Source organism: Chlamydotis macqueenii, chromosome 3 (assembly GCF_036417535.1).
Source record: "Chlamydotis macqueenii isolate bChlMac1 chromosome 3, bChlMac1.mat, whole genome shotgun sequence".
Classification (NCBI taxonomy): Eukaryota; Metazoa; Chordata; class Aves; order Otidiformes; family Otididae; genus Chlamydotis; species Chlamydotis macqueenii.
In genome coordinates this window covers 21,423,334-21,567,512 of record NC_141558.1, presented here as the reverse complement: position 1 = coordinate 21,567,512, position 144,179 = coordinate 21,423,334, and the positions used below count along the sequence as shown (strand labels likewise).

The 144,179-nt window shown below is 39.0% G+C and overlaps 3 protein-coding genes across 4 annotated transcripts; 1 reads left to right on the top strand and 2 right to left on the bottom strand.

Annotated features, from left to right (window-relative positions):
- Positions 1-43,850: 43,850 nt before the first annotated feature.
- SH3YL1 (SH3 and SYLF domain containing 1) lies at positions 43,851-94,649 on the bottom strand. The gene is made up of 10 exons (XM_086744508.1): positions 94,412-94,649; positions 81,636-81,746; positions 80,528-80,641; positions 79,961-80,025; positions 76,680-76,792; positions 76,264-76,392; positions 74,508-74,652; positions 73,722-73,794; positions 72,942-72,998; positions 43,851-44,448 (listed from the first exon to the last, which is right to left on the bottom strand). Coding segments are annotated over exons 1-10 (1,008 nt in total). The 5' UTR covers positions 94,413-94,649; the 3' UTR covers positions 43,851-44,248.
- A 104-nt stretch (positions 94,650-94,753) lies between these two features.
- ACP1 (acid phosphatase 1) lies at positions 94,754-111,320 on the top strand. Of its 2 annotated transcripts, none has more exons than XM_086744514.1 (6): positions 94,754-94,858; positions 102,188-102,261; positions 102,538-102,651; positions 107,579-107,640; positions 109,989-110,094; positions 110,985-111,320. In XM_086744514.1, exons 1-6 carry the CDS (start codon positions 94,816-94,818, stop codon positions 111,060-111,062), a joined length of 477 nt encoding a protein of 158 aa, XP_086600640.1. In that variant the 5' UTR covers positions 94,754-94,815; the 3' UTR covers positions 111,063-111,320. The 2 variants fall into 2 exon arrangements, with proteins under 2 accessions (XP_086600640.1, XP_086600639.1); XM_086744513.1 differs by lacking the exon at positions 102,538-102,651 and adding an exon at positions 102,369-102,482.
- A 1,975-nt stretch (positions 111,321-113,295) lies between these two features.
- ALKAL2 (ALK and LTK ligand 2) lies at positions 113,296-129,803 on the bottom strand. Its single transcript, XM_086744516.1, has 6 exons — positions 129,727-129,803; positions 128,469-128,800; positions 125,961-126,014; positions 125,769-125,849; positions 123,317-123,383; positions 113,296-115,502 (listed from the first exon to the last, which is right to left on the bottom strand). Exons 2-5 carry the CDS (start codon positions 128,725-128,727, stop codon positions 123,319-123,321), a joined length of 459 nt encoding a protein of 152 aa, XP_086600642.1. The 5' UTR covers positions 128,728-128,800; positions 129,727-129,803; the 3' UTR covers positions 113,296-115,502; positions 123,317-123,318.
- Between the last annotated feature and the right edge of the window lie 14,376 nt (positions 129,804-144,179).

Here is a 144,179-nt window from a genome sequence, read left to right as displayed (position 1 = left end):
GTTGCAGTGTTTAATGCAGTACCAAGGATGAATTTGTTTAATTTCAGCTGTCAAAAAACAATTTTACTTTGCCTTTGCTTGTCAGATCAAGAAGACCCTTTCCCTGGAATGAGATATTTTCTTCTTATGCCCCACCTATTAAGTCACATTTCAGCTTTTTTTTTTTTTTTTCCCTGTTCAAGGTAGTACATTTTCTTCCACATCAGTTTTTTTCAGCCCTTGAATCATTTTGAAGTTTCATTTGAACTCCTTCCATTATTTCCATATAGAAACCAAACCAGGAAGAAATATTCTAGGAATAGCTTTACTGTGTGTGAGGCAAGATTGCTTCTCTCCTTGATCAGTTATCTGAGATGACATCCAATCATTCTCTGAAACAATACTTTCCTAAACAGTCTTCCAAACTGTAGATATTCTTGATATTACCTTGCATATAACTGAATCAAAATGCGTTTTGTGGAACTCGAAATATTTGACTCTACAATTTTAACTCCTATATAACAGAAATTTATTCTTATTATTTACTACCTTGCCAATTTTTGTGTCATTTTCAAACACACTAGCAATGATTTTATGTCGTCTCAGCCATATAAACAGCTTTAGATCAAGAAATGATACCCTGTTAGTAACTCTCTGGCTAATGGATACTTCTCCATCAACAATTTATTTTTCAAGATCTGTCACTGAGCATGTTTTTTGTTTATGTGATATGCGTTCTGTGAATTCCATATATAATGCAAGCATTTTGGTTAAAGTAATATGCTGTAGTAATAGAATTTTTACAATACAATTGTAAAAATTAGTTTTCTTTAAATACTATGCTGTAGTAGTAAAATTATATTGTAAAAATTAGTTGTCTTCTCTTTAACAACCTGCTGCACCAAAAAAGATAAGATCCTTTCACTGCATTTGCCTTCCGTAAAGCCATGCTGGCTGTCCTAAATTATATTTTCAGTTTAATTATTTGCTGATAGAATCCTAAGTAGCTAATTCTGTGGTTTGACCTGTAGTGGCAGTGCTTCATTCTATTGGAATATCTCCAGCTGTTAAAATTTTCTCAAATCAGACTTCAGTGCTTCAGAGATCCCCTTCAGTACTGAAGATGCTGGGAGAAGAAAAGGGGTCTACTGATTTCCAGAACCTTTCAAAACTCAACTGGACGAGGCCTTGGGCAACCTGAGTTAACTTTGAAGGCAGCCCTGCCTTGAGCAGAGGATGGGAATAGGTGACCTCCAGAGGTCTGTTCCAGCCTAAATTTTCCAGTAAATCTATTTCCCATTTTATAGCCCAAATGGATACCATTGCCCTCTGAGGGAGGGGAGAAAGGGAGGTAATAATATACTTAAAGTCCATATCATATTGCATAAAGTTACTCAGATAATCTAAATCTGGAATCTATTAATTTTTGAGTGATTAACCTGGCATCTTAAGAATTGTATGTATTTTTTGCACAATATAGTTCTTGACTGTTCTGAGTCACTAACGAGAATTAATGTGTTGGTAAGGAAAATTTAAATGGGAAAGGAAAATCAGACAGTTCTGACATTAATAAGACCTTTTCATTATTTCGTTGGTTGCTGGAGCTGAAAAGGTTTCTAAGAATATTTTGGTTAAAATCAGTAAGTAATTGAATGTCGTGACGCTTGACCGAGAGGGATGCAATGGACTTAATATCTCTTCTTTGTCAGAAAGGAAAAGTGGAATAAACTGAGGACAGCTTGAATTAGCCTCTGAGCTGGAGGAACTTGTAGACAGTAGAAACTTCAACCAAATACAGCAGCAAAACACAGCAGAGCTTATTGCACAACTGCAGTGCTACAGGAACACAGTTTTCCTGGCTTACTGAAGTAAAGCACTGTGGTGATCTTGCCTGAGCTCTTTAACTCCATTTCCCCTTGAGAATTAATTCAGAATTTCAATTTTATATTAGGTGCAATGAATCAGTTTCTCTGCAGCTATATCTGAGAGAAGTACTGCGCCTTTTATTTTTAGATGAATTAAAATCAATTTATTGTGATTAGTCCTTCTCATTTTCTGAACTTCCTGCTTTCTCAGCTAACGACAATTAGTTTGCTAAGAATACTCAAGTGTAAGAGAGCAAAGTGCATGAAGCTCTGATGTAGAGTCAAATTCTGCTTTCGTTGATCTCACTTTACAGCCTTTTTAATTCTGATTTGAAGACTCTGACTCCAGTCATGCACTGTTTGACTCAAGCTGGAGGATCTGACACAGCTTTAGCCTCTGCACCACTGCTCGCCAAAGAAAAAGTGGTTGAGTGGGATTTTGCATGCTCTGTAGGAACCTTCCACCCACCAGTGTCTCCTGCAGCAGAAATGTCTCCTGTCCTGCTGAGGCCTACCCCAATGCGCTATTTCAGGAGAAGCAATTTCATTTGGTGCATATTGAAATTCCTGATTTACTTTTCTAAGATAACCCATGTATGCCTATTTAGCACAACTCTATTTAAAGAAACTGTTATGCACAGATTAATTTAATCCTTCCTGTGCCTATTTACTTATGCCCCATGAAATGGGCTACCAGAGGGACTTCAAGTCACTGCTGATGACCCCCGTAGGCTCCTGCAGCTAATGCTGCACTGGTGGACATGTGGATCTCAGCTCAATCAGTGGGTTACAAGATGGTACAAATGTCTGTAACCATGCAGCAGGTTGTCAAAATAGGGCTTTTGTGCTTAAAAATGTCTTGAGGGCAGAAAGCTAGTGTCTGAGTTTATTCTAATCGCAGACCGCCCTTGACCACTTTGTCTCATTAGCCAGGGTATTATCTGAGTCATTATGTTGTTTTCAAAGCAAGATCAACTTGCAAGAATGAACCTTTCCTTGTTTTATACACCCAGGAAGATGTCTGAATGCATATTCATTTTAATTTTAGCCATCACGTTATTTTTTTAATCTAATCAAATTCATTTTTCCTTGTTTTACCTGAGTAGGATTTAATGGCTCTTAGGAAACAATGCCTGGATTTATTGTCTGTGTTCTCTCCAAACATCTGTTAATAGTGGACAGATTGTACTAGGTAACAATAATGTTACCACTGTTACAAGCCGTTTCTGTCTCCTTTTCCCTATCAAAGCAAAGACTTTGCCAAATATTGTTCCTATTTTTCCAACCTCAGCTTGAAAAATGTGCTTCTTCCTATTTATCCTTACTGCCAAAACGAATTCTCAGCTTGAAAGCAGCAGCCTCTTCCTTACACTTTATGCCTACTCATCCGAGTACCATCAAAGCCTTAATTCTCTGCACCTTTAACACTGTCTCCTGCCTTGAAATGTTGCTCTGGCTTCCAGCCTTCACAGAGCTCATTGTCATCTCAGGTCTTGCTGTACTGTGTTAAGCTTTCAGACGTTGTTATTCACAGCATAGATTGGGTTGAGAGCCAAACCAGCACTTAGGCAGCTTTCAGATACTTAAATTGTAAGCTGTGAGACACAAATATCTTTTCCTCTCCCGTTCTTCCCCGCTACTTGAAAGCCCCTACTCCCTGAAGACACCTAAGATGACCATGCAGCACTCAGAGACTCATTACTCTTCTCCAGTTCTGCAAGTGCCTGAACTGTCCCATCTCAGCAGCTTCATGCCTGATTTTGGACCATCTCCTAATGCAGATATGCTTCTATAGAGTTTCTTTGGGAGGCCCCCACACTGGCAGAACAGAGCCCCTAAACAAATATTTGGGTGAATGGGAGAAGGGATGTGTCCTCTTCTTAGTTACATTAAGTTGCTCCCAAACTTTTCTGCCACAACCTCACTTCCAGTTGCAGTTTATGACCCAGCTGCTTGCCTCAGAGCTAATGTTTTCCAATACCCGAGATGGCTCATGTCAGCACCCACCACTTCCCGAGATGTGTCCCAACCACAGCTCTAGGTTAGGGAGACGTCTGCTAGCTCTCTCCTCTGCCCTGTGCAATTTGTGCTCTTCACTGCGGAATGATAGCAGTTTTCACCAGGAAGACGAGACAGCATCTTCCACCCTGTTTTCTACACCATGACCAGATACTTAGGGAACTCTTATTGGAGGTCAGAGAGGAGGGTTTGGCCCTGCTTATTTGGCCTCCACTCCTAGTGAAAAGGGAAAGGGAGAGACTGAATTGTTTATTCATTGGTCATGGTTTAAGCCATTAAACCAATATCTAAATGTGGAGGCCCATACCTTTCAGAACACTGAACAGCCACCATACTCTACATCTGAGATGGATGCAATCCATATTCCCCTCAGGGATCAGGTATCACACCGCCCAACTTGCCATTACTGACCTCCTTCCCTGAATCCATGCCTTCACCCCAATTTCAGCATTGACAAATTCTGCTTTGTTTCAACTGATGTGATTTACAGAGTGGGAAGGATGGATGGCTTTTATTTCACATTAAACTGGCATTTCACAAAGGGATATGGCTGGATTCCATTTCCATTATCTACTTTGGCCATTATCTGACATTTCAGATGGAACTGATTTATTGAAATTATATTACCTCAGCATTCAGTGGTTACTCACCGGCTTCAGTGGGAAATTGTTCAGATAATCCATTGGGCTGTCATTTAAAAGGACTATCAAGAGTACTCCTGCAAATAAGGCAAGCAGCATGGGATCAGCATGGCTAATGGCAGCAAATGGGAGGCAAAGTTTAGCTAAAAAGGGTTGAAAAAGTAATAATTTATTTGAGACGATTATCAGAAACACACTGCAGTGTTCTTGAAACTAATCCTATTGATTCCCTCTTCTTTTGATCTTTACTATCTTCCCTACATCAGGCAAGTTGGAGGAATAAAAATGTGCTTCAGGTCCGGTTCATTCTTATTACTTCACTTATCTGTATTCTACAGACTCTCATACAGAGAAGTGAATCTTTTATTTATCTGAAGAATATTTTATGTGTATTATCCCATAACAGCTTTTTCTATTGCTGCAATAGGGAAAGTTCTATCAGCAGTAGCATTATGAACATATCAGCCCCATTTTTAAAAATGTAGTTGCAAAAATATTGTGTGAGTTCAGACTCGATACTCAGCTTCTCAGTCAGAGGGCAATTGTTTTTTCTTAACAGTATTTTTATGAAGATATTTGAGAAGGGGCAAAATTAAGCCAGGAGGAATTTCAGAAGAAATGTTGCAAAAGAGAAGAGGCTCTTTACAGCAATGTAGAAGAGAACTACTGAGCAGAAACATCTATAAATACCTAAAATGGGAACCTGTAGAAATTCTTTAGAGCATCTTCATGCCTATTCAGTGCAGCACACTATTGAGCTAATTGAGAGCTTCTAAATGTAACTTTGCACTTAAGAGATCCTTAAAATCACCTTTTAGTCCTTCTCTGTTTTCAAGCTCTGTAATGAAAGTGACATCATCAGATCCTAAAAGCTTAACTTTGATGGTCACAACTTGCACAGGGACTATTTAAGCTTTGAAAGTCTTGCTAAAACACAAGCTTTTGCATGAGCTTTTCTCAGCATTTTCAGACAAATGTTTTGTGGTTTGTCTATTAATTTTTGAGAGACACCTAATCTTCTTATACCTGTTATAAAAATTAAAAACTTTGATCAGTGATGTTAATCACAAGCCTACAAAATCTACAGGCAATCTGGCTGAGATTTTTGTGAAAAATAGTGTGATGCCCCCATCCAGATGTTTATTAGTAGTATTATATTGATAACACAATTTGCAATCCTTTATGCAACCCCTCACTTGTCTTCTGGAGGCCACTTTGCATCACATCACGTCAGGTGAGAAATGTTGCCATAGGCTTACTAAAACTATTAGCTCTGGAAAAACTGGTCAATGGTATGCAGGAGCACCATAATGGTTCCTTTTTGGACTTAAAACCTAAGAAAAGTACAGTCAAAGAGTGTTCAGGGAAAAATTAACAGGAAACTTTGTACTGGTCTGTAGTGAGGGAAGAGAAGTCTAAACCTTTAATTTTGCAAAGTTCCAAATTACTAAACCATTAACACTTGAACTGAAAGTGGGTCTTAAAAAATGTTATCTTATCCCAGAAGAAAAATTAAGGTTTTATAAGAAATAATTATATTGAGGTTTGTGATTATAACTGTTAAAACTTCATATTTATGAAGCAGAATAGTTGCCTTCTTATATGCTAGGAAAGTAGAATGCACTAAAACAATGGCACATCTTCTTGTAAATGAAAAAGTGGCTGCTGGCTTCATTAGTTTCCCCATCTTCTCATTGAATCTCCCTTGGAGATAACACCTGGGTATCTCAAGACACATGCACTGTAGCCACTGCTACTACAATAGCACTGAGGAGTAAATATTCTCCAAGCTAGTGTTTAGCTACTGGAGAGACACTGAAAATAATTCAGACCTCACTAAGGTCCAGCTGCACTGAAGCAGAGGCTGGCAGTGGTGAGGACCAGTGGAGCTGGCTACACCTGGACGGGCTGCTGGTGGCAAAGGGCTGTGGGGCTTTCATCTTCAGCACAAAGTGATCTTAATGACCTTCCATGCAGTTATCTGCTGTGAAGGAGCCTCCCTTTAAGTGGGAAGGAGAGATTCTCTGGTGGGAGAGACTTTGTGGAGCAAAGAGATGAGAAACAGTGCCAGGCAGGACATCTAGGGCAGGTAGGGGCATGCGTCAGGGAAGGAGAGGTGTGAGCAGAGGCCTGGGAAACGCTAGCTTAAGAGGACTGGGGAGCTGGGTGCTTTTGGGCTAGGAGCCTGGGATTTGGGATGAAGTTAGAGGTTTCTAGCAGAGTAGGGGAGGGAGCAAGGGATGCTGTGTGATAAAAGGGTTTAAGAAGTCACCATGGGACAAGGTACCCCTAAGGAGGCATACAAATGGTAAGCAAAGGTATAAACCACCAAAACTGTTCTCTTCCTTGCCTCTAACCTCCATCCTCTTTTTTTTTGGTGTCTGGAATATGGAAGTCGTGTTTTCAAAAGCTTAACTGTTCATCATGAGGGATGAACTGATCCTTATGATGCCCCTCAACTTTCCAAGCCTTTTGATTATATTCTTCTCAATTGACTCTTAGACATAATAGGTTCTTACTGGCTTAGAGCAAAGATTAGGGTTTAGACTAACTAAGGATAAGAATGAATGCTTGGATCACAACCATGAGGAAAAGCCTCTGAAGATCACTGTCATTTTGTGAGGTTCAACATGTTCAAAATTAGCCTGGAATAAAGGCATTACTAGTGAGGTGAAAGTCTTCAGTGGATACAAAATTATTTGGGGCGTTCAAAATTAAAGCTGAATGCAGAAGGCTACTGAAGTAGTTCACAATATTAAATGGCAAAATCTTTGACTCATAGAATCATAGAATAGTCTGGGTTGGAAGGGACCTTTAAAGGTCATCTAGCCCAATGCCCCTGCAAGGAGCAGTGACATCTCCAACCAGATCAGGGTGCTCAGGGCCCCGTCCAACCTGGCCTTGAATGTTTCCAGGGATGGGGCATCTACCACCTCTCTGGGCAACCTGCTCCAGTGTTTCACAACCCTCATTGTCAAAAATTTCTTCCTTATTTCCAGTCTGAATCTACCTCCCTCTATTTTAAAACCGTTACCCCCTTTCCTGTCACAACAGGCCCTGATAAAGAGTTACTCTCCAGTTTTCTCATAAGCCCCCTTTAGGTACTGGAAGGCTGCTACAAGGTCTCCTCGGAGCCTTCTCTTCTCCAGGCTGAACAGCCCCAGCTCTCTCAGCCTGTAATGGGGAATCCACATGGGGAGAAATATCAATAACTAGACATGCACAGTGATGGATTCTAAATGAGCTGCTACTGCTCAGCAAATGAAGTTTTGGAGCTGTTGTAGCTAGTTCTCCTGAGACATCAGTCCAGTACTTGGCTGTGATTGCAAAGGCACAATGCATATAAAGCACTATTAGAAAAGAATGAAATGGAGAATGTAATCATGGCACTTCTCATCTTGAATTCTTTACACATTTCTTGTCATGTCATCTCAGGAAGAATATGGCAGAACTAGGCTAGATGACCTTCAGCATGCATTTTTTTCTGAACATAACAAATGTCCGAATACTTAGGAGACTGCTGCTTCCCTGGTGCAGAAAGAAATTAGCTCCTCCATCACTGTCTCTGTTGCAGAAGAGGAAGCTGTCACACCTTGCCTCTTAACTGAAAGGCTAAGGCTTGTTCGCGTTAAGGCAAACTCACAGTCTGAAGTAGATAAAGCCTGAGGTGGAAAGTCCACCCAGAGTTTGGAAAGTTATATTAACAGCAAGAATAGATTTCCTCAGGGATCTAGTGTGGTACCAAGGCTACCAGTGTTGGTTAGTACTTCTTCTGGTTGATTAGTACTGGTGCTGTGCTGGTTAGGGCAACAAGCAGTGACCTTGAAGTTAGTTCTTTCTCAACATGTTTTTTGATCTGGCCAAAGGTGGCCTCTGTTATGTTCCCTTTGCCACATTTGGGGACATCATAGGTTCAGAAATGAGATAGCTTAACTATCTTGCATTCATGACTGTTTTTCTGAAGCTGGCAGATGACTTGAAGCTGGCCACCAGGATGACAGCATCTGAATTTCTTTTAAATAGTTTCAGGACAGTGCAACCCTGAGATCCACTGCAGGGAAGGGAGATCTCTGCTGCAGTCCACTCAGGGAAGGGAGATCTCTTCTCCTCACACCACCAATGACACCTCCCCAGATTTAGCACATTCCTACCCCTCTGAATGTGAGATGGGAACCACTGCTCCACAAATCTCATCAAAGCCAAGCAGCAGAAAAATTTCTACTGAGTCCAGGGGTTGCCCTAAAGGAAATAATTAACATTAAAAAAGAAAGTATCATCATATCGTGGCTGAATTAATGGAAATCCCTCCATAATAATAAAATGTGTAACCTACTGTTTGCAATGTTTAATATAAGTTGAATGAACACAATTCACCTTTGGTCAAAATTCTTGGAAGCCCATATAATTACAACAGAGGTGATTTGATTCAGCAGGAACACTAAATGACATAAAATGTAATTACTACACCCAGGCTATATTATATGCAGCATATGCCTTCTATTTGATACATATAAAAGAAAATTGGCCTCCAAAGTGCCAACTGTAGATGTGAACAAGGTATGGTGTAGAAAGCTCTTGTGCTGGCCAGTGCAGTATGAATAACATCTCAAGAAGTTTTGCAACCACATATGACTCTAACTCCTCTCTTGGGTCTAGGTTTCTACCTCTTCTCTTGTATCTTGTGACTAGATATATTATGGATACTCTCTGTGTGATAAACAAGCTCCCTTTTACAATTTTTGGTGTTGGGATTTCTGAATATCAAAAAAGGCATCACTTGAATAGGATATATTAAAGGCAGGGAAACTAGTCCTTGCCAAATGCTAATTATGCTTTTCAAAAACATTTTTAGGCCAAACATTAAACACAATTGTTTATCCAAAAACAACATGAAAATAAAGCACGTACTCACATGCCTTGCAGAATGAAGTCATGGGTTGAATTCAGGCCCCAAGGCCACAGGATTTTCTACTTTTATCATACTTCAAATTTAGTTGGAATCTTGTATCAAGTATATATTTTAGCAGATGGAAATTAGAAGCAAAAATGTCACTTTTGGTGTAAGTTCAATGTTTATGAACCTTAGATGGGTACTCTCTGAATTTGCTATAAACATAGGCAATAAGATTCTAGTGTGCAAATGTAAATGACGCTTTGTTTCCATAATTATGTATCTGTCTTATTTGAAACTATAAAACTTTGAAAAGGCTAAATGGAAGACTGTTTGCTCCTAGAAGCCAGTCCTGACCAGAAAAACGGAATTTAGATTACTATATGGCCCTATATTCACTAGCTAACATTCATTTTAAGAGGACACCTTGGGAAAATATTTCCTGTCTCTGATTTTCTCCTAATCTTGTTTTTTTTTTTTTCTAAGTTTGATTTTCTTCTTTCTTTTTCTTGGCTGCAAGGCAGAGTCTGTGGTGTTCAACATGCATGAAATTATATGGAACAAAGAGACCAGAAGTTGCAGTGAAGAACAAACCATTACATTTGCTTGCAATGCAAAAAAAAAATACATCCTCTTAAAAATAGTCAGAGTTTGTAAGTCAGGATTTACTTTGCATGTTACTGACCGAGAATAAGTCAGTGGGACTTGCCTGCCTCGCATGTGTGAAAAAAAAGTAAAATAAAACAAAATCGAATCTCTAGGGCACAAAGTATGTGATATAGCCACTATAGCTGAAACACACTATGGAATAAAAAGAGATTGCAGGTTGTGAGGCCTTTGTCATTTTTAAATTTGCTGACATCTAATTATTTGTGCAATCAGTCTCCCGTCACATGAGTTAAGGGGATTGCACATATCAGTGTAGACGTTCTGCGTATAAGGTCATAAAGACTGAGCCGTTTTCCTCTGGAGGGCTTGGTGGGAGCTGAGCTGTTCTTAGGATGCCTCACCCCGCGCAAGTGCTAATGGGAAACCGAAGGTATTAGCGTCTCCCCAAAGTGAAAAAGAAACGTTCTTGGCAATGCTCCAAGATGGTCTCCTTCCAAATTAATCTGTGCTATTCTTCGGTCTTATTAGGAATTAGGGACTCGCTGATTCCTGTCAACATTAATATCAGGAAGGGAGAAGTAGCCTCTCCATAAAAAAGCAGAAAAAATTTACTTCAACAGAAATATTTAAGGCCAAACTCTGTACTTAGTTACTCTTTGGTAAGGTTATTACAGATTAGTGCTGATAAATGAAAATGGCTCATCTTGGTTAAACAATACTGGCCTGATTTTCAGTGCTGTGGAGTGATTTCAGCTGCAGGCATTTAATACTTCCGCAAAGGAATGTCCCAGTTCTCCACAGTGTCTTTTCATTTGGAGCTGTATTTTTTTTCCTATATTATACCATACACTTTTTCTTCCAAATTCTCTTTTCCTTTGAAGTTTGTTATATAGAAAAAATAAAGCTGCTTAATGAATTTTTTATCATGCTGGTGCACTTTGCATGGCGAATTTGGGACTGAAAGACAAATCTGACTTGTCACCGTAGCAATCAGGTGTAAAGGCAGCACATTGTTGTGCCTTTGATCCCATACCGTCAGCGGTCTCAAAGTGGCATGGCTGATCTTGACTATAGAAAGAGTTTTGATTTGAGGACTTGGAGTCCAGCATTAAATGCACTGCCATGCACACAGTGGAATTACAGCCCTGATGGTTCCCGGCTGGAGAAAAAGGGAAAGGTAATAGTTGTACAGGATATGGTGTGGTGGTTTGGTTGGGTCTTGATTTTGTAGGGTTTTTAAAATTTTTTTAAATGAGGGAACTATTTAAACCTTTAGGTTTTGCACATTGTTTTAAAATGATGATTTAATAAGGCTTCAGTAATATGGATGTCAAGTTGAAAAGAAAAGCAGCCACTATAGATAGAAGCACACCGTAGTTAAGATGGAGTTTCTTTGGATTGATGTAGGGTTTAAAAACAGAGGTGGCATCAAGTTGTTATGAGATTTGCAGTGGAATGTGGAAACAATTTAAATTTGCAATTATTTGACACCATTTATTAAACTATAGAATCATAATTCCTAGGATTGAAAGGGGGACTGGAGGAGGTAATCTCATCTGTCTCCCTCTCGTCATGGATTCTGCCAAGCCACCTCTAACCACGAAGGCTCCACAAACCTCCACATAATCAGTGCTTCACTACTGTGATGATGAGAAAAAAAAATCCTATTGGTAAACTTGAATTTTTCTTGCTGCAGCTTCAGCAGCATTGCTCAGTTTGCTGGGAGCACAGGACAGATCCTTCCCTGCATTGCAACAGTCTTGCTGCTTTTCTCTGGTCCACCTTCAGGCATATCTCCAAGTGCAGCAGCCAAACTTTCAACACAGAATTCCAGATGGAGCCTTAATGTACATTGACTCTTTTGAAGGATAACCCCCTGTTCAAACAGGAGCTTGCTTCTCCTGCAATGGCAAGACACCGCTGCCTCAGCCTGCTGAGAGCTCAGAGCTGCTGAAGCCTCTGCTCTGCTTTGGCAGGACTGGTACATAGCAACACGTTGCCTCCCCTATATTTGTGGAGCCGGTTATTTCTGAAATTTGTCTTCGGGGTTGATACAAAGACTTCCCAGGATGTGTTACAAGTACACGAGGCTGGACTTTCACAGGTAGCAAGCTTCCCAAAGCCACAGATTTGGAAATTGCTTTTTAAAACCTACTCATCAAAAATGTTGGTGAGGGGCAGAAAGGAGGCAATGACAAAAAAAAAAAAAAGTGTAACAATGCAGACTTGTGCTTTTACCTTTATTCAGTTGAAATGTCCAAAATCTTCCCTGAAATATTGCTCAGGTCTAACAGTAGCTCCTTGTCCCTGGTGATTTTTCAGACATACCTCAGCACAAGGTGTAGGCATAGCATTTCATCTTACTCTCAGCACGCTTAAGTGGAGTGTTTACTACACAGTAACATAGGAAACAACGTTAGTGCTAAAATAAGGCAACATGAGCAGTAGTTTGGCTTGTAGGGGCAGCCATTGCAAGCATCTGCCATCACAGCTTTCGTTAGGTTCATGGGAAATGAGATGCCACAGGAACTCCCTATGTCCGAGGCAGAAATGACCTGAGGCTTTCCTTGAGCAAAAAGTCATAAAACCAGGTTGATTGCTATATAGCCAAGAGATATAATTTTCCCTTATTTGGGCTGATTTACAATCATCTTATCATATCCACTTACATTATATGGACTAAGATATTTTTCTATTAGTGTTTAAGGTAATTAAAAGGCGGTCCAGTGCTGACTTTGCAGCTGTGTCCATGAGATTATTCTTATCTGTAGCTACTATAAAACCACAAAATTACCTAAGTGAGGCAAGATTTTCTGCCCTAATAGCACCCTATTAAAATAACTCTTAATTTTGTGGGCTTTTTTTTCTTCTTACTTCTATGCTTGCTTTCATTAAATATCTATACAATAATTGCATACATTTTTATCATTATATTATACAGATTTTATATGCCATAACTATATTGATTTTTTAAATATGTACTGCATGTTTAAAATATGAAACACAATTTATTTTATGTACTACAAGGAAAAATTTTGGGAGAGATTTCTTGAACATTTTGCATCCTAAATTATGTGCAGGAGATCAACAAAATGAGATGGAATGAAAGAACAAGGTCTGAATTTGTTCAGTGCTACAAAATAATTTTTTTTTTTTTTTTTAGTAAGTAGAAGACTGAGGAGTTCTGGGGAGGAGTAGAAAGTCTACACCAATATTCAAGTGTCTGAGATTGGCTGTTGTCAGAGAATGGGATGTAAACGTGCCAGGGTGACAACTGCAAATACCCTGTGATTTTTTCAAACCACTCTCCAGGGCTTGGAAGTGTTCACCAGCTGTGACTCTGTTTGCATCTGTAAGACAGATATTTTCTGTCCATCCACCCAGATAAGAATTTCATTCAGGTTCCTACTACATCTCAATTATTGCAACTTTGTCATCTCTAGTACATTAGTGACATATTAGCTTTTCTATAGCCTTCCTCACTCAAACAAAAATGACAGTCTCCATCATGTGTTTTTTATATTTTTAAAGCAAACACCTACTTTCTTTCTCCTGTGACACCTCCATCCCAGCTTACTAAGACTCCCTTGAAACATGCTCAGACTTGCCTGGTTGCTCATTCAATGCCTCCTGAGTGTTGCCCCAAGGACAAACGGGCGAGCTGTCAGTGTTAACAGCAGCAGAGTGTCTGCAGCTGCAGTGCTGAGACCTTAAAGGCCTCAGAGCTCATTGGGTCAAACTGGCTTTTTGTCCTCTGAGGAGCACACAGAGCAGCTGAGTCCAGTTTTGTGGCTGGGTTCTTAAGGACTATTACAGTGCAAAAAATAACTACAGTTAATAATTACTCTGTCCCAAGGGAATAATGGCATGATAGCAGTAGAGCAGAGTCATGCTTTGTGTATACTCTTGCAGTGCTGATGTTTACAGTAAATTCACACCTATATATGCAAGTAGCTTTGATTTCCTGATTCACACCACACCTGCTTCTTTGTAGCCATTTGTTGTACTGTTTTGTTTCCATTTGATACAGAAATAATACAAGAACTCTATTAAATTACTCTAGTTTTGTCCACCCAGACCCAAACTTTTCAGATACGAAATAAAAGCAGTGCCAAATAAGCACAACCAGAGGTAGCTGAATTACTGGTGAGGGATAAGGAATAAAAATTAAAAGAGACCTAAACTTGTGCCATCCCAGTATGCCAAATAGAGCACTTAAATAGTCAAGAAAGTATAAGTTCAGGTATGTTTAATATACTTTACAGAAAGTTGCCAGATGTCCTGTCCTTGAGAATAAGAATGTAAGAAGCATTTGGACCTGTTGAAGAGGGTCCAGAGGAGGCCACGAAGATTATCAGAGGGCTGGAGCACCTCTCCTATGAGGACAGGCTGAGAGAGTTGGGGCTTTTCAGCCTGGAGAAGAGGAGGCCCAGGGAGACCTTATAGCGGTCTTCCAGTACCTAAAGGGGGCTTATAAGAAAAATGGAGAGAAACTCTTTATCAGGGGCTGTTGCTATAGGAAAAGGGGTAATGGTTGTAAAATAGAGGGAGGTAGATTCAGATTAGACATTAGGAAAAGATTTTTGACAATGAGGATGGTGAAACACTGGAACAGGTTGCCCAGAGAGGTGCTAGATGCCCCATCCCTGGAAACATTCAAGGCCAGGTTGGACGGGGCCCTGAGCAACCTGATCTGGTTGGAGATGTCACTGCTCCTTGCAGGGGCATTGGACTAGATGACCTTTAAAGGTCCCTTCCGACCTAAATGATTCTATGATTTTATTCTATTGTATCTATGATTCCGTGATAAATCGTCAGACTCAGGTGTTTTTCTGGCAGAGAAGGCAGTGTGGTTCGACTAAGAGGGACCCTGTAGCAGCAACAGCAACACCTACTTGGATTTGCTGGTGGAGCAGGTTTCTGGTTTACAGCCTCTCTTCTGTAAGCACAAAACATATGAGACTTTTCTTACTTTAAATGTAGTCTCTTCTCACTTTGCATTTTAAATGAAACCTCTTTTCCCCTTGAAAGAGTTTTTAATGTTTGGAAGTATTTTTCACTTTTATAAGGAAAAAGCCACTTGACTAACACATTTCATGCTATAAAGATCACTCCTTTTTGGGCTGCTTTGGGAGTCCAAGGAAATGCTAGATGTCAGTAACTGTAGATGATACCAGTTTATAGCATTGCAGTGTAAAGACAAATGATGAAAAATACTACCTGTCACATCTGCCTTTGAAAATCTTCTCCGTAGGCCTACTGTTTGTCAAAAGCGGCCTCTTAACTAAAATTCTTGGTGTGAAGGGAAGTTCTCTGCAGAAAATATACAGACACAATTCCACAGAGACTGTAGTTAAAACAGGAGGGCATAACAAGTTTTTTAAAAAGAAATGCTACCAGGAAAGACCAAGGATTAGCCACTGGATAAAAGAAGTGTTGAAAACACACTGGGAAAAATAAACTAATAATGAACATGCATGATTACGCATAGCCCTTACATTTGCAAGCAATGAAAAGCCTTGAAAGTTTAATCAACATTTTCAATAATTCAGACATTCCTCCCTCTATTTTATGTATTCCCTGTTCAGAGAGCACAAGGAGCCCTTATTTCCACAGCTATAGGAGCAGCAGCGCCAATTCACAGTCTCATGAGCAGCAGTGCAGGTACCCACACTGCTGATTTTGCAGAACAGTCTCTGATATAATTTTGGTCTGGATCAACCAGAAATCTTCTAAATTATTTTCAGGAGTGGCTGGGGTATTATCATGGGCTGAGGGATGCTACCAAACGGCAGCTTACATGCACTTGTGGTGTTTTGGAGAGAGCAGAAAGTATGGGCATGGGTTGCTCCGTACTGGTTGGCTTCAATGCCAGAGTGTGGTCCCAGCATCTTGAGTTGTGTTAGGACAGGGCAGAAAGCACTATCATACAACACCACTAACTTACTTTATTTTAAGAAGTACTATGCTTACTGAGCTGTTTCCTGTGTAGACATGACACTTCAGGACACGGTTTAGTGGACACAGTGGTGTTAGGTTGATGGTTGGACTTGATAATCTTAGAGGTCTTTTCCAACCTTAAAGATTCTGTGATATCCAAATAGTTGTTTCAAAAATAAGCCAGGAGGTGAAAAAAAAAAAAAAAAGCTACATTATAATGGTAATACTCATCAGGAAGCCACCAAACACAGCAGTGGCCCTGGCCACTGCTCCCTACCACTCTCAGCCCTTGGGGGCTCTTACAGGACCCGGTGCCTCTGAGAAGGAAGAGAAGGGCATGAGGTGTAGGCAAGCTGCAGTGGAAAAGTAATTTCACACAAGAAAGAGAAAGGGAGGGATTTTCTGAAGCACTTAAGGAACAGAAGTTTTCGCTCTCAGTTGAGAAGCTGCTGGATCAGGTCCTAAGTCACCTCCAGAAGGAGACACAAACCACCTGCCAAGTATGACAAGCTCGGGAGCAAACCCAGCCGTTCCCTAACTCTGGTGCTTGAGCACTGTAACTTTCCTAATTTTTGGTATGTAATTATTTCACCACTGAAATGGAAGGACTAAATGCAAAAAAAAACCCAACACCCCCCCCCCCCCGCAAAAAAAAATAAACCCAGAAAACAAACAAAAAAAAACCACCAAAAAAAAAAAACAAAACCAACCCCCCGTGAAAGCTATAATTTTCCAGCTAGCTGGAACACATCGCATCTCCAGAGTGAAAAGCACTAGTCTGGTGCAAAAAGCCTTGGTGTCTATTTAAACCAGCCGTGGTATTGAGTGACATCTAGGGTCCACCTTCGAGTATTACATTTTCTGGAAACGATTTGTATCTCCATGCATCGCCAACCAGCAACCAGAGGTTTGAACTCGAAACCATTACTTCCAGCTGCGGTGGCAAATATTGAAGTCTGTGGACAGACATTTCCAGCTCTGCAGTGACTTATAAATGCAATAGGTCATGGTCTCTGGAAATAAATAAATGCTGAGGCATTACTTTATATTTTAAATAAAACATTCTGAGATACTTACTTAAACATTGCAGGTTTTGATCAGAATAGAAAATTTTTGGCCATAGCTCTGTTTACAGCCTTTTTCTCCCACGAAATTACATGCCATTCACCAGTTCTGGTTTATTTTCAAAAAAGTGCCATGATAGTCTTAGGGCATTCTGACAAAGGCTGCACTGGAAATTTTTTCATTGGGATGAACATAAAAGTAAATCACTTCTCATAACATGCTAAACCTCTGTGGCTGATGAATTTTTTTTTTTCTAAAGCTAAAACTGCTACCAGAGTTTGGAGCTGCATGGGCATGCTGCTGGGCTAAAAATTCATATCAAAATATTTGCTTACGCTGCATCTCTATAGAGAGTAACTATTGCCCTACCTTTCAGTTCAGAAACCAAGACTACTAAATGTAATGGTCTTGAGACATTACGTTTACATTTATTCCTGTAGTAAATAATAATAATTATTTATTTTGTCATGTGAATTAGATGTTATTAACTTGGAAACCATTCCTACGTTAGATACCGCTGGTGCAAGACTAATGGTGTAAGGACTAATTAGCATTCAATCTATATTAAAACTACTCAATGGTTATTTAAAAATTCACAGTATTTTTAAGAATGGCAGTCTGTTTCAATGGGAAAAAAGACCAGTAACCCTTAGATTTAAACCCAACACTACTGATGCTTTTGCTGGAGCAGTGTGTCCCTGGGTGGGTGTCCATGGTGACATCTGACCCTTGGTGATGTGGGTGGCCAGGCCACCCCCGCAACTGGTGTCCCAGCCTGGATGCGTACGATGGCCCAGCCTCTGGTGGGTTTGCCCTGGGCTGTGCTCACCCCTCTGCAAGGCGCTGTGGGCAGGAGATCTGTTTACTCAATATGCAGTAAATATAGGGTGCTGCAGGCAGGGTGTGCTTGATGACATTTTAGAGTATCTAAGTTATTATACAACTTAAAGCATTAGTGATTAATAAATGAGACTTTTGTTCATGCATTTCTCTTTTTTATTCAACAACTGTAAGTGAATAAAAGTCAGTTTCTTCTTAACCAGCATTTATCCTCTTTCGATCCCACCTTGGAGAGTCCAGGAAGCTGCTTTGAATTCAGTTTACCCTTCGAGTCCCCTGCCCTTGGTCTTTCTAACCCACTCCGGATGCAACTGCTGAGCTGGAGGACCTGGTCTGAATGTCACATAACCTACCGCCTCGTACTGCACCGCCAGCTACCCCTGATGGCATGGTAGGAGTTATAACGGGTATTTCAGGGCAAGAGGGAAGGACGAGCACCGTGCTGCTTACCCTGAGTGGTGGGGGGCTCGCGGGGGTCCCAGCTGCGTTTGTCACAGAAGTACAGAGGAAGCAGGTCAGGGACAGCACAGGTGTCAGGGGCCATCAGAGCCTCTCTTAAGCAAACCTCTGCAGAAGCCAATGTGAACAGGATGCGTTCGTCATAAGGCATGTCGCAAACTAAAATGCCTCTACTGAAAACCGCTCCTTTCCTCCTGCCCAAACTCTCTTGGGATTAAATAAATGAATGGAAAAACCAAAGGCCCTTGGTCATACCATCCTGCACAAAAAATACTCTGCAGACTCAGCTCTCGTGACAGGATTCTTTCAAACTCAGGATTACTTTGCTAAGAAGCCAGCTGCACTGTAAATGCAAACACTTCATGCTCAGAGGCAGGCCCTGTGCGGGAGAGAAACACCCGGGCAGCCCGAACAGCAGGACGGGCCGTGGTGGCATCATGGGACCTTGCACTGTCACAGCAATTGTATTGCCAGCACCCGGGATCCCTGGTAACCATACTGGAGGCTGTTCCTGCTAGGAAGTCTACTAGTTCAATAGAAAGAGGAACTTGAAGAATCATGAAAGGACTTTGCAGTCTAACATCCCAGAGTAGGTTATACATAAGAGCACTCGAGACTGTATCTATCCCCCTTTCCAAATTTAGTGAGGGATGTCAGAGCATTTCAGCGGTTCTCATCTATCTCAGCTGTGGAAGACTCCTCCAGAACATGATTTGGATATTTGGTGGACAGCCTTTTCTCTGGCTATCGTGGGAGCTCAGGTGAAATGATGTGTGGCCCTTGCACCGTGACCCACAAAAAAAATGGCGTGAATGTTGACCTGCATCTCTCATGTGGCAATCTCAATAACCAACTCTGCTGACAGTTCATTTCTCAGTAAGAGATTATGTACTGGGGAGTGGTGGAGGGCGACATGCTTACTTGTTTATTTGCTTTATTTTTAAACTTGGACACGTTTTTTAAATGTTGCCTGTAACACTATGCTGCTGTGAGGGATCCCAGTGCCTTTCATTCCTTGAGGTGTTTGGGTTCCTGGTTACTCTGCTGGTCTCTGGAAAGCATTTACTGTATATGCTTATGATCTGGGAGCTGTTCGTGCTATTACAAACATGTTGCTGATAACATAACCCTGTTCTATTTTGAATTTTGCATTTCACATCTTTACAGGGATATCCCGGCTTTCAGTGCGCACCAGGCAGACCATGGAGATGCTGCCTGCTCCCAGACCGCTCAGCTCCCGGACCGCTCAGCTCCCAGACCACTCAGCTAAGGAGCACTTACATTCTGGGTCCGGGCAGTTCTGCATCCCTTTTGTCCTCCTGCTGCTCCACCAACAGCCCCACCAAGAGAGTGGCTACATCACACTGGGCCCTGCTCCACACGGACATGGCTCCTGTACCTGCCTGAGCGAAGCATCTTGTGCCTAGTTGACCTTGGATGGAGGCGGAGAGGGCATGAGGCTGCCAGCACCAGTCCATGTGTTCTTGCCCTGCTGTTCCGAGGTCACTTGAGCTTCCAGTTCTTCTCCTTTCTGCCATCTGCTTCATATAGGCTTTTCTCATGTTAATTACTAACCTACTTATTTGCTTATGAATAGGATAGATTATGTTTCTCCCTGGAGAAATCAAGTACTCCCAATCTGAGGTTCCTTCAGAGACAAACCTATGCCCAGGCTCAACAGAAATAATTTTCTTTGCCCCAGTGTAATGACAAAAAGATAAGCAATCTCTGCAGCCCAGCAGTTTAGTGAATCTATCTTCTCTTCCTAACGGCTGGATTAGAGGCTTTGTGCTCCCAGGCTCTGGAATAGTTTCCATCTCTAAGAGAATCCAAATAATTGCTAAGAACAAACCATGCTATCACAGTTGTCATATATTTCTTGGTTGAGTTATCAGCAATAATTTATCTATTATCCAAGGTTTATTGTTTTGGCACCTTTGGGAAACATACACGAAGCACAATGAATATAAATCATATTGCATTTTGACTGTATCTTAAGATTTATGGAGAAACTAAAGAGAAAACAGAACTATTCTGTATGTGGAAAGGATGGGAAAATTATTGATTCAAAAACCGCTTAGAATGATCTTGGTCTGGGAAGACAATGTGAGCATAAGTTTAACTTCAGATCCATGGAATAATGCCAGTAACCTCAAAACAGGAAGGGATTTTTAAGCAGCTTCACTGAAGTCAATGGGGGGCAGGGAGGGAAATGCTTTTGATTTCCAGAGTCACAGGTAGACCGATAGAGAATGCTTTTGAAAATCCTGCCTGCAATTTGTACTGTTTATAATATGTTAACAGTCATGAGGAAGCATTTTCTATTTGGTTTTCAAGGAAAAATGTTTGCCACAAGAACAGGGGAACAGCTAAAATACAGAGAAGCCTGATTACACTGTGTGTAATCACACTTTGTGTTCAACCCAGAGACCCTGAGCTATAACACCACTGCCATTTTCTCTGAAAAATATTTAATTTTTAGTCTCTCTTGTACAGACTCTTTATTTCCTCCTAGGTCCTGTAATGCGCCTCTAATCATTGAGGTGATTCCCAGAGCATGGAAGTGAGTGACCTAATTCTTTATAAAGTTTATTCAGCCCACCTGAGCCCTAGACAAACATTTCAGCTTCAAATCGGATGGAACATACCTCGTGGCAGAAGCAGCTGCTTCTGTTGTCCCAATGCAGTTGGCTGTCCTGCCCCTGACGGTCGGTTCTGCCCCAGCTGGCTGCTCAGCTAAAGTTGATCTCATGACATCCATCTCTGATGGCAGAACAAATCTGCACCCTCAAAAAGACACATCTTATCCTTACATCGTCACCCCAGTAAGATGGCACCTAGAATACCAGGTTGGTACATTTTGGTGAATTAAAATTTTATTCCGACTGAAAAGGGCCATTGTGATAAAACCTGGATAGTTTGAAACAAATTAAATTGCTTTGGGTTGGTTTAATGTCTAGTTTGAGTAAAAGTGTTTCTTTACAAAATATGCCAATATTGCCACCTCCAAATTAGTAATTATATTAGACTGGCCATAAACTTTCATCAACCCATATTTTAGAGGTCAGCTGCTAAACCAAGTTATTATTTGTGCACATAGACATAATTTTTAGTTTCTAAAATAGTGACAAAGTAGTTAGAATTAAAAAAAAAAAAGAAAGAAGTAAAATGAAGATAGTTTGATTAGGAAATGCCTAGAAAGATTAAATTAGAAGAAAAAAGTGTCTTAACCAGGTGATTATTACAGAGAAACATAGTGAAAAATGACAAATCCAAAAGTAAGAAAGGATAAAAATTGGGAAAAGTATCTGTATTAACAGATAACAGGCATGAAAGATTCTTGTGCTAATAAAGCTTTAAACACACATACTTCTATTTTCTGTCCTCTTCAAAAATACTGATGAGCAACAAGAGAAAAACTGACATTATGGATTTCCGGCTAAACACACAGAAGCACAGGCATGTGTCCCGTGAGTATGGGACATCAAGTCCCAGGACAACACCTTGTCCAAAGGCTTCTGTGCTGCATGAAACCAGCCGTTCAGGAACACAAGACTAATGCTCCTTTGAGAAGAGATGACAATTGATGGTTCATTTAACACACTGCCGACAGATCTTTGATCATCAGTGACAGAAGGTGCAAAAGTTTTGCCTTTAAAGGACAGCCTTAAACATCAAACATCACTTTGTCTAGTCAATGCCAGTTCTGTTTATAAGATTATTCCCATTATTTCCACTGGTTTATAATACTTCAGTATTATAGGAACTAATATCTAAGCTTATCTAGGCTCCCTTTTTCATGGAAGATTGGACCAGATGATCTTTCAAGGTCCCTTCCAAACTAGGCTGTTCTGTGATACTATGATTCTATGAAAACACTATGTATCTATTTTTTTCTTCTACTTTAAAGATCCAGTTTACATATGCTATTAAAATAAAGACATTTCTAAAAAAAAAAAAATTGAGGTTGTGTTGTAGTCTGCAAACCTCTACACAGTTGAAACAAATGAGCAGTGCTTAGGATAAAAACTCCTTCTCTTAGTCTGAGGTAGAAGCAGCACATCTGAAGTTAAGAAAGGTCACGAACAGATTGAGAAAGATTGAGAACAGAACAACTGCTCTATGTTTAATTTAATTATTTTAATGAATTATACAATTTGAAAAAAAAAGGAGTAGAGAGGTAGAGGATTGTAGAAGAGAACAGATGGTAAAGTCATTAATCCCAGTGGAATAAAGGGAGAGAAAGACATTTGTGGAAGAGAACACTTAGTAGGAGTAAGTTTTGCTCTTGTCTATAAAACAAGTGGAATTATTAATTTTAATTTTCAAGATCAGCTTTTGAAGGGGAACATGGCTGAGAGCTCAAAGTCTAAGGTTCTGCTTTATGAAAAACACTCTCCCAATGCTAACCTGATGTTTATGTATGTCAGTGAGGGTGTGCTTTACTTACCTGTGCCCACACTAAGCAGTTTTTTCAGTTTTTTTCTCGCCTTTACCTTCAATTAAACTCTGGTCTCAATTAATTCTCCTTAATTTTAGGCTATCAACTGAATTAAGAGCCTAATGGCTTAAGACACTGTGAGGCCACTAAAACTGCCCTCTAGAGATGTCCATTTCCCTGACCAGCCACGGAGGGGACTGGGATGCCTCAGTCACAAGCCCAAGCGTGACATGGTTTAGTACTGAAGTTATGGGGGGGGGAGGGATAGGGGTTGGCTTTTTTTTCCCTCTTCTACAATAGAATTTTTCCCTTGAGACTCTTGATTAACTTTGTAGTTTATAGCAGGCAGCATTTTTCTTCCTTAGACAACTGAAATAATGAATTTCATGTGGCCACAAAGGAGCAACCAATACATAACTGTTTGTTTTCATTCATTACCTTTCTAAAACATAGACTCCTGATCCCTGCTAGAAAGGAACAGGGAATGAGGAGGAACAGGAGAAATTTAAGTGGAAAGGGCTTTCATTGTAACTTGACTCTCTTCAGATTACATAAAAGAGTTAATAAGGCTACAGAATTATTAACTCTTGTTGAATGTGATTGCATATCAGCCTGCAAACTTGCAACCTTCATTCAGACTATGAATCAGATTGCAAAAGCTGATGTCCACATAAATAAACATTCTCCAAGCCAAATGCCATCCGTGGCTGCTGCCTGCCTCGGCTTGTTGTGCTGCAGGGGATATTCATAGCACTGACCCCAGGAGGGGCTTGTGGTGAAGATACTCCCCAGCAGCTGAGGAACAACAACGGAAGAACTTTATGGCATGAAATGCAATGTTGGTGCCTTAGCCCTCTGGAAGGAGGGAACAATGGGGAATTTCTGTAATATTGGGTCCATTACCTTCTTTCTCTGTGGCCTGCATTTCCCATCTCTTATAAAAATGATCTGAGAATGGAATAGCATTACTATGGCTTGCTTTCTGGGATGGGAAGGTGTGGGTCTCTTTGCCCAAAATCTCACAGTCTGGGTGTAGTGTAAGCAGTGCCTACAGTGCCCTCTGCGCTTAGGAGCTGTTGGCAAGGCATCACCAGAAATATGAGGTGTTCAAGCATGCGATACAAGCTTTCAAACCTGGTCCTGATGCTTTGGTGCTCCTCTGTGTCTGTTGCTCCTCCATGCTCCCAAATGCTAGAATGTTCTTTGACTCACGTTCCTTGTTTTCATCAAGGAGGCAGGATGCAGGAACTCAGGGTGCAGCTAAGTACCCGAACTATGCTTTAAACTGAGGTCATTTGAGTTACAGCCAGGTAAACAAACTAGCTGAGGCTGCTAATACGTCCTTCAAATGTTTGTTTATTTACTGCATTCCAGTGGTGTGGCTTACACACTATCAAACCTACTTTTGTCAAAGGCAGAAAGAAAAGAAAACCATTCTCCTTTGCACTGAGAATCTGGAAGCCAAGTTTCTGTCTGGAACAAACTGATTTATACAGATCCAGACATACAGGTTTATAAAAGAAAAGAGAGTGTCTCAATGCCCTACATACAAGTAGGGATTGCTACATTGCCTTAAAAAGCAGAAACACATCACAAAATAAAATCCTCTAGAAGATGTTAATAATAAGTTTTTCATCTGTTATCTCTGAAGTTGTTCTTTTCCTTAAATGAAAATGAGTGAGGGAGATACCACTGTCTTACTGGGTATCAAGTTTACCTGTATGGAAACTATTTTCATAAAGCCAGTGTTAGGGTTTACGTATCCTTACAAGTGTAACTATTTTTCTGCCAAAAGTGCAGTCTTTGGGTAGCAGTCTCATACAATTTCCTGAGATGGTGTATGTGAACATAAATTCAGAATTTAATTTTCCCATGTTGAGAAACTTTACTCCTAAGTGGTTCATCAGTTTTCAATGGCAAGATTGTGTAGGAAATGCAGAGAGTTGAATTATAGATATGAACATTATCATATACAAGATGGCAGACAGTCTTAAATAGTGCACCATAGTTCAGCGAGAAGGATCAGATGACCCCAGAACACTGAGAGAACTGGCACCCAGAGCTGGAAGTCTGGTAGAAACCATTATAAATACACCCATCACACTCACTGTGGCAGCATTTGACTAGAGAATAATAAACTTAGTAGCTATATTTAATGAAAGAAAAACACAAACCAGGCATCTGCTGGTCCATTTGTCAGTATTCTTGATTTCAGAATAATTTTAAAGAAAAACATAAGTAAAAATGTGGAAGAAATGCAACAATACTTACCAATTATGGATTATGTAAGGCTTATCTGGCAGCTTTTGTGATAAGCTGTTCCTGGGTAAGGGTGATGAACCAGAGCCAAGCTATTCGGACTTGTCTAGTACACTTGCTATAGCCTTTGATCATGTCCTACATGAGAACTGAACCGAGATGGAGAAGATGTGAAAAATGGAAAGTGATCGTCAGGAAGGAAATACCAAATAGGGAAAAAGTGAGGTGTTACTTGAAGGCAAGTATCTATGGAGCTGAAAAGGGCTTTTTTTTTTCAGACTAGTCATGACATGGGGCCGATTTAGTATTTTAATTTATGGTCTTCCCACACAAAATAGATGTTTACTAACTTCACTGGAAAAGCAGAACACTGAGAAGCATTATGAGCACAGCGGAGGGTCACGATCTTGATGGTTTTGAGACCTGAATTTATAGAAATAGGGTGAGATTGAACAGCACAGAGTGGAAGTTAGAGTACCAGGGGACTACGAATTAGCTTCAGAAGTAATATCTTTTCAAGATTAAGCAGTGAAAGTCCCCAGTGTTATGACGATGAAGTAAAAAGTGACTTTTAAAAGTCCAAAAGAGCATTTTCTTTCTTGTTGAATTGTTCTCAAAAATGTGAGTTTGCTGAATGAGCTTGAGTTTCATGATACATTTACCCACTATTCTACTTTCCTTCTTCAGTGGTGTATTTTTCTCTTTCTTCACTGCTGAGTGTTTTGAAGCTTTTCTCATGACAATCACTGGGAAGGAAAATGAAAACAGTAAATAAATAAGAGGTAGAGCTTTTGTATTTCAAGATAGCAGCAAAAATGAGTAACCTGCCTGTTGAATTTTCCTTTGCCCCTTGGCAGGATTCTGGAAAAGGCAGAAGACAACAACTTCTTTAAGAGGTAAGACAAATGTTTGCTAGAAAAAGTAGCACCTACACAAGATTTCAGACAGCTCGACAGGACCATGCATTTTCACCAATGCACTAAAAGAAAACCTCAACATGTATCAGTAATGGAGTTACTGAAGGACAAGGGTGCCAACGAGGACTGCTGCGTACATTCAGTTTGCAGATGGGCTTAACCAGCAGCTTGCGCAGGGTGAGATGGAGGGGGGCAATGAGTTTACCACATCATCCAGGTCTCTTGTAACACAGTTGCTGGACCTCACTTGTGGGAAAACTGGTTTTTAGGGGTACCCACAGGCAGTCAGGAGGATTACACTAATCAGTGCAGGTGCAGGGGACAAGGTCCGAGAAGCTTATTGAAGAACGTACTCAGGAAGAATCGAGGGGGTGTGTTTTCTTCTGGTGGGGATTTTTAAGGGCAACCTGCCAAGCATTTCAGCAGCTAATTATATCGGGAGTTTATTTTTTGAAGTGTTTATAAGTGATCCAAAAAGAGGGAGGTTTGGTTCTCCCATTTGACATGTGCCAAATATAATTGGAATGATCACATACTGGTCAATCTGTGAACAAATTGGATTTGCAATTTTGGCAATCACCCGGCTTTTGAAAGGCCCTCTGGAAATCAAGATGGTTTGTTTTGTGCAAAGCTGACAGTTAGTGCACAAAAATAAAGAATAGAAAAATAAGCACTTTCTTGCTAGACAAATAAGGTCTAGGATGAAATCTTACTCTTTTGAAGTTGATGGCAAGATTCCCATTGGCCATGATTTCACCCCAAATCTTTCAGCAGTGAACCTAGTAGTTCCTAGTAGATCTACAGAAAAAATGCTGTGAAATGTAATGTGATAAAGTTATCTTTTCTCCTTGCAAGCATTCCCAACTGTAAATATTGTACATGATCAACATCACATGAATTTGAGGAAAGGACTATCGGGTCGTAAATGAACTGTGTCAATTTTCTGTAGTTACAGAATCACCTGAGATGTCAAGATTTTATTTTTGCTTCTCTTTCAAAAAAAAAAAAAATCTGGGTAGCTAGGTGTGGCCCCTGCAATCATAGTAGTGATGTGCCTAGGAAGAGGTATCTAAAAAAAAGAGTAACAATAACTGCCTCTTTCCTCTCTTGCCTGCATGCTAAAATTTGTATTGAGCTTAAGAGCGTGTTTTCCTTTGATTCTGCAAGGAACCGACTTGACACACCAAAAGTAAGAAGAAAAAAAAATATTCTGGGACAGTGAATGTGAAGAAATTAGTTTTTTATTTGGTTCTGATGGGTTTTGGGAATCACAAACATTAGGGGAAGATGCATGAGGGCCAAAAGGATTCACTGAGATTTGCATGGTCCATTGCTTACAGATTTGCTCACAGCTGAATGCTTTCTACGTACTTCTTGTGTCATTATTGTGGCAGGCTCACTCCGACCAGTGCGCGTGGCGGCTATTAATAATCTACAGGAGGGAAAGTTTTGCTATCAAAAATTACAAACAGCCTTGCTTGAGACATCATTTTTCTTCAGAGGGCTTCCAAGCTTTAACCATATTTCTGGCTTTGCAGAACACTTCACTGATTTCTGAGTAATCCTTGCGTGGGGGCCTTGCTAATCTCTGTCTTGTGCCAATTTTATGCTTTTGGTTTTATGGGAAGAGGATAAGGAGAAATAAAAATGTGTTTAATATCATAGGGAACTCAATAGAAAAACAAATATCTCTTCCATTTATCTTTAGTTTATGGGAGCAAATGGACTGTTCAGTTCTTCTGCTATCTTCCTCCTAGGCCTTAAAGGTGACTCCCAAAACAAAATGAGGCTGACACATCAACTGTAAAATATTGTGACGAATTAATTGGTGTTGCAAGTTTTCTAATACAATTTTTTTCACTCTCTCTATTCTACAGCTTCTTCCCATTTCATGTCTTCCCTTCCTATATTGCCCAGCTCCTCCTTTTCTCACAAATTCCAGTGTTTGATAGTGCCACTGCAGCTTCTCTTTACTGAAGCAGACTCTAAAGACCATGTTAGCTGGTTAGACACTGATTTATCCTTTCTGTTTATATGGTATCACAAGATCTTCTTCCAGTAGTGACATATCCCTTACTCCTTTCCCTTTGTCACACACGACTCGGGCTTTGACTCTTCCTGCTCCATGTGCATGAGGAAACACGTATCTGGGCAGCAGTGTCTTGTATGTCTCACAAACACTTATCAAGAAGCCTTGATCAACTTCTCATACTGTCCCAATGATATTAATTTAATTTAGAACAATTACAGTATTGGGAAATACCCCAAAAGATAAAAGGTTGGTAAACATGGGTACTCTTGGGCTAATATAGAGCCTACCGCTGACATTGATGGTATGTTTTCATCTGCGATTTGCCTAGGGCTGTGGCTGCTGTGACTCTATGGATGTTGACACATTAGCTAATAGCTCTGTAAATTAAATGCCCTTTACTTTACCCTAAATTCTTCAAATATGTTCAGTGAGGCAGCTTATTTCTTAAAAGAATGACCTTAGGCATTCAATATAAAACTCTCTAAAGTTAATTCCTAATGATTTCAAGAGCAATTGGATCAAATCTTTTTAGCATATAAGGTATTTTATTCTAGTTTCCTATGGGGTTTAGTTTTCTTTTGGTTTTGCTTTCTTTTGTTATTCTTTTTTTTCACCATTCACTAAAGGACTTCTAGGACTACAACGGAAAAGGAGCATTGTTTCTTTCTTGCATCAGCTTGTTGGTTTTTTTTTTTTTTTGTGATGAGAACCTCCTATTCTGTATTCATTATTCATTTGATACTTCTACTTTCCACAGATACTTCAAGTTAGATAAGACATGTAGCATCTGTATACTCCCACCAGCAAACAGCCTGCACCCAAACTTGCCAAACTAGAAGGTGCATTTGCTTGGCCTGTTCTCCTGTTAACTTTGGAACTAGTAAGCACAAACTATGGCCATGTTTAGTGTCTCTAAGACAGACTTATCTGCTGTCTGTTTGCTTTAGGGCAAGCCAGGCAGATGCTCAGGCATCAGTGCCCTTCTAAGTAAAATGGGCATGTACGTGACAGAACCTTTCACAGACTTGCACTCCTCTGTCAAGGAGAGCTGCTGCTCTTCCCTCATCATGTTCCCACAGTACGGATGCTTATTTTATTTTTGTTTTCCTTTCCCATGTTCTTGTTTCTTTTTGATAACATACATATAATTATGAAAATATAAAGAGACCAAAGGTTTGCTTTTGGAGTTATGGATACTAGGGCAACTGGGGTTTATCCAAGATGGCAAGTCTTCTCTAGGATACTAAGAAGGACGTGGACCTGTTGGAAGGAGTCCAACACAAAGATTATCAGAGGGCTGGAGCATCTCTTCTATGAGGACAGGCTGAGAGAGTTGGCGCTGTTCAGCCTGGAGAAGAGAAAGTGCCAGGGAGACCTTATAGCGGCCTTCCTGTACCTAAAGGAGGCCTACAAGAAAACTGGGGAGGGACTTCTGACAGGGGCATGTAGTAATAGGATAAGGGTTAATGGCTTTAAATTGGAAGAGGGTAGGTTTAGATTAGATCTAAGAAATAAATTCTCCACTGTAAGGGTGGTGAGGCACTGGAACAGGTTGCCCAGAGCAGTTGTAGATGCCCCATCCCTGGGAGTGTTCAAGGCCAGGTTGGTGGGGGCTTTGAGCGACCTGGTCTAATGGAAGGTGCCCCTGCCCAGGACAGGAGGGTTGGAACTAGATGATCTTTAAGGTCCCTTCCTACTCAAACTGTTCTATGATTTTATGATTATTCTATGATACAGCTTCAAATATTTCATGAGCACATAGCAATATTACAGCTAATTTATTATCACTGTCTTTAACACCATGGAGACCACAGGGAGCTCAGCATATTACCGTGCTGTCCCCTAAAATAAATGACTAGTCCAAAATGACCGCACACAAGCAGTAAGTTGAATAGTGCTACCAAGGTACCAACACAGAGAATCTAACAGGAGTGGTTTAGAAATACATTTCCATCTTCCAAACGTGCTTGTGTTCAGCTCCTTTCATGTATTAGTCTTTAAAATGTTTCAAACACAGGATGTTCCTCACATTACACTTGGGGAAGAGTAAGTAGTGAGGCTGGCTCAATCAAGAGCTTGTACCCGGCAAGTGGCAGATTGGTGAGCTGGATGGATACAAAGGCCCAGCTGTTTTCTCTCTGCCTTCTTTGCCTTTTTCCCTGTCTGGCATTCTGGTCGTCAGTCCCTTCTGTTTGCAAAAAAGGTGTGAGCACAACTTCATCTTCTGGTTTAAGGAGATTGCGCTTTATCTCATGCCACTATCTCTGCTGTGAAAGCTGTGTATAACACCTGAAATAAGGAGTATAAAAGACAAGGCTGATCGACTTTGAGAACAAAATTACGTACAGTTGCCCAGAAAAGATAAAATTTTAATAAGGGTTACTGGCATTTCTGTGCTAACCTCACAAAATCACTTTATTCTTACTTAAAGGGAGAATTTTTGTGTGCCAGTTCACTCTTTGGCCTCCTTGCTGAGTACACTAACTTGGAAGTTTATGTAATCTATAGGGACAAAATAGACTTCTTGGAATAGAAAGCAACATTATTTGGTTTGATTCTGTTTTGAATTCATGGGGTAACATTGGTGAAGGATTTATATCCAGGCACTCAAATTAAAATCAGGCCTACATTATATCTTCAACCTGATTTATACTTGGCAATGTACAAGTATTTTGAAAGTCATGGGAAGTGAACAGACCTTGAAAAAATATGGATACTCCAAATGTTGACATCATTGCTATAAACTTTTTCATTGCACTGGTATTTGGAGTACTCCACACTGTTTAATTTGGGCTATTAACATTCCAAATGAAAGTAGCAAGAACTCCACCATAAGTTTATCTTTCTTTGAATAATCTTAACATGCACACAAGTCTCTGTCTAAGGTTTCCAAGAACCACATGGTACAGTTATAGTTAAGAAGCACATTATCCATGTTGTCTGCTTTATCCATTTTACTGACACTGCCTAAGTGGCCCCCCTGGAAGCACTTACCTCTTTCCAGTGGCTATGTATGGAGTCTGCTCTTCTAATTTTTCTCTTCTGAATCAGAGCAAAATTAGATCTTACAGTAGACTAAACCAAATGATGCCAAATATGTCCACTAGTGTCAAGTTAAGAGTTTTGATCCTTTAATTCTTATTCATGCAAGTAAATCCGTAGTGCTGCTTATAGAGTGGAAGAAAAGCAAAGCTATGTTATTAAAGGTCACGGGACCAGGGCTTTGGAATATCTATGGCTTTTGCTCCACTAAGCCTTAAAATACCCATGCTCAGCCCCCTTCCTCCATTGCTGCATTTTAGCCAATTTCTAAGTAATATTCCCAGCACAATATAATCCTGAACTTCAAAGCAAGCTCTTATTTTTTTTTACAGATGTAGTGAAAACACAGTTATGAAAATAAACATCAGCTAATAACATAATAATGATGGAAAGGGCAAGAGGCAATATAATCAAATCAAAGAGGTTCAGTCCAGCATTACTTGTTCACCAAATACTACATACAGATACACACACGTGCAGAGGCACTCCTAAAAACTGCTACACAGAATCTACTCTTAGCTTACCCAGTCCCTCCACTTTATTAGCTACTGATGCACTATTTCAATAAATGCAATGAATACTTTTAAAAACTATACTGAAGAACAGGATCTGAAAGATTCTTTTTTCTCTGCAACCACAGTTTCAGCTGGCTTCAGTGTATTTTCCTTAAACATTCAAATCTGAAACGTCAGTGCATAGGAGAAAGTTTGCATTTTCTTTACTGCAGACAATTACTAGACTCTTGTACTGTTACTGCAAGAAAAATGATGCCAGGTGAAGAAAAAAGGAAGGAAATTACTGTAATTACAAAATGCACATTTGCAGCTTTCTGTATTTCTGATGCACACGTTCTACAGCAGGGGTTTCAATCCCTTTTTATTTCAGTAGTTAAGCTTCTTTGCTCTGAAAGGCCGTGAAATGCATGAACACAAATCTAAGCAAAATAAATATGAAAACTAATGAAATAGTGTAGGGTGACAAAACTACTGGGAATAGTAGAAGAAAAGTCTCAGAGGACTGGAACACCTGAAGCACACCTGAAGAAAATTTTATTTGCCCCCATTTTTATTGAAATTATTCTCAAACTTTTTTTCCACTTTTTTTTTTGGGGAAAAAAAAAGTGAATCTAAACACTTTCTATTTTAAAGAGTTTTAAAAATGTACAATTCCTGTGAAAGGGAGGATTTTGTGGTAAATTCTGTTTGAAAAAATGACTTTTGTCAAAACCAAAAATCACAGCTCAAGATCACATTCTCAAAGAATGAGAGAAAACAACATACCAAGAAGAGCATATTCCCCTTTCAGGATCTGGAAACTGGGACATCAGCCTCCATATACTTCTCAATACTTATACAAGGACAGTCCCTTGCTGTCATAATTTCAATTACACAGATCTGCACACGGTGTGCAAATACCTGTACGTCTAGGGTGGAGCTCTGGTAAAACGCAATGCAGGGAAAAAAGCTTGTGGATGGTTAGCATAAATGCTTATAGCATGCTGAATCTATAATTGTGCAGTCTTAATTCTGAGGGAATTGAAATTCACAAGCTAGAAAAAATAGATTTGAATGAACATTAATTAACACATTCACCTTTCCCACAGAAACAGAAGAAATTCATACTGACGTACATTGACTTGTTTCATAAAGCATAGGTATCATTGCCATCCTTCAGTGTGTGCAATACTTCACTTAGGGTTATCTTGTTCCAATACTAAGTCCTGCAATGAATTCTTCATAATCTTTTAATTTTGGTTTGGCCATCATTTGAGTGGTACTTGGGCAGGTTTCATCTCACTTCAGTAAAGACCAGGTGTTTTGTACCTCATGAAGCACGTATGGGACCAAGAGACCTATAGCTACCTTGCACTCAAAGTATCCGCTGATCTCATCTGCTAATCTAAAGATCTGTTTGAAATATTTTGCCATTTGGATTAAAGTTAATTTTGACACACAAAAAAAACCCCCATGTAATATACCTGTACTATTTAGGCATATATAATTCATTGATCTGATTAGGAGTCAGTCATCGAATCCTTTTTAGTAGTAGAAAGTAGTGGGATACTCACAGTATTATTTTACTCAGTTATGCAAATTGAAAGGTTTTGTAGCGAGAAAAAGATAAAGAGAACTGTAGACAACTTAGGAGGGTTAAGTACAAGTGCTAGATTTAAAAGGGAAGATGCTGCTTCAGGAGGCCAGCCATGTTACACAGCTGTTTTTCCAAGAGAGGAACACAAGGGTGGAAGGGTCCATATAAAATCACTTGGGTGAAGTGAATACTTGGCGGCTGCCTGAGAGGAAATGGGGAGCACACTGAAAGAGGAGGGAAAGGAAGAAGAAAAACTGTAGCTAGGCAATCTGACAAGCACAAAGGCAACACTACACAGACTTTGCAGAACATACAAGCAAGAATAAAGACTTAGGTAAGAGAGAGGATTAAAGATTTCTTGACTTTTAAACCCTTTCCTGCACGTATCTCTGAATAAATAAGAGACTGTTTCAAGAAAGTCAATTCTGCATCACTGGTCATAGGTTCCATCTAAGGGATATTTTTGTGGTGTCAAATCCAGCTGAGTTTAGCATGTCATGCCATCTAGAAGCAAGTAAGTGCAACCATAGGATTCAGTTTAAGATTAAAAGAACCGTGATGATATTCCTGGCTACAAAAAGACGAGAGTGCAGACTCACCCTGGAGCCCCGACAATTTCCATTTTCATTTTTCACATTAAAGTGTACATTGTTTTCTTAGACTTTCAGGTCACACTCCAGAGGAAGAATTCCCTTTTCCTTCCTTATTCCAAAAATTACTAAGAGATGTAATATATATGCAGGAGACAAGTCATCAGGAGGGATTAACCACATTATTAATGCTTTCAGTTGACTCTGCTTACCCTACACTGCACTAGGTATGTATAAATACATGTTGCAAAGGATGACTCTATCATGGAAGGTAGAATTTATATTCAGTTCCTCAGGCACAAAGAAAATACCTGCATAAAAGGTATTTTCTTTTTGTACTTTCTGTTTATAGGACATCTACGTGGTTCAGTAAAGTGTGAAGTTCTTTAGTTTTTGAGCAGTGCATGGGACAATTACAGAAAGGAGGTACAGACCCTTGATGACCCATTTCCAGAAGGAAATGTGAAAAAGGTCTTGAGGAGAAAATTTTATTTTCTTCCAGGAAATCAGATGGAAAAGCCTCCAACAATTTTTGAAGTAAACTTTGATGTGTTCCACTGCCCAAAATCATGCTTCCACTGAAGCCAATGGCAGTGCTCCTGCCGATTTCAGTAGCTATAAAATCAAGACGCAACTGTTAATACAGAAGATAGTGCTACATAATTCATTTCGAGCTCAGATACATCAGACCAGATTTGTTAAGATGTTTTAATTGTTCAGATGCCATTAAACTATGTAGAGGCAGGCAGTGTAATAATACTCTTCTGTAATATCTGAATTAGACTAGAGGACTTAAAGCCATTGTATAAATCCCTATGATCAACTAATACCTCAGATCACTTAAACTGATAATAGAATCACAGAATCAAAGAATCGTATTCTTAGATCATGTTCGTATTTCTAATTCAAGCAGTAGCCTCAAACGTACCACAAATTTTCATCCAAAGTTATAAGTTTGTCATCTATTGGTATCTATTTTCTTGATTTAGCTTTTGCTACCTGCAGAAAACTTAAAAAAACAAGCACAGTGAATCTACAGAAATTATGCATTTATTTAGACATGTCAGAATTTTAAGGCTTATTACTCTCTAATTCCATTAACCTTTACTTATCTTCTAGTCTACACTGTTCAGACACCTATCCTGGTTTTCATGGCAGCTTATAAAATACTTGCATTAAACTCCAGAAAGGAACTCTCCATCTATGATGGAGGCGCACGACTTTCTTTAAAAGAAACAGCCTAGGCTTTGCTAGGGAAGAATGACTTTTTATCTTTGTGACAGAAATCCCAGCTGACAGCCCTGTTTATGCTACAGAAAATAATGACCGCTGACAGTCTTAAGGACCACCCGGTGGGTTATTTACATTTGAAACATTTGAAATCAACTCTGTTTAGATAATGTTTCAGTTCTGCATCTGGCTTGCCTGCACATGTTGCTTGTATGCTGTATTAAAGTTAATACATCTCATTGGAACTGTAATCAATAATGTCCAAGTTTCATCCTGTCAGCCAGGATCTATTAATGTGAAACTGCTGAGTTTCATGTTAAACATTTTGTTCACTTGGATTTTGGAGCCCAGTTGTTAACAGAAAACTCTTCATGTTTAAGAAAACCGGAATTTTTAAAATGTGAGTGAATAACACTTAGGGATTTATTCCGACATCACCCTCAAGAGAATAATATAAATGTAATTTCTTAATATTAGAATGCAATTTCTTAATATTATAACATGCAAAAGAAAGATATTTTAGGCTACCTGAGTTCCCTTAGGCTTAGTATGTTAGATATCATCAGCAATTAACATTGTTAAATTAAGATTAACATAATCCATTGTGATTTGCACAATTTTAAGAAACAGCTTTTCATGAGATCTATATTTTCTTCAGTTCAGGAAGTTCTCTTTGGAGCTCACTATTTTCCATCTCTTTGTTTTGCCAAGAATATTTCTAAACTGATCAAAAGAAGAATAACTCAAAAGATATTCTATTAATCTAAAACAATTCTCTGAATATCATGTTAGATAGATACATATTTTTACCCACCATTTGTCTTAGTACCAAAAAAGGCAATGATGAAGTAAGTAGATAGCTTGACTGTGTCAAAACTAAGCAACTGTGATTAATATCTCACATTAATTCCTATTACCTAAGTAGATATGAACTTGCATTGCTGTTAATTATATCTTTCCCTTTCTTAGATTTTCCATTCTTCATTCACAGTGGCAGTGATCCATAGTTTCAGTTCATGTTCCAGTTTGGAAAGTTTTGTTAATAGGATTTCAAATTGGGTCTCCTTGCTTAATTTAGTAGGTCATGGAGAAAAAAATCATACTTATCTCTGAAATGCAAGAATAAAGTATTTATATACAGAGATCATCCTGAAGGATTGCCAGCAAAATGACATTAGGATAATAGTTTCAAGGAACAAGTTAATCTTCTATACTACAAACTCCAGAAACCACTCTAGAAGGCATTTCTTGCAACCTACCTTTCTCGACTGACTGCTTCGGAAAAACAGACATCTAACTTGAGAGGACTCCTAAACCTACCTGAACAGGTACCTGAAAGCAGATGGCACAAATCTAAAAAATTTAAAAAAATAAAAATGCTCTTTGGATGATGTGTTGGTTGGTGCTGAATATCCTTCCCCTTCACTTTTGTTTTTGTTTTTTAACATTTATCAGCAATGTGGCAATGAGTGCTACTCTATGGAAGGGACCCTCTGCATATCAGAAGAAAAAGCCTTGCTACAAGAGGAAAGTTCTTGATATCATGAAATACTCTAACTTAAGTGAAGGTAATGTTCCAAACCTTGAGAAGGCAAACCAAGGAAATAGCTATAGGATTTCACACCTTTTAAAGAAAATTCTTTTTCATGCTATCCAAAGAGCAATTGTGATTAGGAATCTTCAAAAAGAAAGTGTGCTTCCTTTGGCTGCCATATTCTTGACCATACTCCAAGGGACCTATAGGAAAAGATGCTGGCAACCTGCACAGGAATCTGCAAAGGTGGTCCGCGCTGCTTCAGAGCTTCAGTTGCAATTGGCTTCAAACATGTGAGATGTATGAAATAGGAAAAAATAATACACTTAGCATGGATTGATGCAAAGTCAGTGTCCTTTCTGCTAGGAATGTGAGGTACTGGAAAGCTACATTAAGGGTATGTATTGCTTGAGATTGTGACAGCCATGGAGAAAATACTGACTGGATTGTTCTCAGAGGCATATAAATACAGCAATAATCTCTGTCTTACATTGTAGTTTGAGCAGCAAAGTCAAATCAGCTGAGTAACATAGATTTTAAACAAATGTAGAACCATTTAACATTTAAGATCTACCTCAAAGCTACCAAAAGAATCCCACTGATGTAAAATCAGCTGGAACAGGCCCAACAATTTTCAGCATTGCCAGAAGGAAACAAGGAGTTAGGCTGAAAAGCATGAAATCAGATATGCAAAAGAAGTGATCCAAAACACATTAAACACAATCTTAGGTTGTGAAATCTTAGAGCAGCTTATCCCAGTTCACATTGGTAAGAATCTGATGGCTGACAAGAAAACAATTAGAATATGAGACTGATGTTTTGAATTTCTGGCTTAACTGTTGCCTTAATTTTGACATTAAATATGACAGAGGGAAATTGGAAACATTAAAATAAAAGACACACTAAAAGGAGTACCAGGTTAAGAGCAGGTAATAGCCTGAGACAGGTTTTAAAAGGTAATGGGCAGATCTGGTTTCCACAAAAACCAACCATCACAGAATGTATAACTCAAATTAAAACCAGTACTTTTGACAGACATCTCCGCTGCTTAAAAAAAGTTCATTTTGGCCCAGATTTCTGCAGTTGGTAAAATCTTACAAAATGACACCTATTTAAGTGACTTGATACTTTAGTAATCAAAAATGTCTCCCAAGCAGCTGCAACTGTCAATCTGTGACAATACTTTGGCATCCAGATGCTTTATTTATTTCCCTCAACAGCATTATCTAAATTTATTGTGAGGCATAACTCACATTTAATTGTGTAAAAATTAGAGTCTAAAATGATACAAAACCCTTGGAAAAAAAGGATTTGACTAGTATTTGCACTGTGAAAACGAAATTAAAATGTCTGAAGCCATAAAAGGCATTGCAAATATTGTGAAAACATGACATTCAGAAACTCAGAATTCTAATAATGTTTGTTGTGAGACCATACATCTGATTTGACAGAACAACAGCTTTCATTTACAGGAACAATGTGAGAATGTAGGCTGCCAAACCCAGCTAACTAGTCTCTTCTGTTTTTTTCCCTACTAAGTAACTATTTGGTACAGTGGTTAGCATTACTCAAGTGTTCAGAGGGAGGCCCCAGGCAGGCTTGGTTTAATTGCCCTGGATGCTGTCATAGTCCTCGAGCACCGAGCAAGTCAGATACTAAAAGGCCACATATAGCATAGGAGGAGTTCAAGACTGGAGAAGGATATACAAGTGGAAAAGAAGAAGAGAGGAGAGGAAACTCTTTGCCTCAAAATTTCTTAAACAATAAAATTAACTATGATTATTGTTTTTGTGAATGGAATTAGTTGTATTCAGTAGTTTACAGAAACACTTCATATACTTAAAATGACCTTCAGGCTTATATTACCACTACAGACAATGTCCTCAGGTTCAACAAGCAAGCAGCTCCTGGTTCTTCAACTAGGCAAGTCTTCCCCGTGGTAGACAGCTATGTTTAGCTCCTCTAGCCACTGCCTGACTTGCTTTCTCTGCCTCTCATATAGCCTTTTGTATAAAACAAATTCTAGCTTTAGGCTAGAAATACGCATAAGAGTGCTAGGAGTATTTCCCTTTTCCATAAGGTTAAATGGAAGGTAAACTGTGCCAGGTAAAAGGTTCATAAACTGTTTCTATAAAGGCAGAAGCAAAGACTCATCTTAGCGATGCAGATGGTAGAATTCCTCTGAAGTATACAGTTACAGGAATTTTTATTTCTACTGTTAAAAAAAGACATAGATAAGAATTACAGGATGGATCACAGATATAGAAGAACATGTGGATATTAGCATAGGGTTAGTATGCAGTAGTTCATCCACTGCTGACATTTAGGGAACTATTTGCACTTAATTTTGGATGAAGTTAACTAAGACGTTTTCCAAATAATGAAGCTTGCTGTTTCTTTTTATGTATTTTTCTTTCATTAGTTATGGCATGGGAAAAGCCCAAAAGGTTTTCTTTTTGGTATTTCTAATTCAATTAAGAGCAAGAACCAATTAAAAACTCAAAAATGGTTTCCCATGAACTTTTTGACTGAAGTGTTGGATAAATTTAGATTCTCAGTACAACCTAATTTGATTTCAAAATGTTCTGGCCATTTTTTTTTTTTAGAAATAGATTCCTATAGGTAGGATGCTGTGTCTATATTTAGGTAATACAGAAGATGGGTCTACATTTCAGAAATTCTGTGCATCTAAATATCCTCAATAAATCAACATAAGCAGCTGCAGTTCAGGTCTCTTTAGATCAGATAATTCTTTTAAAGATCTACTGCAAAAGCTACATAAACGACTATTTTTGTGTTCCTTCTGATCATACAAGTATAAACTGTGTATAGAATCAATAGAAATGAAATTATGTAATGTGGATTAAAGATTGTAAAGTTTGACACAATTTGAAAAAAAATCATTTTAAAAATTGTGCAAGTATGATTAGGGCTACTGTAAAAATTTATTAAGCTTTTAAAGGAGAAACTCAGTCATTTTTCAAGGAGATGCCTCTACTCAATCCTGAGGAATTTCCACCTGTCATTCTACTCCCAATTTATTAGGCAAACAGAACAGAACATCACTGAGGAAGACATTCGGACTGAGCTGGTCCTTATCCAAACACGGATCCAAAATAACCACCCAATGTGTGAGTGTGTGTGTATGCACACAAACAGAAAGAGAGAAACAGAACAGTGAAGCAGGGAAGACTCGCCTGAGATGCATCTGTGCAAGGTTCAATAAATGGGAATGTTTGGACTGATATAGAAGGGAGAGTGGGATTACATGTTTACTTGTTGCTGAAGAACTGGAGATACTAGCGATGACGGAAATTTACACCTACACCTAACCGAAGTATTTTTTGGTCAGCAATGGCCTGCAAGGAGAAAAAGAATGGAGGAAAATGTTAGATCAAAAGTTTTGCAGTTATACTTATTACCAAAGTTAAATTTTTAAAATTATGAGTTAAAGTTAAATTACTAACAAATTAACAGATTTTTGCAATGTTTTGCAGAAGAGAATTTAAGCACACTGTAATTATGGTTTTGGTCACATATTTAAAAGTATCACAAACAAATATAAATGGACACAGTGATGTCGGCTGGCAAGGAGATATGTTAGGAATAAACTGAATAAGGTTTACAAAACTTTTTGCTGAAAGCATAAATACCATTTTAAATGGTTAATTAAAGTGGATGCATTAATTAAAACAGATGTGGAAGAAGGATCACCTGATAACAGTGGCATGCTGTTTCTATTTAACCACTAGCTGATGAAATGCCTGTAAGAAAGAAAAAAAATCTTATTTTTCATTTCCCTCCCTGCATTTTGTATCTTTTGCTAGTATCAGGATAAAAGGAGTACTTTGGATTTTAAGCTAATCATAATGGTTTAAAAGTAAACTTTAAAATGTATCATCTTGTCCCTTTACCACAAGCTGAATACTTTTCTTATTTACATCATTTGTTGACAGACAGTTGCCTAAATACTCTGAATACCTAAAATTCTGGAAACATGGAACTGTCAGATATTACTGTTTCACGATTACAAACATAATGCAAAATTTGGTGTATTTAATAATTACGGTGTTTTTCTGAGTTTTGCAATGGATTCCCCTTGTAAAACTAACAGAATCAGTACTCAGCTAACGTAAATTTTGCTAAATACTGATATAAACTAGATATCAAATCTTTTGAAGTTTTATTGTATGGAAAGGGTGGATTTGAAGAAACTAAGCTGTCATATGTCTTTAAACCACACAAAACAGAGAAAAAAAGAGAAGGTGTCTTGATCCAAAAGCTGATGAGGAGATTGTATGCACTAGGATCTTCCTGTGAGTTGAACTCTTGCTGAACAGACTTGGTAGATAGTGTTGTTACTATCACATATATTCTCCAATATGTTTTCATTCTGGAAAAAACAGACTTAGCTTGATAACAGTAGATTGGACAGTGAGCAGCCTCACGAGGTAAAATTTGCATGCACTGAACAAACTCAGACCAGTGGAGAAGATACATCATCCTAACAGATGTCTAAGGCTCTAGAACTGCCTTCCTATAGACGAGAGAGGGAGCTTAGGAAATAATTAAAACTCAGGTTTGAAAAGATGAGTAGGGGGAAAAATATAGTTCAGGGAGACGATGGAAACTGTTAAAAGAGGAACAAGACTACTTCCCTTTATCTTTCTCTAGGTTTAAGCAATGAAAGCTACCACAGATATAAAAGGTAAAGCTTTAATAATCTCAGACTTAACCTCAAAAAAACCTGTTTAGTCCTCTAAACTATTATGAGGAACATCTCTCAGTCCACTAGAAAGCAAGCAAAACCCAAACTCATGCTGAAGATGAGAATAAACAGTCTTCATTCTTTTTGTCCTTCAACTGTGACGTTTACACAAGCATTCCAGTCCTTGAAAGGATAAACCTTAGGCCACAGACAGCAGGGAAGAGGCATTCAAATGCTCCTAGTAGACAAATCATTTGGTATTCTATAAAAGGCCAGAGTGGGTAAAAACTTTCTTGCAAATCTGCCGTCAATATGTGTACATGTTATTGAAAGCACACCAGCTAGACATGTCAGAAGGAAGATTCTTTGTAGTGCACCTTGCAAAACTGACCTGCCAGTCCAGTGACTGCAATCACATCCAGAGAAAAATGCTTACAGTTGCAATAGAAAAATATATTCCTGGACAACACGGAATTAAAAATTTGAAGCCTATAATATAGCAACCCATAAGATTTTCTCCAAGAAAGAATTCTATTTTGACTGTTAGCTTAAGCCCACTGACATGGGTTGATGCAGCCTGTGTCAAAGGCATGTAGAATCAGGCAGTAGAGTTCTGTAGTGCTTCAAGAAGGTTTCTTTTTGACAACCAATGGCTTTTTTTTTTTTGCATTAGGCTAAGCCACCGAATCTTCTATTTCCTGTATTATATTTAGAGGAAGAAGAGGATTTTCTAGGTATGAGATACACTTCCCATTTAATATTTCCCCTTCAAAACATGGCCTGGATTTAGCAATTAATTAGTACTATCCTGCAGAGTTTACAGACTATCATGAACACTTAGATTAGACAACCCTCATTTTTCCCAAACTAAGCTAAGTCAATCCAGGAAACTGAATTTACACAAACAATAAAAAGATTTTACTGTGCAAGTTCATAAATTCTGACAGTTTCATAGAAGCAGACACTTGAGATGAGTTAAGAAGCCTTAACAACGCTACACAAAGGCAGTATACCGGCTAGAAAGCAGCCAGCATTCTGGAAATCACTAACGAATTACCGCAGCACAATTCTGCTAGTGGATGCTTCAGCTTGTACCGCATAACTAAAGTGCAGCAGCAGGATATAATCAATGAAAGAGTGATTCTTTGTGAACATATGGCACATCTAGCTTCTGGGTCCATGATATTATTATTAATTTCCATCCACTGAGTCTTGATATTAGATGATTCAGTGTTTCCTTGCTTAATAAGCAATAGATGCAGTCTATGAAAGACAGGCAAACACAGAATTTGCTTTGTCACCTCAAATTACCAGATTTGGACAACAGCCCTTCTACACTTCTGCTCCAGCTGTGTAAGGTTTTCTAAGCCTTTCCATCTAGTTGGGAAATACTTTCTAAAAAAATACCTGCAAGCAGTACGGATCTGTTTGGTGGTGCTGTGTGTCTGAAGACAGATCACATACGTCTGTCTTGTCATTGAGGCAAAGAAAATGAAGGATTTTCATTGAAAGGTAGTAAACACATTTGACCATAGTTTCAGTCTCTCCTGTCTCAATTTGAGTTTATCAAAAAAGTGTGTCCCAGTCCGAAAGAAATCCATAAACTTTTGCCAATGAGTGCAGCAGAATGATTTTTGCCAGTGAGTGGAGTGGATTTCTGGAATGATCCAGAAACTTTTGCAAGTTAGTGGAGCAGAATGATTTTCTAATGATGATTAAGTCTTCCTCTATACTAGGCTTTGCTTTGCCATTCAGATGGGATAACTTAAAGCTAAACCGCATCTGATAGATCAGTAGATCATAACAGCAGATCAACTGCAACTTGGTTGCTGGAAAGATCACAAATACTGATTTTCCATCTGATACTTGTGGCACTGTTAGAAGAAACAAGGACTTAACAAAATACATTTTCGAATGGGGAAATGAAGAAGCATAATTATCATATTGGCATTAACTCCATACAAGAGGCAAATTCAGCATATCCAGCAACGAGAAGGAAACTAAACGGGTTCTCAAAAACTTCAGGTCTCACTCTCACCTCTGCTCTGATTCGTCACATCAACTTTCAAGTCAGTATCTGGATCCGTAAAATGAAGTGGATTTACAAAAATACTCAAAATGAAGTTAAAAGTCAAGAATAATAATGCTATACATTACTACTACCTAAATCATACAGAAATATCTTCCCTGTCTTACTGTTAATAATTTACTCTATTTACTCTGTAATTTACTCTATGTTGCTCTTTCCTTAAAGATTAAACATTAAAAAAATCTTAAATGGGAAGAAGCAGGAAGAGTTGTGCAAGCTCACTTGTGAACCAGGCAGAGATTTCTCTATCTTGTTTCTACCTGTGGAACAAGTTCCTACAGGAATCAAGGGACATCCTAAGCCTGTATATTTTCTGGGAGGGTCTATTCATGCATTCTATCAAACAAACTTTCAGAAGTGCTTAAATTCTTCAAAGATGAGGGCAATACAAGACAAACTATCAGAGAAATGGAACATCTTAACTGTTACAGAGTTGTTAAAAAAAAGTTCTTTCTACGCCTAACCAGGACAAACACCGGGGATCATACCTAAAGTAGTTACTAAGAAAAACTGAAATGTTTAAAGTGATTTTTAAAACTGAGTATAAAGCCATACCTGTGCAAAAATATCTGTGTTCCACAAAAGTAAAGAACTCCAACTCAGAGACTATTTGAAGCAAATTTGAGAGTATTTATTATAGAAGAGACGACAAATTATAATTTAATAGAAGTCAGTATTTTTTCAGCATATTTAGTTCTAAATTGTTTCTAATTTTTCCCCTCATGTAAAAAATAAATCCATATAGCAAGACAGAACTGAAACTAGACACAAATTGGAGTACTTTTTATATGGCAACTTGCTCAAAAAGAAAACTTTATAATAAATTGACCATCACCTACTGTTTATTTAAGAAGGAAGTTTAGGGGAAAGTTAAGGTCATTTAATGCATTTGCATTTTGTGTTAGAGTAGTCTTGATCAAGAATCTCATTTTAATAAAATCTGAGAAGTTAAAATATATTTTTCAGTGTAAATATATTACTGCTTCAATATTTGTTTCTATACAAATTTAGTTGTTACTTATGGCAACATAATTGGCTGGAAAGATGCCAGTTTGCCCTCCTATTCTTCCTTCCCACCAATCAAACTGGGAATCTGTTTTGGTTGTGACTGTGATTTTGTCTCCAGCTTTGAAAGTCAGGTCTCCCGGCTGTTGTCCTTCGAATGAATAAAGGGCTGTCACTTCTACTGGATTGCTCCAAGAGTTACCTGAAGTGAAAGAAATTAAATAAAAAGGAAATTACTAAACTGCACACATAGTAAGTCCTTATATACAATATTCTTAAATGACAGTAGAAAACACTGACAAAGAAACCAAAATAATTTATCTGAGCATATAAACCATCGATAAAAACCCCTTAATTTCCACTACATTCTTAGGTAAAAGAAATTTGGATTCTAGTCTACCAGCACAGTCTATTCAATAAATAAAGTAGTACTCCACACAAAATAAAGATCAGATTTTTTTCCTATATACTTCACACAATCAAACAGAGAACAAAAGCAGTCAAACAGTGGGAACAAAAGCAGTGCATTGGAAGAAAGCGCAAGTACTTGCTGAAAGACTGCTAACACAACAATGTTCAGATTTTAGTTTTGGTATGTATTCTCTGTGACAGTTTCTTCATGGACATTACAGAACTTATAGCAAGAATTTTGATTTTTTTAACAATATTCAAAATATAGGATGGTAAAACACAAAATAACCACAGAATCTCCCTTGACTTTCCATAGGGTTTGCATGATCTAGGATTTTGGTGTATCTTTTGAATGAAACACAGAAAACGTATTAGAGGAAATAACTGGTTACAGTTTGAAGTACTGGAAGCGTCTTGGCTGGCATAGCAGCATTTTAGACCACATATACAAATGGCTTTTATTCTCTCTCCACCAGGCTCCTACATAACTATTTCAGTCCTTAACTGGGGTTGGAATCATGCCATGAGTCTTCTGATCTACAGTTAAAATCACCTGAAGTCTTGGATACCACTATCCAGCCTCCACTCCTCTTGACACTTTTTTAGCCCAGATCTCAATGTTTATTACTCTTGAACTTTCAGTCTAAGTGAATAGCTTCAATTTGCTAAAAATTATGTTTGCTCTCAATTCCTCTGACTGTCTGACCTATACAAGGCAGTTGCATTTGTTTAATGTTGATTTAGAAAACAGTTAAATCTCTCGCATGAATGCATCTAAAAGTGAAAAATGGAAGATGCAATGGAAGACCAGTTAAGGAGAAATAATGAAGACGTTTACACAGTCAGGTGGAGAGATTTCGGGATGTATTGCTCATATGGACATGACGGCTGCACAAATGCTCAAGCATTCAAGATCAAAGGCTTTTAGTGTTAGCTGCACCTGCTTGCTGCCAGAACTGTGCTGCAAAAGGAGAAACTCAAGCTCTTCTTAATCTACACGTTGGAAGTACAGAGCTATAAAGGATGGTGAGAGAAGCACCGATACAACTTTTCTTTTGGCAGTCTGTCATCAACAATTCACAGAACTTTTCTTCTAGTTGCTTTTATCACTTTAAAAGAAAAAGGAAAAATCTTTTGCCCCTAAGCCTCACAAATACAGACTGTAGCCAAAACAGGACAAACAGAGAAGAATAATGGACTACAAATGTATGCATAAACAGCCTAGATTTTTTTTTTCCCAGCATCTGTCAACATGTATGTTCATTCTATAGGCCAGCTCTTTTCCTTCAGGATCTGCGTTTGTAGCAATCATCAAAGTTTAACACAAAATTCTTTGACCATGTGCCGGGAAAGTGTTGGTTGCAGAGAAGTCAACTGCTGTCTTCCTTGGTCATACAGTCTCTCTCTCTCTCCTGATATTTATATTCATGATCTAAAGCCACACACCACTATTTATTTTGATGTGAAAACAAAACCAGATAAGAATACTCATATTTATCAGGTCCTTATCTCCACCAGTTACTCCTACCAAAAAACGTAGTGATACAGATTTGCTAAATATCTTTTCTACTTTCACACTTGAAACCCTAACAGACTGAGTATTCAGCAATTACATTATTTTCCTCCAAGAATTCAAGTATTTGATGCAGTCAAGATGATATGATGTGTTCCCACGCAAACTGTGGTTTGAAGCTAGATTCTGTGATTAAGGAAATCGCAGCAAAAATCACAAAAGTAAAAGATGCTTTGACTTTTTACTCCTACTTTTGATTGAAGAAGAGTAGGAAAATACTGTGGCTCAGGACTCTTTAGGTGCTAAGGCATGAAAACAGTTATGACTTGGTCACATATGAAAAAGAAGATTCAGCCAGCACACACGGGTAAAAGTGTATTTGTGTTACGACGAAGGCTACAAATTCTTATACTTTGAGTTCTTAGTCATATGTGTCATATGTGTGGAGAGACATTTGAACTTAAATGTTCAAATAGATAATCCCTTAAGGAGAATTAGAGTTACTATATATTTGTAACTGCTCAAACTATGTTAATATACTTGGAAAAATTAGATAATTAACATCCCACAAGAAGAGTCTGAAAGTGCCTGAGAGAGCTTTTTTCACTACATTCAGTAGAAGAACTGTAACCTCACTTTAATATGCTGGACTCGTAGCAATGCCAGCAAGTAGTAGTAACCTCCTCCATGGCTGAACTTGCATTAAGAGTATGATTGCAATTCCTCTTACACAAACCATTGAGTATACTGAAACTGGCTCAGTAAAAGTAGGAAGAAAAACAAAGGGAAAGTGGACAGAAATTAAAGCATGAAAAGGTGGAATAAAAGAAGTGCATGTGAGATATTAAAGTGTAGGAGTGCATTTGATGCACCGCAGTCGTGCCTCCAATCATTGTTTGCTCTGTCATATGAAGAAGACTGTTTTACCCATTTCCCTTCCCATTTTTTCCCCTGTGCATGTGTATCTTTCCAAACATGCAGAAAACTCAAGGCACCACAGCTGATTGTGAACGTTGATTTCTGAGTTTTTGCCTCATTTGCTACCTGCTATCCTTTAAAAGCACTTTCCAGCTTGATTCTTGTCAGGTATTTCATAAAAATTCCTACTTAATTGTGGTTTTGTTAGTGAGGGGGGGCCTAAGGTGGTAGCTTCTGTAGGAAACTGCTAGAAGTCACTCCCCTTTGTTCAGGGGACTTGGCCAGGCCTAGGGCAGACCCACTGCTGGCCAAGGCCAAGCCGATTGGTAGCAGAATGTCCCATGATAACGCCTCTGCGATAACATATTTAAGAAAGGGAAAACAGAAAAAAAAAAAAGAGAAGAGAAGATGTGAAGAAGCTGAGCGGGGGCAGAAGCGCAGAGCGGGAGGCGCAGGCCTCATGGGCCTTGCAGGCCTCACCCTCTGGCCTCTTGCCAGGCAGCCGACTGGGCCCGACTCGGTCCAGCCCGGCTGCAAGAAGTGGAAAGATGAGAAGGAAGTGAATAAGATAGATGCAAAAAAAAAAAAAGATCCTGAGAGACATCTACCAGCCTGTTGTGAGGAATGGCTGCAGACACCAAGGTCAATGAAGAAGGAGGGGGAAGAGTAATGTGGCTCCTGGCCAAGATTCCCCTGCAGCCTGTGGTGACGACCATGGTGGAGCAGGTTGTCCCCCTGCAGCCCATGGAGGTCCACGGAGGAGCAGAGATCCACCTGCAGCCCGTGGAGGACCCCACACCGGAGCAGGTGGAGGCCTGAAGGAGGCTGCGGCGGCCCGTGGAGGGCCCGCTGGGACAGCCATTCTGGAGAGACTGCACCCCACGGAAGAGATGACCCACACCGGAGCAGTTTCACAAAGGACTGTGGCCCATGGGAGAGACCCCACTCTGGAGCAGGGGAGGAATGCGAGGAGTTCTTCCCCTGATGATGAATTAGTGGCGTGAAACAATGTATGATGAACTGACTGCAACCCCCATCCCTCTTGCTCCCTGTGCCGCTCAGGGGGGGAAGGTAGTAGAGATAATGTTAAGCTTGGGAAGAGGGAGGGGTGGATGGAGGTTATCTTGTTCTCTGTCTCATTATCCTGCTGTTTGTAATAATAAATGAATAGTTTTTCCCAAGTCGAGTCTGTTTTGCCCGTGACGGTAACTTTAAGGATTTCTCCCTGTCCTTATCTCAAACCTCGAGTCGTTTTTCCTTATATTTTCTCTCCCTGTTCTCTCGGAGGGTGGGGGGAGTGAGAGAGAGACTGCGTAGTCTGGTCCTGAGCGGGGCTGAACTACGACATTAATTTTCCCTAGCAGCTCTTTCCCATACTATAGTTTAATTTTATTTCTCACAAAGATTCTAATCTCTTTACTTCCATATTTTTGTAGCATAAAACAGATAAAATCCATATTTATTGCCTTCAGACTGCAGCATCCTATGCCTCATATTTATACGGATCATCCTAATAAATAGATATCTTAAATTAATGCACTGTTACAAAATCTACCACATTATAAGGGGGAGCTATTTCATATTCTTGTTTCTTGATTTAAGTTTTACATAAAAAAGTTTTAAATAGAATTATTATAGTCAATCTGAAGATTGCTGAGTGCATATATTGAAACCACATTAGCAGTTCACACAAGATGGTGCTACAGTGCTACATACAGCACATGAAACTGAAAACATTGAGATTTATGAATATGCACACTGGAATAAAAACAAATTACATTGTGGAAAATCCTTAATTAATGGTATTTGAATACACACAGCACACTTCTACAAACACAGTGGTCAAAAGAGAAATATAGACATTTTGGCTGAAGACCAATTAGTGCAGCAGCCAGCATACATATTCAATGCTCTAGCATACAAGGGTATGGCGTATGCTGATAATAAACTGCTCTGACCACAATATCCTTTCATTTTTACTCATCTTTACATATGATAATGATTTGAACTTTGTGCTAAGGACTACTGCTATGGGTTAAGGTCTTGATGAGGTATAAACTAGAGTGAATTTATGGCCTCTTGGGTGTGCTGCAGTACCAGCCCCAGAGTCAACAAAAGAGCAATAAAACTATCTTTAATTACAATACATTTACCACAGAATGAAAGCAACCTCTAGAAAGTTGCTATAGCACAGATACACTGGCTACACTTATACTAACCAGTTGAAGGATGCCAGAGCCTTTCTTTGACTTTGAGGCCAACTAGCATAGAATGGCCACATACATAGTAGTAAATGCTCACCATCCAGAGAGGAGAGCCACATGTAAACTACCTACTGGTTTCTATACTGAAGTAACTCCTAAACCACATCTTTGAGTTACCAGGGAAAGTACTATGTGAGAATAACACCAAGTAACTTTCTAGCAACACAATCACATCAGTAACTGAGTTATAGTGCTTGGGCCAATGCCTTCACGCTGTTCAACTTAGTAGGTGTAGCCATCAGTTTCACATTCTAACATAAAATATTTGTAAATGTACAGCCTGATTCTAGGACTGTTTTTCAGAGAACAAGAAGCATTTTACATTATTTTAGGTTCAGTTTATTAAGCTTTCAAAAACTAAATCCAAGTTGGAAGGCAGAATACTACAGTCCAGCTGTGGGTCCCAAATTACGCATAGATGCATGTCCCGTAGCTACTGAATGTCTGATGCTGAAGAACTTGTAGAAGAATTAGACAAAAACTGTAAAGTGCTGCTTTTGGCCACTGACACAGCAATAAAACTGACATAAGTTTTATGTGCTTGAGGTTAGTGGTGAGATTGCTAAACATCCACTTCACAAAATTTATTTATTGTCAGCAATTAGAGAGCGAGCAGGATCTTTGTGGGTCAAATGTGCGCCTAGATGATGGAAACTATAAGTGAACTAACACAAACTGTTACTTTTGGTTTGGAAATAACATAAAACCATATTAAGAAACTTGCAAAAAAGGAGCCCTGTGACTAAACTGTTACCACAAATGAATCATCTGATCAAGGGTACTTACGACTGTCAGGGTAATCCTATCGCTGACTGTTGAATGGAGAAGGGATTAAGAACAGCCCTGAGGAGAAGAACTTGGGAGTGTTAGTGGATGAGAAGCTCAACATGAGCCAGCAATGTGCACTTGCAGCACAGACAGCCAACTGAATCCTGGGCTACATTAAAAGAATTGTGGCCAGCAGGTCGAGGGAGGTGATTCTCCCCTTCCACTCCACTCTCATGAGACCCCACCTGGAATACTGTGTCCAGTTCTGGAGCCACCAACATAAAAAGGACATGGACCAGTTGGAGAGGGTCCAGATGAGGCCACGAAGATGATCAGAGGGTGGAGCATCTCTTCTATGAGGACAGGCTGAGAGAGTTGGGGCTGTTCAGCCTGGAGAAGAGGAGGCTCCAGGAAGACCTTATAGCAGCCTTCCAGTACCTAAGGGAGCCTACAAGAAAACTGGGGAGGGACTTTTGACAAGGGCCTGCAGTGATAGGACAAGGGGTAATGGTTTTAAACTGGAAGAGGGTAGATTTAGATTCGCTATAAGGAAGACATTCTTCACTGTGAGGGTGACGAGGCACTGCAACAGGTTGCCCAGAGAAGTTGTTGATGGGTTGGTTGGGGTTTTGAGCGATCTGGTCTAGTGGAAGGTGTCCTTGCTCAGGACAGGAGGGTTGGAACTAGATCTTTAAGGTCCTTTCCAACCCAAATCATTCTATAATTCTATGATGATTCTGATTGTCCATACATTATGCACCTTCTGCTAAATCTCTGCTTTGGTAAATGGGCTGTGGGTCTGGTTTCTTTTGAAGTTCAACATTTATAACATCGCTTCTATTGCGACACAACATACCATATGAAAATGTGATTTTCTAGGTACATATATTTTTCCTTGAAACTGAATAGTGTCTCTACCTTACTCAAATATTTTATGCAACCTTTAGAATGCATGGCTACAGGTTTTGTTATTTAAAAACCAATGTGAATGAGCAATACATTCAACATACTAACTTCTACTTTCTCTTTTTTTTTTGTTAAGAAGTAGAGAAAAGTGACTAGAACTGTCACACAAAATGCTAAAGTCAGATGAGTCTCCAGCATAAGAGATGACAGAAGTTGTATAGTGCTGCCATAAAAGCTCCACCAAAAAGTGTCAGCTTACAGAAGAGCTGCACTAAAATCCTCACAGGTTAAACGGAGACTGAGAAAACTAAGCAACCACATGGATCCTTTTTGTGCAGCAGAAACAAAAGAAAACCAACAGACAAAATGACAAAAAACAACTAATGGATCTAGGCAGATGTATACAACTATGCTTTCAAAAACAAATATATCAAGTGTCAAAAAGGTTCACCATCACTACTAGAGTGTTCAGAGGCACCAAAAGCTTTGGTTATTACTTGTAGGTATAGGATGAGTTGCAGCTAATAGTAAACAGACAGAAATCTTAGTTCTTTATCTGTTATGGGACATTGGGCTTTTGTGTGGAAAGGATTTGTATTGAATTTATAACTAGTGTTCAGGTAAGAACGCAAAGTAGGCTGAAGAACGAGGTTAATTACTGGGTCTTGCAAATCTCGGAATAAAAAAGATATAGTTAGTGCCAGCAACAATGAAGAGTTTATAGGAGATTTTAATGGCCACCCTTAGCAAATGGCCTGCACAACATGACCTGCTAAGATATGATTGTGAGTGTGAATAATATGCGTGTGTGTGTGTGTGTGTGTATACATATATTGATTGTCTGAAGGATGTTTGCTCCAAATTATCATATTAAAAAGGTAGACTATTATCAAGCCCTGACTAGATATGTTAAAGAGGAAGACAGCCATCAGCTTGATTCAACAGCTTTACATGAACCAGCAACATGCCGTTGCAGCAAAGAAGGCAAATGGTATGTTAGGCTACATTAAGCCACGTATTGCCAGCACGTCAAGGGAGGTGATCCTTCCCCTCTTCTCAGCACTGATGAGGCCATACCGGGAGTGCTGGGTCCCGTTCTGAGCTCCTCAGTACAAGAGAGACATGGACATGCTAAAGAGAGTCTAGCAGAGGGCCATTCAGATAATGAAGGGACTGGAGCATCCCTCCTGTGAGGATCAGCTAAGAGAGCCAGCGCTGTTCAGCCGAGGGAAGAGAAGGCTCAGGGGAGATCTCATCAATGTCTATAAATACTTCAAAAGGGAGGACGGAAAGAGGATGGAGTCAGGCTCTTCTCATTGCTGCCCAGTGACAGGACCAGAGGCAATGGACAAAAACTGAAACACAGGAGATTCCCTCTGAACATCAGGAAAGACTTTTTTTTTACTGTGAAGGTGACTAAGCATTGTCCAGAGAGGTGGTAGAGTTTCTGTCCTTGGAGACATTCAAAAGCCATCTGGACACAGTCCTGGGCAATCAGCTTTTGGTTACCCCCGCTGGAGCAGGGGAGTTGGACTAGATGACCTCCAGAGGTCCCTTCCACCTTCAACCATTCTGTGATTTGGTGAAAAATTTCAAGACTTTTGAAACAAAGTTACCTTTAAGCATAAAAGGAGCATAAACTTTGTAATGGGGGGTGGGGAGAGAGCCTGGACTGGAAATAGCAGTAACCAAAATCTAAGCTGATACAAATAGAAGTCACCTTGCCAGCATCACCTCTGTCTAAGCCAGACAGAGCAGCCTCCTTGTCAGACACCGTGAGCAGCCTGCACTCAGCTAGGGGAGTGAAAGCATGCAGTGCACCTAGTAGTGGTTCACATCTCTTTCTGCATATGCGATGTTGTGGTGAGGCTTTCCTGCCAACATATGGATCAGTGGGTTGTAAGCATCTGCACGAGCATAGACAGAGCTGGAGTATCCACATCTGCAACAAGAGGTTTGTGCAAGTAGGCAGTATTCTGCACTGCCAGAATAGATTGTGTGTGCTTATAACCCACACTACCTGTGAGAAGGGATGTGCACGAATGGAAAGCTCTGTACGTGTAACACTTGATTCGCGTGCACGCCCGTAAGTGCTATTGAAACTTCAGAGGCTGTGTTTAGAAACCTCAGGTGTTTATTAACATTTTGCAGTTGTCTAATATTGTTGTTTATTTGCTGTAATGTTGATATTGATCCTGAAGATATACTTCACAAATTACCAGCTAATTATCTGTCATTAGTGAATTAATAAAGCACTTTGATCCTGATTTTGGTTTAAGATACGTGAACTGAGCAGTCTTTCCCTGTGACAGCTCTTGCAAAAGTGTCAAGATTCCAGGGTCAGTCAGGGTTCAGGCTGAATGGCTCACGGCCATTGCTGAGCTTAAACTAATAATTATACTGAAATAACTGCTAGTCTAGTAAGGAGGGCAAGCATGCATTGCGAGATAAAGGTAGGCCAAGAGCAGGAATTTGAATACGTAGTAAAATGCTAAGCTCACTAGCAATCCCATGAGAAACTGGGATGGCTGATCTTTTTGCAAAATCAAATCAGTTTAGTCTAGGACTGACAGAGTGACTGGGCTACTGTTAGGGTTAAGACTAGCATCAGAGATTAATAAAGTAAGAGGCTGAAGAGAAAGATTAATTGGTGAACAAGCAATATCAGGAATGAGATGAGGCATTAAATGGCAAGAGTAATATCTTACAGATATTTCTGGATTTGCTGTGCTCATCAACCGATAGAGCTAGATCTGGAAACTTTAATGTCTCTAAGAGATACCATTGGAACCTTGCAGGACAGGTGAAGGATAGAATAAGAGCAAAAAATTACTTACAGTTCATTCTGAGGTGTATATGAGTTACGGCACTACAGTCAAAGTTACAGCTTTAAAGTGGAATTAGAATTTGGGTACAGAACCCAGTTAGTGACAGTTATTCAGCTTCTATGCTGCTTTTAACAGGGGTTTGAACAGGTCCAGTTTTTACAGTTATTGCTGCCTCTCCTCCTTCATATTTTCAGACTTGAGGCTTATTGAGCTATATTTTGGGTAGGAACTGCAAGGACCAAAGAGATACATTTTCTGCTGGTTCCAGCACACTGTGCATTAGAATGTGGAAGGCAAGAGGCTGGCAGAGGAAATAGCAGGTAGTACATCTGAATGCATCAGTGTCACTACTAATGACAGGGATCGCTTCTGAATTGGTGCTAGGGCTCAGGACAATAGGAACTAGACGCCCAAAATTTTGACTTGAGGAATGCAGCAGCATTGAGGTATGATGATGCCTAAAGGCAGGCAGATAATGGCTCAAGTTTAACTTTGAACTAAGTTCAATCTGTAATACTCACAAGAATGGGATGAAAGCTGGATTTGGCAGGGAGTGCTTTTTGTTCTGTTTGAGCTCAGATACTTAACCTGAGAGTCAGTGGAGGAATGTAAAGGAGAATGATACGGGTAAAGTGATTGGCCAGGAAATTAACTTTGAAGCAAGAACTGAATCAAGATGAGAGTAAAGAAATATTGAATTTGCAAAGGTCAGAGAGAAGGATGTTGCAACAATTGAATCATAACAGGACTAAAGTGGAGACAGAAATAAAAGGCTGCATCTTTGAAATTGTATTCATAGAACAATCTAGAGGACTCACATTGCTCAGAAAGTGAGAACTAAAGAAATTCAACTTGAAGATCACACATGCCGTGCAGTGGTCAGCAACAGGCAGCTTCAGATTCTATTTGATCATTTTTAGCTTGAATTCATAATTTGCTAACAAAGGACTATCTGAGCAAGGCAGGAAGAGATGGATCTGGAACAAAGGCAGTTATGAGGTATCTGCAGGAAATGTTATCTAGCAAATGAAAAGGGACAAAGGATAGCTGGGAAATCTTAACAGAAAAATGGAGGGCTGGTAATGATGCTTCCTCAGTGACACCCTGGAAACATGGATGGAAAGGCAATTACAGACATAGCCCTGCAATGGAATTCAAGAAGCGCAAGTGTTACCCAAGAACACAGAAGATTAAAATTAGTCTATCAGGTTAAGGGAAGACGCAATGCACTTTCTAATATGTGGTTATAAAGAGGTTATCAGAGACTTGGAAGTACCAGTTACATTTACATCAGTGAATGAAGCAGTACCAAGGCCAAACGCCGGTCTGGTCCTGTCCTTGCTATTAAACTCCATGTCTCCAAAGCTTCATTCATATTGACTATTGGGGACAGTCTCTGGCGCATGCCAACTTCCAAACTACTAAGGAATCATTTGATGGCTCACTACCTTTCCCAGATCAAAATCATACAAGGATCTGCTAAAAATTAATGCAATAAATGACAAGTTTCAGTGCCCTAGCACATTCCCTTTCAATGTTTAATTTATCAGCATAGTTAGAGCCAATGGCTTCAATCAGGTGCAAGGGAAACTGCTTTAAAGAGGGTCCAGCATAGTACTGAAGAACCCCAAACAGAAAGACAAAAGGAGATTAGGTAACAGCAATATGATTAACTACGGGCTTTATAAGATGAAAGAGGATGAGATGCTGAAACTGGGAAGAGATACTGCTGGATGAGATTGACAGTTTAATGGTCAAGAAGAAGCTACAAGATAGGATTGATATGTGGGGCAAATGGAGACAGAGGGGACAAACAATGAGAATCTTCCGCATCTGTGAAAGCTATAAAGTTTAGAGAAGATGGGAGCTAAGTAGAACCACAATATCTGTGTCAGCATCCTCCTGAAAGACACCCAGTGTGAACCAGTAAAAGGGGACAGATACTGGCTAGGACCTGAAGAACAAGCTAGTAACGCAAGACCTCCATACAGATGAGATTGGGAGTGCCTATCTAAACAAAGCACTCTCTGAGACTTAGGTCGGAGTCTGCTGAGTTGCCAGACAGGAAATCACCTTTTTGGCCACTCCTCTTTTTGCCCACATTAGTCATCTGGGGACGGTATTTCAAAGCCCTACTCCCTCAGTTGGTAAGCAAGCTTTCTTAATGTCCAGCTTCAAGTAATCCATGACTGGTTTACATCTATTTTTTTTTTTGTTTGCTGACATTGGCCTTTGGCTGAAATTCTTCTTCACTGGTATTTACCTTCCTTATGCTTTCATAGTCAAAATTCACTTTTTAAATCTTCAGACTGTTACACTAAAAACAATTTAGCTACCCCACATCAGTGACTCCTTGCTGCACTCATTGTACTTCTCCACTTCTATTCCTTTTTACCTAGTTTTTCTTGAAAATGAGTGAACAGAATATTACCATAAGGTAAGAGGCCTGTAGGCAACGGACTTCTCACACTTTACAATTATGTGCAGACCTGATTAAATAGAAGAGTGACAGAATTGAAAGAACAGAAAACTCATTTTGTGGAGATCAGATTTATTTCTGAATGTGAAAATTAAAAAAATATTTTGGGTGAATCAGCACAGGAGACTGTCAGAATAGATCTTTGGATGAAGAGATAAAGTAATGAATGAAGAAATCAGCAAATTAAAAATGGAAGGGGAAAGACAGTAGAGAACATTGGAGGAACTGGAAGCCACAGAAAGCTGAGGTACATGAATGAGAGAAGTATTAGTGACGTAGCAGAGCCGCTCTTTTAGCTGAAGGCTGAGCCGAACCAAGGCTGCAGAGTAATTGATAAAGTTAGATGACACAGAGCTAAGGGTCAAACGCATTTAGAAGAATGATAATGAAGTTACAAAAACTAGCAATGAAGACTGAGAAAAACAGAAATAAAGGGGATGTGTATATAATTTAAAGAAACTTCAATATAAAGAGCTATACATTCTGAATATGAATTTATTCCAAAACCCAGAACTCTGAACTCAGTCATATTAGAAATTACACATAATACAATACTGAACACAAATGTTACTCATTAGTTTGATGATCATAAATTCAACAAAAAGTCATCAGTTCTAGAAACTGTTTTAATATTAGTAAGTTTTGAAAGAAGTCTCTGTAAACAACAAAAGGAACCTGTTCCAAGGTTACCAAAAACGGAAGCTAGCAAACAGAAGACTAGAGGGATGCAAAGTTAGGAGGGAAAAGAAAGATGTCTTTGTGATTAGTGCCTTTATCTGTTCCCTGACCATAAGAAGAAATACCAGCACACGTATTAAATCATGCAGCTACTTCAAAGAGACTAAGGAAATAGGCCTAAAACGGACCCGTGGATATTAATTTATAAAACAGTTAAGATAAGGAGTAACCAAGTTAAAGTCAAAACACTAATTGTGTACTGGAACAGCAATACGGAGAGAGAAATTGGACAGCATGTTGTCTGATATAATGCAAATTCTTCATCTCTCTTTTCTCCAAAGAGTGATGAAGCTGAAACTAATAATAGTCTCAGTGATACAGCACCTTCTTCAAGAACATGAGGCAAATCCGACATCTTGGTTTGTACTTGGAGATTAAGACCTCATTAGGTATAGCTCACTGGATACTTATACTTTGTAACATTTTATGGATGTAAAAGTTTAATGCAGTTAACAGTCTATGCCTTGATGATATTTGAATTCCAAGGCTTTACTATTCATAAGTAGTTTCTAACAAATATTTTTTAGGTAATGTGAACTTTGACTCAAATCTGGGGCTCAGACCCACAAAAATGATGTTGAGTTCACATTCACAGCTAGGCTGCCAAAACTTCAAAGGCAGCAGCATCTTTGGAAAGTGACAACTGGTCTGTACTTAAAGACTTAAGGTGGAAGTGAAGTAAGAAAAGTCAGAGAAAGAGTGAAACAAAGTGCCATATGAGTTATTGCACAGAGAAAAAGAGGGCAGTAAACTAAAAGATGTCATGGCTTTCTTCTCTGAAGACAAGATGAGGCATCAGCCAGCAGGAGGTGGGGAAAAGGGAGTAAAGCAGAAGCATACTGTAGTATGTTACACAATGGGGCGCTCCGAATAAATTAACTTTTCAGGCACTGTATGGCAATAAATCATTACATGTGCTAATGTCTACTTAGAAAAAAAGTCTCCATGCAACTTGCATTCAGAAAGAAAAAACAGCAGCCCAACTGTATCCTAAATACTAGAAGTCATGAAAATAATTTCAGTTCTTGAATCACACCAGTATTCAGGTCAGTTCTTTTTTCAACCTAATGTGCTTCATTTTCAATATTCTTACGTCACATCTCTCAGCCTTTAACCGAAGAACAAAGGGTTATATCTCAGCTTCTAGAACTGAGCAGACATATACTTATGTACAATTCATTTTAGTTATTTCTGGACAAATTACAAACCATGTGTTTGTTCAATCTTACAAGTCAAATCTCAAATGTCCTATCCACATTAAACTACTAATTTCCTTAATGGCTTTTTAAATTTTGTTTTTTAAATGTAGACTCACCTCAAAAAACCCTCTCAGCATACATGAAACAACAGCCTCAGATCTCACTGAACAGATGTTTGGGAAGGCCTAAATATGCACGGTAGATTTGACATTTTATATCTACAGGTACTAATCTGCTATAATCAGATATAAGCACAAATCTTTCTGTACAGATACTTGAAGTATGTCATATGCCACCATTGATCCAATTAATCTCCAATAATGCTCGTCTGATCAAAGGTCAAGAGACATGATATTCAGCAAATCATGTTCAGAACAAATAATCTCTTGCCTTAGCTGTTGTTTTGCCGCTAACTATGGCTTGTTTTGCGTAAGTAAACAAAACCACTTGTCTTTCTCCAGTTTCTGAAAAAAAGCTTAGGATTATCAAAGTATTTAAATTCAACATTGAAATCTGAAAACAATTCCGTCTTCATAACTAAGAAAATGAGGATGGACTTTTTGGGGTAACTGAGCTTCACTGACATTGCAGTAAAGCAGTGCCCTTTAAATGCCCACACAAATGCCTATTTGTGCTACCAGCTATACAAACCTGCTCTGAAGAGGGAGGGTAGGCACTGGTTGCTTTGCTCTATTCTACAATCACTTACAGGCAAAGAAGTGTCCTATATCGAGAAGACCTGATGTCTATTTTGTTACAGCAGCTAAATTTAAGGCAATTTCAAAATGTTCGAGGTACTTTGGAAAATATCAAGGAAGGCCTGTATCATTCTGGGAACTACACTCTTTAATACCTCTCAGTACTAACTAGACACAGCAATCTTGGAAAGGAGTGTAAAACCGAATGTCAAAAACTCTCTTCCACTTCCATGGGAACTGTCTCAGTAAACTCTATTTTCAGATTAGTTGCAGAGCTAGACGTTATGTATTAGTTCAGGTAGGTACTCTGTCCAGGTTTCCAGTGTTACAAAGCCCTACAGCTGATTTCCAGAATAGCTTAATAACTACGTTGTCCATTAACAGAGAAATGGTGGCTGGAAAAAACTATTCCATGTTTAACACTTGTTGTTAAAGACAGCACACAAAGCAAAGTTACCCACAGATGTTCTGTACAAGGTACTCAACACTCAATTTTGCTCCAGAGCCTCAACAGGTAAGAAATTCATTATCAGCTGCAAATCTGTATGCATGGAATGCAGGTATTATACACACTTTTATAATAGACTTACAAAACCTTGAAAAAGGCTGAAGTATTTTTGACCCCTTCCACATAAGCTGGAAATGGACCATCTCAAAGCAGCTTCCATGTCACCAACTTGTGTCACTACATAAGTTTCACATCCAGCAAACAAAACCAGTAGTTTCACTGGTGGTTGAAATAGACCTGACTATATTTAAAGTTCAAGTTACCATGCAAATTAAGCTCATTCAGTATGAAACATATTTCACTGGTTTTGAGTTTCTGGCCTACTAGGGAACATGCTTGCTCATCATCTTCATCTGCTGATGGAATACTTTCTATCTTTGTTTCAGCACACTCAGCTTTTGCATTAAAGAAGTGCCTTTTTTGTCAAGCATCTGTGGATGTATTTGATATTCAGGATATAAAAAACCCACCTCCTGCTTGCAAGAGTCAATTCTGTAACTGTACTTTTGCTGATTACTTTTTTTTTTATTTTTCTGCCTTTTCAAAAAACATTGAAACTTTAATTCAAACTGAAATGGTCAAATGAATTTTATCAATGTCAAGGGCTTTATTATGTTCAAGACTACATTAATGCAAACAATGCCTGTACTGAAATCATACTGCAAAAGCTGAGATGCAATGCTAAGCATAACCTTCACATTCTGAAAAGTTCAGTACAGTAACGAGAACTGAGTACTGTTCTACTCAGGTCAAACTGACGATTTAGGAATCATTTGCGGATCTTTTATTATCCTGACAAGCTTCTCCGTGTTTTCTCTTCATGTACTGAGTTAACATCTCAACCTGAATATACTGTCTCTGCATTTTGCTTCTCAAATCTGTCCTGTCAGATTCAAAAGTTCTGCTAATGTGTTAATGGCACATGAGCTAGTTCACTCAATATAAGTCTTAGCTTTTACCCCAGTCTGGGAAACAACATAGAGTCTCAAAAAAAACCCAAAACAACCCAGCCTCTCAACCTCTACCCTTCCCAAACCAACGAAATAAAAAAAAAAAACACCTAGTAAACCCAACTTAATTCTAAACAGTTTCTATCAGCTTCTAGAGTAATGTTTTGTGAAATACTGATTGAAATTTTTTTTCAGCCTTGCATGGAGCAAAACTTTTCCGCCCTGGTTACAAAAATGGCTTAAAATAATAAAATTATATGAGACAAAGAGGTATCTCATATGAAAACATACAAAATAATATTATTGTACAAGATCTTATTTCAAGTGCTGTTGACAATCCTCATCACCAATGTTTAAAATCAGACAAGGAACAGGACGACTGGGAACAGAAAGCCTATTTTTCAAGGGAAAATGAACTTCAAAGAATAAAACTCAGATGAAAGAGGTTACTACTACTGGACAAAGGAATAAGACAGAAAAGTATTTTAGCTAAAGAACAGGAAAGCATTGTGGCAGGTATACCTGCCCTAGGCTAGGAAGCTTCTAGCACCACGTGGCTGTTATAAAATGGAGTCTTCAGCCAACGAGAACTGACATGACCATATACAACCGCACATCAGATTCAACTGGGGACAAATGGAGTCCCTCCCGGAGGACAAGCTTGAGCCAGTCCTCCTTGGAGCAGTGGGTTTGCAGTCAGGTACACTCCCTTCAGGCTAGGGCACTGTCTAAGAAAACTCCTCAAAGCTGAGAACCCTCCCTTTGTTAGGCGAGTGATTGTGCACTTTGAATCATTAGAATTCCTAAGTGCAGTATTAATTCCTGAGTGACATTTCAAACCTGTAGATTGTTAATGATACTGGAGATTTAAAGCAATTTTGCTTAAAGTAGGGCTAAGTTTGAATTAGTTATCAGTTTGTTACAGACAAACTGTAAGGCTGATACAACCTTGAGCACTTCCAGTTGGTGCTGCTAAACAATTTTGGTTAGAATAAAGTTTATTTTGAGTTTATTACCTTGTCTAGTTTAATTTCTGTGAGTTTCTGCAACAATTAAGTTGTAGTAGTTGGTAGCACCCTAAATCAGGATTTTGTAAGAACCACAAGACAAAACTGATTTTTAATCTTGCTAAGAATAAATTTAGATGAAAAGCAGAAAGAAGTTTCAAGTTATCGAAAAAGAAAGGCTTAGAAACTGCTTTCTGTAAAAAAAGCTAACTATTTTAATATAAAGTCTACCACTTTCATGATAACATGTATATCATGTGAACACCTGCAATACACAGAAAACTCTTGTTAACTAAGGGGCTCGGGGCTGTTGAAATTTATGCTAGGATTTATTCTTACCATGATTACTTATTCTCATTGCTGTTATGTTACTCTACCACCAGTACAGCCATTATTTATGTATGTCATGGGTTACATCAGCTTATAACTTCAAAAGGTATTCAACAATGTTCCCTTCCTCTGACAAATGGTGACCCAAGCAATTGTACTTCCACTTACACTATCCCAGGGCACAGTCCTGTATCATTTGATCACAGTGTAAACTGGTAGGAGAAAGGTAGGTTTTTTCCCCTAACAGTACCTCCAAACTTTCTCTGCTGCCCTATACCCAGCTGTACCACTAATATCAAATTCTTCCTCAGGCTTCTGTAGTAGTTGACAAATGGCAGAACTAGTGGAAGGAGTAGGGAAGACATAGTCTGAACCTTATGGCAGGGACCAATACATGAAGCTGTGTACCAGAGCAAGCTTTTCCTTTCTATGTTTCCTTACAGAAAGGTGTTCTATTTTCTTATTTTTTATCTTCTTTTGACTCCTTCCTTGCTAAATAGGAAAGGATCTGCTAAGAACACAAACATGCACCACTGAGAGGAAAGGTAGAAGAGGGGTGCAAGTATGACAGTGTACGAACAAATTAATAATATCTCGCTTCCTTTCCACAAGAGTAGAGGTTGTTTCCACTTGAGATTCTTAAAGAAACAAACAGCTGGGAAAAGAGTATGTGAAGGTTGCCTGATATGGTGTGTGAGGGATTTCAGTGATGGTCTGTGTAGGGCCACTGTGGGAAATTACAAGCTGCACACAGCTGCGAGAACGCGACCTTGGAGAGGGGAGCTAGGAGGGTTGTTACCTCAGAGAGGGGAGCTAGGAGGGGTGTTACCTCAGAGAGGGGAGCTAGGAGGGGTGTTATTGAGCAGTACGTTGCTGCTATCCAGGAACAGCTGTTAGCCAGCAGGGCACGTACTTGGCAGGCCTTGCTGCATGCGCTGGCCACGCGTGCATCAACACCTGGTCAGTACTCTGCCACTGAATCTGCTAAGGGTATAAACAGAGGTAGCTCGGAGCAGATGGAGAGAGAAAGGACCCAGAGCACACTCTACGAACAACAGGGGATGCCCTGAAGGTGCTGCGCCTACCTCCCTTCTCTGCTCTGACCCCGCTGATCATCATCCTCCTGCTCAGCGGGGTCTGCGGCTTAGTCGGGGTGGTAAGACTCTCACAAAGGGAAAATAATACGCTGGTAACTGCTTATGCTAGGAACTGCTTATGCTAGGAGCTGTAACTGCTTATGCAAGGCTATAAGAGAGCAATAAATACTGTTGTGCTTTTAAATATCATATGTTAGGTGAACTTTGTGCATAGGAATCCTACGAACCGGTTACATATGGCAGTAAAATTTTTAATGAGAAAGAGAAACCTGATGGAATATAACCAGAGAAGCCTGAATGAAATCCCTGTCAGACCTCTCCATTAATATGTACAAAGTTTCTTGAGATTGTATCTTTTTGCAAAAGTGAGATGCATTATTATATCATTTCTAGAACAGCTATTTGTCATACTAATTTAGTTTATATTAGTGTTTGCCTTATTGATTTGTTTTTGTGAGGTCTCCTATTTCTTATTCAGGAACTGACAGTTTTTCCACAAAACGTGAATGGTCCAATCAGCAATATCCAGCTGGCTGATCCGCACGATGTCACACTGAACTAGCAGTCAAGGCAGACAGAGGTCCCCAGGTCCTTCCATGTCAGAGAACACATCACTTTTAGGGAGAACTATGGCACTTAATTTCACTGCTCATGGAAAAATGTATTCAAAGTGATTGTTCCATGAGGTTAAAAATGAATTAATTTCCACAGAAAGGAAAGTATTATCAGAGTCTTCCCACAGCACTTAGTACAAAGTGGATGTTCAGTATCCTTCCAGGAACAGATATGCAGCGTTTCCTCCCATCTCCTTCCTGCCTCTCACCAGAGATCAGAGGAGTGGTGAGGGCTGTGTGGGAGACAGAATATTCTCAAACATGCAGTGTTCAGATGTAGGGAAGTTTCTTGTCCCTGCTATCAAGATGGATCTGTAAAGCTTCACCCTACTGTCACTGCAAAACGATCTCCATTTCTTAGATCAGTATTAGCTTTTATCTCAAGTCAATCAAGCACAGGGCATTTTGCTGCAATCTGGATAGAAATCCTGTATATCTATCACTTCCTTGAGGTATTTAAAAGTCCTGTTTGCCTTCTATTAGTATTAATGAAGCAGAAGCTCCCATACTCCCAAAGGCTTTTCTAGGTAAATAGATAGGAAAGCAATTTAAACTTGCCTTTGTCCTACTACTTGAACAATACAGAAAGAAAATACTATCACTCAAAGCAGAACACATATTTGAAACAATGTTTTAAGCATATATTTCACAAATATGCTAAAACATTAAGTTGCATGCTTCACAAGGGCCTCAGACAAAAAACTTTAACCTATACCATTTCATATTTGTATGTTCACATGAACAATTTCGTATTTTAGTTGTCGTGAATCAAAATTATCACCTTAATAGTGCTTCACACTTAAAAAGTAAGCATAGATTGCACTGATTTTCCTATGATTCAGCTCTAATTTCCTAATTTTTATTCTGAGCCATTAAAAAATGCTAAGAAAAAATACTGTTCCCCATGCCAGTATATCTGGTTCACATTTAGCATAACAGCTCTCTGCCAACGCGTGCACACAGTAGAAAGACCCCAATTTCGTCCTCGCGTATCTGACCTCAATCTCTCCATGCCTTGTTGTATTTTGAGTTAGCTGATTACATGCAGTACGTTGTTTCAGAAGTCCTGCATGCTACATATTTTCCTCTCAGCTTGCCACAACATAAGCCATAAGCAGCTTGATTATCTGACTTATTACATTCACAACAGTAATAGTACAATCCTAGTAAAAGTGAATAAGGGATAAAAATAGTCTCAAAAATAATTTCCTGGGATTTCCTGGGTTTGGTTAGTATTAAGAAAGAGCTCATAATGGCAAGAAAATTAATACTGTGGGGGACCACCAGATGGATGTTTTATTTTTCCGGTAACTAAATATATACATGTCACAAGCCTTGCCACGAAAGACACAAAAATAGACCAAGCTTAGCTAAAACTCTTAAAAATAAACAAACAAACAAAAAAAGGTACTTTAGTTACTTTTGGGGGGGGGGTGGTGGAGGGTGGGGTGTAACTTCATGTTACTACGTTAGTAGACAATGAAGGATTATGACAGATACATAATGTATCTCACTGTAGAAATTTTCTAAAACAAATATCTATTAGTCACACTGAGCTGTCTTATTGATTTTACAGTTTATAATCTGCTAGAGTTCCTCCTCAAATTCTAGTATAGAAGGAACAGATTACTGCACAGCTTGATGAGGGTTCTTGCTTACAATGTGAAATAGTTCTACTTGATCCTACAACAAATCTCTGCCCTTCTTGGAAAAGGAATAATTCACGAACTGCAGAATGAAAAGTGGCTTTTTTTCCAAATACACAGCACACATCCACAGTGCCTAAAGGAATGTGCACACGTGATTTTATCTGAGTTTGTTATTTTAATTATTTTATCCAGTTTTCTATTAATTATTGAAATCAGTATCTTTTATTCACCATAAAAAAAAAAAGTCTGCTCCACTTCCCCATGAAGACAGACCATGGGAAAACAATTTCACTAACCAGTTAACTTCCCTGCGTACAAGGAGTGAGTAACAGCACAGAAATATTACAGGAAAATATGGGAAATTCAAATGAAAGAACAGCTTCCTTTATCAGCACCCCATCAGGTGGAGCATATTATTCTATTTATCATACGCACGTTAACAAATAGACTTTTAAAAGTGTACAGTCTAATGCTTATGAAAATGACTCAGAGCCAACATTTCTGAAATATCAGCTAGCTTCAGCGACAGAAATAAATCATGTTTCCATGAACAATTTAATTTCCAGTTCAAAAACAAAATGCATTTTTCCTCCCGCTGTGAATGACGGAGTCTTCCTCCATCCTTGAAAATAACACTTCTAAAAAACAACCTTTTTTTTTGTTTTTTTTTTTGTTTTAAAAAAACAACTTTTAACTAAAGTTAAAAGCTTTTGATTCATTTTTACTACAATTCAAGTTGGCAAATGAACTTGAATTTTTATTGACTCCAAAACTGATGAAATACTTTTACTTTACTATTGTGGTGTTTAGTCTTAATTACAACGAAAATGCCAAAGTCAAAAGTCACTCATCAAGAGATTTGGGTACAGTTACGTTTCTCTTATAGTGTAGTTCGAATTTTTTTTGTCAGTGCATATTTCTAAATGTAGAACTGCATAGCTAATATAAATAGCCCTATGTTAGATTTCCAGTTAAATCTGAGTTGTTCCAAAATAGTACTAGTTTTATTGAAACTGAGTTAAGAGGAGCACAGCACAAAAAAAACCCAAAGCAATTGCTTCAATACACATTTAGCAAAGCAAGCCGATTTTAAAGTTGCAAGCACACAGAGTGATGTTCTCTTTCAGTAGCTCTAACTACAAATTACATTGTTTCAATACATTGTGCTTAAACAAGCTCAGCACTACACATAATTAGAGGTACTAATTAATGCAGAGACAGATAGAACGGTGTCCACATGCCAGGTTATATTTTGTCTTTTCCCTGAATTCGATCAATATTATACTACAGGGTAGTAGCTCTAAAAATAACAAGATCATAAGTCAGACGGGAACTGAACTGCAGAATAGGCATGTAAGTAAAGTAAGAGTAACAGGAGGTGAAGTCCCAAGTAAAAATTATGCTATTTCCGTCAGAGAGCTGCAAAACATTTTTTTTAAAGCTTTTTACCTCAGAAGCAGTCTATGAATTCTTAGTCCACATAATTGTGTTGGCTTAGTTAGCATGTTTTTAAACGGCCACAACAAAAATCTCATAATGTACTAATAAAAATAAATTCACATAGAGACCCTTGACAAAATGTGCTTCAGAAGGCATGAAAATCTGTCTTGGAATTCTCACAGCAAACAGATTTTCATAGATCTACTGAACCATCTGGCATTCATAGATTATTGAAAGAAACATTGAGATCATATCCAAAATTATAGAGAATTGGGCCAGATCTGGTTCCTGGAGAACTGTAACTATGAAAACCAGCATCTCTGAGGAGGATTTAATAAATACAGAGTTTACCACAACCTCATGGTACTAGCTGGTCAGAAAGGGTTGATATTGTCTCAGCTGTATTAACATAGAGTACCAATATATAAGAAGGTTAAAATAAATAAATGAATAAATAAATAAATAAAAAGGTAAGAACTAGAGTTTAGTCCAAGTTTGTTATGGCTTTTAGGAGTCCAAATCTCATTGATCTCAGTGAGCTTACATCTCAAAATTTGCTATTTGTAGCACTACTTAAAATCTGAGAGGAAAGAGAAAATTACTTATGACAAAGAGCTCATTAATCTGTTTAGCAAGCAAAAAGATAAAGGAAGATCAAAAGGTGATTTGATTACAGCACAGTGTCTCAAAGTGAATAAGGGGAACAAAAAAAACCCCTCTGTGTAGAAAAGGGCTCTTTAATATAGTGAAGAAAGCCATAATAAACATCATTGTCTAAAAGCTGCAGACAAACTCATATAGGAAGGCATGAATTTTTAATGATGAGGTTGACGAATCACTCAAACCATCATTGAAGGAGGGAGGGGTTTTTTTAGCTTCTTAAAAACAGCAACAAATTTCTCATCTGCCTCCGTGTCTTCATCAGTAGGCTTGATATAGCACTTCTTTCATTATGTAAGAATACAAATATATGCCTAATGGGGCAGTAACAACCTGTTAATATTTTCATATTATTTTCAAAGTGAAAAGTGTCTGCTCAAAAAACTAGTTAGAATTCACATTTTCATCTTTTCAAAGTTCTACTGTAATCAAGTTTGGCTGTGATGCACAATAGTCTTAAGGTTCAATGTCTGCAGACAGATAATTTATTCAGTTCAAAAATCAAAAGAAGAGGGCACATACTTTCCCCAAGATAAAATGAAACTTAAAAATATTTAGTTCAGGTACTTGTGGAAGGTAAGAAAGCCAGCGTCTCTGAGAGAAATCTAAAAAAAAAACCTTGAACACTTAGGCTTTAGAGGTACAAGTTCTTATGAGTTTCTTAAGCAAATAATATGACTACTTAATAGATGCAAAGAGCATCACTACTTTCTCCTAATTGTAACAAAATACTTACACTATTATAAAGAGAAGTGCTTTTGTGCTTATGATGAGCATTTGGTCTTACAGTATTGTAGCCATAGACTTACCCTCTTGTTCATAAACATTCCTGAAAGGGAGCATATTACTGAGCAGAGGCAGAATGAAACACTAAGTATACATTTTCAAGGCCACGGAACTCAAACCCACGATAACTTTTGGTAACTGTGAATGAACAGTTAAAGAACAGCATTTGGAAGGAAAAAGTTTTTTGCATTTTCATTCCCACTCCTGCCTCAAGTCTGTCTCCTGATTGTTTCAGTATCTTGGTGATTTTAAGTTATTCTTTTCCAAACACGTGAATCAGTCTTTTTCTGATTAGTTGAGCTGATGAAAAAGTGGGGGGAAAAAAAAAAAATAATCTGACTTCTGATTCTGAGCTAATTGTCTGTTAATGCTTCAGTTCTCACCAACATTCACTTTATCCCAGCTCCTGCTTTTGCTAGCAGATAGCTACTCCTGCTGCTACCAGTTCAGTTGAAAGACCACATCACTGCCACGTTTTCAGAATTGTATGGTACTCAGCAACCTGTTAGGAGAATAGACAGGTAAGTCAAGTAACCATTTATCTACAGTTTTGGTTACTTGCTGCTCCATAGAAGAATCCCAAGTAGAAATAACTAGAAAACACAATACCAATAAAAATCTAATACCCAGGATTAGATATTCTAGTGTGACAGCCTAATGTATCTAAAAAAATTGTCCTAATAAAATAAACTTCTCCTGAACTTACAATGCCCAAGTAGTCCACTAAAGAACCACAAGTCATTTATGTTACAGATGCAGTACAAAACTCTGCAGAAGCCTTCTATCCAGATAAAGTAAAGCTAGGTCATGGCAATAAAGCTTGGAAGGACCAGTCCGCCCTTTTATTAGGTTGTGTAACATAGAGGGGACGAAAAATGAAAGCCGCAAATCCCCAATTCTAGTAAGGGAGGAGGGATGAACTTTCATTCTCATAAGCAAATCTAATTTCTTTATCTGAACAGTCTCCAGAAAAATCTCTACTACTGTAGAAACTCCATGCTTCCCTGAATCACAATAACTATATCAGCTATGAGGTTTGGTTTTTTTTTTTTTTTTGTTTTTTTTTTGTTTTTCAGAATTGTAAAAGGTCTCTGCAAATTATTAATTTTTTAAAAATAAAATTTGTTGTATTTCCAAGTTTTTGGAAACATTTTAAAGCATTAATGAACCTCATTTTACAACTAAATGCATTACCTTAAGTATTATTCAGTTACATGAAAACAATCTACTTGCATCTGACTTCAAGTATCACATTATCAGTTTAGAAAAACATGTTTTTCATTTAACCTTCTTCTTGCATTTGGAATAGGTTATATTACATTACCTATCTAGATAATTCAGGTCCACATAAAATAATTAAAAATGTTTCATCCAGAAGTCTAGCTCTTCTTCCATCTAATGAGAAGAACTAATATTTCAACCTTTCTACTACTTTTGTAACTGTTGCAAAACCAAAACCTCATAACACTATGCCAATGTTCTCTCTCCCTCCCCAAAGTCCTTACTACTGGCAACCCAGACAAGCTTGTTGCTCAAAATCAAAACCTACTCCTACTCTATTAGTTATCTAATAACTTTTTTTTTTTAAACTAGAAAGATGAAAAAACATTTTTTTCAGATCACTGTAGAATATCCCCTGCAGCACCTAATCCTGCAATAAAGATTGGCTAGTACGTGCTATAGCTGCTAGACAGCTCTGTTGAAATCATCTGGGCTATAAACAGGCAGGAAGAGATTATTGACAGGAGGTATGGCTTTAAGGCTCATTTTGTTCCATCACCCAGCATTAATACACCCTTTGTTACTGATGTGAAAGAGACCGCAACTCTTTTCCGGCCTCCCATCAATACGCATGTAGGCTATGGTATTGAGACACTCAGGGGAACTGACTTCAACGTTGATTTTTCCCTGTGATAAGGACAATTCTTTAGCCTTTAGAAACATACAGTACTTCTTTGGATTCGGAGTGCATTTGAACTTTTACTTATGAAAATAAAATCTGCAACAGAAAGCAAATCACAGAATCACAGAATTATCAAGATTGGAAAAGACCTAAAAGATCATCCAGTCCAACCATCACCAATACTTCTCAGCTAAATCATATCCCTCAACACAACATCCAAACGTTTCTTGAACACCCCCATGGTCGGTGACTCCACCACCTCCCTGGGCAGTGCATTCCAGTGCCTGACTACCCTTTCCGAGAAGTAATATTTCCTAATGTCCAGCCTGAATCTCCCCTGGCGCAGCTTGAAACCATTGCTTCTAGTTCTATCACTGTCTACACGAGAGAAAAGGCCGACCCCTAGCTCACTGCAACCTCCCTTCAGGAAGTTATAGAGAGCTATAAGGTCTCCCCTGAGCCTCCTCTTCTCCAGACTGAACAATCCCAGCTCCCTCAGCCGCTCCTCATAAGGCCTGTGCTCCAGACCCCTCACCAGCTTCGTAGCCCTCCTCTGAACGCGTTCCAGGGCCTCAATGTCTTTCTTGCGGTGAGCGGCCCAAAACTGAACACAGTACTCGAGGTGCGGCCTCACCAGTGCCGAGTACAGGGGTACAATTACCTCCCTGTTCCTGCTAGTAACACTGTTTTTGATGCAAGCCAGGATGCCGTTGGCCTTCTTGGCCACCCAGGCACACTTTCGGCTCATGCTCAGCCCAGCATCAATCAGTACCCCCAGGTCCGTTTCCTCCACACAGTCCTCCAGCCACTCCGCCCCAAGCCTATAGCGCTGCCTGGGGTTGTTGTGGCCGAAGTGCAGGACTCGGCATTTGGTCTTGTTGAACCTCATCCCATTGGCTTCAGCCCAGCTCTCCAGCCTGTCCAGATCCCTCTGTACGGCCTCGCTACCCCCAGGCAGATCCACACTCCCAGCCAATTTGGTGTCATCTGCGAACTTACTGAGGGTGCACTCAATGCCCTCATCCAGATCATCAATAAAGACATTGAAGAGGACAGGCCCCAGCACCGACCCCTGGGGAACACCACTTGTGACCGGTAGCCAGCTGGATTTAACTCCATTCACCACCACTCTCTGAGCCCGGCCCTCCAGCCAGCTCCTTACCCAGCCAAGTGTACCCATCCAAGCCATGGGCTGCCAGCTTCTGCAGGAGAATACCGTGGGAGACAGTGTCAAAGGCTTTGCTGAAGTCTAGGTAGACCACATCAACAGATCATGCCATGCTAAGCTTGTAAGGTAAGCAAAAATTTACCATGAGACAACACTTCTTGCAGAAGTGTCATTTGCACAAGATCCTGCCTCTTGCACTCCTCAAAGAAAAGCTTCTGTATTTCTAGAAATCATTAGGAAACCTCTGTAGACTAACTGAGTCTACACTTTGATTTCAAATAATCTTGAAAGCCATCAGCAGATGGCTCTGGAAGATTTTTACCTTGTTACGTGCACTTGAATGAAAGAACATTCCATTTAATATAGCAAACGTGTCTGTAAGTTTTTCCTACTGCTTTAGAAACCTCTTCTCAGTTGGTCAAGGTTTTTTTTTAAGACTGGGGAAGTTTAATTTTAATGTCCAGAAGACCAATTTTTGTTTCTTTTTGGATCACAGCTGCTGAACACAGATTACTATGAGTCATCATTCTTCTCCTGGTAAAAGTCCTACAGCACAATAGCAAATTTTGATTCTCAGGAAGTCTCTGATCTGTAGAAGTCAAATTAATAGCTCAGCTTAAGATCCTCCTATGTTAGTCCCTTCAACAGACATCTACCCCAACAGCACGTATGGAGATAAGATATGAAAGAGAATGTAAAGACAATGACACATATAATTTATCTTAACTTATAGTGAAAATCTCTAATTACATGAACGAAGAAATGAAAAATACAATAATGATTTTGGCCTTCAGACAACAAAGTTTAAATACTATGTTAAATCACAGTACTCGGCCTGTAATAGACTTTTCACTGTGATCTATTATCAAGCTTGACTTTAGATCCATGTTCAAAAAAAAAAAAAAAAAGAGATCTTTTGTTTCGTTTTATTTTCAAGTGGTACATGCAATATGTGAAAATGTGTGTTTTTATTTACAATATATAAACATATACATATAAATGTAATATATATATGGTATATTGGTCTTGATTTTGATCCTAGCAGAGACCACTAAAACATTTATTTATCAAATGGATAATATATCTCATGGGAGAAATAATTTATTTCACTGACTTTGAAACAGCTAACAGTCTTTTACTTGTGAAAGACAAGACTCCTGGTGGGAAAGAACCCTATAGCAGCCAAATGAATATAACCACTTTTGTAATAAAAATTTTTCCTAACAGATCACAAGTTTCCAGAGGATGGATCTCAGAGTTCAAAAGTTATGTTGTAAATACTACAGAGTAAGATTCTCCCATTAGAGATGAAACTGTTTTAAACTTAAGAGAATCAGAAAGAACAATGAACAAGTAATATATTTTGTAGTATAATGCGGAGTTATCTCAAGTCAATACAAAAACCTCAAGGAGTAAAACGGCAATGGAAATCTGTGTTTATGCCAGCATAATCAGATATGACTCATGGAAGCACTTTTTAATTAAAACAGGAGTTACAGTACCTTGCATAAGGACTTGGACACAAGCTTGTTATATCAGCTTTCTTTTTCACTTCAATTAGGTGGTAAGGTAAAACAGTTTTACTACTTTCAGTGCATTTTTCAAGCTTACTGAATAAAGCAAAAGAACCTTCGGCTGTTCAGAAAAAGAACATCATTGTTGGAATGTAAAGGCAGGGAATAAGATTCACATTTATGAAATATTTTCAGGAGAGCATACAAGACCTGAATCTCATTTTAAACGCATGGACAATAAAGAAAAGTACATATGGCCAGATATTGTTAGATGCCTTCCAAAGTATTTTTGGGACTTCTCAGATTCCACACTGCATTAATAAAATAAACGTAAGCTTAGTACTTACCCACAGAGGCGTAATCATTTGGAAGCTCAGGATAAAGTTTGTTTGTATTCTTTTTAGCTGAAAGAGAAAATAAAGTAGTAAGTGATATGTTGTACTAACACAGATTATTATATTTCATACACTGCTTTTCTAATACATGTTCAATACTTATAAAATTATTGCAGTTATCTAAGGAGCAGTATAGAAGAAAGAAATAGGGACTTTGCCTTATATCCTTGTCCAGAGAAATAAATCAAGTTAACAGGAGCTGCACAGTAAAGCCTCATTTTCAATGAGAGCACTTTGGTAGACAAACTGTCATGAAGCCAAAACTCTGTCTCCTCTGTTCTACTCTAAGACCTCTACCTATTAAAATGACAACTTAAAAGAGAAACTACGTTTTCCAGAAACTAGAGGTTTCTAGAAGTAGGACTAGCAGTTTCTAGTAGAACTGTTCTTTTTACTAAGAAGTTTCATTGTACCATGGGGCTTCTACGTATCCAGTAAATACGAATGCTTCCTGTGAGCTATTACATGCTTCTGTAACTATACAAACACTATTTCTATAGCAAATTTGTCAGACAGAAAAGGTTTGTTAATTTAAAACAAACAAACAAAACCTTTACCCTTTATCACTCACGGCACTATTCCAACATTCTTTCGGTGTTTACCCAAGGAAAGGTATTAGCAAAATATTTTTATAGAGACAGCTACTACTATAATAATCACATAACATTCATTAGCTTTAATGCTCTAATCTTCTACAGAGAATAAATCAATCATTATGAAAATGTTTTTAACCTGGTGGTGTTGGTCTAACAGTGGGTTTAGGTGGCTCTGGTCTCGACGATGGTCTAGCAGGTGGGTCATTTACCTAAAAGGTACAAATGTTTATGAAAAGTTGCATCACACGTGGAAGTAAACTGTAACTGCAGTGTAGAGGTATGTCAAGTTACACTGGGGGAGTGGGGGGAATTAAAAACAAACAAACAAAAAACATCACTCTTTCTCCATTGAAATTGCATGAACTCATGAAGGACACTAAAGAAGTAGTGACATACAAATGACTGCAAAGTAATTCAGCATCGGTTTAACAAAGATGAAAGTAAATGACCATCTATCAGTAACACCAAGATCTACAAGAAAACACCTACAGTTCTCAGTATTATACTGTAAATGCAATTGTTTGAATGGAAGACAGAAAAAGTAGAAAAATGAAGAGCATCTACATCAAATCTGCTATGCTTATTATGTGCAGATTAACTTGATAAGGAACAGTCACAGAAATTTTTGTAATCATCACCTCAGATTTGATTATGCACTATTATAAAATCAAGGACATTTTATTATTCTGGACGATGCAAAGCAAAACCAGCAACAGTCTTGTCTAGAAGAGACTACCAGGGCAATACTTGAACGAATGTATTACTCACATGCAGTATCTGCTATGTGTTATGCCTTTAAGCATCCAATAGAGAAGTTAAGGATGACACATGAACATCGACATTACCACTGACTAGGAACAGATCAGGAACATGAAAAGCCTATGTGAAAAAGAAGTGCACAAACCCTTCTTTGTTCCCTTACAGCTTTTCCTGGATTATTTTTTTGCTCTTCATTTTCATATACTTCAGTGAATGATGCTAGAGTTTCATATAGATCTTCTGCTTGAGCAGGAAAAGGCACATCACCAAGCAAGATGGCACTAGCACGAATATCTTGCCCATAAAACCTGATACAAAAGAAAAGATGCTAGGTATTTGATCATCATCACATTTCAATATCTAGACAAATTCACCTTGTGCAAACGTTCCCCCTGCTTCCCTGGCCCTGCATTTCTCCTACTGATCATCTATTGAGAAATGACAGAACTAGTTCAATGCTGTAAATTTGGAACGATAAGTAATAGTATCAAACTTGAATGCCTCCCTACCACCGTATTTCAAATATGTTCTTCACTAGTAATATTTCATTCCTGGTCACCCGGTATACATCATCTAGACCATTTGAAAGCTAGTCGCACAGCAAACTAAGAAACACATACCACTTTCACAAAACATTGTAATAGATTCCTTAATGATGTAGTAAAATTCCTGAAAGGAAACTTTGGAACCTCAATTTTATGAATGAAGCTAGCTAAAAGTTACTGACATGCTTTCATTAAAATCAGTATTAGTCTTTGCTGATATTAGGAGAATCAAAGTTTTCATCAACACAGAACATGCAAGTGCAAGACACTCAGAGGTTTCTTGGCTTTTAAACTTAATAGGCTGCACAAATGAAACAGCATTCCATAAACTGAGTGTTTTCTCAAATCCAATAATGTTCTAAACCAGATGGTTTTTTGTTTGTTTCAAGTGGCCTAAAAGAATATTTCTCATTATGCAGTAAACACCTCAATATCTATCTTCTGCAATATTGTGCTGGGTTTAGATGGCAAGGTTTTAGAAGAGGGTGGGGCTGCAGGGGTGGCTTCTGTGAGAAGCTGCTAGAAGCTTCCCCTGTGTCCAACAAAGCCAATGCCAGCTAGCTTCAAGATGGACCCAATGCTGACCAAGGCTGACCCTATCAGTGATGGTGGTAGTGCTCTGTGATAACATATTTAAGAAGGGTGAAAAAAAAAGCTGCACAATAGCAACTGGGAGACAGGAATGGCAAAATGTGAGAGAGAGAACTATGCTGTCTTCCATGGAAGGGAGCCCACACTGGAGCAGGGGAAGAGTGTGAGGAGTCCTTCTCTTGAAGAGGAAGGAGCAGTGGAGATGACATGTGATGAACTGATCGCAACCTCCATGCCCCATCCGCCTGTGCCACTCGGTGGGGGGGGAGGAGGCAGAGAAGCTGGGAGTGAAGTTGAGTGCGGGAAGATAGAAGGGGTAGGGGGAAGATGTTTTCTTTTTTAAGATTTGTTCTTATTTCTCATTATGCTACTCTCTTATTAACTGGCAATAAATACTATTTCCCCAAGTAGCGTTTTTTTTTTTTTTTTTTTTTGCCTGAGATAATAATCGGGAAGTGATTGCCCTGCCTTTATCTCAATTCATGAGCTTGTCTTATTTTTTCTCCTCTCATCCTGTTGAGGAGGTGGAGTGACAGAGCAGCTTGGCTGGCATCTGGTGGCTAGCCAAGGTCAACCTGCCACAGATATATAATCTCAAAACATTCACCATGACCTCAATACCCATTACAAGATGTCTACATTAAAGAAACTCTTGCCCCTCAAGAAACTCTAAACTCAGCACAGTTTGTTCTCACAATAAATTCTTTTTTTCAAATTGAATGTGTCCTAGTTCATTTTGTCTCTACGCCTCCACTTAATCTTCCAGATCTGAAGAGAACTTACTTGCGATTTGTTTCTTTCCTTTCAATTAAGCAGGTTCCTTCTAGAGATACACCGGCAAACAGTCCTCGAGATTTGCAGTATGTATAGACAGCAGCAGAGCTTCTCAGGGCAACATCTCCTTCTAAGTTTCTAGAAGGAAAAAACTTTTGGTTGACATTCTTCAATACGGCTTTGCAACACGAACAGCAATTGTCTTTTTATTTTATTTATTATTTTATTAAAATCAACAAGTTACTGAAAAGGTGTAATACTACAAGGACAATATGGTCTGATCAACATACAGGTTGCTCAGGTTGTCAAGTAACATAGCAAAAAGAGTCATGTCAATGTTTATACATAGCTTTAAAAACTATCTTCCATATTTAATTCTACCCCGTAGTTAAACCAACCCCATATTAGGAAAGTATTTTACTCACCTCCCCAGAGGTCCAATTGCCACAGTAAGATTTCCTCCAAGCGTAAGATTCCCTCCTTTGGCAAAAGCTTCTACTGCTCTTTCATGATTCAATATTATGACTAAGTCTGAAACCTATAAAATATTGAATAAAAGTACTATGCTTTTTAAGAAGGAATTTGGAACAGTATGACAGAAAAATCCTATGTTTTGCAGGAAAACAGGTGGGAGTATCAAAGATATTCCCTTCTCCAAATGAAAACTAGCTCCAGATTTATCAAGGTTTTAAAATTCAAGTGAGAATCTCTTGCTTTTTCAGACAATTACTTCCTTTCTTGTAAAGTATTCTTTTGGAATACTTCTCATAACAAAGTTGATTCATTTTCTGCAAGGTATTTTGAAACTAAAAATCTTCCACCTACTTTTAAAATAAAATTTGACTGTTTTTTTCTCAAGTGCTGATATGGTTTTGATAAACAACAGCTGTAACAGAAACCTTATTTTAATTCAAAATTTCCTAATTAACAATTTTTTATTTTCTATGGTTTTTGCAAACAATTATGAAGGCATTTTCAGATGACAATAGAGATCAGATTAAGAAAATCATTTTGATCCTTCCATAACTGAATTAATAACAGCAAGACACAACTTAGTAAACAAAAACTAAAAATTACTGTCCAAAGAATAAACAGCAAAAAGGATACAGGTTTTCCCATTACTGACAAAATTTTATTTTCTAGAAATATATATCTTTACATATATATAAATATATGTGTATATATATGAGAATTCATATGTGATTTTTAAAGAATTTAATACATGAGATGTAACCAGTTTCTTCAATAAACCATTAAATCAAATAACTGAAGAGCTAACACAGTATTTTTGAAAGATTCAAATGCAAAACAGAAAAAAAAGAAAAGAACTATTTAAAAAGACTTTATCTGCCTGGATTGTGACACAAAATGCAAGTATCAAAGAACTTCTACTACTATTTAAGTTGGTGCCTATTACCATCAGTACTGTAAAACTATAATGCTCTTCAATTTAACAAATTTCAATAGATGTCTCCTTCAGTAGTTGTCTCTCTACAACTCTTCCCAAACTAGGAAGCATTTTAAAGAAGGAAAAGTCTTTCAAACACAGGAAAGATCCTATAAAGATCATTCTCTTACCTCAAAGCTCAGTAAACACACTACATGTATTAAAAAAAAAAAAAAACCAAGAACAAACTGCAGCAGTATCAGCCTGTTCAACAGAGTAGATTACACTTCTGTAGCTTTCTGTAATGGATTGTCTTTTCAACAGGTGTCTTGACTACTCAAGGACTACTGTGCCTGATCTTTCATCTGATGGACTTGACTGAAAGCCAGGTTCAGAAAAAACTTTCAACTTACCCCAAATTCCAAACAGTGACAGCAGGGAATACAAGAGCAAATACTAGATTATTTGCAAAACAAAGTTGGGCCAGGAGTATTACACACAGTGTGAAAGAGGCCTTTGTTATTAGCCCTCTGGTAAACTCCACCCCATCCCAAACAAAAAATGTCTGACATGAGTAGTTTCTGAATCATTCAGGAATGGACAGAGAATGTCATTCAGGATGCTGCTACCTCTTCTTATCCATTAAGAGGATAGATCCACAGCTAAAGCTAAATGAATTCATAGTGAGAAAACATTCAATGAAAGCATTTAGACAAATTTTAAAATTGATCTTTGGAGTACCAGGTTGTTCACTATGACGTCTGAAGTCTGTGATTTCCTTCTTGTTATTTAAAACCAACCATAAGTACCACTAAAACTATGCCAACTATAATCTGTCCTACAGGAATAAAATTCAATCAATTTCTACAGGAATAAAATTCAATCAATTTCTACAAGGTTTAAGTTTATATATGACTTATAGAACACTGCAATTGGACTCTGGGCTCCTAAGCCACTTAGGTATTTCTGAATAGCATCTCTTCTCTGGAAGAAATAAATATGATCATATTATAATAATGTCAGTAAGGAAACAATATCTTCTAAGCTGACTAAAATTTCAAATGAAGGGCACAATATCGCTTAGAAAAAAACCCACCCTCTCAGAAATAGGTTCTGTATTGAAATTATTTGAGTAAGTATCAACAGTAAATGGTTACATTATCTAAAATATCAGACGGAGATGATTAAAAGAAAAGCTTCACAGATTAATCAAAGTACATGAAGACTGTTTCATTGTCATAAAAGAAAAAAAAAAACAAAAACCAAACAAACCCAAAGCACACCCTAGGGCTCAATGTTTTGTAATGCATTCGTATCTCGTACTCATGAAAACCAAAGAAAAACCCTTACAAAAAATAACAATTTTGTATTCACAGCATCCTTTAAAAAGTGCACAGTAATAATGCCTGAGATCACACAGTGAACAACGAGGATACAATAAAATATCAATCTGTTGCTCATTATGTGCGTGCTGGCTGACCGGTTGTCAGGACAGGGATAGCTGGTCAGTTGTAGGAGACACTGGGGACTGGCATGGACCACCCAGATCAGCTATGCATGGATTCTTGCAAAGAGCAGAATGCCCACTGCAAGAGATCTTGTTGGCAGCGTGCTGTTACTTTGATTTTCTTTGGGAATCAGCAGAACAGAAAGAAAAGAGATGGACAGAACTGGAGGCTCAGGTGGGAAAGAGGAGCAAAGACAGAAACAAACAAGGGTGAAGGAGCTGTGAGGATGAAGAGAAGGGAAGCAGAGGCACTGTCAGGGCTCGGATCAACAAGATTTCTCTGAACGTGCCAAAAGTCCCTTGCTTAGCTATTTCTGCTGGCTGGAAATTGGCTCATTTCCTGTACCCTTCCTTCAGAGCAGGCACCAAACTGAAGGGTGAAGTCGCTAATCACAAGTTTGAGCGGGAAATGCATGAAGTACAACGCATTAGCTAGGCTCCATTTTACTCCACTGTCAATTCCTTACACTGTTTCTTGCCAGATAGAGAGCTTGTGCTCTTTAACAAAGCATTTGATACAGTATTAAGTACAGGATACTTTCAATTAACTCCAATTGGCTTATTTGTGAACACTGACTGGAAGTCTTCCATAAGGGAAAAATTCAGACTGCTAAAAGTGAGAAACTGAGGAAAAGTAAATTATTTTTATTCAAAACCTCTATTATAAAATTCATTTATACAAGACAAACAAAATAGCTTTTTTTACACAGAAAAAGTCATTCTATTCCCTCATTAACATTTAGATCTTTGTCAAAGTATTTTAATTTATTGCAAAAAAGTTCCCAACAAGTATTTCAAATGCAAAATTATACCTCAATTCCAATTTCAAATCCACCACCAAGGCCAGCAATTCCTATTGCAGAAGGAGCAGACCAGGCTGTCATGCAAAACAAGACAAATTTACAGAATTTTTATCACATCTTACAAGAAACACTCATTTTATTATTAAGAGTTAAAAAACACTAACAAATTCTCTATTTAAAGCTATGCTCAAAACACTACAATGCATCATATAACCATACTGGTTTATGCCACAGGAAGAAATTTAAAAAATACAAACCCCCATTTAAACAAGTCTTTGTTACAAATTATCTATCATACAGTTATCCATAACTTGGCATAATTCATTCTTCTAATGAATTTTAAATGATACACTTTTCAATTTAATATTTTTCTACACAGATACTGAAAGCATTATTTAAATCTGGTCCAACGTAAGGTAAAACATTTTAAAGATAGCTTTCAAACGAAACATTGTCATCTACTGGATTGACTCCTCACACATCTCATGTTTTATGGTATGAAAAGAAATAATGAAGAAAAGAAAAAAAAATTATTTTAATTCTCCCATGAAGTACAAAAGGAAAACATCCACTTACTTCCATTAGGAAGACGAGCTAATACAATTCCACTTCCGCCTCGAGCGGTCACCAAAAATCCAGCTTTGATAACGGACAAAACTGCAAGGCCTTTGGCTTTAGCTATTACATGCGCTGAAATAGCAAAATCATTTATTCAAGATCTAAGAGAATTTCTAATAAAAGGGGAGAATAAAACTCTAAATTTAAGGATTTTGAACACATAAAAGTCAAGAAATCAAAGTAAAAGCTTAAAGAAAGCTGCAAATGTGCTGAGCTGGTAATGACACCTCACCTCCATTCCACAGTGAACCACAAAGCCACAGTAGCATGCGTTGATCTCTACATTGCCACAACTGCTTCACCCATCCTGGTTAGCTCATACAGAATTAGTTTGCTTATTGCCACAAACATTGTGTGTGAGTAACCTTAGCAAGACAAAAAGGCAGTGAATAGTCAACATCCACGTCTACATATTTTTGGAGGAGAGGAGTCTGAATTTAAATCACAGCAACACACAGCAGCCTAATCAGCTTACATCATTAGACAGTGTTTGTGGCAAATCAAGTGTCATCATCCTGCAAGTCTTATTACAGGAGTCCTGGAACATAATAGCTATAAGTTCAAAGCCACAAGCAGCAACATCAGATGAAGGTAAGACACTAGAAGAAACACAGAACAGGTCAGTAGCAAATAAGAGTGCTTAATCAGTATCAAAGGAGAAATGCACTGATTTCTTTCCTTCAACTTATTTTCATCTAGCTAATTCTAATAAACACAGAGATATTCAAGAACTACAGCTAATATTCCAGGTTTTCCCTTAAGAACATACATTCGCAGGGTGAGCATGAGACAGCCCATTCACCAAAGAGGGAAGCCTTCCTGTGCAGATACCCTGTGGTTGTAAATATGCAAAAGATCTCTCCCAGTACGTAATGTCTGCCTAGGATACAGCAAACTGAACCCCTTTACTTCCAAAATGTTTTCAGAAAAGTTATGGCACTCCAGACCTTCATTTCTCTCTAAGTTATGGTCAGTGAAAACAGAGGGAATTGGTAAAGAAGAGCATGACTGCAATACAGGAGAGTGCTGAAGGTTTTAGCTGAACCAAAACATTTTCTGTACTCACGAGGTATGATTTTATCAGGTCCATTTCTGGAAGTTATTTCTGTAAATTCTCGTAATATCTTAGCTGCCTTTTTAGCTTCTGACTTCAGGTTGGAAGGTATAGGGTTATTCACTGTAAAACATGAAAGAAATAAATTTTATCTACGGCCAGTTCAGGACAGCTCATTCAAAAGTAAACCAGTGTAATTTGTACAGGAAAAGTGATTCTTTATAAACAGAGTACACCAAGCAACCTGGGAAGCAGCAAATACAAGAAATTATCTTCTGCGTAAGACCCACATTTTGTCTCTGATGTTTGTAACAGCAAACGCCACTTAGGAAGAGCACACAAGCCCCGTTCTTCTCTGCAATCTGCTCCCCTTGTACTTCTTCAGAATCCACAATGGTAACAGCAAAGATGTTGGAGATACATCCTCTGTTGTCACTATTTATGGGCTTGTTGCATAAAAATTTGTCTAATAACTTTTTAAACATGCTAACACTCTTTGCCTCCAGAACTCCTTCAGCATCACTTCAGTACTTGCTACTTCAAGAAATATTTGATCTATTTTAAATTAATCTACTAGTTACAGTGAACACCTGCTAGTTTATGTCTCATTAATTCTGGTGAACAACTACTGCATTCAACTTATCCACTACCTTCACACTTTTATAAATAACCACAGTCCCCCAGCCCTCAAGGCAGTTTCTCCACCATTCTGATCACTTTAGTTGCTCTTCTCTGTACCACCATCAACTCTGCTGTCCTTCAAATCGGCAACTGTTGACCACTGAACACTAAAAGGTTAACATATCTTCAGGAGATTTCTCTTAGAGCTAAACTTACAGAGTGTTCTGAAAGTAAACAGAATTCTGTTTCAGACCAGGAAATTTCCTTTAGAAATCTACTTCCTGTTGAATGGCTTATCAATATTTTGTCTCCAATGAGATACAACGTAAGCACCTCTGTAGATTTCAACCAAGAAAAAAAGCAAGGATTAGGGACAGATTGTTTGCTTTATAAAGCTGTAGACTATAGTAGGAAACACAAAAAGTCTCAAAATCTACCCCTCAAATCCATGAGATCATATATTCTACAGAAGAGTGTTGATTCCATTTAGATCTATTAGATCGGCTGTCACTAACGAACTACTGAAAAAAAATCAAGTATTATAAGATATTAATATTCTGCAACAGTATAAATACCAGTATATGTATGAATAGTAATGTTTCACTTGTAGATTTGCAAAAAGAGTCTTAGTGCAGATAAGAAGATATGAGTTAGTCTTGCTTCCTACATCTACTAAAAGTCCTCAAAGCCATCACGTTTTCCTGTCTGGACATATCAACACCCACCATTTCGAAGTTAATGAGCAACAAATTGTCCCAGTAATACATGAATATATCGTCAGACAAAAGATGCATCTAGCCTCATGTCCTGTCTCTGAAAAGAACTAGTGACAATATTTCCAGAAAATTCCACTGTTCTAAAATTCACAAAAGCATAGAAAAGATAGTGCATAAACAACTTTCAGTCAGAAGTGGCCTAGTTTTTTAATCAGTGTTCCCCAGTGAATTCACCTCTTCACTCTGGGCAACATTCCCACTCAAAGTCATGGAGGTGAGGACATTTTGAGATTAAATCAATGAAGCTTGGAAAGGAATTCAGCTCAGACTAAGCGAAACACCTAGTGGCAAGTCAGCCAAGTTTCTGTCCAGGCTCCATTGACCAGAATGGGAATCACACCTCTGCTTTTCAAAGTGAAGTATATCCCTCTAGTACATTCTCCAAGCAAGAAGGAAGATTCCCAGAATAAGAGAGATCTTAACAGCTGAGTCTCTAAACTAGCTTCCCCCATGAAAGCTTGTAGCAACATTTGGCTTTGGTGAAAATGCAGCAGGTATAACACGGGAGTTTGAAGTGACAGCAGATATCACAAGGGTAGAATCACAGAATCATAGAATGGTTAGAGTTGGAAGGGACCTTCAAAGGTCACCTAGTCCAATGCCCCTGCAAGGAGCAGGGACATTCCCAACTAGATCAGGTTGCTCAGAGCCCCGTCCAACCTGGCCTTGAACATTTCCAGGGATGGGGCTTCCACCACCTCTCTGGGCAACCTGTTCCAGTGTTCTACAACCCTCATGGTAAAAATTTTTTTCCTAATATCCAATCTAAATCTACCTCCCTCTATTTCAAAACCATTACCCCTTGTCCTATCGCAACAGGCCCTACTGAACAGCCTCTCCCCATCTTTCTTGTAGGCCCCCTTGAGGTACTGGAAGACCACTATAATGTCTCCCCGGAGCCTTCTCTTCTCCAGGCTGAACAGCCCCAACTCTCTCAGGTTGTGCAGAAATATCAGCCTCTCTGGGAACAGAAGGAAATAGATGCACAGAATGCAACAGACTCTAAACTGCACTGCAGTAACAGAGAGAAGACATACTAATTCTATCTCCTAATCATCCCTGCTGTTTTCAGAAAGTTAAGATGATGGCCAAGTCACCATGTGTGAAAGGACAGGGAAAGGTGGAGCTCTAAACTCTAAGAGCTCAGAACCTTCAGAAAAAGCTAGTGGCACATGCAATTTTCTCTGACTGTTACGGCACTAAAATTGTAAACCAGCTTACAGGATTCCTGAACTCACATTTCTTCCTTGGTTTACCAGATTGGAACCTGGTTACACCGACATAGCAAGAACAGAGGCCACTGTAGACCAAACAAAACATGAACAGACAATTGCTTTTGGTACATTAACAAGGTGGGCTGGAGCAAGTGTCTCCATTACTTCTGTTGTTTGAACTTGACATTGCATTTTCAGGGTCAGAGGGGAAACATTACCAGCATGCCATAAAAGAAAAACAGAAAGATTTTTGCTTTTGTATGGAGACACATTAAGACAGTCAAAAAAGCACATTGCAACACCGTTCTTCTCAAGAAGGCATGAATAATACTTTTAGAGTATTATAACATAATTAATAATTAATATTGTAACACACAGTGGATGTCCATTTGCTTAATTGGGTGAACACTTTTGTGTGTAGGTTTTCACTTCAGATATTTTATAAGCCAAGAGGTCTCGATTTTGGGGAGGATCACCTACCCAGTCTACCCAAGATACACATTTCATGGTACTTAATTATTGTTACAGTTCAATAAGATTAAAATGGAAGATATGCTTCATTTTAACTGTGGTAAAATGGACAGTTAAATGCCTGACCATGCAGGACTCCGAGAAAAGTGATCAAGACAATGAAAATAAGACACATACACAAGAGAGATAAAAAAACATTACAGAGCAAAAGCAAGCATTATCCAGCTTCTAAATTACAGAGAAATAAAATAAACTTCTTTGATCCTCTCACTCTTTTCTTCCTTATCTCTGCATGCATTCCTTCCTCCTCTTTGCCTCTCTTTGGTCAATCTCAGAATTTGGAGGAATATCTCCAATTCATTCTTCTTACTACTAAAAACGGAAAAAAAAAAAAAGCTCTTGTATCAACCAGATTAGAAGATAAATCCCTTAACTAAGTCCATTGAGAAAACACGAGATATTTTCAGATCTAAACATCTGCAAACAAGAGTTTAAAAAAAAAAACAACAAAAAAACCCCACTTTATATTTTTCATATGCATTTTCAGATTCATAATTGCTGCAGAAAGACTTGCTAGTTACCAGAAAACAGTGTATGCATGTTTATGTCCACGTAGGAGTTACTATTTCATTGCAGACAAGTCAAAGTTGAACTTCATTGAGTCAGCAAAAGTAATATTGTTACTACCTTACTGTCCCCTCAACTCTCAACACATAATTGGTTTCAAAATCAGGTTTTAGGTGCACCTTGGGGCAGGAAGGAGGACATGAAAGTAAACCTTTTCAGTGTTCGAAAGTTTCACAAGATACCTAGGATGACTCAATGATTTTCCTACGCTGCTTATTTTTATTCTGGTATTGCTATTTAGGAAGAAATTAGGAAGAAGTTTTTTATGATCAGGATGGTGTTTTTATTAACAGGTTACCCAGAGAGGTGGTAGATGTCCCATCCCTGGAAACATTGAAGGTCAGGTTGGACAGGGCTCTGAGCAACCTGATCTGGTTGAAGATGTCCCTGTTTCTTGCAGGGGGGGTTGGACTAGATGTCCTTTCAAGGTCCCTTTCAACCCAAGCCATTCTATGATTTATCTGCACTATGACTCTAAACATTATATTCCCAAATGCAAACATTGCACAGAAAAATAGCATTACTTGAGCAATCTGCCTCTAAAGGGGCATTCTTTGTGCCACATGGTGTGAGGTTCCTTTATTACCAGGGAACAGGGGCGATGGAGAGAGATTCATCATCTTTCTGTATACCACAACAGTAAGCATGAGAATAACCCAACTTCCCATCCTCAAAATAACAGCAGAAACTTCACTTTCTCCCTGTATTATTTGTTTCCTAGATCAGTATTGCTTCCCTGCATCCCCTGAGTATCTACAGGAATTCACACCTTCATTTTCCTTTGCTTTTTCCCTTCCTGCCACAGACTAAAGCAATGCAGGATTATTTTTCTGAACTCAGAAACAGCAGGAGGACTTGACAACAACATTCTGCCAGTTACTTTGCATGGAGACATACTTGTGTGCTTTCAGAAGCAGGCTAAGAAATGGCTGATATTTCTAATGCACAGCAGAGGTACAGAAGTGGGGAGAGTGAAGGAAAAAAGGAAGAGGCTGAACCCACCGCCAACTGAAGAGCTCAGAGGTACACCTTGTAGAGAAGGGTTGCAAGTAAGATGACTTATATTCAGGTTTTAATTGAGACAGGAGCAAGTCCGAAAAATAAAGTTACTTTAATTGGCAAGCAAGCACGGCACAGAAAGGTTTTAATAACAGGATCAACAAGCCAACTGATTAAACTCTTTCATTGCTAAAAACCAACATAGTTCCTCAAAGTGGCTACCACATGATTCTTTCCAGTGGCTCATTTTGAGTTCCTTTATTTACTTCCATGATGTTACAGAGATACCAAGGAACTGGCAGGATGCCTACAGGACTCTTAAGGAACTGATGCCTTGTTTAAAAAAAACCAAACCCAAACAAGCCCACGCCCTGACCTTAATTATATATAATAGGATGCTTGATAAAGCCTGGCTGGACTCCCATTTTACTAAGATTGCTAGAGCTACAGCAAAAGAAATCACGTATTTTTATTACTGAGGAAAGAGGGAGGCTTGGCTCTCCCTCTTAGGCTACGCCACACTCAAGATTTTGTTGACAGAATTCAACATTCAATAAGGACACAGACAACAATCAACACTAAAAAGGTGAAGTTTTATAGTTAGCTCTATGGCAAGGGTGAGGCCTCACTCTTACTATAAAATTTTAGATCAATTAGTTTGGCAAAACTTTATCCAAAGGCAAAGAACATTATGCTTCTTTTTTTTTTTTAGTTAAAAAAACCAGTAATTGGAAAAAAAAAAAACAACCCACACAAATCTGTCAGAGACAATTCAAAACTATTTACATTAAAAAAAAAAAAAGTAGTACATAGAGGTTTGCACCCCAAAATACAAGAGAACTAAAATGGCTAAAGACCCCAGGCAGCGCTATAGGCTGGGGGCGGAGTGGCTGGAGGACTGTGTGGAGGAAACGGACCTGGGGGTACTGATTGATGCTGGGCTGAGCATGAGCCGACAGTGTGCCCGGGTGGCCAAGAAGGCCAACGGCATCCTGGCTTGCATCAAAAACAGTGTTACTAGCAGGAACAGGGAGGTAATTGTACCCCTGTACTCGGCACTGGTGAGGCCGCACCTCGAGTACTGTGTTCAGTTTTGGGCCCCTCACTGCAAGAAAGACATTGAGGCCCTGGAACGCGTTCAGAGGAGGGCTACGAAGCTGGTGAGGGGTCTGGAGCACAGGCCTTATGAGGAGCGGCTGAGGGAGCTGGGATTGTTCAGTCTGGAGAAGAGGAGGCTCAGGGGAGACCTTATAGCTCTCTATAACTTCCTGAAGGGAGGTTGCAGTGAGCTAGGGGTCGGCCTTTTCTCTCGTGTAGACAGTGACAGAACTAGAGGCAATGGTTTCAAGCTGCGCCAGGGGAGATTCAGGCTGGACATTAGGAAATATTACTTCTCGGAAAGGGTAGTCAGGCACTGGAATGCACTGCCCAGGGAGGTGGTGGAGTCACCGACCATGGGGGTGTTCAAGAAACGTTTGGATGTTGTGTTGAGGGATATGATTTAGCTGAGAAGTATTGGTGATGGTTGGACTGGATGATCTTTTAGGTCTTTTCCAATCTTGATAATTCTGTGATTCTGTGATTCTATAGTGAGTTATGGACAAAATCTTGTTTCTACTTATTTTAATCACTGTATAAACAGACAAAATCATAAATGGGTTTAAACTTCTGTTCACCTATCAAATTGTCCTCTTCCCCCTCAAGCTTACTTTAGGATTTGAACTACAAAATTATTTTCTTAAAAAATGGTTTGATATTGCAAGTCTATTGAACAGACATTATAGAAATATCTGCTTTTTAATAAAAATACTGTATGAAATATTTAGAAAGAAGCGGAAGTTCCATGCTCAGTTTACACCTTCAATAACATAAGGAATAATCCTGTAGCACTGTCTTCACTATTAGCTTTTAAGTATGCATATATAATTGTCTGTTTTGTATTCAAGTAACACTCAGGAAAGAGGTAACCAGAAGCAATAAGACAATAACATCTATCAGGAGGATATGCTGACTGATGGATTTGGAATGCCATGACCAGCGAACACTCAGCTGGGAGCAAGCTTCATTTGTACTGCTGCTTGTTGTTGAAAGGAGAAGATATTGAGCATATGTGAGTCAGCCACATAAAATCCATGGGGGAATATCACACCAAAATTGATTAACTGCTTAATTTGTAAGCTGATGAGGCAAGTGCGTCAGCCTCTAATTTACATTCTGACTAACAGTAATCATGTGTTGGCTGAACATTTGGTGGAATTATCTGAGCAAGGTATATAATAAAGAATAAATAAAGTCTTTTTACTTGAAAGCTATAACTAATTCTGATATAATCAAAATTCTGCTGAATACGAACAGATGAAATAAAGCATGGTGACATTATGAGAACTTGCACATCAAAGGTACAGTTTCAAAGTAGATCAATGATAAAGTAGAGACAAAGCTTCACAGGCAGATTTCATACATGTGTTGCCCATGTATGTATGAGCTTTGAAGTATTTTGGTGGAAGGTGTTTTCAGGCTTGTTTTTTTGTCAGAAAAAGAAGAAAAAACAATGGCAAATACCTTCTACATGCCTCAGACAGTAATTCAGCTTTCACTTCACTAAAAAATTCAGAAAAAGCACAAGACTACATTAAAGCATAGGTGATTTGCAAATATGCATGGTTACAGCAGCAACATCAATGCTAAAAAACTTGTATGAACAGAGAACATTCAAAATTATGAATTAAGAACATTCATAAACATGAGAACTAGCATAGACAAGAAAGGTTAAAGAACATCATCTAATGGGAAAGAGAAACCTGAAAAGCAAGACTGAAGTTTTGGAAAAGAGCCTAAACAAGAGATTTCAATCCAGCATTACAATTAAAGAGATTAAGGTAATTTTGGTTTCACAAATGTGTAACAGCGTGGTACTGCGGTAGCCAGCTCCAGCCTTCGGATTCATCTGCTACTTGGAATTCCTAGGACAGCGTGCAAGACGTGCCATCATAAGCATTTTGTCTAACCCAAGAAAAAGTGAAGGCTGTAGAGCAAAGGATGATAAGCAGCAGACTATGTCAAACATGTCTCCATCAGTTTGCTACTTCTAGCACTTGAGGCCAATGGTAGACAGCAAAAGAGCCAGGTCAATGAAATGTCAAGTTAAGATCTGTGGAGTCCAAGGAAATAGTGTCAGAAGTTGAAAAGGAACTTGGAGGAAAAAGATGGAATAAAATAAAGGCAATAATCATCCCCTTCAGCTGAAACCCAGTGGACTCCTGTTGTTAGAGTCCGAGCTCCTTACTCCTGGTTTTGGAGCCACAGGCAACGAGTAGATACTGTTTCTTCGAGACTCCAAGAAGCATGTAAGAGGAAAGCCTCAGAATGAGCACTTTGATCATGCTGCTGGAAAGCACTAAGGGTACGGCAAGGAGTCATTTAGAAAAGCAGTAGCAGGAAATGAGAAAGTAACGATTATTGACACCGAGGTTCATGCCAATCGTTTATGTTGTACAGTTTTGCCATAGGGGCCTGGAGAACAGCCAGGGAGACAGAAGATAACAGAAAATACATCAGTGTAAGGCAATGGAAGCAAAGTTGAAAATGAGAAAAAAAGTGATTACACTAATCTCATGCATTTCTGCAATGCTCCTCATCACCTCGATTCCTGAAATTTTACCAACTTTCATGCAGTACTATTCCTCAACAAGCTTGCTGTGAGTACTTAGTGCAATATCACAGACAGTATGAGTTGTGGCAGGTACAAGTACTACAGCAGGAACTACGTGGTCTTGCAAAGCGCTGGCTGAGCGAGAAAGACTCTAATGTGTGCTTTCATAACCCTAAAGGTTTTTATACTGTAAATTAACATAACTACTCTTTCCTTCTTCCCCTCCATGGATAACAAGATGTTTACTGGATGGTATTGCATTAAGAAGCTCGTACTGGCAGTGGAGGGGTAGAGAGAACAGAGCCTGCACACTTCAGCATACAGAAAACAAGGAGCTGGCCATATTTTAAGGTTTACCTAAGAGAGATGGAAATACAGTAACAATCAGATTCTTCTTCCCAAACACTGCATTGGACAGAAGTGAAACAATGTTTAAAAATAAAGCTGAAAATTAGAAAATGCCTCACTCTTATCCATGTTAAAACCAGTCTGGTTTTCCTTGTTTCACCTGCAATAACCTGTTAAAGCGAGCTGTTGTCAACAGCTTGTGCACAGGAAAACCTCATGGGTATACTAAAGTTACAACTAAATTCAGCCTTCAAGAACTCAAATATGAAAAAGGAATGTCACATAAGAGAATACAACACCTTCTCTAAAAGGAAAATAGTCCGACAATTTATATTTCTCAAAGAGGAGAATCTCACAGACATTTCTATCACTACATAAAGCCAAGACATTTACGGTATTTTGAAGATTTTAATTGAATTGAGAAGGCGGCTATAATAAGAAATCATTCTTGAATTTATTAAGCTTACATTTCCAAAATTACATCTATATATTTATATCACAGTAATTGGGGGTGGGGGGGAGGACAAATGCCATTTTAAAGATTAGTACTTCTGAAAACCTGTATGGACACCTGCATTGCATCTGTATGCTTATTTCCAGACAGCTAAGAAGTCAGACAACAATGACGAGAAATTTGGATTTTGGTATGCAAATGCACAGTATGAAGTAAAATCAAAACCTACAGAATAACAAGTCTTTATTTAAAAAATAACCACTTCAAACACAGAATCCTTCCCATTGACAGAAATGAAGTAATGGAAATAGAGAACAGATTTCTTACTTTGTTCTCATCTCTGTAAGCTTGTGGGGTTTTTTTTTGTTTGTTTGTTTGTTTTTTTCAAATATATTACTGTGAGTTATTGAAATCCAAATACCTCTGAAGATAACTCAAAGGAGGCCAGTATTATTGGAAGCATGTAACTGTGGTAACTGAACCGGGAGAGGGAAACTGCCTCAGCCCCAATCTGCACTTTTACTACTTTTACTATTAGCCAGTGTTCCAAGACAAATTGCTCTTTGCAGCCAGGTGAAAGCAGTCGTTAACTGCCTGAGGCACAGTGGAATCAGAGGATTTGTTCCAAAAAGCACATCAGACATCTGCTCAACTGCAAGAGAGGCAGAGCAGTGAAACATTTGTAGCTAAAAGTCTTCAAAAATCCTTGTAACTTTTAGCAATTACAAGAATGATAAAATCCCAAGTCCACAGCTCTGCAACGGAGTTGTAGCCTTTGCACTTGCAGAGAGGATAAACACAAGGGGCATGCGAAAGAAATCACTCAGTTTGTACAAAGATAGTCAGAAAACAGTATTTTCAGCAATTTAAAGACAATGGCATGCTCTACAACAAGAACCAAAGACAGAGTTACCCTGAGGGCTGAGACTAACAAGTGAACTCTTCCAAGAGTTTATACTACAAGAATTGCAGGCTTTTGCTCAAAACACGCCACCACACCTATCTAACACACCACCCAAGCCCTATGAAACTGTCTACCTGAAACTCTTTTAGCAAGTCTTTCATATACACTTATTGTAATATGTTTGATGTGTAAACAGTTGGTACCAAAGGCGCTGGGTGCTGCCCACCGAGCAAGATAAGTAGCATGACCAAAGCCAAGCGAGAGCTAGAAATTCAGTTCTGCCTGTCTCTCTTCTTGTTAATATAACAGTTGGTATGATATGTGAAATTTAGACATGGGGGTAAGGGGAAAAGCCCAAGGGGAATCCCAACTTTGGCTTGCTAACTCTATTTCAATCACAAAGAATACACTTCAAGGCAATCCAAGCAGGTAAACAAGTACATTAATCTTTACACAAGAAAAGTTTAACTAAAAAAAAAAAAAAAAAGCTGTGCTTTTCAGAACAAAATCCTAAAAACCTTCTTGTTTATTTTCTCACCAGGGACAGAAGCACAGAGAGAATAAAAATGTGACAAACTACAACCCCAATATGCACTACACAATAGCCACGTATGCTACAATAATAACTTACATGAAAAAGTATTTGGGTACCTTAACAAAATGTTTTCCTGCAGAAAATATTTAATGCTTCTATCAGTAGAATTGTCACTATCATTCTGACCTTCTTATTTCCTCATTTCATATACGTCCCAATTCCCTATGTGCATGTGTCAAATCTAAGAAGTTACTAGCTCCCACAATGAATTAATTTCTACAATTAATCATCCAGGAAACATTTCTTCAAACTAAAAGGAATAAAAAAAAAAAATAAATGTAAGTGCTTGATATTTATTCATCAAGAGTTTGAAGAACCCTAGCTCTACCTAAGCTCTTAGATTGTCTTGTTCACAACAGCATTTCTCTCCCACTAATTCATACAGCCTTTTCTTCGCAGCAGCCTTGCATTGCAGGCTCTTTTACAACAACGTAATGGATGTTTAAAAAACTCAAAAATATTGAGCTTATCACATCAGACATAGTAATTCTTAGTGGTGAGAAACCATGATACAAGAAAAAGAACAAGTGAATTCTGCTACACTTCATTTCAAAGTTGTGAACTAGCTATTAACTGAAGAAGGTACAGACTGTAACTCTCTTCCGCTACTGAGGGCTGAGGATGCAGAACAACACTTAAGATAACCATCCTCCCCAAGACATGGAAACACAAATACTTTATCTCAAAGTTAGAGTTAGGTACATGCCTACATGTAACATACACACATACAAATAGTGGGGTTTATATGAACTCCAGAATGGTCTGTCAAAGCACTCACTTCTATGTACAGTTTCACTTTCCCCCAACTTACAAATGCACAGACAGGTGGTGGTGAATCTGTTTCCTATACTGACACCACAAGGCACTCCACTTGATAGAAAACAAAAATAAAGGCACTCTACATTGCTCAAGTTATATAACGTGGCAGAGCTACATGTGAGAATTACACAACCGACTCCTCTTACTCTTCTTTCCTTCGCCGAGGACACATCTGATAACTGAGCAGTGCCATGGCCCCTTCTGGCTCCACCACCTCGCACTCCTGACGCCTGCAAGCAGACCTGCACAACAGCAGAGTGCTGCAGCACATAAAGAGGGGAATGCTCGACAGAGAATGAATGTTTCTGACTACCAATTATTTCCACTGCAAAGTAAAAGAAATAAATACGAAAACATGCAGTTGAACAACTGCATTTACAAAAGCATGAGATATGCAGGCCAGCACATGAAGTTGCATACAAAGAAATGTGTTATTTGTTCAATTCCACAGAAAACATACTACACATAAGCTTTTCAGGTTATAATGGTTAATTAGTCACCACTTTCATTTGAAAGCCACTGGTTTGACACAAAATTTAGAACTTGGCATTTCTGTTTAACCTCCAAAGTGCTGCACTTCAACTGAAAAACAAGGCGAACGAGTCTTAAGAGCAGCAGAGGAATCCAGTCCCAGCCACACCCTGCTACTGTGGGCTGGTGGCAGCCAGCACTACAAACCCCAGCCAGGTACACGGGATATCCCAACAGAGGAAGCCAAATATTTAAAAAAAAAAAAAAAAATACTCAGGCTCTTCTGGATAACGAAAAGCAGCTGTGCTCAACTTCACCAGCAGCCTGGTGAGGCCAACACCGTATGTGACACGTCTTAAATTTCTACTTGGAGGATGCACCACACGCCACGACATTGGGCGAGAAGGGACATCAGCTAAAAACCTAAGCGTTGCTGGCCGTGCAGGAGCACGTTTGCTCGGTTTGCGGTGAGCGCCCAACCGGCTCCGCACGGCAGAGACCCGCGGGGGATGACACCCGAGGGGCTCGCCGGGGGCTGACCGGCCCCGCAGCAGCGACAGGCGGCTCCCTCCCCTCCGCCATGCCCGCTCCAGCGGCTCGCCGGACAGACGGCCACCAGCCCGGGAGAAGGAGGAGGAGGAGGAGGAGGTGGTGGCGGCAGGCAGGACGCAGCGGGCCCCCGCCTGGGCGGGGGAAGCCCCGGCGGCAGCCGAGAAAGGGCGGCAGCCTCCCGCCGCGGTTCCCCCGCTGAGGAGCCCACCTGCCCCCCGCGGGGACACTCACTCCTGCCTGACCCGCGGGGACACTCACTCCTGCCTGACCCGCGGGGATACTCACTCCTGCCTGACCCGCGGCTTCCCTGCTCCTGCTCCGCCTCGCCTCGCCTCGCTTCTCTTCGCCGCCGCCGCCGCCGCACTGGGCCGGGCCGGGGCGGCCCCGCCGCGCCGCGCACCTGCCGCAGGTGAGGCGGGCGGGGCCGAGGCGGCCGCCAACCGCCTGCCTGCGTGCCGCGCCGTCCTGCGTCCCATCCCGCGTCCCGTTCCCCCCTCAGTGCATCCACTGGTGCTTGGCAGAGTTTCACGGTTCGCCCCCCGCCTTTTTTTTTTTTTTTTTTTTTTCCCCCCCTCACATCAGGCAAAAAATGTAGCCGGCTGTCACGGCCGGTGCCGTAAAGCGAGGCGCAGGCAGCGCGACATCCGGGAAGGTCCTCTCCCCGGGTGGCTGGCTGGCCCCGAGCGAAGATGGCGGCGGGGGAGGTGAAGTCGGTGCTGTTCGTGTGCCTGGGTGAGCGGGGCGAGGGGAGAGGCGGGTCTCCTCCCGTCCGCCTCCCGCGGCCCTTCGGTCGGGGGTGTAGGGAGGGCGATGAGGCGAGGCCTGCCGCCAGGGAAGCGGTCCCGCCCCGGTAGGCGCAGGCGTCCCGCCCGCAGGTGGCTTTGCGGATGTTTGCCTTCTCCGGGAGGGCCGGAGTATTGGCCGAGAAGGGAGGTAGAGAGCAGTATCCTTCTCCTTTCCGCTTGCCTTTGTGATAGGTGTGAGTAATTAGTAGGAAATGACACGTGAAATTCAGTATTGATGAACGCATAAACCGATGTGAGTTTTGAATTAGCTGCTGCTATTCAAGAGCAGCACTGAGCGGAGGTTGTGACGAACTTCCAGAAACGGGCTGCTGCGTGCTCAGCTTCCAACACAGCAGGGAGGGAATGGGAACCCGCCAGCAAGTGTCTGCAGCGGTACCTGGTGGACGCCGTCCGCAGGTCTAAGCACCGGGCATTAAAAAGGGAGAGAAAACGGTGATAAGAGTGGTTGAAGTTCATGGAACAGTCTCTGTAAAAAGAGGGAAAAATATGTTAGGACTTTAAGTAAGAAACAGAACTTGGTGGAGGGTGGAGGTGATTTTGATCTATGAAATTACAGCCATCGTGAGTGAAAAGAATAAGACTTTTTTGAAGGGCTACCTAAATGAAGAACTAGGAAACTTTTTTTTTTTTTAAGAAAAAGATATTTTGTATGTTTAAGTTGTGAATCTTGTGTCACGAGGTCATAGAAAACAGAAGTCTAAATGGGATCAGAAAGGGTTTGAATATGTTCCTGAAGCTCAAGACAATTGATTACTGATAAGCAAGATGATGATCTGCATTTTCACAACCAACAAATTGCTAACCTGACTGCGTGGATTACAGGGCCATGTCTGAGTTTGTACGTGCTTTCTCTAAACATCTGCTCCTGCTCCCTTTTGGGGATAACAAGCTAGATGGCTCATTGCTCTGATCTAGGAGGGCTTTTAACGTTATCTGCTTCCTAGCCCTTATAATCTTACCTATGTGCTGAGAGTTGATCTCTGTGAATCCCTGGCATTTTGCCCGTTTTGTTACAAAACCATTGGTTAATATGTTTGGGTTTTTTTTTCTCTCTGCTTTTCTGTTGTAATAGGAGAAATGCAGATTAACTGAATAGCAAAAGAACAGTTTAGTTTTGTGAAATATGTTCTGATGTTTACCCTTAAGTAAAATCAACCCCTAATAGTAATTTAGGAAAAACATTCTTTATTGAAGGATTAACAGTTGCTATATGTTTGTGAGCCAGTGGCCTAGACAAATGTTTTTGTATAAAAACGTCTAATTAATGTTCATCCTTCGTTCTAAAGGCAGTAGTAATCTTCACAGAATGATTCATCTATATGGGTCTGCAAGCCCATGGTGGTGATTTGCACTGTAGCAAGTTCCTAATCCAGTTGAGTTTCTGAGGAGCTGTTATTGGTGGAAGATAATATAATAATTTATGTATGGAGTGAAATTATTAATATGAAGCTTGAGGAAATGGTGAACAAGTAAAGACTGATGTTGATGGGATATTTTTTTTTTTTAACAAGTGTTGTAAATACCTCTTAAATTTCCTCTTCTGTGTTACTGGCTTATAAAAATAACCATAATGGCACGTGGCATGTGCCATAAAATCTAATTGACATGACAAGCACTTCTTTTTTTCCAGTCAAATATGTACTATTTTCATTGAAGTTTTGAAGGCAACTTGTTTCTTCTTCCTACTTTTAAGTTTGCCAAATTTTTTTTGTTAGTCTTGAAGAGTGATGATTATGCCCTGCTAGAGTTTTTCCTCCTAAATTTCATTAGAAATAATACCTATGGTTGTTGCTGAAAAGAGTACTGAACAGATTTCTAGAACTGCATTTATCTGTAGTGTTCTGTGAAGGTTAATGAAGCACATTAATTCTGAAGTTTGACATTCAGTGAGAGCTGATCCCCGAAAGCACAAGCCTTCATGAAAAATTACACTTCCTTTCTACATTATTTTGAAAGAAAACTATTACTGAAATATTTAAGATTATGTTCTTTGTTTGTAATGAAATAAGCAGATATTCATTACATGACAAAACACAATCCAGTTAATGTGCGTAACTATGTTAATGATAAGGGTTCCTCATCACTGAGAAATAAATGAAGCACTTGGCAACATATGTAATTACAGTATATGAAAAGGGACTGGGAAATATTTTTTTTTTCTTTTAAGGCAAAGAAATAATTAAAACTGGAGGTGAACCAAAATGCAGTTTACTCTTTTTACACTTACGTAGCTCATCTAATTAATGGCTGAGCTCCAGAAATGAGCTTAATATGATGCTGTGTTACATAAGTCAGCCTCTTTCTCTCTGATTACTTGTCCACTGTAACCTAACAAGCTGCATGGGCATCTTAGACCAGGCATTGGCTTTCTGATCTCCTCCCTGTGTGGAGGAACAGTTGTAAGACAGGTGAGCAGTGTTCTACCACCCTCATTGTAAAAAAAAAAAATTCCTAGTATCTCATCTAAATCTACCTCCCTCTATTTTGAAACCGTTACCCCTAGTCCTGTCACAGCAGGCCCTACTGAACAGTCTCTCCCCATCTTTCTTGTAGGCCCCCTTGAGGTACTGAAAGACCACTGTCAGGTCTCCCTGGAGCCTCCTCTTCTCCAGGCTGAACAGCCCCAACTCTCTCAGCCTGTCCTCATAGGAGAGGTGCTCCAGCCCTCTGATCATCTTTGTGGCCCTCCTCTGGACCCTCTCCAATTGGTCCATGTCCTTCTTATGTTGGGGGCTCCAGAACTGGACACAGTACTCCAGGTGGGGTCTCACCAGAGCAGAGCAGAGGGGGTATGCGTGTAGATACAGCCAAGTACAAGGTTTCATGGGACGAAATGCCGTTATAGCTGCGGAATGGGAAAGCAATAGATTGGATAAGACACTGAAAGTCATGGAAAACAGTTGCTGTAATGAGGGTTCTTAACAAGCTGAAAAAAAAAGAAATAATGCCATTTCTTTTGGATAAAGAAGAGAATGTTAGATAAATGTAAGGAACATACCTTTCTTCTCTGCAGCATTGGTAAGATAGCAGTAAGAATACAGTGCCTTATTTAGTCTGTGTTTCGGAATGATGCAGAAGTACTAAAGAGTTGAAAGCACGGTTGTAAAAGCTGTCTTGGAACCGGAAAATAAGATTAAGATGTATGCTTAAATATTTTAAGAGTCTGTTGTGAGTAGGTGAAAAATTGAAAAATTTTATTTTTACTGGAGAATCTTTAGGTTGCTGAGAAAAGCATGATGTTCCAGTAGTTGGTAATTCAGTATAATTAATCTTGCTACAGGGAAAGATTTTTAATATGTGAACATTCAGCTAATTAGCTAATGGTTTGATTACCATGAATCCTGGCAAGTCATATTGCTATTGACGTTGATTACATCAACTAAGCCTTGATTGGCTAGGGACTTTGAAACCTAGTGCTCCTGTAGACATCTCCATCTAGATATCATAGAATCATAGAACAGTTTGGGTTGGAAGGGACCTTTAAAGGCCATCTAGTCCAACCTCCCTGCAAGGAGCAGGGACATCTCCAACCGGATCAGGTTGCTCAGAGCCCCGTCCAACCTGGCCTTGAGTGTTCCCAGGGATGGGACATCCACCAGCTCTCTGGGCAACCTGTTCCAGTGTTCTACCACCCTCATTGTGATTTTTTTTTTTCCTTATATCCAGTCTAAATCTACCTCTATTTTAAAACCATTACCCCTTGTCCTATCAAAACAGGCCCTGCTACAGAGTATCTCACCGTCTTTCATATAAACTCCCTTTAGGTACTGGTTATCTTAAGCCAAAATTGAGTTCTGCTTATATATACAAACACACATATGCTAATATTTGACTTCTGGGAGAAATCCCACTGTCTGTTGCGGGGGCGGGGGGGATCATGTATGGAAGTTAGATTATGTCATTTAGATAGCTATATACTTAGGTGTTTCAGATAAAGAGTGTCAACGAAGTTGACTGTAAATGGAAAGGCCAGGGAATCTGGACTAAAATCGGAACCTTGAATGGTTACTTACAATGTTCACTGAATGCTGAGTGTGACAAGATAGACTTAACTGGAAAGAACTAGGACTCATGATGAAGTTCAGACAGGAATTTTAGTACAGAATGGAATAGAGGGAGTAGTAAGTTTTAAACACTTGCTTATGAAGGGGACCTGATGGATGATGCAAGTGATACTGGGAAGCATTAGTACAGTCACTCAGATGAATTGGCCGTTCATGGAAATGTAAGTAGAGCTGAAAGCAGGTTTTAGAATGTGAGGGGATGCAAGCTGGTAGAACTTCTGTTACAAACTGCAGACAGAAAAACAAAGGAAGAGGAGAAAAGCATCTGTTTGCATTCAGGGTAGGTCTGAAAAAGTTAAGAGAGCTGAATAAGGAACAACAAAGATACAAAACCAATTAAGAGAACAGATTATTAGATCAACATTACCTAGAGATCAGCTATGGACCTGAGCATGAGATGGATTCAAGTTACCTTTCCTGCTGGTAGAAGCAACACTTCTATTTTTGTATGGGAATGGATGAAAGACTAATGGAGAGACTGGAGTAGGAACTCAAAAAAATGAAGCATTGACTTGGATAACCATCATTAGAGTCCGTGTTCCTAGAAAATAAGTGAGAAAGCATGACTCTGTAAAAGTGATCAACAAATGGTTCCAGTACTGATTCTGTGATTGAAATTTAAGTTACTGTTATCTTCTACATAAAAAGAGCATGATCAGATCAGTCAGAAATAAAACAAAGGAGAAAGGAACACCAGAGGAGGATAGGTAGCGAAGATAAGGTGTAGGTAACACTTTAGGAAAATATGGTTCAAGTCCAAGGAGGAAAGTAATTCCTCTATGAATCTTTTTATGAGATTTTCCCTTCATTCCCCAATTATGGCTGTCAATCTGTAACGTAGGAAATACTGTGCATCTGTGAGGAACCTTAACAAAGCCTAGAAAGACAGATGTGGAATGTAAAACTTGATATGAAATGGATCAAAAATACAGTGGGAAAGGGATGATGACTGGAAGAGAAGGATTGAAGTTTGCATATATCAGTGAGATAAGATAAGACTTTACATTAATGATGAGAGGAACGATAACAGTCACAAGGAGTAGTGTGGGCAAGCAGAGTTAGTTAGGATGAAAATCATATTGCAGCGTATGTGGAGAAAAGAGTTTCTATTAAGTCAGTTCTGGGATTCTGTCCATAGTCCCCAGGCATAGATTTGAATGGTGATTGCAGTTCCATGATGGTGTTAATACCTCCGATGATATCCAGAGTGTGCCATCGTGGAAGACATTAAGTCACAAACTGTGTTTTGTTTCAAAAATAATATAACGGCAGTTTCTAGTTATTGCTAGAAATGGTAGTTAATATATTTAATCAGTCAGTGATCATGGTGCCATTCATGATGATATTTGGTATGATGTCATCAAATATGGTATTTATGGCAGTTATTTTAAGTAGTGGGCAGGTTATAGAAGAGTGAAAATTTGGAACAAATCATTCAATCCAGGTAAAGCAGAAAGTTAAACAAATAGAAAAAACCATGAAGGATTTATTTCAGAAGTACCATTTTGAAGTTCTGGGAGCTAGTTAATGAATTAGTAGGATTAGTAGTATTAATCATTGTTTATTACTGAAATTTTGAGTGTCTTAATGAAACTTACTGTTTATGCATGGGTTCATTCGTACAGAGGAAAAGTATTCTACAGGAAGAAGTGGATGGCCTCAACAGCTGGTGTAATGGAAACAGAATTTAATAGTTTAGAAATTAGACTTAAAGGTCACCTGTTTGAAGCAACAGGGAAAGAAAGGGAATGGACAAATGAGAAGTAGGGGATTAGGATCGCAAATTTGATACTTAAGAAGGAGTCAAATGTGATTGTAGAGTTATCTCAGGTCATTTACCAAAGCGCTAAGTAAATACTTCACACTTTTTTTTTTCTTTTAGAGAACAAATTGCTAAAAACTTCCTGCAGTTTAGTTTGTGGTTTTATTTGTCAGTATTCAAGAAAAATAAATTCAAATTAGAACAAGTGCAGAGTTGGCTTAACTGGAGTGATTAGATAAGGGTCAGTTAATTTCATGAGGAGACTGAGACCCTGGTTTGTTTAGTTTAGCACAGCTATGCTTGACAAGGATTCTGTGTCTGTTGAAGGAGAGAAAGGCTTTAAGATAGTGTGATGGTAACCGAGATCAGATGAGCATAGACTTACAATAAATATTAAGTGGGAATTGGAAAGTTTCTGGCTACTACAGGGAATTAATATCTGGAATAAAATTTTAAGATAGATGATGCTTTTAGAAAGAAAGCTTGAAGTATTTGTTAGAAAAGTGATGGCATATATGCCTGCAATATCAAAGGACTGGGCTTATTGATTATGAAGGTGCTTTTCTGTCTTATGCTGTATCTTACCATGTCCCTCTGTTTCCTGTTAAAATTATATTGTGTAATGTTTAACTCAAATAAATTAGAAAATAAATCTCACTTATTACCATGTTCTTTAACATTTTTATAATTAATAAGTAGTAACCTATTTTCTCACTTAATTTATAAATAAAACCAACTTTTTCCCACTTTGTTTTTCTTCCAAGAACGATTTTGTTTCTCTGCTTGGAATAAACTAGTTCAAACAAAGGAAATAGTATGCTTTATCCTGGAAGATCTGCCATCAAAATTTGCTTAATGTTTCAGCAAGATCAGTTTCTCAATGGTTAGCCAGTTCCTTTTGCCCACTTAGTGATTTGATACTCTCTAAAACTTTGACAGCAAATTTTATTACTTCAGTGGTTCACTTCCCACTTCGTGGGGGTTTTTTATAGCTGGCATGATTGACGGCAATTTATTGAATGTCCAGAACTGAGTAGAGGGGCAGAATTGCCTCCTTCAACCTGCTGATTGCGCTTCTTTTGGTGCAGCCCAGGATATGATAAGCTTTCTAGGCTGCAGGTGCACACTGCTGGCTCATACCTCATTTTTCACCCACTACCCACTGGTATCCTCAAGTTCTTCTCCACAAGGCTGCTCTCAATGCCTTCATGCTGCAGTCTGTATTGATACTGGAGATTGCCCCAACCCAGGTGCAGGATGCTGGGTTTCCACCCTTGCAGAATCTCTTGGGTTATAATAACATAAGGAATCCTCATTCTACCTAAGTAAATATAAATCTTTAATCTGATCTGTGCAGACAAATCCACACAATTACTGACTTTTTGTTTTTAATCGTCTGAAATTTCACTTTAATCTTTTGTTTCTATAGGAAACATTTGTCGCTCTCCAATAGCTGAAGCAGTTTTTAGAAAACTTGTAACTGATGAAAAAGTTGAAAATAAGGTAAGCTATTTATTTCTGTTCCTGCCTAAGAAATAACTCATAGCCAGTTAGTAGAAATATAAGCAGTGAGAAAGGAAACATAAAAATATAAATTTGTTTTTCTGTAGTGGAGGATAGACAGTGCAGCGACATCTACCTATGAAATAGGAAGCGCTCCAGACTATCGAGGACAGAATTGCATGAAGAAGCATGGCATTACCATGAATCATATTGCCAGGCAGGTACTGCACTTTAATTTTCTTTAAATATTTGTATGTATTTGTTTTGTTGTTACAGTGGATGGCAGACAGTGCTGCTGTTTCAGACTGGAACGTGGGGCGGTCCCCAGATGCAAGGGCTTTAAGCTGTCTAAGAAATCATGGCATTGAGACAGCACATAAAGCACGGCAGGTAGAAGACAGTATATTTTCTTTTTTATTCATACCTATACTTTGTTTAGCCATAACCATTATAATCACAGAAGTCATGTGACCAATGCATGGTTAAGCATCAAGTACTAAGTACTATGTGTAGTTTTTCAAGGGACTCCAAAGTGGCCTAACTCTTCTGGTGAGGTTAGTTACTAAGTTTCATTGGAAGTATAACTAGGAAGTATTGGAGCAGTTTCTGCGTTACAGAAAAATCCTGCCTTCAAACGTCTAGGTTTTTTTGGGCATTTTTCTGAAACTTTTTTTAAATACTTTTTAAAAATAGACTTACTCTAGTAATCTGTGATGCTTCTTTCAGCAAGGAATTATATTTTTATTCAGCAGCTCCAAAAAGAAGTAGAATACCTGTTCACCCATCACAAAAAGCTTCCGCTCTACTTTTGAGTGCTAGGTTAGAACTAAGGCACCCAAACCCGAGATTAGTAGCACAGTTGGTGGTATTTTCAGAGGAAAACGTATCCTTGAAGGATTCTTAAGTCAGACAGGTTTGTCACTTAGTAAAATCTTCTAAGTTTTACCAAAATTCATCTCAGTTTTCATTAACAAAAGAATGTGTATTTTCATGCTGCGTTCCAGAGACATCAGAAATAAGTGTGTCTGCATCTATTTAAATGATTCAGACACTCAAATAAATGCACATAACTTACTTCAGTTAACTATTCTCTGGATATAAGATATTCCTTTAGGGCTTGACCTTTACTTAGCTTGAGTTTATGTCACTAGTTCTTGTACTGACAAAAAGATCAAGTAGTCTGTTTATTATCTTCTATTTTTGTTCCCTTCAGAATTTTACTAGACCTTACTGAGGTCATATTTACTTTCTTCACTTTCAAAGGCTACGTGTTTAGTTTTTTAACTTTTTAAAATAAATTCCCTCAATTAGTCAGTTGCCCTCCACTGACCTCTCCTGATGCTAATCTCTGTCATATAATATGACACACAGGATTGAGCACAACATCTTTTCAGATTTCCAATGTTTTACTGTTATAATAATTACTAGAAAAAGTTTGTTGTGATCTTTTTCTGTTACAAGTTCTGGATTTACTGTTGTCCTGGTTCTGGCTAGGATAGAGTTAATATTCACCTGAGCTGGGCAGAGAACCGGAGCTGGTGGCCCCTATGGCTGGGGCACCCAGCTGGGATAATTAGCTAATTAGCTAACAGCTGGGGTTAATTTAACCAAATTAGCCAAAGGGCTATTCCATCCCATCTGACATCATGCTCAGTATGTAAGTGAGGAGGATGCTGAGGGGAGCCTCTTGCTACTTGGAAGAAACTGGGTGTGGAGTTTTGTTGTAAGCCATTATACTGTATTTGTATTCCATCACTGTTTTGTTTTTTTCTGTTATTGCTGTTAAATTTACTTTTTGTTCAATCTCAACCCACATGTTTTTGCTGGGTTTTTTTTGTTTACCAATTCTCCCTTCTGTACCACTGGAGGATGGGGGGAGTGAGAGAGAGACTGCATAGTCTGGTCCCGATTGGGGTTGAACTAGGACAACTATTTGTCAGTGCTTACAAACAGTATTATTTATGATTATACTAATGATATGTAAGCTGAATAGTACTGAACCTAATCAGTCAGTGTTTCAGTCACAATAGTGTAACATGTTTGTATTCTTGAAAGATAAGCCTTGGAAACTAGGGAACTGTTCTTGGATATTACTAGAGTAGTTTATGAGCAGTTAAACTAAAGTAAAGCATCCAAAACCAGTTGATCCTCTGCCTTGAAACAAACGTTATGTATGCCCTTTTGGCAGAAAGGGAATGAAAACACTTTAAGGAAGGCATTGGCTTAGATATTGTGACAAATTAAGAGATTTTTAAAGCAGAAGAGCCTAAAATGTTACATATACAAGGAGAGAAAATTAAAAATAATGAGACAATAAAATGAAAGACTAACAGGATGGAAATTTGTCTAAAACATTGCAGTACAAGCAATTTCTTTTATAAAGAAAATTTTCAAATCCCTGAACTACAGGTAAATGTTCCTTTTGCACTGTTGTTAACTACGTAACTCCAATATTTTTTTAAAACTTCTGTCAAATGGTCACTGCTGATTCTCTAAACTGTGGACTTGATACGGTCTCATAGTAGTTCTGGAAAGAGAGGAACTTAGCAGTGTAGGACTTTGCAGAGTGGTCGTGTTAGTACAAGTGAAAGTGTATTTGTTTCACTATTAGAGATAAATTCAAGGATAGAATTTTGTGTGTGACTTGTTTCAGGACAGATTAAGAAAGATTTAATACAGAAGCTGCAGAAATAAGAGGGAATTATCTTCTCTTGTCTTCGAAATACTGTCATAAGATGACTACCTCATGCAATTATCCTCTCCACTCCTGTGGAAAACTGTTACCCACTCAGTGAAAGGCTCTTTCTGTCATGTAATTTTATGCATAATTATGATACTCATGGATTATATCTTTTTTAAATTCAAAACTGACATAAATGCTACAAGAATGATTTGTATAAGAAAGAATGTTAGATTGATTACATCCTACTATTGTATACAGTGATCATTTAAGTGAATTTTAAGTGAAAAGTGAAATATAAAAATAAATGTATATATTTATATATAAAATCAAGAGTTTGCTAATGTTTTAGTTGATGGTAGGTTCTTGTATATTTATGTACCCATTGAAATTCTCTAAGCTCTTAGTCTTCATGCACAAAGCAGATAGATATTAATCAGTTTCACTTTTATTCATGCTGAGGCAAAAATTGATTTCTGTGTGACTCATACCGTGCATTTGCCTTAAATACAAAATTGAGATTAGAGGAAGGTTGTATTAAACACTGTTTCACAACTGGATAAATTTGAAGACTACTGCCTCTCTTTGGTTTTTAGACAGAGAAAAGGAGATTTCCCTTCTGTAAACAAAAGGAAATATTTAACAAATAGATTGGAATGATGATGTGTTTCTCCATTGATGGACTTTGATAATGGTTATATGCATTTTTTTTTAACGTAAGGTTCTTGTTGCCTGTATAGATCCATCCAAAGTTGACTGCTTGAGCTCTCCACTGCTTTTCTCAAAATGTACCTAAATTTTTATGTCCTCAATTTCTTCCCCCAAAATATAAGTTTTCATAGTTTTGAGGAGTAATTATATTTTCAGTTCATTATAATTTACTCAATTAATCTTTTTGTATCTGATATTACTGTAGGGCTTAAGACCACAAGCCAACCAGCAGTCTTGTTTTTAGGGCTGCATTTGCAACTGTGTTAGTCCTGGTTCATGGGGTAATAACTGTCAAGTTGTCAAGTATACAGAGTGTGGGAGGTGTGGCAGGTGTGTTTTTCCTTTTCACTGTTTTTTATTTTATTCTTACATATGTCTATACTGTAAAGAAATTTATGCCCGTGTATTTTCTTAGGGGCCAGCATTTAGCTGTGTACAGCAATCAGAAGCAGCTTGTAGAGGTACTGCTTAGAGTTGCCAGGAAAACAGCTATTTCCATGCCAAAAATATTTTCGTAGGTCAAAAGCAGTGCATGAATACAGCAAATATTTTTACAGTGAAAATAAACAAGTCTGCATTAGTTTTCACCATTAACCCTTTCTTTTCAAATGCTGGGACCCTCACCTCACACCTTCCATTCTCCTTGTGTGGAATGTTTCATTTATGGCTTTAGTCTAGTGATAATTTCTATAGGTCTTTTCTTACTCCCTGTTATGGGAGCTTAATCAGTATGTATATTCTGCTTGTACAAAAAAAAAAGTTCTTTTTGCCATCTATAACTTTTTTTAATATGTAAATAATTTTTACAAGTTAAAACTCTGACTTCTAGGACAATATATTTTGCCTTCTTGTCTGTTTGCTTGCTTACCCACTTCTCTAGCCCATCGTTCCCAGAGACGCCTGCCAGAAAAAACTTGTACTGAACAAACTTCCCAAGTTTCTTGGTTGTGATACTACACATAGGACTATGTATGAAATGTAGTCTTAATGTGAACTCATTAGAGACCTTATTCCATTTATTCATCCTCATTTTGCACATTTGATTCAGATACCTTATACTAACATACTGTGCATTGTGGACATGATCCGGGAGCGTTTTACCCTAAGCTAACACTTAAAAGTAAAGTAAAATTTAATTATACTGGTTAAAATCTGTTTAAAAAAAATCTTTAAAATCTTATTCTGATACAGATAACATTGGTACTTAAGTTAATGGTTTATCTGCCATGTTTGCCTACCTGACTCTGAACTGCTTAGGAGTCAGTAAGCTACAGGAAAGAAGAAGAACAGATGGTAGGAAGATGTACAATAGACCTCGGGTCTTTTCACATCATACCATAAATTTTGTGAACTTACATAGGCTAAAATAGTGTGAATGCATTTATTTTTAAGATATTGTAACTTATACCATCATACTTCAGCTTTGAATTTCACTTGGTATGTTTTTCTGTGTAGTGACAAATTTCTAGATTGGAAGTGTTGCAACCAGGACACCAGGTTACCTACATTTTTGTTTTCCTATCAAGAAGTAATTTGTCTATATTTTTATTGCATAGTTTCCACAACTGGAAGCCTGCTTTAGTTTTAGTAGTTGGAAAGCATTAGAAATGTCACATGTAATGATGTTCTAAGATGATGTGTGATTTTTTTTTTTTTTTAAAAAGTATTGGTGAAATAGCTTATTTGTTTGTTTAGTTGTGTTTTTTTTTTTTTCTGTGGAAAGCTTGCAGAAATGGATAAATGATCATGACTGAGTATATTGAAAATGCCTTCAGTTATTGTAAAAGTTGATGACGGTACACAGTTTTATTCTTTCTACCTGTATCTCTTTTAATAAATCAACACTACAAAATTTGAAAATACTTATTTTCCCCTTTTATAAATCAAACACAGTTTGTAGGCTAAAACACACATTTTTGATTTTAGGTTACCAAGGATGATTTCCAGACCTTTGATTATATACTTTGTATGGATGAGAGTAATCTAAGGTAATGTATGAAGAAATGGAACAAATTCATATGGTTTTCTTGTACTGATGTCTTATAAGTCACTTTGAAGACAGATGTCACATTTTACTGCTTCAGTTTTTGGGGTTTTTTGGGGGGGTTTCGGGGTTTTTTGTGTGTGAATGCTATTCTGATAGATGGATTCTTCACTTCTAATAAGTTTAATGAGCTAGAACTCAATGGTTTATGTGTGTGATACATGCCACTTGAGGATTAAGTCTTGGAAATCTAGTATACTTTGTGCTATAGATGTGCAGCAGATGCCTGTATAGTTAAGAATGAGTATGTATGTCTTGATCCAAGTGATCTGTTTTTCTAAGTGCATGGGATGTAAAAGGCACTGTAGAAAATTGGAAGGGATTAAATATGGTGTGTGTTTTGTTTTTTTTTTTTCTTTTTAATAGAAATTTTGCTCAGAAGTAAGTAAGGTTGTTAGCTGGGGGAAATCTTGTTTGTTACTGTTAGCCATGTTCTAATCAAGTGTGTCTTTGAGAAAATCTATCCTTTAGGCAGCTACTTGACCAAATCTTTCTAATGTGAAAATCTGGATATTATTAGCAAAATTTCTAATGAATTAAATAGATATTGATGATTGAGGTTAAGTGATTGAGCTTTAATAAACTAGAAGTGTCCACGTGGTTGTAAGGACTATTGCTTGTAAAGTTAGTTTTTAAAAAAAATAAAACAAACAAACAACCCAAGACACCACAACCAATAAAATCCTATTAGTAGCATGTAAAGACTTTTAGAAGCAGTACCATTCAACTGAAATAAGTATAATGTTTTTGAATTTTCTAGAATGTGTTGAATGACTTCTCTTACATAGGCTGCATGAATGAAGGGCAGTGAAGAAGTGACTAGGCTTACTTCTCTTTTCACTGGAATTCTTAAATGAAACTTCCTTCTGTATTAACAACTTATATTACATAAGCTGCAGAGCAGAAGAAACGTCACAGCTATAATAGAGACATTGTTACTGCTACACTTAAGTTTCACTTTGAATTTGCACCCCATTCACCCATTTTCCCTGGGAACATCTATTCATAGCACTAGGAGGGCAAGCTGATTCCAGGTGTTGATGAACTGCCTGTTGTATCAGAAAACGGTTGGACTAGATGATCTTATAGGTCCCATCCAACCATGTGATTCTATGATTCTATGATTCTAAAAGGAAGATTTGGGACACCCCTTTTCCTTAGTAGCAGAGCCACCTGAACCTCCCCTTTTCATTAAGTGGTATGGCAAAAGCCTTGAAGGAAATGGTTAAACATTTTTTGAATAATAAAAGACTAAAGAATTTATTGAAAAATCTGTAAATTAAAGCAATAACTTCTTAGTTGATAGAGGAGCCTTGATTTTTCTTCAAGGAAGAATAGTATTGTGGTCTCACTGCTATTTCTACACTAAAATTAATTTTTTAATCAGAATTAATTAATAATTAGAATTTAATTTCTTAGAACTGATTATGCTCATTACTGTAAGTATTTACAGGGTTTATTGCATTTTTTAATGCTAGGTAAGTGAAATGATGACTTGATATGGAGATGTGTAATATTAAAATAATTTAATATGTTCTGGCTGTTCAGCATTGTGAAAGTCATAGTACTGAGCTGCTTTTAATCTGAAGATGATGAGAGGTGCATTTCAACTGCATTTGGGATAATGGATGGCTGTTTGTAAGTAGATGGAAAGACACCATCTCAAAACCTGTATGTGTTATCAATAGGAGGCAATGTAGAAGAAAGAGAATGTGACAACGGATGAAATGTTGTAGTATATCAAAGAGAAGGCAGGTCTTGCTCGCTGATTTACCATTTTCTGTTAACTGAATGTAGTAGGACCTCACGTGATTTAGAGGCAGTATTGAGAGAATTTGCAGCATACCAATTTAAAACACTGATTTTTTGGAACAGATTGGAGAAGCTTACTCATACTTCTGGAAAAATATCTACATAATTTTCATTATTTTTGTTCAATACAAGCTAAAGGTGGATATTGAAACTGCTAAGAATTGATTTGAGGAAAAAGTTGATGATCTTACTGTTACGAAGTTCTGTTAATCCTTAGGTTGAGTGCCTGGCTCCTTTTTTATGCTCTGAATTAAGTTTATTTATATGTCCCCATACTCAATTAAAAACAAACAAACAAACAAAACACACAACAAGAAAAAAATTAAAACAAGCAGCAGCACAGAGAGGCTACAGAACTGACTGAGTCCAGATGCACATTATTTTCCTTTGTGCTCTAGAAGCGGTCATGAGTATCTCATGCTGATGCCAAAAATGTTCTGAAGAAAAATTCATGGGAAAATTTTATTTTCTCTTTTACAGAGATCTGAAAAGGAAAAGCAACCAAGTTAAAAACTGCAAGGCAAGAATTGAACTGCTTGGAACTTACGATCCACAGAAACAACTTATCATTGAAGATCCGTACTATGTATGTATAAGAAATTCTTTGGGTGGCTTGATTAAAAATTGTGTATGTAGGGTGTATAATCTTTCCAGATCCCACAGTTGACACTTGACACATAATCTGATGTTACACAAAGACAAGTGTAACTTTTTTTTTAAATGACTTAAGAAAGCAATGTAAATTATTGGGATAGGAAAGGAATACGTGTCTTTACAGCTATTTAAATTTAAGTAATGCGGTGCACTTATATTTTCAATATTGGGTGAAGCCTTGGTTGGTCAACCTCCTTGCAAAGAGGAGGTAATCAGGAAAGATAGAGACAAAGACGGTCAGAGCTGTTGAGTAATATCAGCCAAGAGCAACCAATTAGATTAAGATTCTTCAGTTTAGGAAATAGAAGTGGATGAAGATGCAGTAGGGTTCTATAAAATCTTGATATCATGGAAAAAGGTGAATGAAGAATTACTATTCATTACCCCAGAAGTCAAGACTATCAAATGACATTAGTGGGAAGGGGGTTCAAAACAAAAAGAGCTTTTGTTGTGGTTTTTTTTTCCCCTCACACAGTGCTTCATTAAACTGTGAAACTCAACGTGACAGGTTACTGTGAATGTAAAGGAAAAAAATAAAAGGCTTGTAAGGGCTCAAAAAGTGAATGGAATAAGCCTGTGAGGGAAAGTTCATCCAGTACTGTTGAGTACAAAGTCACAATGTTTGGCTGTGGAAATCCTGAGCTGCAGGTAGTTCAGATTAGGGAGGAATATGTAAAAACTATCACCAAGTATTTGTACTGTTCTTATTGTTCCCTAATGTCAGTTATTTGCTATTACTGACAGTGGGAAACTAGTTTGCAAAAAAATTTCATTTGAGCAGTATTGCTATTCTTATGTTCTTTTTCCTCTGTTCTTTTCTAGGGGAGTGAAAAGGACTTTGAAACTGTTTATGAGCAGTGTGTTAGATGCTGTAAAGCATTTTTGGAGAAGTGTCATTGATGCTTCATTGTTTTATTTCTGAAAGAAAATAATTACCTTCTGAAACATGTAAGGTTTACTTGATTGATGTATTTAAATTGTAAAATTACACCTCAGTATGCTCAAAACGTTTTCAGTTTAATTTTATATTTTAGCTTTTCTGTCATTTAATTAAAAAATATAGAAAAGTTTTGATTGGATTAGATGGTCAACCATTTTGTCACACATCAATGTAATAATAAAGTATAACATTCAGAATAAATTTATCTGTAAACTCTTCCAGTGCTTTCTCGCAAGCACTGCAAAAGTAATATCGTGCTTCTTTATGTGCTATACTAACTAAACGAATGTCTTCTTGTTGTGCCCTTAGTGAGTTAATTTAAATCAACTTTCAATGGGAGTCTGTGAGGCAATAGTTCACATATGATAACTTAGGCATGTCATCCTAGTGTCATTAGACAGCCTTTGGATTGAAGCTGTTTCATATTGAGCCTGCTAGACTAAAAGAACTGCCTGCCCTCAGACAGACATTGCTCTTAGCACTATTTCAAAGCTTAAGCACGCGAAACTTCTGTGTGTGTTGTCAGGATCCTGTGAAAATGAGGCTTTTTATCAGATTAATTGCTCAGTTATTCAAAGAAGAAATAATTTTTGTTCCAGTACTTTTTTTATACTAATTAAGATGGTCTTGTTTCAGAAATAAGTGATTTGTGTTAATGGGACTTCTCTGGCTAGTCTTCCTTTGGTCTTGTGGTCAATTCCTAGCACACTGATACAAGTATATGTAACATAGCATTTACCTTGAGGACAAAACAGGTCAGCTTAAAAGCCTAAATGTGAAATGTACATTTTGTATCTCATAGTAGTAAAATACTCAAATCCATGCAATATAATCAATGAAAAAATTGCTACAATCCCAGTTCCTGTGTGAGTGTCAGTGTTTTCGGATTTACTCAGTAGAATGGATAGCCTGACAAAATGTTCTCTAAGAGTATAGTTCACCCTGAAGATAGTCCATCTGTAACATAATATAAAGTTAACATAAGACCAGTAAGTAGAAAGTTCGGCTCTTGGACAAAAAGTGAATGCTTTGTAAAAATCCATGCCCGTGTGTCTGAACGTTACCTTTCATTTCTGCCTTAGAAACGTAAGTGTATGGAGATCGGTAATGTAACTGGTACCATGATAATTTTCCTATTTTGAATAACATCAGTATGAACTAGCATTACCACATTATCTGTAAAACTGGATCTGTAAAACTTTCTTTCTTGTTTATTTAGCCTTGATTTTGCTCCTGTCTGCCTTCCAAACTAGTAAAGTAGACTCTGTATTTGTCACTCTCCCTTCTAGGACAGGGATACATTTCAATAGAGGACACTGTTATTCCTGGGGAGGGAGGAATCCTGGTGTCACTCTGTGTGTGCTGCAGCCTGCACAATGGGGATTAAGTTTCCTGGGACTTCTGCTGTAGAACAGCTATGTTTGTGTTAGTGAGGTTTCTGTTTTCTGCTAAAATTTCAATCAGACATAAAACTTAAGAACCTGCTTACAAAAAGGCAAGTGGTAGATGGAATGCTTAAATACAGAAATCAGGATCTTTGTGCGTTATTGCATTACCAATAATTTTGACTTTTAAAGAACAAGTTAGGAATTTGCAAATTAATAGCTGTTTCATTTCAGGGACAAAGAGTAATATATATTATATTTCAGGTCAGATCAAGCACTGACTCTGGAAAAAAAATTATTTTCCTTTTCTTTTATGAATGCTTTGACAAAATAAATGAGGAAAAATTAGGGGCAGTTAGGGACACACCATCTTAAATGTGGTTTAATGCACTAACCTCAGAAGTGGAGGTATTTAGGTGCCATCTAATGTTATTCTCTGCCAGAATGACCATTTAAAGTATTCCAGTGAAAGTAAAATAATTGAGAAGATTGAGAACGTGGTGGTTTGTGCTTTCCCATTCACAACTGAGTAGGAATTGAACCTATAGTTTCCTACATATTAAAGATTTAGAAGTCTTAAATCTTTATCTTTGAGGTAGCACAAAGGAAATAAAAGGGTATGGTTGTTTATCTTCACTAGGCTTAGGAATCTTCCTGTAAAGTGATGGTAGTCAAAACTATTTGTGCTAAATTCAGTTCAGATTTTAAAAGTTTCAGCCCTAAAGTATATTTTCAGCAAGTAATCTATTGACTAAATAATTCACTAGCACTACTAGGAGAAAAAAAAATTGATTGATTGATTTTATCCTTAGTGGAGGAGAAGGTATTCTAGAAGAATTTGTAGAATACAGAAATACAGAACAGGAATTGCCTTCCGGAAGGACAGTTGCACAATACAGTTATTTGGGTTCCAAGAGAAACAGTGAACATAGGATTAATACACAAATTATGTGTCATACGGATGACTAAGCTCTTACAGATTTAAAATAACACTCATGAAAAATGTAATGTTAAATGAAAAAACAAGGAACTGAGGACTCTTTCCCCCTCTCCCCCACTACAGCTTGTTTTAGGTTAGGTAGTAAGCTTACAGGAAAGGCTAAATTAAAAAAAAAAAAAAAAAAGTGCTATTGTATAGTTGTACCTTCTGTCAAAGTATGCTGACTTCTTCTAAATCTAGAGAAATTTTTCATGGGATTAATTTATTTATATTCATTTATCAAAATTATTAAATAAATTACTAGTTTCCTTTTATGAGGAAATTTTATGGAAAGTTTTTATTTAAGCAGATTTCAGGTGTCCTACTGCAAAAATAAAGATTTATACTAATTCGATCTCCCATGTTAAGTAGTATGTTGTGATCTGGTTTCAGTCACTGGAACCACAGAGAAGGACAGAGTTCCACCCACGTTTACTGCAGATGGGCAGCTAAGTGAGTCCTGTAGCAGTAGATTCCTTTGACTACCAATTTCTTGGTATGCATATATTACTTCCGTTGAGAAATGAAGCTTTTGTATTTAGAGATCACTGAAAGCAAACACAAAATATGTACTTCTCCCTTACTAAATACAGCCATATTCTAGGATGGGATTTTGTACTTCTGCCATTTTTTTCTTTTTTATTCTAAAGAGCTAGATGCTGAAGGCTCTTAAGTGTGAATTTCAAGAATCCCAGCTCCTAGCTATTTCTCAGGGTGGGGAGGGGTATGTTTGGTTTTGTTTTTACATTTTGTTGTTTGAATTGAGTATTAAATGGAAGCTAAATGCCCATATTAAGACAAAAGTACCTGAGGCTCATCTACAGATCACATATAAAAATTATCTTCCTGTTTGAGGCATTTTATTATGAAAACTGGACTTAATATCTGATTTAGGAAAGAAAGGGAGATGTGTTTCAAGGCTTCTTGAGTAAGTGTTCACTGACTCCTTAAAAATTGTATGATACTGAAATAATTTATTGGACACTTACTGATTATATTGCCTTGCAGTATCATGGACTGCAGATTTAAAAAAAAAACAACCCAAAACAAAAAAAAAAACACCCTCAAAAAACCAAAACCCAAACCAAGCATTTGTCATTAAAATATATTTAAATTTATAATACTGTAGAGAATTGGAGAAGCCACGTGGTCTGGGCACTTTGTGGGATTGGAACACACTGATCTGTCCAGCCTCACAAATCCGTAGAGTGTCCAGTCACTGGACTGGTTGGGTATACCTTTCTGTCATAGTCTAGTGCACTCTTACTGGAAAGAGGTTTAAGTGTGGATACATGATAGTAGCTACTGGAAGATAGCTTGTTTATGTGGATTTGGTGAACAGAAAGCAAACTGAGAACAACTTAATACCAAACACTTTATTACTTACGCTTGTTATTTACAGTATTTACATATTGCACGTTCGCTGGAATGTTTTATACATTTATTATATAAAGTAAATTAATGGCAGCTTGTGTTTGTGTACAAAATCCATGCTCCACTGTCCCAAAAAATATGTGTACTTGGAATTACGTTCCTGTTTGTCATGCAATTTGTACTCCTAGGGTACAATGTGACCCCAATGCAAGTCTGTTTTAACCAAACTTTTAAAAAATTGCATAAGCATGAAGGATATCAAGTGACCACAACTACTGTGGAGCAGATCTTTTGTAGTTCTAGATATACAAACAAACATTCCTTAAAATTGTAAATTAAGCAATAGAACATCAATTTTCTTGGTGAAATATTTGTGTTTACATAATTTTTGGCAGCATCACACATCAGTTGTAAAGTGTGTTTTAAGTATGGAACATTAAGTACTACTGGCAGTTATGTTACTGTAAAGAATGTAAATCTGCAAACTGTTGACGACATACAAAATGCATGTTAAAAGAATTATGGGAAGTAGTCTGTCAATCTGCAAAAATAAATCTTTTGTTCACAATGGAATATGTTATAAAGGTAATAAGTTCTATTTCCCTGTTGGTTTCCAAGGCACTTCTCTTGGTTCTTGGTGTTTCTTTTCATGGCAGTAACATCTGGTGGATTAAAAGAAAGAAAGAAAAAAAAAAAAAAAGACACTAATCATTTTTATACTCACATACATGTGTTTAAGAAAATATTTATCATATTGAAAATATTAAATAGAACTGGAAAAATCAGTAATAATTTCAGAAAGATATAATAGTACATTCCTGACTTACCTCAGTTTAGTTCATATCAGCCTGACTTTTAAATTACTGTTTTGTTTGTTAATCAATGCTGAAATTATGGAAAGTGTCCCTTTTCATGTTGGTTCATTTTAGGTAGACAGATTTGGAAAATACAGTTCTATGTATTCAAAATGTGCTCTTAGTTATGTTTAGCCTGTTCCTATGAGTGCAGCTGTGAAGTCAGAATGTGAATAAACTTCAAGGACAGTATTAACAGACTGCAAATTTTTGTCTTAGTGTCTCACTGTCAGGTAGCTGTTGATACGATGTCCAGAAATACAAATCTGTCAAGGTAAGGTTTGAAGGATCTAGGAAGGATTTGATGTGTCATTGGGCCTATTAATGAAGAAATTTGGACTCATATAAACAAGAAACAAATAGAAACAATGTTCTGAGATTCAGTCATATAAATATAGCCCCTGGGATGTGCAAACACTGAGGCCACACAAACTGAGTAGGAGCTGCAGTGGTTCAATTTGCTGCCTGTTCTATTAACTCTTCCCAAAATAGTTTCTTGGAATGAAATCAAAACCATTCTATGACAGTGGTATCAAAATTACTGTTATGAAATTACAGGTTTTCACTTTGCTTATATACATATATTGTCTTTGCTCTAGAAATGTTAATTCAAAGGTTGAGCAGTGAAGGTTTCCACAACCATTTTCCTCCACACCTTTAAGCCTTCTCAGAAAATGTAATGTAACCATCTCTGTGTATAGATATCTAGAAATCCATCCTCTCTCCAGTAACTTCTGAGTTTGTTTCCTGCAACCACATTTTCTAGACAGGTGACCATTGAATGCTGCAAATCTGTCTACCCAGTTTCATGTGTTTCTAAGACAACTTGTTAATGTCCTTATTTTGAAGTAAAAAATGCACTATGTCCTATTAGTCAACAGGGACTGCACAGGTGAAAGACACTGCACTTATATGCGAAGAGATTCAGCTGAAGCTTGTGTATCAGACACCAAAAGTCCATGTAGGAGATAAAAAGCAGTGGTTCTCTAAAATTAGAGTTCTGCTGGTGTCATTTTTCACAGTTAAAACTTCCATATTGTCTGTCTGAACATATGTAACTGCCTTTCCTGTGACGAGTGTGAATTCTCTGATACTTTGAGTTTCTGTACATTTCCTGCTGCTTAACTGTAATTTGTAATAGAATCATTTGAATGCAAAGTCAGTCAGACTTGACATAATCCATTGGAAATCAAGCTATTGGTGCATACAGAAATACTTGTTAGTAGTATATTTAGTTTTGCAATTTTTTTAAAGCATTAGGAAATGTAATGATGTTACAGAGAAGCTTAATGTAATTAAGGTTTTTTCTGGCTTTGCAGATAGGACAAATACATTTTTTTTTTTTAATATCCTTCCTTAGAGGGGAAACTGACGTAAATTTTCTTTGTCTTGCATTTTCATCTAGCTTATTTTCTGTATGTATGCCCCTACTGTACCCTATTTAAGTTGTGATGCTTAAAAGTTATGTTTAAGAACAAGTTAACATGCTTTTGTTTTGATCAGTGTGTGGTACAACTGACAAACACTGAGAATTTGATAAGTATTTTTTTCAGTACTAATACTAATGAGAATGTGCAGCTCACTGAGGGTGAAAATCTGGGAGTGGAAACGATGCTCATTTGTCATCTCATCTGTACCTGCTTTTGTATGGATATCTGATCAAAAGCTATGGGTCTTAGATTCCTAGTGCTCACCTAAGTTGCAGTTTTCTAAACCCTTGGCATTTTCAGAAACCCTTTAAAAGGCCCCGGACTTTCAGCATTGATCAATCTGTTGCTGTACTTTTTTTTGTTTGTTTATTTCACATAGTCTATGTTACATGCTTCAGTCTAGGAAAATTAGACTGGAATTTAGCTGAAGGATGGCAGGTAGTCTGGCAGACTGGCAGATGGCAGGAGATCCTGAACACTATTTGACTACAGTCTCTGTTGAGAACATAGGTAGCTATACAACTCCTTTCTCCTCTTTCATTCAATTCTTAGTTCTCCTTTGCTAAAACAAAAACCAAACCACAAACCCTACCAGCAATATTAGCTGAAACCAACCAAACCATACCATTGTTCCAATTTTTAAAAGCACAAATTAAAGCTATCGTAAAGGCACATTACAGCTTTCCAAGTTTGATTCTAGTCATCATCAGGTATGATGATAAACTCTGTAAGAATAAACTAATCTATGTAAGAGAAGAATTTAGTGTTTTAAATATCAATATAAACTTTAAAATACTGTGCCAGTAGTATTTTGTAGCAGAACTTCCATGTGTTCACATTGCAAAATTCCTTCCTTCCTGGTGCTCCAATGCGAGCATCAGATCAGAGAGATCCATGGATTGAAGAGGATAAAGCTCTTAAAGTTACATCTGGTGTAGCCACAGAGATCCCATAGTAAGGAGAGCTCAGAATTGCCTCTTAATAAAGTTGGACTGTGCCACACTAGTAACCATGTACGCTGGCTGGCTATTTAATTTGAAGCAATAGTTCTGATAAAAGTCTTAAATTTATTACCTTGGGAACTATTTCCTGTCACCAGGCAAAGGTGATTGAACATGTCATGGGAAGTTGTATATGATGGACCAAGCTATACTTTCTAGAAAAAAAAAGGGTCTGCCTTCACTGAATAATATGCAAAACATCTTAATTCCACCTTCACTTCTTTTATGAAATTAAAGTGTCTGACATTTCTTGACTGCACTTGATGTTAGTCTGAATGAGAAACTGTGCAAGAGGGAAAGCAATTAAGGGCTGTTGTTTGCATTGTTACAAAACACTTGAAAACTTAAAAGCCCAGGTATTTTGGTTTAAGAATAGTTTGAAATAATGAATCTATAATATGGTGTACAGGAATGGGATATTTAGTGTGGTATTTCAGTTCTCTCTTTATGTATTTAAAGTTTCCAAGCTTCTCTTGTATTTTCAGCTTTTTTAACATTGTATTACTAGTATGGTCAACACATCTTGAGGAGTTTACACATATTTTGTTAAGCTCCAAAGGAAATTTCAGTTATAAGTGTGCTTTAGCTATTAGGAATTTTATAAAGAATCTTTGACCTTCATATGTATACGTATTTATTCTTGGCCTACCATGTACTTTAGGCAGGAAATACTGTTGCATTTCTTTTAAATATTGTTAATTATATCTGTTTCTCTAGGAAACAAGCAATTGGTAGATATTTTTTTGTGCACTTTATACAGTATATAAAGCTTGTTTTCTCTGCTTAGCCTGAGATTCCTACTACTTGCACTAGTCTTGTATTTATTAGTGTAAAACTATGTCATTACTTTTATTTTGTTCATTTGAAATAACTGTAGAAACTTTACCAAAACAATTAAAAATATATAATTACTTGTCAGTACAGTAATTAGAAGAAATCTTCAAGACGGAAATATGTAATCATGCGTGATACTGCAGTCCTTAGTCCTTGAACTACTCTTTATGGTACCAAGAGGTTTTAACCATACGTTATGAAATCAGTGTTGGTCTCTAGCAAACACTGAACAGATAGCGGAAAAGGGAGAGCACCAACAGCAGCACCTGCAGCTTTCAAACAAAACCAGTAAAATCTGTATGACTGTAGCCAAAGCGATTGTGACAAATGCTGCCAAAGAGGCCAGATTTTCAGATTCATCACCCTCTCACTGGAAATCCACAAGTTCTGAATTGGGAACTTTAGGTAAAGACTTCAGGCATCTTGTTCCTGACATTTCTTACCTGCTGCAGATACAGACAGCATAATGGTTGTTGGATGTATCTGCATGGGGTGGAGCAAAGCAAGCATGGAGTATGGGAACTATTAGGAAAGTGGGAGAAAAATGAGGCTGAAGGACAGAACAAAAAAAGAGCATCAAGGACAGGACTGTAGCACAGCTGTGTTGAACATCAGAAGGAGGTGGTGTTACAGAATAAAACTAGTCTGAGACTGCTGGTGGCAACTGGGGAACACGACAAGGGATGTGGTAATACAAATACGCTGCTCTGGCTTCACTCATATCATCTCAGCACGTAAAAGGGCTGTTACTGTGCCCCTGCATTGCTTAAATCTGTGGGACAGGCAAAAGGTGAGCATACGCTCTACAAAAAGAGAACATGGAGCCCAGTTACATATATGTAGGATAAATGAGAAAAAGTGAAGGCTTCTTGAGGCGCATTGTATCACACCCACCCACCCCCTTCCTTAGGTATGTACTGTGATATCAATGCCTAATTCCTGGTTTTGCATCTTATTTTCTCTGATCTTAGCACTGAGTTTCAGCATCTTGTGTGCTTTAAAGCTGCAATAGTCCAAAATGCATTTTAAGTACAAATAAAGACCAAATCTATCTTTTTTTTTTTTTTCTTTTTCTTCCACCTAAATTGATCTCTAAACATGGACAGATGTTCATGGATCTGAAAAACGCACCAAAACTACCAGTTTTCCAAAGTATCAGAAATCAGTAATTCATCTATAGCCTAGCCCACTCATAAGGCTCCAATGAGCTCAACAGGAAATCTGTTTTGTTGGGGAAAAAAAAAAAAAGTAGGTGTGGATAATTAAGAATGTGTTATTTTACTAGTTTATAACACAGGAGTTTAAAAAGATTTTTTTTTTAAATGTATTTGTGATTACAATTAATATAAATGGTTAAATTCTAGCTGAGAATCTAGACCTTTGTGGAGTAGTATAATGTTAGAAAATCTTATTATCTAACATTCAGGAGTTAGCTTGAGCTTTAGAACTGATACTAACTGGTAGCCTTATGGCAGAAAACAAGTGTTTACCTATTGCCAGACTGCAAACTTTTCTTAGACTAGAGAGACATTTAAATAAGAAATGGCTTTGAAATTTTGTTTTGCTCTGTATAAGTGGTACTATGTTCAAAACTTTGAAACTTCTTGAAAACACCTGTGACTAGTGAAAACTATACACTTTGTGGAGAAAAAGGATGGTTTAGTAAATGGAAAAATACAAAAAGAACCCATTTTTCTATGGCTCAGTCCACAAACTGATGAAAACAAATAAAGCCTGCATTATACTTTTCTGCGAGAGGGGATATCTTACCCACACAAATTGAACTGATGCAGTGGAAAAGCTTTGAGGAGGAAGGATGCTTAATTTTATGGAGACACGGCATATGTGGTAGAGAACAGTCTTTATTTCTACTAATTGAGGTTGCTTAAGAGTGCTGATACTATTCATGATTTGTGTCTGTGTGGAGAATAACAGAAGTGGAGGCTTGTTACATTGAAACATGCCTCCTAGTTGAGCAAAGGAGGTGTTTGGCAAAATGAGATGGACTTTTTTTAAAATAGACTCCCAGCTTGAGATGTGAACTACTTGAGTTACTGTTCCTCCGTATTATGAGTTTGGGTTTACATGACAGGACGTAAAGCTACAGATAAAACTTTCTAAGGAAAGGGAGAAAATAATTCTTTAGTCTGATGTATCTGCTTTATTAGTGTTGGTAATAAGAGTATTCACCTATCTTTCACAGGTGAGTATTATTATATAATTGCTAATTTGTTCCTTGCTTTCTGGATTTTACAATTGACAGGTTGAATCCCTGGCATTTCTCCTAGTTAGACCAATGGATTTACCTATTTGCTAACTTTTATTTGCCCTAATACTATACACATCCCTGAACACAGGATGTATGGATAAGATTCCTCTCCATGGCTGCATGTTTCAAATTAAGACAACAAGTAATGTAACAGTTACTGGACATTAGAAACATTCTGCATTGAAGCTGGGCTAGTTTAGATTTATTTTAGGAAGTCAGACAGAAAATATTTAAATAAATGTTGAGGAACTTAGCATAAAGTCAGGATGCTGAATTGCATCTAATTATTTAATATATTACGTCTGCCCTTGCCATTAGAAAAGTCTTTTGTAATGTCTAGCTGAAATCCTTTCCTGTTGCAAAGTTAAACAACTTACGTCTTACCCACACTGGAGAGAGAGAATGGCTTGTAGCCACTTTTTATTAAATTGAATAGCTCCATCATGTTTTTCTGCAGTCGTCTTTTCTTTAGATTAAATAATCCCAATACCTTTTAGCTGTTCTTGTAAATTGAGTTTTCTAGGTCTTTGCTCATCCATGTTGCTCTTCTTTGGACTCTTAAAAGAAGCACCCATATGTCTTTGTGGTGTCCTTAATTAAATACAGTATTCCAGCAACAGTGATTATTTCAAGTGTTTTATAAAAAAATATTTCTGTTTATAAATTCCAGTAAGTTGTTTGTCTTTTTTTTCAAGTGTGAGATGGTTGATACACTTAGTTTGTGATCCACTACAACCCCTTCCTTTTTCAACAGAACTATCTGTGTAGCTATTCATAACTTGCCATGTGCTTCTGCAGTTGATTGCTCCTGCCTGACTTCATAATTCTGCTCCTTCTTTAAATTTTATCCTATTTTTAGACTATTCAGCTAGTTTTCCAAGATTATTTTCAATTTCAAGATTGTAGTCTATCATGGTTGTTTCTCCTGTGCTTACTGACATCCATAAATATACTGTCTTCTATCAACCACATTATTAATGAAAATATTGAACAATACCATACCCATAATGAAGCTGTGCAACTGCTCAATGCATTTTCCAGGTTGATAGTGAAGCACTAATAATTTATTTGTATATTTTTTCCAGCCAGTTTTACATTTATCTCGACTACATTTCCCTAGCTTGCTTGTGAGAATGCCATGCAAAACACTGTCAGTGGTTTAAAAAAAAATAAAACTAAGATGCTTAACATTTATTGCTTTTTCTCACTGACTCTCTCCACAAGACGTGTATTTTGTCACAGAGTTGAAATATCTTAGTTTGACAGCATTTGTTCCTGACAAATCCATACAGGTTATTACATACCCCTTAGTCAGGGGTCACATTTTTCTCTCAGGTAAAGGTTGAGGACAGAATGTAAATTAATCCTTTTGTATTCTTATGTGTCAGTTTTCTAGAAATACAGATTGGAAGTACTTTTTTTTTGTTTGGTTGGTTGGTTTTTTGTTTTTATGTTGAGCATGGTGAAATTCCCAAGGCATTTTGGGAATTAGAAGTACATCTAGGCAAAAAGGGAGGGAGTAAACCCGTAGACATGAGAGGTGAACACAATGAAAATCCCAAGGAATCAGAGTAGCTTAAAGTTAGTTTATCAATGCTACTAATAATACATTTTAATTGAATTACTATAAAAGCACCTGCAACCTATCTGCATTTATGAAGCTTTGATGTGTATAGCTATATATATATTAACTCATGCTAAAATGGACACCACAGATCTACAGCTGCACATATAAAAGGGCTGCTGCTGCCAATATAGGCAATTGTGTACTGAGTCAACTCTTGAAAAATCAGCTACAGCTGTTGTGTTTTGTTCTCCAACAGCAGATTTGGTATCTGCTAACTGTATGCTGCCATGAATAATTCACAGCTGATGCACATGCACTTTTATATAACGACTTCCAGCAGGGGGTACTCTTTTTATTGCCAGCACTTGCCAGATTAAGCCAGTTACTTCCAGTACTCTGAAAGGGGAATACCTTAGCCAAAGGACAATTGTTATTATACCTCCATGAATTTTCATGTATGAAATACAAATTCACTGCTTTGCTGTGCAGCAGAATGTCATTACTGCTATGAAAAAGCTTACCTTTATCCTTCCATGCACATTGGGCTTACTGCCAACCGAGTAAGAAGCCTGGCACATCTTTTATAGTCTGTCATGAAAAAAGAGCATAAATAAATTACTAAAATAACCAGTTTTGTCTTTAAAAATCAAAAGTGATAATGGTGTGCAAATTATTATTGTAAGAAAGTTCAATGAAGAGCTTAGTTTGCAACAGTGTAAAAATCAGCTCCGTAGACTTAGAAATTGAGTGTGTGAAGATTGCGTAACTGAAAGCCATGTCTAATGGCACATGCAACTATGCAACTGACTTCTGGATATATACTATCTATAACCAAGTAGCATGAATGTGCTTGGAGGCTCTCCAAGTGGGTGTATGTATGGAAATGTATACATCTGTGTCTCTGCTTAGATGTGGGATCTAAATGTTGACTGTAGTAGTTCCGTACTGGAGCAACAATAAGTAGTGCTCATCCATCTTTGAAATCCAGTCCTCAGTGAGCAAGTCTATCAACATAATATTAAGTAATGCAAATTTTCTTCCTGGAAAAACTGTTAAATTAGACAAAATACATGCCCTAGGAATGTTAAGCCCAGCCTCAGTAGGTGACCATATCATACAAATTCATTCGTAACTGTATTGAGTTTCATCGAAAAACTACTAGAACTGTTTTTTCTACAGCAGTTCTATAGTTAATAGTTCTTATTTTAGGTACCTTCTGCTTTTTGATGCACTCATATTAAGGGCCAATACTAATGCAAAACTACAACACTAATGAAGAGATTTTTTTCTTCTTTAACATGGCAAACTGAAAGCAAATTTTGTGACAATTGGTTATGGACAGACAGCAGAGTAAATTACTTTCTAGGTGCCAAGGCTACTATGCTGTACAGCTAGATGCTAGAAGGTATGCCAATTAAATGCTTTTGTACTGACTACCCCTCTGTTGCAGCACCATAGATGCTTTAAATTTCTTTGTTGTTTGGCCTTTGGATTTCTACATAGAATGAACAGTATTACCTGAAATCAGGATATTATCAAAAAGTAACATCATACTGTGCATGAAGAATTACAGCAGGTTGTTTACCTCATTTTCCTAGAAGAAAGTTACTTTAAGGAGATGCTAGTCAGTCCAGTCTGGTGACTGATGTTGATTTTCATTAGGCATTATTTCATTAATGAGTAACTACCTCTAATGTTTCCTAGAGATGCAATGTTAACAATCCCTAGCTCACAGCATAGATATGCTATAATTGCCATTCATATAGATTATCCTCCATTACCCAGACATTATGTTGGTGGGTATGTCATGTGTAAGAAGGAAAAGGCTAATTCAGACTTTTAAGACAAACTAGTTTTTAGCTTTGTTGCTTGGAGTACTCATTAGTGCTGAGTAAAATTATGTTTTTATTGGGATCCTTATGAAAAAGGTAATATGACCTTTGGCTTATTCAAGACAGACTAGTTATCAATAACTTCCATCTCCATCCATGTAAACAGAACATGATCTGGTTAGCCATTATCTATAAATCCTTATATTTCAAAGGTATTCCTAATCTGAAGCCTTACAAACAGGGGAAAAGTCTGCAATTCTTAACAAATATGCCTTTAAAATATATTGGGCTTAAATATTTATTAATACTTGAAACTTGGAATCTGTAACTCTCGTTTCTATTCCCAGCTCTGCTACTGACCCAACTGGTTGACCTCAGACAAGTAAAATAAAGTGTGCTTCCATTCTGAAAAGGCTGTACTAAAATAGCATCTGCTTACTCAACAGGTTCACCTCAGTACGAACCTGCAGTCACATCTACTGACTGATAAATGTCAATGTTGGGTTTTGGTTTTTTTTTTTTTAATTGCCTGTGGTGCCAACACTGACGAGATGTAAACTGAATTTGATTATTTATGTCCATCACCACTTTTTTTTTTTTTTTCACTAAGCCTTAGGAAGTTACACTTTTGCAATACACTGAAAACAAGGCTTGCAAAGATTCACTGTCAACATCACTGGTAGATTGGTGACTGAACAGTCAAAATATAAAATGTCTATAAAATATGTTGTATATTAATCATCAATGAAAAGGAAATAGCCCCACCTTGGCTTTCTGATCCTATCTTAAATTTGCAGCACTAGAAATTAGATACGAGAGGTTTGCGAAAGGAGTCATGTGTTTCAATGAAAAGCAAACACCTTTGGTTTGGAACCAAAGAGGCATATACACCAGTACCTAAGGAAGCAGTGTTTACAGCCATTCTATAGGGTGTATTTGCAGTGAAAAAATTGTTTTCTTCCCTGTAATGCCAATGCTGCTCTAGCACCACTGTAAAGCATACCTAGAACATTTTAGAGCACTCCAAATTCTTCATTGCAAGGAATGTATTCTAACATTGTATCACTACCGGTACATCATAGAGCTGTTCAATTTTAGAATTTTCTGATGTTTTATGGAAGTCTCTGGTTTTGGCACTTACATGCTGGGATGGTGCAGTCCCTTGTATTGTGATAAAGCCGATGAAAGTGTTTACTACATTTTGGGCTAAAGTAGAGTGGACCTGAAATATAAAGAAAAAGCAAGTAATGAATCAGCACAGCTCACAGGAAGAAGACTGCAACTCATGGTAGGTATATGAAATGACAGATAGCAATGCAAAATTAAAACATACCTGTTAAATGCTTTAAGAACTTGTCTTTCATCCTCAGATCTCTGGGAACTATTTCTGTTGGACAGAGAAAAAAAGAATAGTCGCACTGCTGGACTGGAACTATGCTTGCAAGCATAGTATGAGGAAAGGGAATAAACTCTGTCCAGCAAACATCACCACTACATCTTGACAGATGTCAAAAGTCCTTTGCATACAGTAGGCCAAATTGCAAGCATTTGTTTTACCTAAGAAGCCACTGTAAAATGCACTGTGAAACACACTGGGATGATGAAACCAGTAATGTCTGTTAGGTGTGCAGTCATTAAAATAATGACAGTTAACTAAGAGTCAGATTTTAGGTCTTTATGAATTACATTATCCAGTTTACCTGGACTTAAATTCTTGCAGAAATTTTAGTTCAAGGTTGCTCAGAAAGGGTATATTCAAGTTCAGTTTAGTGTCTTCTAATTCTCTTATGCAAATATATCCACACTTTTGTCACAGGTATGTTTGTACAAGTACTGTCCTGCTGTCATCATGAAACTGGATTGATCTCCTTACAGGAATCTTCCCCCCCTCTCCCCAGGAGTAAATAAAATTCACAGGAAATGATCCCAAGGAAATTGCTCTCTTCTGGCTCCCTGCGTTTGTGGTTTACCGCCTTGCGTTTTGTGTTCAGCAGATGGCAAAATGAAACTGGTTTACTGAAATCCATTTTAGCCCTAACCCTCGCTTGTGTCTTCCTGATTTACAGCTATCTTTGATTGCTTTCCGCTACGAACTCTATGCTGATAGCTAGTGCTGATTGTGTATGATACACTACATGGTGCTTTATTTATTTGACCATAAATGCCTAAGCAGCCTTTTTCATTCCCCTGGCACCTCTTATCAGATATAAAGCAGAGAGCATTTCCATCCAGATCTGATTCACTTGTGAGGTTAGACACTTCTCGAAAGTCATTCTTCATTTACTTCTAACTTTAGTCAGTGTAAGTAAAATTGACCTTATCATATTTGACCTAATTATGTCATGAAAAGCATTAAAAACACACATGCTTCACTCAGAAATTTCCCGTGGGACAGGCTCACTGGGAAAGTGATGCCCAAACTGAAATGAAAGACTCTAAGCAGTAGTTCCTTTTCAGAGTTGCTGGGAATAACTCCATTATAATAACAAAATGAAAAATTCTGCCTAGGAGCCAATGACACCACTACCAACTAATCTGCTGTGCAGTAGGTTTGTTATTTACATAGGTAACTGTTCTGCACAAACCAGGCGTTTCACACCAAGATGCTCATGTAGGGTGGCCGAAAACTATGCCCATGTTCCACATTGAGATTTAGAGTTGTGCAGATCAGGGTTCCCTGCTTAGTCTGGCCTCCTTAACTTTTCAACATTCATAAAACAAAATGTTCTCACTATGCTGATCTTAAGTGGAACAAAATTGTCTCTCTTTGTATATTCATTAATCATCCAGATGGAGAAGTAACATTTTCATGACAACCACCAACAAATGCAAATCATGAGGATATTTGAATATGAATGAGAATTAAGAAAAGGTACAATGAAGCTTTATGCGATCAATAAAGGCAAAATAAATAGCATACTAGCAAAATGAAAGCCAGTTTGAAAAAAGGTGAACCAACATCTGCTGGAAAATATTCAGAAAGTCACTTTCAGTAGGAGGGGTAAGATGAGCAGCAGTAACGCTGTAGGGGTTTGGGAGTGACAGTGAACAGCAAATTTGACATGGCAGCAGGAGAAGCCAAACCAGCTTTCAACTGGATGCACAGAAGTACATGATGAAACTGAGCGGTAACTGTCCATCACTGTGGCTTGGTACGACTGCTTCTGGACTGCTCTACACAGCCCTGAATATCCTACAAACCAAGCTGGGCTTGCACTGGGGGTTAGAGAAGAGCCATTCAAATGAGTAGAAGGAGGACCCCAGGGGTGTCCCAAAGTAGTCATAGCCTGTCCAGTGACAGAGGAGTACTCTGTTTCAGTTCCCTAGTACTTCAAAGGCACTACAAAAGGGACTAACAAGCAGGGTGAAAAGTTTAATGAAGCTGAGCTGCAGGGAAGACTTCTAGGTGTGAGATTGATAAGGGCATACTGTAGTCCTGCAGGGGAATTCTTGCTAGGATCATTTCCAAGAAACACTAAAACCAAGCACGTTTTAGAAAGCAGTAGACTTCCAGGGAAAAAAAAGAGCATTTCCATCCCTTTCTTTGATCTGAGCCCATTTAAGTCTTTTCTCTTATTAACAGGTTTTGTTCAAAGCCAACACACAGGAAGTTGGACTTTCAGTCAAGTACATTACCCAGAGAGTAAGAGACTCTGAGATGTGAATGGAGTTTTTCTATTCCAAATTTGCGGTCTGTGTCAGTTTCTGATCCCAAAGGAAATCTGCAGGTATTTTGAGCGGTGAATTTTTGAGATATAATTAGTAACCTGATGTGATGGCTGATTCACCAAGGAACCCTACAGAAAAAAAAAAATCTCCTAAGTCATGGACTGTGACTTACCAACTCTCTGCTCATCCTGGTATCCTCCGTAGTCGGCCACTTCCCTTCGATCTAAGTTATAGTCGTTCTTGGAGAAGTACTGCACCCCACTGTCCTTCTCCAGGTGGTACCTTTTCAGTTCCTGAATGATCTCCATGATTAGATTTAAGAGACTTTGCCTGTCCTTCAAATCTGCGGAGTCAGTTTTTTCTTTGCAATACCCTGCTGAGAGCATTAAGAGCACCAGCCCCAGCAGCCCAGGAGACCTCAGTCCACTCATTGCAGTCCGACCTGGAGGGTGCACCAGCGGATGGAAAGGAAGGGTCCGCTGCTGTGGGAGGCCTCCTGTTCCACTGGAAGAGAAGAACGGGGGTGGGTCGGAGGTGGGGAGACTCACGGGGGTGAAATCGGGAGCGAAATCGGGAGCATTACGGCAGGAAAGCGCGGAGACGGCTTCGCAGGTTGCACAAGGCGGCAGCCCCGCGCCGGGCTGGGGGACCCGGCAGGGCGGGAGGTGCGCCCCGCGGCGGGCAGAGCCCCTCTCCGCCGCCCCGCAGCGCCCGCCCGGCGGGGAGGGCCGCTCCCGCGCCCCGGGCAGCCCCCGCCCGCCCAGGGGGGGCCCGCGGGAGGGCAGCTGCGCAGCCGCGGAGCGGGGCGCGGCCGGTGTGCTTCGCGGAGACCCGCACGCCCTGGCGTAGCTGGTCCCCAGTCGCCAGGGGCCAGCGATGCGCACCACCCCGCGGAGCGGAGGAGCGCAAGCGAGGGATGACAACTTTCCCCAAAGTTTTCCGCCGCGGCCGCTGCGTCCCGAGCGAGCCCTCCTCCTCGCCTCCCCTCGCTGCGGGGCTCCGCGCCGCGGCTGCGGGCAAGAGCGGCGGGAGGGGCGGTGCGCGGCTGGGGCGGGGGAAGGAGGGGCAGCCGTCCTGGGGCAAGGAGAGGCAGCGCCAGCGTCCCCTTCCTCCCTCCTTTTTCACTCGCAGTGCGGGGAAGGGGAGCGGGCGGCCCCGGCCACCTCCGCAGGGAGCGGCAGCCAGCCGCGGCGGGGCACGCTGCCTCATCCCCGGGACCGCTCGCCTTCGGACGGCCAGCTGCCCGCACAGCGGGGGCCGGGGCCAGCCGGTCCCGCACAGGGCTGCCCCGCGCTCGGCGTGGCGGCTCGGCTGTCACGGGCGCGGCCGCGCCGCACGCAGCGCTCCGGCTCGGCGGGGCGGGAGGGGTGGGGGCGTGGGGAGGGAGTCGGGGAGGAAGGAGGGTTGCTGGCCCTTGCCGGCCGTTTTACCTGTCTCTCCGTCCCGGCAGCCGAGGTGTCTTCCGCCCCCCGGGAGCCGCTCCCCGGCTCTCCCCGGACGGCAGCAGCCCGCCAGCGGCGGACAGTCCCGAGTTTTCCGCGGCTGGCCCGTCCCCCTCCCGTCCCTGCGCTCCCGTCGTATCCACAAATTACTCCATCACCGCCAGCCCCAGCGCAGCCGCTTATATAGGCTATAGGATGGACATGAGACGGCAGATAGTACCGACTTGGAAGTGGGTGGAAAACAATAAAAGTCCACTTGGCAACCTCGGGAGCGTCGCTGCTTGCACAAGCCCCCTCCCTCCCCTCCCGCCTCGGTCCCCCCCAGTCCCTCCCCCTCGTTCGGCTCTCCCGGGCAGGGCTCAGTCACTCCTTCGGCTCACTCCGACGTAAGGAGACGGTCCCCAGTGTGTGTGTGTGTGTGTGTGCATGGAGTGGGAGGGGGCGGCGGAAAGATGGGGACGGGGGGGCCGGAGGGGGGGCGCGCCTCGCCCAAGCCTTTAATTAGAAACGCGCTGAGGAGCTCCTGAAATATTGATGGCCTCGGTGCGGCTCCCCGCCCAGCGGGTCCCCGGCCTCCCGGCCGTTCCCCGTGGGGGGCCGCGTGGCGGGGGCGGGCGGGGAAGCCGCCCGTGTACCGGGAACTCCGGGCCTGGCCGCGGCGGGGAAGGGGAGGTGTTGGGGGCGAGGTGCCGGGGAAGAGGAAGGCTATTTTCTGCTCCCGCCGGCCGGGAAACCCAGGAGAGGTGTTTGGAGCGGGGTCTGGGTGGAAGAGGCGGGCGTGTCGCCTTTCTCGCCGATTCTTGGCAAAGGCAGTCCCGGGTGGCGAGGCGGCTTCCTGGGCTCTCGGCGCGGCTCTGCCTGGAAGCGCTCCCGGCGGGGCCGGGTGGGGTGAGGAGGAGGAGGGAGGGAGGGCAGCCCCACTGGCTGCCTCGGCCGAGGTGACAGCCCGAACAGAGGGGAGGTGGCGGTGTTGGGGACCCGGCGGTGGAGGGACAGGGCGGTCGGCAGCCTCCTGGAAGCGTTGCGCTTCCCTGTAGAAGCGAGACCCCCTCCCCAGAATGAACAAACTCAGCCCGGCCCCTCGGAGCCCCTCGGAACGTGCGGAGCGGCGGGGGTGAAACGCGATCCGGCTGAACTTTCCTGTTTACTTTGATTGTGTGGATAAACCTCTCCCTTGGCAGCTCGAACGGGCAAATACGGAGCTGGCTCGCGTGGCGGGCGCGCTTCCCAAACCCCGAACAACGACGGGGCGGGAGCGGGAGGCCCTCGGGGCCCGCCTCCCCCGGAGAGGCAGCGGCGAAGGCCCCGGCGAGGCGCGGCCGGTAACGGCGGGCAGGGCCGCCCACCCTTGGCGGCCCCCGGGCTGCCACCGCGGACAGGTAGCGCGCGCGCCGCCGGCCCCCTCCTCAGGCAGCGGCAACGGCGACCCCCAGCGGCCGCTGCCCCGCCTGAGCCCGGCGCTGCCGCCGCCCGCCGCCAGGCGGCGCTGAGGGGGAGGGGGCGGGCGCCGCGGGGGGCCCGCCAGCTGCGCGCGAGGGGCCGGCGGGCGGCCGTTAACGGTCGGTACCGCTGCCCCCGGCGGGGCCGCCGCTCCCGCAGGGCACGGCGCGGGCGGGAGGAGCCGTGCGGGTCGGCTTCTGTCAGCTGCCAGGCAGGCCGCAGAAAAAGTGACCATTTCGGTTTCGCCAGCGCTCCCTGGACGTCTCTTACTTCACGCGATTGTATTCCCACACTGCTGCTTTTATTATTTTAACCTATATTATGCCATTTATTTTTCCTTTAAAAACAACATATAAATGGCATGTATGCCTGTTCCTACGAAAATCTTAGCTCGTGCTGTCACAATGAAGTTACTGAAAAAAAAAAAAAAAAGGAAAAATACACAACACGATGAAGAAAGACACCCAGAGGCAAGACTGAGCAAGAACGATTTGTCAGGAGTCCAGAATCCTTCCTCCTCTTTGGCTTCATGGTTTGTTCCCAGTCACCTTAAGACTCGGAGGAAAAAAAATAAACTGAACGAGCAGTTCAACAGTGAGAAAGAACGTCCCTTTGCATGACATAACTTGGTATGGCTATATTTACAAGGCAGTCAGACCAAATATTGACACATTAGAGTCACCCAATGGAGATAAGGAAGATGGAAAACGAGCCAGGTAGTATACAGCCTAGTCTTCTGCTTCTGCGATTACATTTTAGGTAAGCCTTCACCCACAGTAATCTCTTTGGAAAAAGGTAAATACAGCTGCAGAATGGAGAAAGGTGTTCGGGAAGTCAACTAAACACCTGGATGGGTTCTCCCCTAGCCTACAAGTGAAATTTCTGTGCCAATTTGGTCATCATCCCGTAAGGAAGGAGCAGCCTGTGTTTTGGGTACACATCAGTTCAGCTCAGGAATGTCGAGTTGCATCTTTCCTAGTAAGTTAGATGTACCCAGACATGTCTGTCACGCCTGGCATGGAGACCAGCTGACATGGAACAACCTGCGACTTCTGGAATAATGTGGTTTATGTAGCTTTCTTCCTTTTGAAGAGACAGTGGACGTTATAAAAAACTGTGCATAATCCCTCTTGTGAGGTAACTCCACCATGAGTCCCATGGGAATGGGATAACTGACATGGGCCAAAGACACACCAAGGACAAATTAACATCATTGACAATTTCATTCCAGTGCTCAGGAATATTCCCTTTGAATTTACTAATGAAGGTGTAGACTCAAAGTACAATGGGGATATTAACTGGGATATGAGGTAGATAAATAGTCTGTTGCACTTATGCATGCAGAAACTGAGGCAAGGGTCTATTCTGATTTGTTTACACTGAATTACACAAAGATGTGTAATAGTTCCCATGACTTCTGTGCAGTTAATTGAAATTCACACTGATTGACTTAGGATGGTAATTTAAGGTTCCAACAGGTTACATTTTCTTGGGTGTGTTTTCTTAGGCCTCCATCTGAGCTAACCACCTAGGCACTAACCACGTAAATGCCACCAAGCTCCTACTCTACATCTATATTGCCACAACTGCCATTTTGGAGACTTCCACCCACCCTCAGTCTGACTCCTGAGGCATCTAAAGTGAGTAGGTGCACTGTTTGCCACGGCTGCTTGCAAGTTCTTGGACTTCTTCCCTGGATACTGGGAAGTGCCTGACTCTTGTGAACACTAATCAGCCAGGTTGGTGAAAAAAGCATTCTTCCAGGATTTACAAGATGTACATTTTAATCCCTTCAGGCAGAGACGAAAGATGAACACACCTTCCAAGCCAGGACAAAAACCTGCTTGCTATCCTTGAGAGAAAAGAGAGGCAGATAGGAAACCCAGCCTCAAAAAGCAACATGAACGTGGGAGAGCAGATCATAGGGGTAATGCTATACAATAACTATTTTGGCTTGTCCTGGAGGGGTGGGTTTCATTTAAAAGCACCTGGTGTGATTTTTTTGTCTTATTTTTACAGGATGTCAAGTTAGCGAGCTCTTCTGCAATCAAAATCTATGAATAGACCAATCCACAATGTTATTAAAAATGCCCTGTCTTTATAGTAAACATTGTGATCCTCAGAATAAGGACCTTGTGAAGTAAGCACACGTGAATGAGAAGACCAAATGCAGTATTTGGTGGATAGTTACAACCGGTCCAGTGTTCCACATTCCCTTGGTGGTTATGAAACAGAGGCACTACATTTGAGATTCAGAACAAATGTCAGGCAGAATTTCTAGCTTTGTTAAGTAACACACATTAGTCACTGTTTTCACTAATTCCATTCTATTATGCCATGCTGAGACAGTACAGGAAAGATATCTTGACTTCTTTTACTTAGGTGGTGTACATGAAAACAAGAAAATGTGTTCTCTTTGGTTCTCTCTTCTAAGACTGGTGAAATTTTCATGCTAAGAGCTCTACAGTTTCTAGCATGCTCTTGTTTCAGCTGATTATAATGGACATAAGGGTTCCTATCTATATTTAATAAAAGCAAGTGCAACATTTTCTTAAGTGATTGCAGAGCAGAGCTGATTGTCTGAATCAGGCTCATAACCAATACATGAACTGAGTGTACGCTTAGGAAAAAATGTCCAGTGGACAGTCATATGGCTAGATAGTAAAAATGCTTCTTGTGTTGCTCTTTATTGACCTCAGAACCTCAAAACAATGTTTTGAAATACATTCTTTCCTTAAACATCACATCAGCTTACAAAAATCTTAAAAAGTCAAGTGGTACCACTGGTTTAAAAAAAAAGACTTTTCAGTCTTCACAAAGAAAACTGGTATTTAAACTTCAGGTTACACATCAATCCTGCTAGAGATAAATATGGTGGAATGCGATGGGGCTGGTTATTCTGTTGGGTTAATTGAGTGGGTATCATCAGTTGGCTGACATGGCAACTGGACTTCCAAAATATTGACCACACAGATGGAATCTACATGTGCGATAGTTATTTTTTAAATCTATGTAGAAAAATATATACATTGCATCCAACAGATGACACTTTCCAAAATCTCCACTCCAAGTTATGAAAACGCAGAATATGTTTTCAATATAACATATTGTACGTAAGCATAAAATAATATTTATGCACCTGGCTCAATCATCTCTGTGAGCCTCCAACTCTCAGAGGCAATGCCCAATGACAGCTGCTGGGGAGAGTAAAGATGAGGCATTAAGAATTCCTGTAGCACTGAATTCAGCCAGAGAACATATATAACTAAAACAAAAACTTCAACAGATGTTAGGGGTATTCAAGCCAATTGAGCATTTTAAGGACTTTCCCCACTTCCTACCTGATGCAAATGCCAACAGGATTAAAATCCCATCAGTCATCGCTGCAACCAAAAGCTGAAGAACTTTGATACAGTTCCCAAATGTTTTATCAGTATTACAGACAGGGCCAGCTTGATGTTTGGTAGAAAAAAATTAAAAAAGAAAAACACAACAACAAAAAAAAAACAAATAGGATTTCTGCCTGTAACTTTTCTCTGTGTGTAAACTCAAGGCTAGAGACAGCTCAGAGTTGACCAACACATGAGTTATTGAGCCAGTTTCAAAATTATCTTCAATCAGCTGTACAGTGCTGCAACGATGCAAAGCTCCTGTGGAAATCCTACTGAACCAGCAGGAGGAAATTTAAGTCTTACAAGCATAGTCTCACTCTTTTTAGTTGCCTTTCATGGTCTTCAAAGTATCTCCTGAAATCTCCAGACACCACCCCTGTTATTCCATATTTAAGTTTTCAGTGATACTTTATTTTGCACGGTAAAGATAAATGCCCCAAAGAAGCAAGTCACACCTCTCTCAGCTGTAGACTATTGCCTACAGGAAGACACTAACATAGACCAGACCTCTAACTTTTAAACATCTAGGGGAGGGTAGGAGGTTAATCCCATTCTAAGAAACTGTCTTTCAGGCCATAAGCAGTTCTGTGGCTACTGTGCAGCAGTGAGCCTACTATATGTGTGTTCACTGTGGACCAATGGTTCTCTCCTTGCAGAAACCATCATTATAGTCCCAACTGTACATGGGCAGCCTCCTCATGACCAACTTCATAATGAAATAAGCTGCCTTCTAGGGTAAAGGCAGAAAGTTTATTCAACTGCAGCAGAAGTTTATAAAGAGCAGCCTATAGATTTAGGATTTTGACTCCTAGCCTTTCTTTATTCTGCACTTGAAGAACATAAAGAAGTCATCCACTAGCCCAGGGTTGTGAATGTTGTCTCTTCTTGTATGTCTCTTCTCTTAGAAGAGAGAGAACATCCTGAGTCAGCCAAACTGCGGGAAGTCCAGGACCTGGCATACACAGTCTACATCTGCAGGAGTAAATATAATGTGCTTAAGACCATTGATAAAGTCTGTGATGCTTCAGCCAGCTGGCACAGGATAGGCAACATGCATTCCGTCCATCCTTCTTACTGCCTGTGAGAGGACAGTCTTACGCAAACTACTCATTAGGAACACTTCCTGGGCTGCCTAGCTTCCCAACAGCACCCAGGAATCCATCAGGAGAGTTGTCACAGACTAACCATGTGCCAGGGACTGCTTCAGCAGTTTAACAGTGTCGATGGCTGGGTTCCAGTGCCAGGAAACTTCCCTGGCAGTGTTCAGTTTTGTCTCCTAGCATAGAGGAGTGGGTCCCACCCATGTTGCAATGGATAGAGGCAGCTGCAAACCGGTCATCCCTTTGGGAACTCTTACCAGTTGGTAGAACTAGCAGGAGCTTTTTTTGCATCATGGTCTAAACTGGAATAAAATAAGCATTGGAATCTGCAAACTGCAGCAGCTTCAAAATGCAGCTTCAAAACTTGAAATCAGCTTAAAAAATCATTCCATGTCTTTATGGTCAGGCATCTGTACACAGCTTCCACTGGAGGCAGCAAAGAATCAATGTAAATTGGGCAGAATCACAGTGAAATCAACTTAGGTACACAGCAGAATAAAAAGATTTTTTTCTTTATTGTCCTCATGTGCATTTTCTGTATAAATGCAAGATCTTTTATATCTTTTATGGCAATGGATCAAAATTGTCAATATCTTTAGTTTTAGCCCAGAGGAAATGAAAAGGTTAAAAAATAATTTTATATGACCTTTACAAGCTAGTCTTTCCTCTAAGACAGAAAATGACTTTGCCTCACATTATATTATTTTTAACAAACTAGAACATATTTATTGAATATTTTGCTGCTATGATTGCTCTCTTCAGCCTCTTTCTGGACCCGACTTCCCCCTCAAAATTATTAGTTTATTTTTTAATGGAGAAATTTTCAAATATATATATAAAAATACTGTTTTGAGACTGGGGAAAATGTTCTATTAATTGGAGAGGCTTTTTATTATTTTTCCCCCCCTTTTTGTCTTACCCTAAGTTAAAATGTCAGGTTTGTTCAAGTTTGTCTCACAGAACATTAATGCCAAATGGTTCTGAAATGGAAAACTGACTTGGATTTGACTTGTTTTATTGTTGGTGTTGAAGTGTCATATTCCAAAAATCACATTGTAAAAATCTTTCCTACAATTTTCACTCTAAGTTGTTTCTAGTTAGCAAACACAGCTAAATGAAAAAAACCCAACAGGTATAGATATGAGAAGACATTATGTTGCTGAATACCAATTCACTATTTATGTTATTCATTTAGATTTTACATTGAGCTCAGCCTGGGTAACAGAAGTAGAGCAATTGTTTTCACCTTTTCCAGTTGGCGTCGTCATCTGGGGAAGTCTTCATGCATTTTTATAATGATTTAGTGACAAATGCCACAAGGGAAAGGTTTCTATCTTAAAATTTTAATTTCCAATTCAAATATTAAACTGTTAGATTATTTGCCTTGTATGCAAATTTCTGATATACCAAAGAATCTGTGTCTGTAATTAAAGGAATGCAGATGGACTTCTATCATTGCCATCAGGTACTGCACACAGATATGGCTATTAACACCCAGCTTCTTACTTATTTTACAGTCTTTGTTTAGTGGTAATATCACTTTAGTAGTTTTAGTTAAGACAGAAATTGCAGTCAGATGTTTCTGTTAGAGGCTGTCATAGAGTGAAAATGTTCCCTGGTCAGTGTTGCCCAATGCAGCTGCGACGTCTGCAGTTATTCTATTTGAAAACACTGTATTCAGAGTAAAAGCTCACCTTGTTTCATATAGAACCATTTGTCTCCTTTTCTTTGTCTGTTCCTCACTTCTTAAAGGAGCAAGAGGGCAATAATCAAAGGAAAAGTGTTTTGACCATAGTAATAGTGATTAGGGGCTAGATGAAATCTAGAACTTCCATTCTCTGAAAAAGTCCAACATTTCAAAACATCTTTATTTTGATTTGAGATAATCTCACAAACAAATAAAAAAACCTTAAAAAATGTTGATGGTGGAAAATAAGTATTAAAAGAATTTCAGGAAATCAAAATATCCCATGATTTTTCCAAAATTAAATGGTACACCCAGCTAATTCAGAAGCGGGAGCACACTTGGGAGTTCCTCAGAATTAGGACTAGTACAGGAAACATGTGGAATAGGATATCTAGCAAATCAAATCTTGAAGGGCCTTCCAGGATCTTTAAATCTTGAATCTAACTATATTTCCCAAGACTACTATGTTCTTGGCTCCATGATGTCCTGCAACTCCTGACTGTGCCAAGAAACTTGATCTTGAGATTGGCTGTTCAGTCTGTTAAGTCCCTGGTTGCCTGAATCTGAAGCAATTTGTTTGGTGCAGCCTACTAGGGAGCTGCATTTGTGATTTGTCAGAGGTTGATAAAAAGAAAAATCTTTCCACAGAACTTTGTTTATAATAAAGGAGTGCTCCTTTAATGAAATATTGCCATGTTTGAAAAAACGTCTTACTAGCTGTCTTCATGTAATAGGAAGTTCTCAGTCTGAGAAACTGAGTGAAGGAATAGAAATTAAAGGAGCATGATCCATCTAGGGTACTTCTTAGTAGCAAAACGCTAAATATTGCTGCCTTTTTTTTTTCTTTTTTTTTCTACAGACAAGGTGAAACTCGCTGTGCTCAACAAGTAAGTCCTTGTGTGGACAAGCAGTTACCTACTGAATAGTGAGACACAAACAAAAAAAAAGTTATGTTTTTATGTTCTTGGCAAAAATAAGTATTTTCATCTTATTCATTTTAATCTATATTCAACGTGAGATGACCCTGACAGCCAAATAGTTATCTGTCATCAGGGTATCCCAGGAGAATGGCAGCTTTCTGTAGCAAACTTTGGAAAAGAAATGCTATTCCAATATTGATCATATATGTGCCCAGGGTAAATGGATGCTCTGATTAGTTGCTCCATATAACGTGGAGAACAGGTACATTTTTGTTGCCATAAAAGGGAAATTGCATGGTTCTTTCTTATCTTACCCAAAGGAATACATAGAGAAGATCAAACTCAGGTGATACTTAACTCAGTAGAACCACATTAACCTTGATCTTAGTTCTCTCAGGTGATGAGTAGATGATATCCATGTACTTTATGTCTCTAGAAAAGGTCTTAATGAGGCCAGCCTCAATTAACTATTCAGACATCAGTGAATTAATCATAGGTAAATGGAAGAGAACAGAGATAAGCTATTGTGTTTACTTATCCATTAACAGATATTCATGTTATTCAAGGCAAGAACAATTTCCTCTTGTTCCAGTTTAGGAGTTTCTTTTGATACATTCTACAGCCCTTACATTATTTTTATGTTTTTTTTTTTTTTTTTTTTTGTCATCCTTCCAGTTTTTCCCCTACAACCTTTTGTTAAAAAAAAAAAAAACACCAAAAGAGTTCATAGCATGGCATTACCAGTCTCACTACTGCTGTATCTGGATTTACACTTGTATATCTCTTATTAGTAAAACTCAAGTGCCAATTTATTCCATCATTTTGCTACAGGATAGCCTTGGGTTATTATATTAGCAGCACATATTTAACTCCCTGACAATATGATACCTATGTGGTTTACTTTTGTCAACAAAAATCTATTGTCTAAAAAAAAGTATCCATCCCATCTTTTTGACAAAACCTATTTTTGTTTTGTAAAATCTATGTGGACTGAGATTAATGAGAATCCCATCTTTTAATTCTTTATTTATTGATTTAAAAATACTTTTCTATTAATTTACCTCTGACTGGAATCAGACTAATCAATTATCATCCATATCACTCCGTTTCCTCATCCTGAATGGTGACCAAAAAAAAAAAAAAAATCAGTGTTTTCAGCCTTCTATAGTTTCATTTTCACTGTAATAAATAAATAAAATTAAAATCAGGAGGCCAGATATTTCCTCAGCAAACAATTACATGTTACTGGAAACATCTTATGGGCCTGTAAGATGCTTATCTGTTTTTGATGTTGTCTAATATCTTTCTCAGTTACTAGTGAATTAAGAATCTTTCCTTTATGCCTATGTGATCCATGTATCTTATCTGGCTTCCTTCTAAAGACAGAACAAAAGTATTAATTGAATAAATGTTCCTTTTCTGCACTATTAATAATTTAACAATTAATGTCTAGTTAAAAGGCCCGTTTCATTGCTATGATTCATTTCTTTTTCAGTGCATTAGAATTCCTCACTCTTAGCTGTGCTGCAAATGGATATTTTTTTTCCATTGTTGTTAGCTTTCCTATAGCTCAGGTGGTTTTAGCTACCTATCATTGTGTTTCAATATTATTAACACAAGTTTTGTAAAGGAAAGTCATGCCTTACAAAATCTATTGTGCTTTTTTGGAGGAATCAACATGCATTAGGGAAATCTGGCTGGTACTGACAACAAACTGTATCAAAAGGCTCCTACATAAATAAAGTATTCACTGAATAAGAACCAAAGTCCTTACATAGGTAAATAACTGCCTAGAATACAGAAAATAGAGATTGGAGTAAGGTTTAAATTTTCACAGAAAGTTATCAGTAGAGCCCTTCAGGGATCTGTGCTAGGATTGATAATTGCCAACATATTTGTAAATGAGGCATTCCTTGGAAAACGTGATAGTGTGACTGATATCAAGTTATTCAGGAAAGTCTGACCATGAAAAATTAGAAGAGTCTTACAAGACTGAATGGCCACTGTAATGGCAGATGAAACTCAGTATAGATATATTCAATGTCAAGCAAAATATATGGGGAAAATCTAAATTTTACACAGAAAGTAGATTGATCTCTAAGCTGATTGTTATTCTTCTGGAATGATGTCTTAGACTTACTTATAATAGATAATACTGTTAAAAATATCATCCTGGTGCTCAAAATCAAGTCAATATTAAGAACTATTTTAAAAAAAAATGACAGAGAACACAGTGGAAACCACTCCTTCCCTCTGTACGGAGCAGGATGATCTGTCTGCAGCTGTGTTCCCTCCTCCTTCCCCGCTGCAGAAATATATATGAGTATTGGAGGAGGTTCTGAGAAGTTTAACAAAGGTGATCAGGTACGTAAAACAGCTTCTATGCAGGGAACAGCTAAGTGGATTAGGACTTTCAACACTGAAATTATGAGTGAAGGGATATGTGGTAGAGGTCTATGAAATCAAGAGTGCCATGGGTAGAGTAGTAAATAGAGAATGATTGTGCCTTCCAGTGCAAGGTTTGGGGGCCTTAAATTCAAAGCAGATGATAGGAAGTGTTTCTTAACACTACATGTGGTTGATCTCCAAAACATCCTGACACAGGATGCTCCAAGAAGTTTTAATATATTCAGAGGTGACTGGAAAAATTTATGGAAGAAAAAACTAAAATGAAAGGCTACTAAATTAAAAAAAAAAAACCTGGCACTGCTGTCCTCTGAAGATTGTGAATGAACTTCTGGGGATTCCAAGATAAATCTTTTCTGGTAAATGTATCACTAAATGTATGCACTTCTATGCTATTTCCCATGCATCCTCTTGGCAGAGTCTGGATGCCGGTCTATATGGAATCTTGTTTTCAACATTTATGGCCACTCTTAAGGAATGTTATGGGCCAGAGCAAATAATTCAACATAGGGCATTAAGAAATTTAAAGCACATTGCAGTCCAGATCTGTCAGAATCAAAACTTGCAGTTGTGACAGTAGTTTGGTGCTACATTTTAAGCCTATCCAGAGCCTGTTTGCCTTCACACCACGAACTGTGTCACTGGCTCTAACTTTTCTCCTAGCTCTGAGGACACCATAAAACAGCAATTAATTAGCATCTTTAGTCCCTATTTTCATAACTGTGATCTTATTTGAAACCTGATAGTAGTTTTTAACCAATTTGGTTTATATAAACTGGAGAGTTTAGTCAGTCTAGACATAAGGAAGAATTTTTTTTACAATGAGGGAGGTGGAAGACTGGAACAGTTTGCCCAGAGAGGTGGTGGATGCCCCATCCCTGGAGACATTCAAGGCCAGGTTGGACGGGGCTCTGAGCAGCCTGATCTGGTTTTGATCTCTGGTTGGAGATGTCCCTGCTCCTTGCAGGGGGAATGGACTAGATGACCTTTAAAGGTCCCTTTCAACCCAAACTATTCTATGAGTCTATCTTGTAAAATCTACATTAAAAAAAACCACAACACAACAAAACAGAAAAGATTTTCAGCACTTTCTGTTGAGAAACTCTAACTGGAAGCAGAATTATGTCTACTGTAGGCCAAAGACTCATGACAGTTATGATATCTGACCCTCATTATAATCCTGTAGATGCTTGCGCTTTGCTCTTCAGCTCTGTTACCCTTATAAACCACCTATCAATACTTGCTGTAAAATAAAATAAAAGCCATTATACGCTTGCTGATTCCTGATTTTATCCTAGCCATGTGAGCTTTGCAGGGTAGAGTTTAAAGCTAATTAATCTATTCTTCCTGTTCTGAGCACTTTCACTTTTCCAGCAATGCAGTGATGACTCACGAGAACTAATTTTGTTAGCTCCCTCAAATAGAGTTCATGTGTCTTTTTTTGAATCCAGCAAATCGACTGTTTGAGTTCCGTAATAAAATGATACACACATGCTTGCAATAAGCTCAGGAGGTTAATTCCTACCTCAGCAAATTAAGATCTGAGCTAGAAGGAGCAGGAGAGATTTTTAAGTATTTGTGGATTTTAAGAGTGGCACTGCCTTTTTGTGTGTCCTGATTCTTCTATAATAACTAAAAAATCTTGTTTACTCAAGGAAGAATGACTATTGTTGCTGTTCCCTGGGTAGAATTGGTACATTCGCTTTGTGTTGAAACAGTGATCAAGAGTTGTCCAGTGGAGCGATACCAGCAGATCTGTGAGGATCATAGGCAAAGCCAGCCTGCCAGAGATGGAGAATGTGTGCAGCAAGCCTGTTCCCAGTAGAAAATACAGATTCAGTGTTCCTTAGAAAGAAACAAGGCGCTAGCAACACACAACCAGCAACAGTTGCAGCAAATGTACCTATATTCACAGTTACAAAGGCAGCAGCAGCAGTCACACTAGAAGCTTCAAGAAGAACCTGTGAGCGATTGCAAGAACTTATGACACAATAAAAGCTGCAGCTGCAGGAGCAACATTGAAAGCAAGAGTCTCCAGAACTAAGGAAAATTATTAAAAGCTGTTGCTCTGATCAGTAGACCATGATAAAAAGAAAACCAACACACAGGGCAAGTAAAATTATATTCAAACTCACAGGGAATGATTGACTCCCAATAAAATGGGTCTGAGGGTAACCTAGAAGTGTTACTAGAGCTTTCAAGTGTCTTATGGAGATTCAGATACCCTTGCGTTGTCAAATCATACAATTTGTGGAAGCCAGATAAGGAAATCTCAGGCCTGCTGCAGAAATTGTTGCAGGAATGGAAGATCACAAGTTAAAAAGTGGACAAAATGTATTCATTATAAACTGAAGGCTAGATCTTACTAGTTACTTGACATGAACATGATAGGAAAAACATTCTCAGGAGCTATTATAGAATCATAGAATAGTTTGGGTTGGGAGGGACCTTGAAAGGTTATCTAGTCCAACCCCCTTGCAAGGAGCAGGGACATCTCCAACCAGATCAGGTTGCTGTTTTATTTTATTATTTATGTGTATTATTATACATAAAAGAACACAACTGCGGGCAATCTGTTCCAGTGTTTCACCACCCTCATTGTAAAAAATTTCTTCCATGTATCTAGTCTGAATCTACCTCCTTCTATTTTAAAACCATTCCCCCTTGTCCTACCGCAACAGACTCTGCTAAAGAGTTTCTCCCCATCTTTCCTGTAAGCCCCTTTTAGGTACTGGAAGACCACTATAACGTCTCCTCGGAGCCTTTTCTTCTCCAGGCTGAACAGCCCCAACTCTCTCAGCCTGTCCTCATAGGAGAGGTGCTTCAGCCCTCTTATCATCTTTGTGGCCCTCCTCTGGACCCTCTCCAACTGGTCCATGTCCTTCTTATGTTGGAGGCTCCAGAACTGGGCACAGTACTCCAGGTGGGGTCTCACCAGAGCAGAGTAGAGGGGCACTTCTTTTGATGCAGCACAGGATGCGAGTGGCTTTCTGGGTTGCAAATGCATATTGCCAGCTCATGTTGAGCTTCACGTCCACCAGTACCCCCAAGTCCTTCTCCTGAGGACTGCTCTTGATCCATTCTCCACCCAGCCTGTATTTGTGCCTGGGATTGCCTCAACCCAGGTGCAGGACCTTGCACTTGGCCTGGTTGAACTTCATGAGATTGGCACGGGCCCACCTCTCTAGCCTGTCATGGTCCCTCTGGATAGCATCCCTCCTTTCCAGCATGTCGACGGCACCACACAGCTTGGTGTCACTGGCGAACTTGCTGAGGGTGCACTCTATCCCACTGTCCATGTCGCCGACAAAGATGTTGAACAGGGCTGGGCCCAACACGGACCCCTGAGGGACGCCACTCGTGACCGGTCTCCACATGGACATTGAGCCATTGACCACCACTCTCTGAGTGCAGCCATCCAGCCAATTCCTTATCCACCAAGTGATCTGTCTGTCAAATCCATGTCTCTCCAGTTTAGAGAAAAAGATGTTGTGCG

Coding starts and splice junctions, on each gene's coding strand:
- SH3YL1 (XM_086744508.1), bottom strand. Junction 76,393..76,679: donor GCAATTGGACCTCTGGGGAG/GTGAGTAAAATA, acceptor TTTTCCTTCTAG/AAACTTAGAAGGAGATGTTG. Junction 72,999..73,721: donor TGTTAGACCAACACCACCAG/GTTAAAAACATT, acceptor TTTCTCTTTCAG/CTAAAAAGAATACAAACAAA.
- ACP1 (XM_086744514.1), top strand. CDS start 94,816: ATGGCGGCGGGGGAGGTGAAGTCGGTGCTGTTCGTGTGCCTGG. Junction 102,262..102,537: donor ATGAAAAAGTTGAAAATAAG/GTAAGCTATTTA, acceptor TTGTTGTTACAG/TGGATGGCAGACAGTGCTGC. Junction 107,641..109,988: donor ATGGATGAGAGTAATCTAAG/GTAATGTATGAA, acceptor TCTCTTTTACAG/AGATCTGAAAAGGAAAAGCA.
- ALKAL2 (XM_086744516.1), bottom strand. CDS start 128,727: ATGAGTGGACTGAGGTCTCCTGGGCTGCTGGGGCTGGTGCTCTTAATG. Junction 125,850..125,960: donor GTTCTTAAAGCATTTAACAG/GTATGTTTTAAT, acceptor TTTATATTTCAG/GTCCACTCTACTTTAGCCCA. Junction 123,384..125,768: donor GGACTGCACCATCCCAGCAT/GTAAGTGCCAAA, acceptor TTTTCATGACAG/ACTATAAAAGATGTGCCAGG.